This window comes from Mobula birostris, chromosome 4, assembly GCF_030028105.1.
Source record: "Mobula birostris isolate sMobBir1 chromosome 4, sMobBir1.hap1, whole genome shotgun sequence".
Lineage (NCBI taxonomy): Eukaryota > Metazoa > Chordata > Chondrichthyes > Myliobatiformes > Myliobatidae > Mobula > Mobula birostris.
In genome coordinates, this window is record NC_092373.1 from 144269455 (window position 1) to 144413633 (window position 144179).

General features: G+C 42.0%; 1 protein-coding gene across 5 annotated transcripts; it reads right to left on the minus strand.

Annotated features, from left to right (window-relative positions):
* Nucleotides 1-3926: 3926 nt before the first annotated feature.
* On the minus strand, nt 3927-112001 carry il2 (interleukin 2). 5 transcript variants are annotated; one of them, XM_072254743.1, is made up of 10 exons: nt 111473-111996; nt 73837-73942; nt 53287-53400; nt 51171-51280; nt 36342-36453; nt 36231-36257; nt 33839-33871; nt 32483-32515; nt 17654-17794; nt 3927-4862 (listed from the first exon to the last, which is right to left on the minus strand). In XM_072254743.1, the coding sequence occupies exons 3-10, from the start codon at nt 53290-53292 to the stop codon at nt 4764-4766; spliced, it is 561 nt and encodes a 186-aa protein (XP_072110844.1). In that variant the 5' UTR covers nt 53293-53400; nt 73837-73942; nt 111473-111996; the 3' UTR covers nt 3927-4763. The 5 variants fall into 5 exon arrangements, with proteins under 5 accessions (XP_072110844.1, XP_072110845.1, XP_072110841.1 ...); XM_072254744.1 differs by lacking the exon at nt 73837-73942 and having other exon boundaries at nt 111473-111556; XM_072254740.1 differs by lacking the exons at nt 53287-53400; nt 73837-73942 and having other exon boundaries at nt 36342-36450; nt 111473-112001.
* Nucleotides 112002-144179: the final 32178 nt, after the last annotated feature.

Sequence of the window (144179 nt, forward strand, 5' to 3'; positions counted from 1 at the left end):
AAGATTACCTTTCATTTTTTTTAATACAAAAACTATAAACTCCAATCTGATCAAGATTTCCTCATAAAACAACATATTCTTCCTGGGTATCAATGACGCCAACCTTCTTTGTTCTGAGTCCAAAGCAATTACAGTTTGAGTTTACTTATTTTAAATAGCTCTCCAATTGTGGTCTCATACCCTATCAATACTGAAATCAGGTGAAAAAAAGTTATAATTTTGGACTTTATTAGAAAGCCACTTAAATAAAATTCAGTAGTTTATAAACACTAGTAGAATTATGCTTTGTCTTAAATGTCTCTGAACTTAGTTTAGACAACAGTAATGATGACTTTTACTTGAAACAAGTTTTCCAATCAAAATTATACTTTCAAACTCACTATTGAGGACAAAAGCCATGAATGTTTTTCAGGAAAAAATAAATGTACATAACTTCAACCCATTTTCTTAGATCTATCAAAACAAAATCACCGCAATTTATTTGAATTTTGGACCAATAAATTTTCCATGTTGGGTTAAGCTGAAGAGTTGGCTTTGCAAATGTTCAGGATGTATATATAAATGGCTATTTCTGTGGAATATTTTCACTACACTACATATTTTAACATCTTCTAGATGTTGTGTGTAAGTAACAGTTATTGGAGCATAAACAGACCCAATTATGAATGACAAACAATGCTTTATTCTTGGGGAGGAATGTCATTTAGTGAGAAAGTCCAATGAGTTCACATGCTATAAAACACCAAATCAACTAAATAAATCAATGTAAATAGACAGTTGTGTCCTGTATTAAATAAAATATGGGTCTGTAAATGATCTGTGTAAGACAGTCAAGCATGAAATGTATAGTGCATTGGGTTATTAAGAATCACTGTAACTGGTTAACACTGCACGAGTTAATAATTCAAGTCATCATTTGTGCACCCAATTATAAACTAGTGCAATCAGGCAAAACCTACATACAAATAAACTAAACATTAATTAGCTTACTTTATAAATTGTTGCTGGTTCTTACGTTTGCAGTTTTACGTTTATTTATTGTGAATGCCTCTCAAGTGAACGTTTCTTTACATACACACAAAATTCAAGTTATGGCAAGACATAGCAACGTGGCATGGCAACAAAGGATGGAAAGAACAACTTCGAAAACAAAAAGTGGAAAATGTAGTGCAGCTACAATAAAACCGGCAGAAAACAGGAGTCATTTATGCTTTGGTGGGGTAAAAAAAAGCTTCTTTAAGTAAATCTTAAAAACAGAATGTGATAAGTTATAGAAACATAGAAACATAGAAACATAGAAAATAGGTGCAGGAGTAGGCCATTCGGCCCTTCGAGCCTGCACCGCCATTTATTATGATCATGGCTGATCATCCAACTCAGAACACCGCCCCAGCCTTCCCCCATACCCCCTGACCCCCGTAGCCACAAGGGCCATATCTAACTCCCTCTTAAATATAGCCAATGAACTGGCCTCAACTGTTTCCTGTGGCAGAGAATTCCACAGATTCACCACCCTCTGCGTGAAGAAGTTTTTCCTAATCTCGGTCCTAAAAGGCTTCCCCTCTATCCTCAAACTGTGACCCCTCGTTCTGGACTTCCCCAACATCGGGAACAATCTTCCTGCATCTAGCCTGTCCAATCCCTTTAGGATCTTATACGTTTCAATCAGATCCCCCCTCAATCTTCTAAATTCCAACGAGTACAAGCCTAGTTCATCCAGTCTTTCTTCATATGAAAGTCCTGCCATCCCAGGAATCAATCTGGTGAACCTTCTCTGTACTCCCTCTATGGCAAGGATGTCTTTCCTCAGATTAGGGGACCAAAACTGCACACAATACTCCAGGTGTGGTCTCACCAAGGCCTTGTACAACTGCAGTAGTACCTCCCTGCTCCTGTACTCGAATCCTCTCGCTATAAATGCCAGCATACCATTCGCCTTTTTCACCGCCTGCTGTACCTGCATGCCCACTTTCAATGACTGGTGTATAATGACACCCAGGTCTCGTTCCACCTCCCCTTTTCCTAATCGGCCACCATTCAGATAGTAATCTGTTTTCCTATTTTTGCCACCAAAGTGGATAACTTCACATTTATCCACATTAAATTGCATCTGCCATGAATTTGCCCACTCACCCAACCTATCCAAGTCACCCTGCATCCTCTTAGCATCCTCCTCACAGCTAACACTGCCACCCAGCTTTGTGTCATCTGCAAACTTGGAGATGCTGCATTTAATTCCCTCATCCAAGTCATTAATATATATTGTAAACAACTGGGGTCCCAGCACTGAGCCTTGCGGTACCCCACTAGTCACCGCCTGCCATTCTGAAAAGGTCCCGTTTATTCCCACTCTTTGCTTCCTGTCTGCTAACCAACTCTCCACCCACACCAATACCTTACCCCCAATACCGTGTGCTTTAAGTTTGCACACTAATCTCCTGTGTGGGACCTTGTCAAAAGCCTTCTGAAAATCCAAATATACCACATCCACTGGTTCTCCCCTATCCACTCTACTAGTTACATCCTCAAAAAATTCTAGGAGATTCGTCAGACATGATTTTCCTTTCACAAATCCATGCTGACTTTGTCCGATCATTTCACCGCTTTCCAAATGTGCTGTTATCACATCCTTGATAACTGACTCCAGCAGTTTCCCCACCACCGACGTTAGGCTAACCGGTCTATAATTCCCCGGTTTCTCTCTCCCTCCTTTTTTAAAAAGTGGAGTTACATTAGCCACCCTCCAATCCTCAGGAACTAGTCCAGAATCTAACGAGTTTTGAAAAATTATCACTAATGCATCCACTATTTCTTGGGCTACTTCCTTAAGCACCATGGGATGCAGACCATCTGGCCCTGGAGATTTATCTGCCTTCAATCCCTTCAATTTACCTAACATCACTTCCCTACTAACATGTATTTCGCTCAGTTTCTCCATCTCACTGGACCCTCTGTCCCCTACTATTTCTGGAAGATTATTTATGTCCTCCTTAGTGAAGACAGAACCAAAGTAATTATTCAATTGGTCTGCCATGTCCTTGCTCCCCATAATCAATTCACCTGTTTCTGTCTGCAGGGGACCTACATTTGTCTTTACCAGTCTTTTCCTTTTTACATATCTATAAAAGCTTTTACAGTCCGTTTTTATGTTGCCTGCCAGTTTTCTCTCATAATCTTTTTTCCCCTTCCTAATTAAGCCCTTTGTCCTCCTCTGCTGAACTCTGAATTTCTCCCAGTCCTCAGGTGAGCCACTTTCTCTGGCTAATTTGTATGCTTCTTCTTTGGAATTGATACTATCCCTAATTTCTCTTGTCAGCCACGGGTGCACTACCTTCCTTGATTTATTCTTTTGCCAAACTGGGATGAACATTTGTTGCAGTTCATCCATGCAACCTTTAAATGCTTGCCATTGCATATCCACCGTCAATCCTTTAAGTGTCATTTGCCAGTCTATCTTAGCTAATTCACGTCTCATACCTTCAAAGTTACCCCTCTTTAAGTTCAGAACCTTTGTTTCTGAATTAACTATGTCACTCTCCATCTTAATGAAGGATTCCACCATATTATGGTCACTCTTACCCAAGGGGCCTCTCACGACAAGATTGCTAATTAACCCTTCCTCATTGCTCAAAACCCAGTCCAGAATAGCCTGCTCTCTAGTCGGTTCCTCGACATGTTGGTTCAAAAAACCATCCCGCATACATTCCAAGAAATCCTCTTCCTCAGCACCTTTACCAATTTGGTTCACCCAATCTACATGTAGATTGAAGTCACCCATTATAACTGCTGTTCCTTTATTGCACACATTTCTAATTTCCTGTTTAATACCTGTTTATCTTATTTGATTAATCCAAATGTTCCCAGTTACCGTCATTTCTGAAGAGCACACTTGTAAAATAATTTTCAATGAAACATAATTTCCAGAAATTTTATTATGACACAGCATAAAAAATTTTGAAGAATGATACAAATATTATTCTCAATTTCATGGTTACATTTGAAGCAATAAAAAACAACTGCCTTTGTCATCCATGACCTTTTGAAATGAATGGGTTTACATCAGCACTATGATTTGAAAACCATAGCTTTCATGCTTATTATTGACCTGTTTAAATCAGAGGCATCATCTTAGCTCTTTCAATTGTTCCCCTTTCAGAATAAATGAATGACATGCCCACACAATAAGACTTAAACCAAAAGTAAAATTAGTCTTTGGGCTAAGAGTGTTAAAAGCTGCTCATACTATATTGGTCACCCAGGTAAATTGTCATTAATATTATCCTTCTGTACTGTATCCATTCCTCTTGGGATCTGAGGAACTACTGAAGCCTGTGTATACTTAACCTTGAACCATTTTGCATCAGTTTTAAAATTAAGTGCATATAAAATACTTTTCTAAATTACATGAATAAAAAAATACTGGACTTGTAGTAACTGCTACCTAACTATTCACCGAGGCTAGAATATCAATATAGCACAGCTGTGATGAAAGGGTTTTTTAAAGATGTGGACATAGAATCTAACTCAAATTTCCTTTGCATTGCTCAAATTACTAACTTCATTGCTTATGAAATAGTGAATTGAATAAAATGAAAACAAAATTGATTAATTCTTATAAAAATAAGCATTATTCACATTAAATTTTGTACATTTAGTCAGAAGATTGACATTAAGTTAAATATAAAATTCAATATTTATGACTACAGTATTTACAATTATTTACAGATAATATTCACAATTCACTATTTACATGCTAAATAGAGTTACTGTTCTTTCTTCAACTTCCTTCGTACAAGATCTTCAAAGGCTTTTAGAAATTCTGTTACACTTTTTTCTTGAAATTCCTCACATGTTGTACAGCCCTAATATTGGATAAGAACACAAGATTACGATGGCACATTGTCGCAGCTCTTAAATGAATATTAAATGTCAACCATATTTTCCAAGAAAAGCAAATAAACCAAATGCAAGATATCAGGATTACTTTCCAAGAATGGATAGTGCAATCCGGGTCACATTACAATCGAGGAACATGTTTGTAGAGCGGATATTGAACTGTTGGACCTTGGTCATATTCCACCGAGATACAACACTGGGCGGCACGGGAGGTCGTTCCTGCCTGTGGCCATTCAACTTGCAGCTCCTCCCGTGGAGGGTCAGACACCCTGAGCCAATAGACTGGTCCTGGACTTATTTTCCATCTGGCATAGTTTGCATTTTGTTGTTTGATTGTTGAGGGTTTTTGTATTGCTATATTTACACTCTATTCTTGGTTGGTGCGGCGGTAACGAAACCCAATTTCCCTCGGGATCAATAAAGTATATCTATCTATCTAACACACAGACTGACAAAACAAATCGAGACAAGGAAGAAAATAAAACATTAGCACCAACCTTGACCAAAGGTCACCAGCAAAAGAGAATTACACTACTTCCCATTTATTTTGGCCTGCCATAAGTTGGCATTGCACCTCTGTCAATAACACAAACTTCAGTTTTCTACTTGCCTTTGTAAATCACTACTTTGGTGTCAAAAAAGAGAGATGACCTCAATGTCAACGAACAGCCTCTGCTCCTGCCTAATGCAATCCATTCGGGATAAACTGCATATTTTTTCATCTTAGATTTTTAACATTAGTTAGTTGGAATACAAGTATTTTGGTTGCTGGTGCCATGGAATCAGGTTTCACTGAACATATGGAATACGGTTGGGTGTATCAAATATGTTCAATGGAATATATAAATAGCTGTTTCAATTTCTGTAAGGCTATATTGTTTTTGGAAAGCTTCAGAGATAGCACTTTAAATGTAGATGACAGTCACTTTGTGGCTGGATAAACAGCATTGAAAATTGAAGGACAAATCTGAAGCAAGAATGGATCAATAACATTAAAAAAGATGCAACACATGAAAAAAATTGAAGAAGGTGCTTTTTCATAATGAAATCAACCCAAGTAAAACTAACAAAGGAAGATTCCCTGGAGAACGCAAAGAAGGTGTATGGTGGCAACTCTAGTCACAGTGGCAGCTGCTTTTTCATGGTTTAAGCTCTGACATGATCTCATTTACAAGTAGCTGTTGGAAAGATTTATCTGCAGCCACTTCAACTGTAGATGAGTAGCACAAGTAAATTCAGCAAATTATTCAAACAGTTAATCCCACTTAACACACACAAAAATTGCTGGTGAACGCAGCAGGCCAGGCAGCATCCATAGGAAGAGGTACAGTCGACGTTTCGGGCCGAGACTCTATAGGTGCTGCGTTCACCAGCACTTTTTGTGTGTGTTGCTTGAATTTCCAGCATCTGCAGATTTCCTCATGTCTGAGTTAATCCCACTTATTTCTTTCACGCAGAGGAAAATGTCCTCTTCCACAAGTTTAACACGCTAATGGCCAAGCTGTGGTTGGTCATAAATAACCAAAAGCTTGGATGTAACTTTATTATTACCTCACCAGGTCCAGAACTGAAAAATACAGCAGGATGAAAAAAATTAAGTTGATACAACGATTCTATGTGATGAGTATTGAGTGCGGTTCTAGTTGCTACATTGTAAGAAAGATGAGCAGCTACCATCCAAAGCATGAAGAAGACGCAGCCCACTCAGCTTCATCGATTGAGTATGTAAGGAATACAAATTCCCAGCTCTCTACTTCACCCTCTACCCGTCGCCTGGTCTCACCCATCACCTGCCACCTTGTACTTCTTCCTCTACCACCCCCCAACCTTCTTACTCTGACTTAGAACACAAGAACCAAAGAAATACTCTGACTTAGAACACAAGAACCAAAGAAATAGAAGCAGGAGTCGGCCATCTGGCCCATCGAGCCTGCTCCACCATTCAATAAGATCATGGCTGATCTGACCATGGACTCATCTCCACCTACCTGCCTTTTCCCCACAACCCTTAATTCCACCACTATGCAAAAATCTATCCAACCTTGTCTTAAATATATCTACTGAGATAGCCTGCATTGCTTCATTGGGTAGAGAATTCCACAGATTCACCAATCTTAGGGAGAAGCTTTACACAGTGATTCAAGTGCAGTCTGACCAGTGTTTTGTCCAGCTCTAAAACAATATCCTAGCTTTTACATTATATTGTTGTTACACTGAAGTGTTTGGCACAGAGTGAGGGAGTGGAGATTGGAAAAGTAATCTGGAAATGATGGAAACACCCAGCAGGTCAGACAGCATCTGCGGGAGCTCTTGTAGGAGGAAGATAAATTCCTGATCTTCCAACGAGCACTTTGTGGCCCTGATTGTTTACCTATTTTCCCTGTAAGTCTAACACTGTTATACATTCTGCATCCCAGTTGCACTGCCCTGATGTGCTGATGTAGGAATGACTTGTCAGGACAGCACACAAAATAAAACTCCTCACCGTTCCTCAGTACAAGTGAGAATAACAAAGCAATTATCAAAACGGAGAAGCAGGTAAATCGCAAATTGTGCTTGTGAAACTGCAGAGGGGAGTGGGGGTGGAGGATATCTCTGACGAGCTAAAAGCAGGGTAACCATGGGCAGAAGCTGCAGAGTGACTGGGAGCAGCTGGGGAGTGAAAACAGACAGTAGAACATACGTCACAGGTTTACAAACACACAACCTGCACACAACCTCACACACCAAACACCCAACCTGCACACACCCTCACACACCAAACACCCAACCTACACACACCCTCACACACCAAACACTCAACCCGCACACAACCTCACACACCAAACACCCAACCCACACACACCCTCACACACCAAACACGAAACCTACACACACCCTCACACACCAAAAACCCAACCTGCACACAACCTCACACACCAAACACGAAACCTACACACACCCTCACACACCAAACACCCAACCTACACACACCCTCACACACCAAACACCCAACCTACACACACCCTCACACACCAAACACACAACCTACACACACCCTCACACACCAAACACACAACCTACACACACCCACACACACCAAACACCCAACCTACACACACCCTCACACACCAAACACACAACCTACACACACCCTCACACACCAAACACCCAACCTACACACACCCTCACACACCACACAACCTACACACACCCTCACACACCAAACACCCAACCTGCACACACCCTCACACACCAAACACCCAACCTACACACACCCTCACACACCAAACACGAAAGCTACACACACCCTCACACACCAAACACCCAACCTACACACACCCTCACACACCAAAAACCCAACCTGCACACAACCTCACACACCAAACACCCAACCCGCACACACCCTCACACACCAAACACCCAACCTGGACACACCCTCACACACCAAACACCCAACCTACACACACCCTCACACACCAAACACCCAACCTACACACACCCTCACACACCAAACACACAACCTACACACACCCTCACACACCAAACACCCAACCTGCACACACCCTCACACACCAAACACCCAACCTGCACACAACCTCACACACCAAAAACCCAACCTGCACACAACCTCACACACCAAACACGAAACCTACACACACCCTCACACACCAAACACCCAACCTACACACACCCTCACACACCAAACACCCAACCTACACACACCCTCACACACCAAACACGAAACCTACACACACCCTCACACACCAAACACCCAACCTACACACACCCTCACACACCAAACACGAAACCTACACACACCCTCACACACCAAACATCCAACCTACACACACCCTCACACACCAAACACCCAACCAACACACACCCTCACACACCAAACACCCAGCCTACACACACCCTCACACACAAAACACGAAACCTACACACACCCTCACACACCAAACACCCAACCTACACACACCCTCACACATCAAACACGAAACCTACACACACCCTCACACACCAAACACCCAACCTACACACACTCTCACACACCAAACACACAACCTACACACACACTCACACACCAAACACCCAACCTACACACACCCTCACACACCAAACACCCAACCTACACACACCCTCACACACCAAACACCCAACCTACACACACCCTCACACACCAAACACCTAACCTACACACACCCTCACACACCAAACACCCAACCTACACACACCCTCACACACCAAACACGAAACCTACACACACCCTCACACACCACCCAACCTACACACACCCTCACACACCAAACACCCGACCTACACACACCCTCACACACCAAACACGAAACCTACACACACCCTCACACACCAAACACCCAACCTACACACACCCTCACACACCAAACACCCAACCTACACACACCCTCACACACCAAACACGAAACCTACACACACCCTCACACGCCACCCAACCTACACACACCCTCACACACCAAACACCCAACCTACACACACCCTCACACACCAAACACGAAACCTACACACACCTTCACACACCAAACACCCAACCTACACACACCCTCACACACCAAACACGAAACCTACACACACCCTCACACACCAAACACCCAACCTACACACACCATCACACACCAAACACCCAGCCTACACACACCCTCACACACCAAACACGAAACCTACACACACCTTCACACACCAAACACCCAACCTACACACACCCTCACACACCAAACACGAAACCTACACACACCCTCACACACCAAACACCCAACCTACACACACCCTCACACACCAAACACCCAACCTACACACACCCTCACACATCAAACACCCAACCTACACACACCCTCACACACCAAACACCCAACCTGCACACAACCTCACACACCAAACACGAAACCTACACACACCCTCACACACCAAACTTCCAACCTACACACACCCTCACACACCAAACACCCAACCTACACACACTCTCACACACCAAACTTCCAACCTACACACACCCTCACACACCAAACACCCAACCTACACACACCCTCACACACCAAACACCCAACCTACACACACCCTCACACACCAAACACGAAACCTACACACACCCTCACACACCAAACACCCAACCTACACACACCCTCACACACCAAACACGAAACCTACACACACCCTCACACACCAAACACCCAACCTACACACACCATCACACACCAAACACCCAGCCTACACACACCCTCACACACCAAACATGAAACCTACACACACCCTCACACACCAAACACCCAACCTACACACACCCTCACACACCAAACACGAAACCTACACACACCCTCACACACCAAACACCCAACCTATACACACCCTCACACACCAAACACCCAACCTACACACACCCTCACACATCAAACACCCAACCTACACACACCCTCACACACCAAACACCCAACCTGCACACAACCTCACACACCAAACACGAAACCTACACACACCCTCACACACCAAACTTCCAACCTACACACACCCTCACACACCAAACACCCAACCTACACACACCCTCACACACCAAACACCCAACCTACACACACCCTCACACACCAAACACCCAACCTACACACACCCTCACACACCAAACACCCAGCCTACATACACCCTCACACACCAAACACGCAACCTACACACACCCTCACACACCAAAAACCCAACCTGCACACAACCTCACACACCAAACACCCAACCTGCACACACCCTCACACACCAAACATGAAACCTACAAACACCCTCACACACCAAACACCCAACCTACACACACCCTCACACACCAAACACCCAACCTACACACACCCTCACACACCAAACACGAAACCTACACACACCGACACAACAAACACCCAACCTACACACACCCTCACACACCAAACACCCAGCCTGCACACACCCTCACACACCAAACACACAACCTACACACACCCTCACACACGAAAAACCCAACCTGCACACAACCTCACACACCAAACACCCAACCTGCACACACCCTCACACACCAAACACGAAACATACACACACCCTCACACACCAAACACCCAACCTACACACACCCTCACACACCAAACACCCAACCTACACACACCCTCACACACCAAACACCCAACCTACACACACCCTCACACACCAAACACGAAACCTACACACAACCTCACACACCAAACACCCAACCTACACACACCCTCACACACCAAACACCCAACCTACACACACCCTCACACACCAAATACCCAACCTGCACACGCCCTCACACACCAAACACGCAACTTACACACACCCTCACACACCAAACACCCAACCTACACACACCCTCAAACACCAAACACCCAACCTACACACACCCTCACACACCAAACACCCAACCTACACACACCCTCACACACCAAACACAAAACCTACACACACCCCCACACACCAAACACCCAACCTACACACACCTTCACACACCAAACACCCAACCCGCACACACCCTCACACACCAAACACCCAACCTACACACACCCTCACACACCAAATACCCAACCTGCACACGCCCTCACACACCAAACACGCAACTTACACACACCCTCACACACCAAACACCCAACCTACACACACCCTCAAACACCAAACACCCAACCTACACACACCCTCACACACCAAACACCCAACCTACACACACCCTCACACACCAAACACAAAACCTACACACACCCCCACACACCAAACACCCAACCTACACACACCCTCACACACCAAACACCCAACCCACACACACCCTCACACACCAAACATGAAACCTATACACACCCTCACACACCAAACACCCAACCTACACACACCCTCACACACCAAACACCCAACCCACACACACCAAACACCCAGCCTACACACACCCTCACACACCAAACACCCAACCTGCACACACCCTCACACACCAAACACCCAACCTACACACACCCTCACACACCAAACACCCAACCTACACACACCCTCACACACCAAACACAAAACCTACACACACCCTCACACACCAAACACCCAACCTGCACACAACCTCACACACCAAACACCCAACCTACACACACCCTCACACACCAAACACGAAACCTACACACAACCTCACACACCAAACACCCAACCTACACACACCCTCATACACCAAAAACCCAACCTGCACACAACCTCACACACCAAACACCCAACCTGCACACAACCTCACACACCAAACACCCAACCTACACACACCCTCATACACCAAAAACCCAACCTGCTCACAACCTCACACACCAAACACCCAACCCACACACACCCTCACACACCAAACACCCAACCTACACACACCCTCACACACCAAACACCCAACCTGCACACAACCTCACACATCAAACACCCAACCTACACACACCCTCACACACCAAATACCCAACCTGCACACGCCCTCACACACCAAACACGCAACTTACACACACCCTCACACACCAAACACCCAACCTACACACACCCTCAAACACCAAACACCCAACCTACACACACCCTCACACACCAAACACCCAACCTACACACACCCTCACACACCAAACACAAAACCTACACACACCCCCACACACCAAACACCCAACCCACACACACCCTCACACACCAAACATGAAACCTATACACACCCTCACACACCAAACACCCAACCTACACACACCCTCACACACCAAACACCCAACCCACACACACCAAACACCCAGCCTACACACACCCTCACACACCAAACACCCAACCTGCACACACCCTCACACACCAAACACCCAACCTACACACACCCTCACACACCAAACACCCAACCTACACACACCCTCACACACCAAACACCCAACCTGCACACAACCTCACACACCAAACACCCAACCTACACACACCCTCACACACCAAACACGAAACCTACACACAACCTCACACACCAAACACCCAACCTACACACACCCTCATACACCAAAAACCCAACCTGCACACAACCTCACACACCAAACACCCAACCTGCACACAACCTCACACACCAAACACCCAAGCTACACACACCCTCACACACCAAACACCCAACCTACACACACCCTCACACACCAAACACCCAACCTACACACACCCTCACACACCAAACACCCAACCAACACACACCTTCACACTCTCTGTTGTTCCAGTCCTGATGAAGGGTCGTGACCTGAAACGTTATCTATTCTTTTCATGGATGCTGCCTGGCCTGCTGAATTCCTCCAGTATTTTGTGTGTGTTGCTTTGGGTTTCCAGCATCTGCAGATTTTCTCATGTTTGACCTAAGGCATCAGTTCACAGCAGTTTTGGTGTTTCCAATCCGTGATTGGAATTGATTGGCAAGAACAAATTAAAATGAGGCAGCGGCAAGCATAGTGGCCATTGCTGGAGTGGTCATTCTTGGAGTGGTCATTGTTGGAGTGGACAGTGTTAGAGTGGGGATTCCAAGGCGTTACCTCTTTGAGGCTTCAGCGAAGAGAGTATTGAGTGAGAGAAAGTGAAAAAGTTGTGGGTAGATTTCCCCCCAGTTTTTTTATTGTTTTCCTTCTTTATATTTGCACAGTAAGAACAGTAGAGATGCAGGGCAGAATAGTGGGATGCACATCTTGCAGGATGTGGGAAGGTGGGAGACCTCCAGTGGCCTTGACGATTTCACCTGCAAGAAGTGTACCTACCTGCTGCTTCTAACAATCTGTCTTAAGGAGTTGGAGCTGGAACTGGATGAACTCCAGATCATTTCGGAGGCTGAGAGGGTGATATGTAGGACATATATGTATTGAGGTAGTTACTCCCATGGTGCAGGACACAGGATATTGGGTGACAGTCAGGAATAGGAAACAGGTTAAGTAGCCAGTACAGAGCATCCCTGTGGACATCCCCCTCAACAAGAAGTATACCACAGCTTGGATACCGTTGGTGGGGGCGGGGGGGGGGGAACCTAGCACAGAGTCACAGCGGTTAAGTTTCTGGTACCATCTGACTCAGAAAGGGAGGGGGAAGAAGAGGCAAACTGTGGTGACAGGGGATTTGTTAGCTGAAGAACAGGAGGTTGTCCTGTGGACAAGAATGAGATTCCTAAATGGCCTGTTGCCTCTGAGTCCCAGGATCTGGGACATCTCAGATCACATCCTCAGCATTCTTATGTGGGAGAGTAAGCAGCCAGAGGTTGTGGTCCATGTGGGTGCCAATGACATAGGTAGGAAGAGAGACAGGGTTCTTCAAAAGGATTTCAGGGAGTTAGGTGCTAAGTTAAAGGACAGGACCTCCAGGGTTGTGATCTCAGGGTTGCTACCCATGCCACGTGCTAGTGAGGCCAGAACTAGGAAGACTTTAAAGTTTAACACATGGCTAAGCAGTTGGTGTAGAAAGGAGGGTTTCAGGTTTTTTTTTCATTGGGCTCTCTTCCAGGGAAGCTGGGCCCTGTACAGAAGAGATTGTTTGTACCTTGTGGGAAAGTTCGCTATTGCGGCTTGGGAGGGAGGGGGAGGGTTTACACTATTGCAGGGGGTTGGGAACCAGACTGCTGGAATAGATAGTGGAGAGGTTCTGGAGACGGATGTTGTTAAGACCTCAGATAAAGTCAGGAATGAAAAGGTTCAGCATGGTGCGACTGATATCCTGAGCTGCATATATTTCAATGCACCAAATATTGTAGAAAAGGCAGATAAGCTCAGGGCTTGAATCAACATGTAGAATTATGTTACTATATCCACTGGTGAGACTTGGTTGCAGGAGGGGCAGAACTAGCCACTCAATATTCTACAGTTCCATTGTTGTAGATGCAGCAGAACAGGAGGGATTAAAGGAAGAGGGTTGGTGTTACTAGTCCGGGAAAATGTCACTGCAGTGCTCAGTCAGGACTAACTGGATAACTCTTATAGTGAGGCTTTATGGGTGGAACTGAGGAATAGGAAAGGTATGGACTCGCTAATGGGGCTATATTATAGACCACCAAATAGCCTGTGGGATTTAGCGCAAAAAATATTGTAAAGAGATCGCAGACTGTTGCAAGAAACTTAAGGTTGTTATAGTAGGTGATTTTAACTTTTTATATATTGACTGGGACTCCTATACTGTAAAAGGACTGGATGGGATTGAGTTTGTCAAGTGTGTTCAGTAAAGGTTTCTTAATCAGTACATAAAAGTCTCAACAAGAGAGTGTGTGTTACTTGATTTGCTACAAGGGAATGAGATAGGACAGGTGACAAAAGTTTGTGTAGGAGAATTGTGATGGTATTACAAAGGATCTGGCAGGTGTGGATTGGAACAGGTCATCTTCTAGCAAAGCTGTACTTGATAGTGGGAGGTCTTGAAAGGCAAAATGTTGAAAGTACAAAGCTTGTATGTGTCTGTATGAATAAAAGGAAAAGATTACAGGTGTAGGGAACCTTGGTTTTCCAAAGATATTGAGGCCCTTGTTAGAGAAAAAAAATGGAGGTGCATAGCAGGTATGGGCAGGTAGGAAAAAATCAGGTACTTATGGAGTATAAGAAATGCAAGAGAACACTTAAGAAATAAATCAGGAGGGCTAACAGAAGGCACAAGGTTGGCCTAGCAGACATGGTGACTTAGATTCCCAAGAGATTCTACAGATATGTTAAGAGCAAAAGGACTGCAAGAGGCAAAATTGATCCCCTGGAAGATCAGAATGGTAATTCATGCTTGAAGACCGAAAGTGATGAGGGAGATCTTAAATGGAATTTTTGCATCTGTATTTAATCAAGCTTGCAAGCACCAGTTTCACGCTCTCATAACCCTCTGGTTGAAGAATTTTCCCCTCATGCTCCCCATAAACATTTCTCCTTTCACCTTTAACCCGCGGCCATCTAGTTGTAGTTCCATCCATCCAGAAGTTAAAATATTAAGGGTAAAACTATCAGAAACGCCATTATCTGTCCAGATGATATACACCTTACACAACGTATTTTCTCATGCCTCACATGTTGAACAATCCCCTATTTTAGGGTGATAGAACATTGCAGAACAGAATTAAACCCTTTGGCCCTTCTAGTCTATGCTGAACTGTTAATCTGCCTAGTCCTATTGACCTGCACCCAGACCATAAGCCCTCCATACCCCTACCATCCATGTACCTATCCAAATTTCTCTTAAATGTTGAAATTGAACCACTTCCACTGGCAGCTTATTCCACATTCTTCACCACCCTCTTAGTGAAGAAGTTCCCCCTCACATTCTCCTTAAATCATCATTCATTCTTAACCCATTACCTCTAATTCTTGTTTTACCCAACCTCAGTGGAAAAAGCCTGCTTACATTTTCCTTATCAATACCCCTCAAATCTATCAAATCTCCATTAATTCTTCTACACTCTAGAGAATAAAGTCCTAACCTATTCAACCTTTCCTTACAACTCAGGTTCTCAAGTCCTGGCAACATCCTAGTAAATTTTATCTACCGTCTTTCAATCTAATTGATAATTTGCCTGTAGGTAGGTGATCAGAACTGCACACAATACTTCAAATTAGGTCTCATTAATGTCTTATACAACTTCATAAAAGTAAGTACTGACTACAGGCGTTGGGATATTTTGTTGAACACCAATGTGCCAAAAGCTTTCTATAAGGCCCAATTTACCTGTGATGCCACTTTCAAGGAATTTGAAGGAAGTCCCTCTGTCTTCTGCACTCTTCAGTGCCCTACCTTTCACTGTGTAAGTCCTACCCTGGTTTGTCCTCCCAAAGTGCAACACCTCACATTTGTCTGCATTAAATTCCATCTGCCATTTTCCAACCCATTTTTCCAGCTGGTCTAGATCCTGCTTCTAGCTTTGCTGTCCACAATGCCCCCAAGCTTGGTGTCATCTGCAAATTTGCTGATTCAGTTTACTATATTATTATCCAGATCGTCGATAAAGAAGGTAAACAACAAAGGAGACAGCACTGATCCCTGAGACACACCACTAGTCACAGGACTACAGTCAGACAGACAACCATCTAATACCACCCTCTAGCTTCTCCCACAAGGCCAAAGTCTAATCTAACTTACTACCTTATCCTGAACACCGAGCGACTGAACCTTCTTGACGAACCTCCCATGTCAGAACTTGATGCGTGCATTTTTTCTGATATTGAAATAAATATGAATCATTTAATTTATTGGTAGGCCAATAACAGCTGGAATCAGCTATGATTTTCAGCACGTGATTTCACACAAGACATCATTATAGAGGAAAAGAGACACTTGAATTCTTCTTGGGACCAATGATTGGCTTCAAGTTTATCAAAACTAGAAGTGACATTTGGTGCAAGCATGCCTGTGCGACTGGTCCCACTTTGAAAATAAACTGCTTTCGAAAAATGGCACATTTCTTCTACATGCAGCACATAGGATAATGATAATTAAAGAGCCAGTATGTGGTTTTGTCACAGACGACAAACAGAATCCCCTCTGCTCCTCACTAATTATTATGGGGCAACATCACTCTGGGTACATAATAGGAGAAGAAATTGGACAGCTCAGTAAACTTGCACAAAATGGATCATCTTGTAGTTGGTATAAATCTTATTTGTTTTCAGCGACAGCTGAGGCGAAAAAGTTAATTATTTTCCATTTTTGGCAGCTGGGAAAAATCCATCCAGCAGATAAATGGCAAAGTTCAAGCCTTTCCTTTCTTCTTCTTCTCTACATCTCTAAAACACCTCACATTTTGTAAAGCTAATACGAATTAAGAATTTACCTCAGCACGTTTATTATATTCTTTGGCGTTTCTAAATATGATCCATAATGTGGCTATTTCAGGACAGTCAAGTTTGTATTCATAGTCTATAACCTCCAATTCTGAAATGAAGCATTTGAATGCGGTTTCCAAACAGTCATCCTATAGGGGAGGAAAAAAAAAGATTAGATATATTTGGGTAATTCTGAATCTTTTAGAGAGTTCTTCATTACTTGCATGTCATTTAAGAAACTGCATGTTCCAACTAATGAACTGGAAAAGATCCTAGTGTTTAAGAATTTATAATGGGACATTGGTTCCATACTCAACGTGCCACCTCACTATTAAGGTTATGAAACAGCTACAATGGAAGTACTGAATTTCAATTATTAATAAAGCATGATACTAATAAAGCATTCTCATTCATTTTGAACCAACTGATAAATTACAGAACATCATTCAGTCTGGCCAGATCTGAATCTCTAGTTTAAAATCAAACTGGAAAAAGCAGATAAAAGAATTCACTTGATACTGATCTGGGATACTGATCTTAGACATCAAACTTCTTCAGCTTAGTTTTTTTTTCTTCAGCATTATAGAGTGAAATTATATGAAATAATATAAAATAAGTTTAAGTATAAATTATTAAGGAAAATATTCTATACCCCTTACCTTTAGATCTAGATTCAGACAGTATAATATTAGCATCTTAGTAATATGTGAACAAGCTGAAATTGCCTGTTTGAACACTATTGTAGACATCCAGTTTTGTAGGCTTTTGTGCTTAATATAATATCGAGAAATCCCCAATTTAATTCTGCTGTGGTAGAGCTAACTGGCATTCAAAGTGAGGGCAAGCATGAGGAATGTCGAAAGATCAATTCTCTCTCCAATTTCAGTTAGATAGATTGTAAGTTATAGGTTAACCATAACTTGGATCTCTCAATAATATACAGCTACTACTTAATCTTATCCTGCAAAAAGATAAATTCCAGTATTCTTCAATTGATAACAGCCAGGTGTTAAGAGCCAGGAAAGTTCATTTTGAGACGTTTTATTATATATTGATTAGTTACCATTCCCCATCAAACACGACTAATCAGGGTGGGATGCCAGATCTGGTGGCTGGTTGCTATAACTCCTAGTCTTTAATCTTGTTTTGATTCCAAAAGGTGGCTGCATTGACCTTATGATTGCCCATAATTAGATCCAGTTGGTCACCCACTGAGATCCTGAGAGCTGGAAACAATGCATCAGCACATGGGCTGCACTTCTTGCAAACCCCACCACGCTCACAGCAGATGTGGACTGCTGAATGGAGGAAAGTTTCTGGCTGAGTGAAATCTCAGGAAGGATTTTTAGCTATGGATGTTCAGTGGAGAGCAATCTGACTGGGCACATCACATTCTGGTATGGGTCCTTCAATGAACAAGATTGCAAGAGGCTGCAGAGGGCTATAGACTCGGCTCCGTTATGGAAACAACCCTCCTCACCTTGGAGGACCATCATCACCCAGGTCATCTCTTATTCTCCTCACCACCATATAGGAGTTACAGGAACCTGAAGAAACACACTCAATGACTTAGAAACAGCTTCTCCTCCATTATTAGGTTTCTGAACTGTCCATGAATACCACTTCATTATTCCTTTGCTCTTGGCACTATTCATTTATTCTGTAATTTATTAATTTATAGCAACTGTATTAGTAGTAGTAGTAGTAGTCATACTTTATTGATCCCCAGGGAAATTGGTTACTGCTGTACTGTACTGCTGCTGCAAAACAACAAATTTCACATCACATACAAATCTGATTCCGATTCTGAGCTTGGGGGTTCACTGTGGTAGGGGAGGGAAGTGGTGAATGAACTGGGGTGCCAATGTTATTGAATAAAATTTTACTCCAAATTTTAAAGCTTATCAAGCATGATCATTACTATCTCTTCAGTACTTACCAGGCTGTGATTAAAGGTTGAGGTGGAACTTTTTATAAAGCAAAAGTTGATGTATAAAGGAATTGTGGTTCCCTCAGAACACAGTACAACAAAGCTCAACAATTAGAAGCAATTCATGGACTTTTTTCCGCTTTCGAAAACTAATATAATAGACTACAACTGTGATTTTAAAATTACATACACAAATACTTATAAAAGGGAAATTTGTATTATGGGAGATCCTAAAGCAGAAGGTGAGCTAAACCTTAATTTCAAATAAATAATCTTGATATATACAAAATAATATATATCAATATAACAAATTGTGAGCTGAAGGGCCTATTCCTGTTCTGTATTCTATGTAAGTGACTGTGGTACTAAGCTTAGAGATGTACAATCAGTACAGACAAGTTCCCAGTGTCACAGCATAGAACAGCATAATGTTGGGATCTTCAGCTCACCACATCTGTGCTGACCATTATGCTCCTCTGTAGTAATCCCACTTGCCTGCATTAATTCCAAATCTCTCTATGCCATGCTCATTCAACCAATTGCCCAGACTCTCCTTAAATAAAACAACAAAACGAATTGAGAGGGCAGATAGCCGTGGCTACTTCCCATAGTGGAGGTGTCTAAAAGTAGAGGACTGCCTCCCCGGCAACTCATTCCAGATACCAACTAATCTTAATACTTGTATGCCCTTGTATCCCAACATCACAGTTTAACAATACGCCCCAGTATACTGAAATCCTCTGTACATGTCCTGCCCTGGTCTGACTTCACAAAGTGCATCACTGCACATTTGTCCAAATTAACTTCCATCCAGCCATTTCTTTGCTGACTTTCCCAATTGACCTATATTCTGTTGTAACTTCAGACAACCTTCGTTGCATCCACCGTACCACCAATTTTGTCATCATCTGCAAATGTGCTAATCATGCCACATACATTCTCAGCTAAAACACTAAATGACCATTCTTGTGATAGGCCCATTATCTGAAAAACAGCCATCTACTACCACACTCAGCTTCCTACAATCAAGCCAATTATGTATCTAATTCCCTGATGAAGGGTCTCAGCCCGAAACGTCGACTGTGCCTCTTCCTAGAGATGCTGCCTGGCCTGCTGCGTTCACCAGCAACTTTGATGTGTGTTGCTTGAATTTCCAGCACCTGCAGATTTCCTCGTGTATGTATCTAATTTGCCACCTTACCCTGAATGCCAGGGGTTCAACCTTCTAGACGAGTCTACCATATGAGACTTCATCAAAGGTGTTATTAAAATCCATGCAAACAATATCTACTTGTCAGCTTTTTCAAAAAAACTCAATAAAAATTGAGAGACCCAGGTTTCCACACACAAAACTATGCTCATTATCCCTAAGCAGTCCTTGTCTTTCCAAGTGCAAGAAAATCCTGTCCCTTAGAACCCCTTTCAACAACTTTCCCACCACTGATGCAAAGCTCAACTGGCCTGTAGTTTACAGAATTGTCCCAGCTGCCCTTCTTAAATAAAGGCACATTAGTTATTCTCCAATGTTCTGTACCTCACCTGTGGCTAACAAAAATACAAAAATTTCTACATGACCCATGCAACCTCCTACCTTGCTTCCCATGACACAGTAAGATACACCCGGTCAGGACCTGTCCAATATTCCTTTACAAGCAAACAGCCAACTTCTGTGAGTTTTTAAAATCTTATGCCATTGATATTAGCCTACCCTTTTTTTTCCTTCGACAAATATCAGTTATAAACTTTTTGTATGACATCTTAAAACTACTGGAATATAGAAACATAGAACATAGAATAGTACAGCACAGTACAGGCCCTTCGGCCCACAATGTTGTGCCGACCCTCAAACCCTGCCTCCCATATAAGCCCCCACCTTAGATTCCTCCATATACCTGTCTAGTAGTCTCTTAAACTTCACGAGTGTATCTGCCTCCACCACTGACTCAGGCAGTGCATTCCACGCACCAACCACTCTCTGAGTAAAAAACCTTCCTGTAATATCCCCCTTGAACTTCCTACCCCTTACCTTAAAGCCATGTCGCTTGTATTGAGCAGTGGTGCCCTGGGGAAGAGGCGCTGGCTATCCACTCTATCTATTCCTCTTATTATCTTGTACACCTCTATCATGTCTCCTCTCATCCTCCTTCTCTCCAAAGAGTAAAGCCCTGGCTCCCTTAATCTCTGATCATAATGCATACTTTCTAAACCAGGCAGCATTCTGGTAAATCTCCTCTGTACCCTTTCCAATGCTTCCACATCCTTCCTATACTGAGGTGACCAGAACTGGACACAGTACTCCAAGTGTGGCCTAACCAGAGTTTTATAGAGCTGCATCATTACATCGTGACTCTTAAACTCTATCTCTCGACTTATGAAAGCTAACACCCCATAAGCTTTCTTAACTACCCTATCCACCTGTGAGGCAACTTTCAGGGATCTGTGGACATGTACCCCGAGATCCCTCTGCTCCTCCACACTACCAAATATCCTGCCATTTACTTTGTACTCTGCCTTGGAGTTTGTCCTTCCAAAGTGTACCACCTCACACTTCTCCAGGTTGAACTCCATCTGCCACTTCTCAGCCCACTTCTGCATCCTATCAATGTCTCTCTGCAATCTTTGACAATCTTCTACACTATCTACAACACCACCAACCTTTGTGTCATCTGCAAACTTGCCAACCCACCCTTCTACCCCCACATCCAGGTCAAAAAGTAGAGGTCCCAGAACAGATCCTTGTGGGACACCACTAGTCACAATCCTCCAATCTGAATGTACTCCCTCCACCACCACCCTCTGCCTTCTGCAGGCAAGCCAATTCTGAATCCACCTGGTCAGACTTCCCTGGATCCCATGCCTTCTAACTTTCTGAATAAGCCTACCGTGTGGAACCTTGTCAAATGGCTTACTAAAATCCATATAGACCACATCCACTGCACTACCCTCATCTATATGCCTGGTCACCTCCTCAAAGAACTCTATCAGGCTTGTTAGACACGATCTTCCCTTCACAAAGCCATGCTGACTGTCCCTGATCAGACCATGATTCTCTAAATGCCCAGAGATCCTATCTCTAAGAATCTTTTCCAACAGCTTTCCCACCACAGACGTAAGGCTCACTGGTCTATAATTACCCGGACTATCCCTACTACCTTTTTTGAACAAGTGAATAACATTCGCCTCCCTCCAATCCTCCGGTACCATTCCCGTGGACAACGAGGACATAAAGATCCTAGCCAGAGGCTCAGCAATCTCTTGTCTCGCCTCGTGGAGCAGCCTGGGGAATATTCCGTCAGGCCCCGGGGACTTATCTGTCCTAATGTATTTTAACAACTCCAAAACCTCCACTCGCTTAATATCAACATGCTCCAGAACATCAACCTCACTCATATTGTCCTCACCATCATCAAGTTCCCTCTCATTGGTGAATACCGAAGAGAAGTATTCATTGAGGACCTCGCTCACTTCCACAGCCTCCAGGCACATCTTCCCACCTTTATCTCTAATCAGTCCTACCTCCACTCCTGTCATCCTTTTTTTCTTCACATAATTGAAGAATGCCTTGGGGTTTTCCTTTACCCTACTCGCCAAGGCCTTCTCATGCCCCCTTCTTGCTCTTCTCAGCCCCTTCTTAAGCTCCTTTCTTGCTTCCCTATATTCCTCAATAGACCCATCTGATCCTTGCTTCCTAAACCTCATGTATGCTGCCTTCTTCCACCTGACTAGATTTTCCAGCTCACTTGTCACCCATGGTTCCTTCACCCTACCATTCTTTATCTTCCTCACCGGGACAAATTTATCCCTTACATCCCGCAAGAGATCTCTAAACATCGACCATATGTCCAAAGCACATTTCCCTGCAAAAACATCGTCCCAATTCACACCCACAAGTTCTAGCCTTATAGCCTCATAATTTGCCTTTCCCCAATTAAAAATTTTCCTGTCCTCTTTGATTCTACCCTTTTCCGTGATAATTATAAAGGGCAGGGAGTGGTGGTCACTGTCCCCCAGATGCTCACCCACTGAGAGATCTGTGACCTGACCCGGTTCATTACCTAGTACTAGATCTAGTATGGCATTCCCCCTGGTCAGCCTGTCCACGTACTGTGACAGGAATCCATCCTGGACACACTTAACAAACTCTGCCCTGTCAAAACCCTTGGAACTAATCAGGTGCCAATCAATATTAGGGAAGTTAAAGTCACCCATGATAACAACCCTGTTATTTTTGCACCTTTCCAAAATCTGCCTCCCAATCTGCTCCTCTGTATCTCTGCTGCTACCAGGGGCCTATAGAATACCCCCAGTAGAGTAACTGCTCCCTTCCTGTTCCTGACTTCCACCCATATTGACTCAAAAGAGGATCCTGCTACATTACCCAACCTTTCTGTAGCTGTAATAGTATCCCTGACCAGTAATGCCACCCCTCCTCCCCTTTTTCCGCCCTCTCTATCCCTTTTAAAGCACTGAAATCCAGGAATATTGAGAATCCATTCCTGCCCTGGTGCCAGCCAAGTCTCTGTAATAGCCACTACATCATAATTCCATGTATGTATCCAAGCTCTCAGTTCATCACCTTTGTTCCTGATGCTTCTTGCATTGAGGTACACACATTTCAGCCCTTCTACCTTACTGTCTATGCTTCTCTTTCCTCAAAGCCTCTCTGTATGTTAGATCTGGCTTTACTCCATGCACTTCTTTCACTGCTCTATCGCTTTGGGTCCCATCCCCCTCGCAAATTAGTTTAAACCCTCTCGAACCATGCTAGCAAACCTACCTGCAAGGATATTGCTCCCCCTCGAATTCAGGTGCAACCCATCCAGTCTGTACAGGTCCCACCTTCCCCAGAAGAGATCCCAATGATCTAAAAATCTAAAACCCTGCTCCCTACACCAACTCCTCAGTCACGCGTTCAACTGCCATCTCCTCCAATTCTTACCACCACTGTCACGTAGCACTGGCAGCAATCCTGAGAACATCACCCTTGAGGTCCTGTTCTTCAGTCTTCTGCCTAATTCCTGAAACTCACACTTCAGGACCTCATCCTTCTTCCTGCCTATGTCGTTGGTCCCAACATGTATCACGACTTCTGGTTGCTTTCCCTCTCGTACCAGGATGTCGTGCACCCGGTCAGAGACATCCCGGGCCCTGGCACCTGGGAGGCAACAAACCATGCGGGTGTCCTTCTCACGTCCACAAAATCTCCTGTCTGCTCCCCTGACTATAGAGTCTCCAATGACGACAGCTCTCCTCTTCTCTGTCCCACCCTTCTGCACCACAGGGTCAGACTCAGTGCCGGAGGCCCTGCCACCGTGGCTCACACCTGGTCGGTCGTCCCCGCCAACAGTATCCAGGACGGTAAACTTATTATTCAGGGGAATGGCTACAGGGGTGCTCTGTACTACCTGTCTGCTCACCTTCGCTTTCCCCCCTCTGACTGTCACCCAACGACCTGCTTCCAACAGCCTAGGTGTGACTACCTCCCAGTAGCTCTCATCTATGACTGCCTCATTCTCCCTTATGAGTCGAAGGTCATCCAGCTGCTGCTCCAGATTCCTTACACAGTCTTTCAGATCGCCCAGCCGTATGCACTTCTGGCAGATGTGACTCTGCGGGAGAGGAGAGTTCCCCCAAGACTGCCACATCTCACATGAGAGGCACATCACCGTCTCAGGAGACATTGTAAAAACTAACTGCGAGCTAGCTTGCCCTCCGCCTCTTCTCGTTGAAGCCTCTTGAGTCAAAGCCTCAAAGCTCCACTCCTTCACTGGCCCACTCACTCACTGGCCACTTTCCACTGGCCGCTTCGCTTGAGCTATCCCTCTATTTATCTGTTTGAGCTTTTCAAAATGTTTGGTCACCTGACCTCGACTGCCCAATCAGCTGCTTTCTGCTGAGTCTGAGCTATTCAAATCTTGATTGTCTAATCAACGGCTTTCTGCTGATCTATTCAACATATGGGGATTAGTTCCAAAGCACTCCCCCACAGTCACGTTCAAACACTTGCCCAACCTCACTTCCTAAGAGGTTGGGCGTAGCTCATTCATTATTAGGGCCATCTCTATAATCCCTTCAGAAAACTTGCCTGGACAAATTCTGCTTCATCTCATACTAAAGCAGGTCTAGTCAATATCAGGGAAGTTAAAATCACCTACTATTGCAGCGCTATTATTCCGCCACCCGTGTTTTCTCTACAGAGCCTTTCCTCAAATAACCACTCTAAATCCCACTGACTATATTCCTTCACAATCTTTTATCAACATTCAGCAAAGCATCTTTGTCTAGGAAGGTCTCTTTATGTCACGTGTATTTCAAGTGACCCAATTCAATTGAGAGAGGAGGCTACACACAGGTCGGGGCGAGTGATTCAAAAAGGAGCATTCACAGGCTTTCAACTTTTTCCAGTGGCCCAATCAGGTCACGATTCATTAGCGAGGGCAAATAAATTAAGGTAGGGACAAGCAGAGTGGTCATTGTGTGAGTAGACCAGTGTTACAGTAGGGAGGATTTGGCTCAAAAGGCTTAGGCGAGGTAAATTTCTTCTTCATCCTTCATGTGTTAGTGCATAGTTAGTGTAGCAAGAATGGCTCCAGGGACTGTGTTGTGTCCTTTGTGTGAGATATGGGAATTCTGGGACACCTCCAGACACCTGGATAACTGTACCTGACCAGGTGCACTGAGCTGCAGCTCCCCAGAGAACGTGTTAAAAAACTGGAGCCACAGCTCGATGACCTTCGGCTCATATGGGAAACTAAGGAGGTGACAGGTTGGAGCTACAGGGAGGCAGTCACCGTTAAGTTGCAGGAGCCAGGTACCTGGGCGACCATCAGGGGAGGGAAAGGAAATGGCAACCAGTTCAGAGTAACCCTGTAGCCATTCCCTGCAATAATAAGTATGCCACTTTGGATACTGTTGAGGACAATGACTTACCAAGAGGGTAGCCACAACAACTAGGTTTCCGGCACTGAATCTGGTGCTGTGGCTCAGAGGAGAAGATGGCGGGGGAGTGGAAGAAGAGGACTGCAGTAGAGATAGGGGATTCCATAGTTAGAGGAGCAGAAAGCAGATTCTATGGAAATGATATCCAGATGATATGTTGCCTCCCAGGTGCCAGGACCACGGATGTCTCGGATCGGGTCCATGGCATTCTACAGGGCGAGGGTGAGCAGCCAGAAGTCCTGGTACATATTGGCACCAATGACATAGGTAGTAAAAGTGAAGATGTCCTGAAGAGAGAATTTAGGGAGTTAGGTAGAAAGCTGAAAAACAGGACCTCCAGGATTGTAGTCTCTGGATCGCTGCCTGTACTACGTGCCAGTGAGGGTAAGAATAGGATGATTTGGCAGATGAATGCATGGCTGAGGAACCGGTGCAGGGAGTGAAGTTTCAGATAATAGGTTACTGGAATCTCTTCTGGAGAAGGTATGACCTTTACAAAAGAGATGGGTTACATCTGAACCTGAGGGGGACCAATATCCAGCTGTCTGGGAGGATTTAAACTAATTGAAACCAGAGTGATAAGGCTAAGCATGGGACAGTTCATATATAACCAGAAGCAGTGTGCAGTGAGGCTGGCAGGGAAGACAGTCAGATGACAGGGCAAAATTTCAGTCAGTGGGATAAGCTGCAATGTAACATGGGGACAAAATCAAAATCAAAAAGGGTGACCAATACAGGACTAAAGGTGTTATATTTGAATACACGCAGTATAAGAAATAAGGTAGATGATCTGTTAGAGATTGGTAGGTATGACGTTGTGGATATCACTGAGTCATGGCTGAAAGAAGATCATAGTTGGGAGCGTAACATCCAAGGATACACATTGTATCAAAAGGACAGTTAGGAAGGCAGAGGGGGTGGGATGGCTCTGTTGGTAAAAATGAAATCAAATCCTTAGAAAGAGATGACATAGGATCAGAAGATGTAGAATCTTTGTGGGTACAGTTTAGAAACTGCCAGATAAAAAGCCCCTGATGGAAGTTATATACTGCATGGGCCTCCGAACAGTAGCCAGTAATGGGAGCGAGAAAACGCATGTCAAAAGGGCAATATCATGATAGTCATGGAGGATTCCAATATGGAGGTAGATTGGGAAAATTAGGTTGGAGCTGGATCCCAAGAGATAGAATTTGTGGAATCTCTACAAAATGAATGAGGGAGGAGCTGGGCAAAGTTGAATGGAAGGGGGCACTAGCAAGGATGATGCCAATGGCTTGAATTTCTGGGCGCAATTCGAAAGGCACAGGATAGATACATCCCAAAGAAAAAGTAGTTTTCTAAAGGCAGGATGACACAGCCATGGCTGACCATGGCAGTAAAAAAAACATAAAAAACAAAAAGAGGGCATATAATACAGCAAAAATGATTCAGAACCTTTTAGAAACCAGCAGAAGGCAACTAAAAAGCCATAAGGAGAGAAAAGATTAATTATGATGGTAAGTTAGTCAATAATATTAAAAAGGATACAAGTTTTTCCAGATATATAGAGATTAAAAGAGAGGTGAGAGCAGATTATCAGACTGGTGGAGATGTAGTAATGGAAGATAAGGAAAAGGTGGACAAATTAAATCAGAATTTTGCATCTGTCTTCACCTTGAAGGACACTAGCAGTATGCTGGAAGTTCAAGAATGCCAGGGGATATAAGTGAGTGTAATTGCTATTACAAGGGTGAATGTACTTCCTCTTCTCCCTCCTCCCCCACTGCCCATTTCAGTAAAAAGCATCAGCACCTACCAACAACAAGAAAGCACCCACAGACTATGATCTGCAGTCAACAAAAACTATTGCTTATCTGACAGTTCAACGTGCCACAGGCTCTCTCTCAGTAACAAGGGAAAGAGAGATGTCACCCATTTTCACAGTGAAAGGGGAGACTGACAGGGGAGGGGGAGGTTGATGCATTGATGCTAGCTGCTGCTTGCGCAGGGAGTGGGGAGAGGGGGCTTCGGGGTTCTAATGGTTTTCTGAATTCATTCTTTTGGGGATCTTCTGTTTCTGTGAAGACAAGTATTTCAGGTTGTGTAATGTATACATTCTCTGATAGTAAAAGGAATTATTTGAAGGAAAGAAGGAAAGCAGAAAGAAGGAAATCATAGGCCAGTTAGCCTGACTTCAGTGGATTTTCAGAAGGCCTTTGAAAAGGTGCTGCACATGAGGCTGCTTAACAAGAGCCCATGGTATTCTGGGAAAGCTACTAGCATGGATAGAAGGTTGGCTGACTGACAGGAAGCAAAGAGTGGAAACAAAGGGGGCCTTTTCTGGTTGGCTGCAAGGGACTAGTGGTGTTCAGTAGGGGTTGGTGTTGGGACGACTCATTTTTACATTATATGTCAAGAACGGATGATAAAATTGATAGCTTTGTGGCCAATTTTATGGACGATACGAAAATAGATGGAGAGGCAGGGAGTGTGCAGGAAGCAGGGAGTCTGCAGAAGGACTTAGACAGATTGGGAGAATGGACAAAGAAATGGAATACAATGTCAGGAAGTGTATGGTCACGCACCTTGGTAGAAGGAACAAGAGCAAAGACTATTTCCTAAATGGGCAGAAAATCCAAAAATCGAACGTGCAAAGGGACTTGGGAGTCCTTGTGCAGGATTTCATAAAGGTTGGCTTGCAGGTTGAGTCGTTGGTGAGAAAGGCAAATGGATCTAGAAAAACTCGTTCATGCATTTATTTTTAGTCGGGTTGGCTACTATAATGGCTTTTTCACAGATCTCTGTAAAATATCCCTCAGACAGCTGCAGCTCATTCAGAACACTGTTGCTAGAGTCCTCACTGAGACCAAGAAAGTAGAACATATCACTCCAGTTTTCAGATCACTGCACTGGCTTCCTGTCCATCCAAGGATTGACTTTACCATATTACTATTGGTTTATAAAGCACTGGATGGACTGGGGCCAAAATACACCTCCAAGCTCTTACTGCATTATTAACCTTCCCAAGCTCTCTGGTAATCTGGGGCAGGTCTGCTTACTGTCTCCGGAGACAAAACGAAGCATGGTGAAGCAGCTTTTAGTTATTATGCTCCACATATCTGGAATAACTTTCAGAGGATCTAAAGTCTGTCCCAACTTTAAGCTCTTTTAAAAGAAAAGGTTTAAGCTTTTCTTGACACTGTAGCTTTTAATTAGAATCTCCTGCACTGTAACTTCCATTTGTCATATCTATTTTTGTGAGATTTTATTCTCTTTTAAGTTGTCTGAAATTTGATGTTTCATTTTTATATCTTGTTCCATGTAAAGCATTTTGAACTGCCTTTTGTTTGAAAAGTTCTATACAAGTAAACTTGCCTTGCATTCATTTTCAGAGGACCAGAATATAAAAGCAAGGATGCCACTCTGACACTTTATGAGGCATTGGTCAGACCGCACTTGGAGTATTATGAGCAGTTTTGGGACCCTTACCTAGGAAAGGATGTGCTGTCATTGGAGAGGGTTCCAAGGAGGTTCATGAGAATAATTCAGGGAATTAAAGGGTTATCATATGATGAGTATTTTGATGGCCCTGGGCCTGTAGTTGCTGGAATTTAGAAGAATGAGGTGGACCTCATTAAAACTGATCGAATATTGGAAGGGCTAGGTAGAGAACGTTTCCTATATGAGGGACACTAGTACCAGAGGGCACATCCTCAGAATATAGAGACGTCCATTAGAACTGAGATGAGGAGGAATTTCTTTCCAGAGGGTGATGAATCTGTGGAGTTCATTGCCACAAGCAGGTGTGGAGGCCTGGTCATTGAGTGAATTTAAGGCAGAGTTATGGGGAGAAGACTGGAGAATGGGGTTGAGAGGGAAAATGGATCAGCCATGACGAAATGGCAGAGCAGACTCGATAGGCCAAATTACTTAATTCTGCTCTTATCTCTTACGACCTTATGTGACTATTGACTGATAATTCACTGAACATTATCAGTTGGAATGGGCAAAGTCACAGATACTGAAAAAAAATCTATGTTGCTTGGTACAAAATGCAAGCATAGAATGAATCACTATTATTTGAATATATTCATACAAATCTACAAACTGGTCAATTCTTGGTTAATATGTCATGCCACAACAGAAAATGAGGCCTATAGCAAGTTCACATTTTTCATGCAAATCTGATTGGCTATTCTGGTGTCTGAAGTGGAAATGCAAGTTAATCCTAACTAAGAGAACTAACTTATCACACAATTCTGTGACATAAACAACAATTGAAAAATGTTCTACACAATGGAAAAAATAACAATTATCACAAAATGCAAAATTATCTCCATAAGTTAAATGCATTATTACAATGAATGGAGTTTAAGAAATCAGGTTTGTTGTAGAACAAACTGTTACTTGCTGTTGAATGAGTGGTAAGTTTATCTTGTTAAAAATACATGAAACATTATTCAATCACCAATAATCATTCCATCCCCACATAGCCTGGTAGCATTTACTTTATTATTAAAGAGCAAATGAAGAAAATTAAAAAGCAGTTTAAAAATTAATAAGCAGTTGGCAAAAGGTGAAGGGAGAGAATTTTTTAAGGGGCTAGTGAAAGTGTATTTATAGACTTCAATATAAAACAATTTAAGAATTCCTATAGGTAACTACATTGATTTAAAAATATTTGCTCCTGTTGCAAGTAATGCTTGTGCTTGTACAGACTGGAAGTAAGTTATGCATGCCAACTACAGCCGTGTTTCAGATAAGCCAAGAAACATGCTTTCTTGGTGGGAGGTTGGTAATCATAAGTGTAAGTAAGGGACGATCACGTGCCCTTCCTCACACACCGACACTAGTATGGTGCGATTCATTTGTAGGATAAAGTGCAACCCCAGAAAGGTAGCTAATGTTACCATGCTGAAAGAGCACTCACTGTGCTGATGCCTTGAAGTATTATGCTAAAAGCCTTGAACTATTATACTAAAAGGCAGTTCTGGGTGGGATTACTCAAAGATTCCATTTCTGAGAGACGCCCATATGCTGACTTCTCTGCAAGTCAGAAATGTGAGTTTTCTATAGCCACCTACAGCATAATCACACTGAGTTCTGTTTTATTTTTATTACCTCTCTGTGTGATGCATGGCACGCTCTATCTGAATGGCATACAGGGGGAAAAAAAATTTCATTGTATTTCAGTGCATGTAACAATAAACTGATGAACATACTTGCTAAAATCTTTCATGACCTTAATTCTACCTAGAATTAAACTAATGACATATATACCACATCTGGTCATTAACAAACACCACTAAACATTTTGCTTTTATAGAGTCAGCGTTCCACAGCACAAAAATAGGCCATTTCTTTATACTATCATCAAAATACGAGTAAATTTGCATAAAACTGAATTTCCATGCATCTGGTTATCCATTATCAGCAGAAACACTGTACACTGGAGGACATGATAAGAAACCCAACAATAAATATCATATCCTGAAAATTTTATGTTAAGAATTCAAAAGAAACCAAAACGTTTCCTGCACTATAACCCAAGCACTTCCAAAAGCAAACAAAGAGCTACTGTTGACCTCTGACTACAGAGATCAGTTTTCCAGACCACATGGGAAAACTTTCCTCAATGGGTTTGGTGACAGTATCAGGAATGATTCTTAGCCAGACCTGAAAATATTAACTCTATTTCTCATTCCAGAGATTTAGTTTAACCTGCTCAGTGTTTCAACATTCTTGGGTTTTATTTCAGATTTCCAGCATCTACAGTCTATTATTTGCTTTTCCAGATTCAAAGATGGCCTGTCAAGTTGACAGATCAGCTTTCTGCAGACCATCCTAGGTTCTGGGGCTGCTTTTTTTCTGATTCATTGTGCTGAGATCAATGTCATTATTCTGTTAGGCAAAAAAAAATTATACAATAAAAGGATTTAATTTAAACTTGTTTTGATCATTCAGAAGAGTTCTAGTGATTAATACTTACAGTTACATCTGCAGGTGTGTACAACGTCAATTCCTAAGAAATGAAAAAGTTTCAATGAAAAATTGTTCTTTTAAATCACTACAGCAACCCCTTTAACTTCATATGCAAGCATATTGGGAAATGTAGACTTCTGTCCATACCATCTGACTCAAAAAAATGATCTCAAACACTGTTGCCTATTTTTAGAATCATTTTCTTTAATGTGCTGATGGTTAATATTTGTGGCATGCTTTGTGATAAAAATGAGTTAAGTCAGTTTAACAGTTTCTATTCTAATAAGAGGCCAGGGATTTTAAATATACAGGCATTATTGTCCATGTATCTCTTGTAGCATTTCTCTGATAGCAATCTTTTGTAGAAAAAATACTCTATTGCAACATCATCTCACATTTGAATCAAAATGGTTTATGGGTGAAATTTATTAGACTTCAAATAATTTAAGCAGTAATTAACTGGTTTTAATACTCTCAGTTGCTTCACACCACAGAAACCGGCATAAGTACCAGCCTGATGGGCCACAAGGCTCGGGACAGACTTTAACTTTAAGAGGCAAGAAACAGTGGGGTAGAGAATGTCGGGTGAAAAATAATACTTTGTGGGAATGTGAATTGTTAGCGTTTACCAAGTACAGAAAAGTGAAGAGAAAATTATGTAAAAATATGGAGATTTTCAGGATAATGTACTGTTAGGTATTGAATAGTAATTCATTTAATGCATGGCTCCTGGCAATAGGAATTTGGTACAGATTAGTCTGAATGGAGATGGTGTCAAAAATGAGGTCAAATATTGTGCAAGGTAATTACTGGTAAAGTAATTGGAGTCAACTATGAGTAATTATGAGGATTGGAACTTGACCGCATTTAATGATCTATAAGTTATGGTTCCTTAACACGGGAGATCTACACTGGTTCCAAGACCTTTCAGGACAAATATCTCCAAAATTAAGAATGGAAGAAGGAAGGCTTAAGGAGTACTGGCACTGGAAATGGGTGCACAAGAGTGAAAATATTGTAGACTCATTCACAGTACTCCTTGCCAGAGTTATAACTGAGTTACAACTCCTCAGAGAATAACTGTAAATATGCTCATCCCAAGAACACAAGAATATTTGATAAGCATAACACCAGTCGAAATGTAGAAATGGGAATTTATACATATTTTCAGATCTCCTGCAACCACTTACTCCCACCTCAATACTCCCTTGATGAGGAGGTTAATGTTGAGACTGTAACTTCCTGACACTTAATGCAAAACTCAGTTTTATTACTTAATGAGACAATAATATATGCAATAAAATGGTTCAAGGTTTCAGTTTGTCTAAAGTGTATAAAAAAAGCATTGTAGCCAAATACTTACTGGCACCCCTGAAGGAGTTTTTATTTCCAAATTCTAAAAATTAAAACAAAGTTATCTGATTAAAATGACATAGGATTTAACACAACCTTTCAGAAAAATAAGAGTCTTTGTCTTCACTTCATGTGTATGCAGAATTCTAACAACAGTATCTTTTTCCCAAAAAAATCAGTTACTAAAGTTACTTCTATAGCTTTAATGAAACTAATTTTGTTTAGCATTTGCTAGAAACATTTGTGGGGAGGTGTCATAAAAGAATAGAGAATAAAGGCTGGAATAGTAAGTAGCAATACACCAGAAAAGTAATAAATTTACATGAAACTATCTCAATAAAATTTTAAATTTCATTTCCTGAATTCATGAAACACAGTTCAGAAAACATAATAAAAATGAGGCTACATCAGTCATAACTAAAATCTTGCTTATTAATATTAAATGTATTGCAATAACTAACATCATGAAATAGTCTATCCAAGGGTTTTCACATGATACAAAAATAGGTGGAAAAAGTTATGAGAAAGCTGGGATTCTGCAGAAGGACTTGGACAGATTAGGGGAATAGGCAAAGAATTCACAGATGGAATACAGTGTGGGGAAGTGTATGGTTATGCACTTTGGTAAAAGGAATAAAGATGTAGAATATTTTCTAAATGGGGAGTTAATTGGAGGTATAAAAAGACTTGAGAGTCCTAGTGCAGGATTTCCTAAAAGCTAACTTGCAGACTAAGTGTGCAGCAAGGAAGGTACAGTAAATGCAATGTGAGCATTCATTTCCAGAGGACTAGAATATATTATTTTATTTTTATTTAGAGATGTAGTGCAGAACAGGCTATTCCAGCCCTACTGTCTGTCTGTGATTATAAATTATGGTTCCTTACCATGGGAGATCTACACTGATTCCAAGACCCATCTCTAAAATTAAGAATGGAAGAAGGAAGTCTTAAGGAGTACAATCACAGGACAATTCACAATGACCAAATAACCTACTTCTAACCTGTACACCCTTGACTGTGAGAGGAAACTAGAGCACCCAGAGGAAACCATGTAGTCATGGTGAGACTCTACAAACTCCTTACCAACAGCTACAGAGTTGAACTTCCAAACTCTGTCGCCCCAAGCCGTAATACGATTACACTAACCGCTACCTTACCGTGCTAAGAGAAAGGATGTAATGCTGAGGCTCTATAAGGCACTGGTCAGACCACATTTGGATTACTGTGAGCAGTTTCTGACCCTTCATCTAAGGAATCGTGTGCTGGGATTGGAAAGAGTCCAGAGACAGTTTACAAGAATGATCCCAGGAATGAAATGGTTAACATGTGAGGAGTGTTTGATGGTTCTGGGCCTGAACTTGCTAATGTTTAGAAGAATGGGGGGGGTGGAAATCTCAGGGGCACCTACTGAATATTGTAAGGCCTAGACAGTGTGGACATGGAGAGGATGTTTCCATTAGGACCAGAGGGCATAGACTCAAAATAGAAGGACGTCCCTTTAGAAACAAGGATGAGATATTTCTTTAGCCTGAGTGTGGTGAATCTGTGGGATTCATTGCCACTGACAGCAGTGGGGGCTCCCACACAACTTCTGAATGGCAAGACAAGCCAGGCAATATTCATCAAAGTTGCTGGTGAACGCAGCAGGCCAGGCAGCATCTTTAGGAAGAGGTACAGTCGACATTTCGGGCCGAGACCTTTCGTTAGGACTAGTTAGTCCTGATGAAGGGTCTCGGCCTGAAACGTTGACTGTACCTCTTCCTAGTGAGTTAGTCCTGACAAAGGGTCTTGGCCCGAAACGTCGACTGTGCCTCTTCCTAGTGAGTTAGTCCTGATGAAGGGTCTCGGCCCGAAACGTTGACTGTACCTCTTCCCAGAGATGCTGCCTGGCCTGCTGTGTTCACCAGCAACTTTTATGTGTGTTGTTTGAAATTCCAGCGTCTGCAGATTTCCTCGTGTTTGCACAGGCAATATTCATATTCCCTTCTGTGCCAACATTCATAGTGACAAGACTCTAACTACATTCAGCCAGCTCCAATCAATAAACAACCTTGTTTGCATGCACAGCACTCAACTCCCCAAAGCACTCTGCTCTGAGCTCCATCACAGCATGAGGTTATCTGAGACAGGAATGCAGGGTTAGCTGGTTGCAAAAAAAGTAGTTCGCAGTTATTGGACAGATGAGCCAGTTCTGGCATTCACTTTTAATGGCACTTCCACATGCAAGGTTCCGCTATCATGTTCAGGGGGATCCAGAGAACAGCAAGTTCACTTATCTAGTGTTGGTCTGCTTTTTGCACAAGCAGCATGTTGCTAACAGGGAAATCTGGCCCATCATTTCACAGTCATATAGTCTGAAACTAACATTAGCCCAATTTAATTTGTCAGTCAATAATACTTACATCACAAGACATGTTCACCACTTGATTCTAAAAGAAAATAACATTCAATAAATAAAGGCAATTGTACAGATAATAATGATAAATTGCTTCGGAAGTGCATTGAATACTAACGTGAATATTTTTCAGTACTTTTAAGATTTCGTCCAGTTCGGCAGATCTCTTCACTTTCCTTGCTCTGTGGGAGTTGGCACCATCTGCTTCTGGAAGACACATGGCAAGGCTGCTGAGGAATGCAAAGAGGGGAAAAAAAATCAATAACATGGTTAACTTTTGTGCTGCAGCGCTCTGCGACTGTATGACCTTCTCTATCTTAATCACATTTTTCCTGTAGTTTGGTGACACAATTCTCCTGGAGTGGCTTAGCCAACATGTTGTGCAATTGTATCATTATGTTCCAACTCTGATACCCAACGATAAAGGGAAGAACTTACACATTTTCTTCACCACTCTATCTCCCCACGTTGCCACTTTTGTGGAACTTGTGTCCCAGGGTCTCTCTGGTCACTCATCAGGGCTCTGCCATTCATTACGCATGTCATGTTCCCAAAATGCATCACTTTGCATGTGCTGAAATTAAATTCCATCCATCATTCTTTTGCCTATTTCCCTCGATAGACAACTTTAGACAACCTGGTTCACATCCTACTTTAACACCATTACTGGTGTCACCTGCAAACTTACTCATCATGCCTACTAATTCTCATCCGAATTATTAATATACATGACAAATAACAGATGATCTGGCACTATCCCTACACCACACCACTGCTTACAAGCCTCCAATCTGAGAAGCAACCCTGTGCTGGCACACTCTGACTCCTACCACCGAGCCAGTTCTGAACCCAATCGGCTAGCTTACTCTGGGTTCCAAATGCTCAAGATTCAATTTTATTTGCCATGTGTACATTGGAATGTACAGTGAAATGCATCATGTATGTTAACAACCAAAACACTTGAGGGTCTGCTGGGGGCAGCCCACAAGGGTCATGACACAGTCCAGCAACGCTCGGCAGAACAACACAGAACACAACAAAGAACAAAACAACAGCAGCAAAACAAGCTCCCTTCCTCCCACTCACCCACTGTGCTGTAACCACAGGACAAACCTACAGCCTCCGGCCTTCAATAGACTCCGACTTGGGACTGCACACACCAGACTAAAACCTCCCCAGCAGACGTGGAGAGATTTACAGACTCAGCTCCAGCAAATGGGCCTCGATTTCCAGACATCTGATTCAACACTCGGGCCTTGCCGCTTCCATCGACCACAGGACAAGTCGATCACTGAAAACTAGCTCTTGAACTTTCCGGTCCAGATGGGACCTGTGTAAAATGCTCCCTCAGTCGACATCTTCTGGCTAGATCATGAGACCATATGCTTCATTTCTTTTATGTCTTTTACGTTTGTTTTTCATCTTGGGTGTGATACCAGAACTGCTGGAGCTTGTGATTTGCTGCTTGGAGATTGTTTGGGTGTTCCAGCACTCTACAGTCTCAGAGAGGATTCCGGGAGTCAGGGGCAGCGTGTGTTAACCTCATGGCGGGCAGGCCGCAGGGTGGGGTGTGAGCTAATGTTTGACTCCATTTTGCCAATTAAAGTTTCCATTCTTTGCTGATTAAAGCAATGAGGGAGATTGAAACAGAGGCAAATGCAAAAGTTTGGAGATCCTTTGGGTGCTTCAGCACTCTGCAGTCTCCAGGAGAATTCCGGGAGACTGAAGCAGTGTGCTCAGACCTCATGACGGGCAGGGTGTGGGACAAGGGCGCGAGCTGATGTTTGACTCCATTTTGTCGACTGAAGCGACGAGGGAGTTTGAAGCATCGAGGTGAGTGTGGAGTGTGAGCACTGGCTGCCTGTCTTTTCATCACTCTGCTACTGGAGAGGGAAGAGCCACTGTGCCCAGAGAGTGTAGCCCAGGTTTTCTGTGTTTTAGATGTGGACTTGGGATTCCACACTTCTTTTTTTGGTCTTAAAGTTTTTTTTTTATATTCTGTGTTTTTCGCCCAATCTTTCTCATTTTCTTTGAGCGGGGAGGGGGATTTGGGGGTCGATGTTCCTGTTCCATTTTGTCTTTTTATTGTGCAGTTGCAGGGATTTGGGGATTGATGTGCCTGTCCAGGTTTTGTTCATTTTTGTGCGGGGGAGTGTGGGGAGCTGACAATCACGCTGCCTTTCTTTTCTTTCTTGGTTTCATAGCTACCCGGAGAAGAATTTCAGAGTTGTATACTTAGATCATAAATGAAACTTTGAACATTTAAACTCCAAATCTCTTGATGAGATCCCAAACACTAAGCGTCGAACTCCAGTCTCACCAATTCGTAAGCCAAGGGGCACATCGGACCTCGTTCCTCCTGCCCACAGAGAAATCTGACTCTGGAACCCACAGAGTGGGTGGAGGGGGGGTGCAGGAGTTGTCCACTTTGCCTACCTGGCATCGACTACACAAGTCCCATGTCCATGTCCCTGGTCTTTAAATGCAGAATGGAGATTTAGACTCCAGCCTGACCTCTAATACCCTCACATCCCCATCTCAAAACCATAACCTGACCCCCAATTCCCCTCAGTGTCCTTAAAACCATCCTTACAATCCTGAAAAACAAATTAAGTAAACAAATAAACCTGAGCTACGATGTGCAAATGTTTAGTCACTGTCCTCACAAATCCCCTTGTGAGCGCTTCAATAAACAAGTCATTCAAATTAGTGGGATAAGATTTCCCACACACAATGTCATCATAACAATCCCTAATCAGTCCTTATCTTTCCAAGTGCAAATAAATCCCATCTTTCAGAATCCCTCCCAGTAACTTTGCTACCAATGATGATGGGCTCACCAACTAGTAGTCTTTGGCTTAGCCCTGTTGTGCTTTTTAAAAAAGTTACAATTTTGGCCATTCTCTGATACCTCACCTGTGGCAAATGACGTTACAGGTGAAATTCTTCCATCAGGCCATCATGCTGGCACCATTGTATTTCTAAGCCATATTGACTATTCTGTGTATATCTTACTGTACATGTTATTTATTACAAATTACTATAATTTGCACATTGCAAATTAACATAAAGATTTTCACTCCTCATGTATGTGAAGGATGTAAGAAATAAAGTCAATACAATTCAGTTTTGTGGGTGATGCTTCAAACAATAAATACTTATTTATGATCTCACCCATTTCCTTTAGCACCACACATCAATTATTAAATTAACCCTTAAAAAGACCTCCTCTTTCCCTAGTTATCCTTTTAACATACTTACACAATCCTTTAAGATTCTTCTTTATCTTATCTGCCAGGGACATCTCAGGGCCTTCTCTGTGCTTTCGTAACTTCCTTTTCATGTCTACTGCTATATCCCTCATACATTTCAGGGGACTCACTTGATTCAAGCTGCCTTTTTCTGACATTTGCCTTGTTTTTCCTAACAAGACCCTCAATATCCCTTGACAACCAGGTTCCTTAATCCTGCCAACTTTCCCCATCATTCTTAGGAACACAATACCCCCGAACTCTTCCCCTCTGACATTTATAGCTTCCCACTTGCCAGATGTCTCTCTATCTGTAAACAGCCTCTTCCAATCAATTTTAAGAGATCCTCTTTGATTCCATCAAATTTAGTCTTCACCCAATTTACTCTGAGGGCTATCTATATATTACTTCAGAAATCCCAAGGGTGAACAAAGAAAAAACTCACTACTCTGATTTAAAGCTATTGCTCTTCCTCCCACACCTGCAGTGAAAACACATCCTCTAACTAATTCCAAAAAAAATCTGCTGAAGGAACCCGACAAGTCAAGCAGCGTCTGTCGAAGCAAAGAGATGATTGATTTTTTGGGTCAAGGCCCTCCATCAAACAGTAACCATCTCTTTACCTCCAGAGATACAGTTTGACCCACTGGGTTTTACCAGCAGTTTGATCTTCAGAGTTAGAATCAGGTTTGTTATCACCGGCATGTGACGTGAAGTTTGTTAACTTAGCAACAGCAGTTCAATGCAATACATAGTCTAGCAGAGAGGGAAAACAAAAATAATAATAATAAATAAAACAAAACCTAATAATAAATAAACAAGTAAATCAATTACGTGTCTTGAATAGATTATTTAAAAATGTGCAAAAATAGAAATACTGTATATTAGAAAAAGTGAGGTAGTGTCCAAGGATTCAATGTCCATTTAGGAATCGGATGGCAGAGGGGAAGAAGCTGTTCCTGAATCGCTGTGTGTGTGCCTTCAGGCTTCTGTATCTCCTCCCTGATGGTAACAGTGAGAAAAGGGCATGTCCTGGTAGCTGGAGGTCTTTAATAATGGACGCTGCCTTTCTGAGACACTGCTCCTTAACGATGTCTTGGGTACTTTGTAGGCTAGTGAATTTGTTCCAGATTCAAGTCTCTTGTGTCTCTCAAGATTCCCACTGACTAGTTTTTTCCAATAGTAAAATGATTGGCACTCAGAACTAAAGTCTAGCAGTCAGCTGGCTTCAATTATGCACTATCAGTAGCTGTAAAGATGCTGGAAGATTAAGGCTAATATTTACTGAGGGATTTAATCGTAAAACCCAATAGTTAATTATATTCACCTTGGGAATGAACTATAATAATTAGAATCATCCCAAAAGGGTAGTTAGTAAATGCTACTGGTGTAGTCCAAATGGAAAGCAAAAAAAAAATTGTGTTACAAGTATAATTTGGAAATCGCTTTTACATTTGATACATCTTTATACCTTCTCAACAAGAGCAGATGAAACAGGTTCTTGTTGAATCTAGGTGTACAAAATTGAGAGGTGGTGATTGGGTGGTTATTGAGAAACTCTTCCCGATGGCAGAAGAGTCTAAAACCTGAGGACATAGATTGAAGGGTAAAAGCTGTGATGCCAGGAAGGGGGTCGACGTGACGTTGCTCCCCCCCCCCAACTCAGCGGGTAAATGGAAGCTGGAAAACACTGCCCAAGCAAGACAGACTTCCACAAAATTTAAATACCCAGAGGAGGACTTGAATCACCAAAGTTTAGAAGATGGCGAAGCAAACGTTGATAAGTGGGATGAGGGTAGATGAGTACTTGAGGGTCAGTGTGGATCTGGTTGGCCAAAGGACCCATCTCATACGACTCTACAAATTAATATCGATCATTCTATTGCGAGATGCCACATCTATCCTTTTACTTCTTCCCTTCCCACCATCCAGGATCCACACACTCCTTCAAAGTGCAGCCACTGATCACTTGCTCTTTCTTAGCTAGCGCACTGCACTAGGTGTATTCTCCTCTACACTGGAGAAGCTGAACTCAAATCAGGTGACTGTTTTGCAGAGCACCGAAGGTCAAGTCACAGGAGTTTCCATGTTCCTGCCACTTTACACTCCTTACCACTCCTGCTCTGCCTTGCCAATCTATGCCCTCTTGTTCAGGTTGATCTTAAGTTTGTAGAAGATCCTCTCATTTTCCACCTGAATATGTCTCAGTCTTCCTCATTCGGTATTGAGCATCAACCAGATGAGCCTGCAATTATTCCCAAAGCAAACCTGTCCTTGCCCCATCAGGGATTTACCCCTTTGTCTACAATTTAAAATTATATTCCCTCTTTTCCAGTTCCGAAGAACGTCGTTGGAACTGTTCTTCTTCCCGTAAACTCTACCGGACCTGATGAGTATTTCCAATATTTTCTTTCATTTTAGATATCATGCACTTCAGCATACATCTTGTCAGAGTCAATTAAATGGAATTAAAGAATTGAACAATTCACAGCACAGAATCAGTATTGCATGTACTTCTGATCCTTCAATATATTACGATAAGTAGTGAACGATAAGTAGTGAAGGTTAAGAATTTTACAGTGTACTAAACGATAAAATAAAGTAAAACAAAGAGAGAAAGAAAATGAGATTAAGATTGTTAAACAAAAGAAAACAGAATATTAACTTTAAAATATACAACAATAAATAAAATTTGATGCCCTAATAATATTTCAAGCTTGTAATGTTAATTTTCAGAGAGATCTTTGGGGTAGTAACTAAAACTTTCCACACCTGCTTTTCAAAAAATGAATCACTTTCACTAGAGTGGTCAAGACCTTTTCCTTTCAGGGATACTTAGTGGCCATCTGTCAAGTACTCCAGCATCAAGACTTTCAAGTGTCAGAATACCATGATTATAGTTTGGGGCAGCTTTTTCGAATGGCAGTGCAACAGACAAACTTTAATTTCAAGATTTAACTGGTTACATGCAAATGATACAAGCTAATGTCCAATCAAATAGTGAAGTGTTTAACTTCCTATAACTCAGAGTAACGGTATTAGTTCCCTGAAGGTGGAATCTCATGTGGATAGGGTGGTGAAGAAAGCTTTTTGTATGCTGGCCTTTATTAATCAGAGTATTGAGTATAGGAGTTGGGATGTAATGTTGAAATTGTATAAGGCATTGATAAGGCCAAATTTGGAGTATTGTGTACAGTTCTGGTCACCGAATTATAGGAAAGATGTCAATAAGATTGAGAGAGTACAGAGGAGGTTTACTAAAATGTTGCCTGGGTTTCATCTCCTAAGTTACAGATAAAGGTGGAACAAGTTAGGTCTTTATTCTTTGGAGCGTAGAAGGTGGAGGGGGGACTTGACACAGGTGTTTAAAATTATGAGGGGGATTGATAGAGTTGACGTGGATAGTCTTTTTCCATTGAGAATGGGGGAGATTCAAACAAGAGGACATGAGTTGAGAGTTAAAGGGCAAAAGATTAGGGGTAACATGAGGGGGAACATCTTTACTCAGAGAGTGGTAGCTGTGTGGAACGAGCTTCCAGCAGAAGTGGTAGAGGCAGGTTCGCTGTTGTCATTTAAAGTTAAATTGGATAGCTGTATGGACAGGAAAGGAATGGAGGGTTATGGGCTGAGTGCAGGTCGGTGGGACTAGGTGAGAGTAAGAGTTCGGCACAGACTAGAAGGGCTGAGGTGGCCTGTTTCCATGCTGTAATTAAATGGTTATGGTTATATGGTTATTATGTAATTATCTTATTATACCCTGTGCTTAAGTTAGAACATACTTCTGAATACAATTAATAATGACATCATCATCCATCCCTTCTAACAATAGAAAGTTCCAGTCTTATAACGGTGTCTGCTAATTTATGCAAAATGCAATTTTTAGTAAATTTTACTTAGTGATTTTACTTAGTGCAAGGAAGAAATTTTAATTTTGTTTTGAAGTTACTGCAAGCACACAGTAACCAATACCAAACAAGAGAAAATCTGCAGATGCTGGAATCCAAGCAACACATACACACAGTGCTGGAGGAACTCATCAGGCTGGGCAACATCTATGGAAAAAGAGTATAGCCAACATTTCGGGCCAAGACTGCACTGATGACCCCTTCTTCTGTCTTCAACCTTCCTCCTCTTCCTGGACACCCTGCTCTGGTCTTCAGCCTGCTCTGGATCTTTTCATTACTAACTGCCAACGGGGCATCAACTATCTCAACTTCACCACTCCTCTGTCCAATTCCAACCTCACTTTTTCCAAATGCTCTGCTCGCCACTCTCTCTGCACTAATCCTAACCTCACCATCAAACCTGCAGATAAGGGGGGAGCTATAGTAGTCTGGCAGACTGAACTCTTCCTTGCGGAGGCCCAACAACCACTGTCAGACACCTCCTCTTACTTGCCCCTCAAAAAGGACCCCACAAAGGAGCACCAGGCCATCGTCTCCCACACCATCACCGACCTTATTAACTCTGGAGATCTCCCATCCACTGCCACCAACCTCATAGTTTCCTCGCCCCATACTTCCCGTTTCTCCTTCCTACCCAAGATTCATAACACTGTCCCGGTAGACCTATTGTTTCTGCTTGTTCCTGCCCCCCAAACTTATATCTGCAAACCTTGACTCAATTTAATTCCCTCTCACCTTACCACCTACATCTGTGCGCTGCTTCACATTCTCTTAATCTTTTCAAGGATTTCAGGTTCCCTGGTCCCAATCATCTTATTTTCACTATGGATATCCAGTCCCCATACACCTCTATCCCCCACCACGAAGGCCTCAAATCTCTCCACTTCTTTCTGGACACAGACCGAACCAGCTCCCTTCCACCACCAGTCTCTTCTGTCTGGCAGAACATCCTCGATCTCAATAATGTCTCCTTTGGCTCCTCCCACTTCCTTTAAGCAAAAGGCGTTGCCATGGGCACTCGCACGGGTCACAGCTATGCCTGTCCTTTTGTCCGCTACATGGAACAGTCTATGTTCCAAGTCTACACTGGTATCACTCCCCAACTTTTCCTATGTTACGCTGCTTCCGGCACCGATGCGAAGCTTGTTGACTTCGTAAACTTTGTCTTCAACTAACACCCTGCCCTCAAATTTACCTGGTTCTTTTCTGACACCTCCCTCCCCTTTCTCAATCTCTCTGTCTCCATCTTTGGAGACAGCTTATCTACTGATGTCTATTATAAACTCACTGACTCTCACAGCTACCTGGACTATACCTCTTCTCACTCTGCTACTTCTACAAACGCCACCCCCTTCTCTCAATTTCTCAGTCTCCACTGCATCTGCTGTCAGGATGAGGCTTTTTATTCCAGAACTAAGGAGATGTCCTCCTTCTTCAAAGAAACAGGCTTCCCTTCCTCCACCACCAAAGCTGCCCTTAACTTCATCTCGCATTTCGCGCACACGTGCCCTCACCCCATCGTCCTGCCACCCCATCAGGGATTGTAATGATTTTGTGTGATGATTCAAGTAGGAAAATAAAGGAGCTGAAAACAAAAACAGCAAAATAAACATTGTTAAATGCAATTACCCAACCACGTCTTAGTCAAAGTTATATTAACCTCAACACCAAGCCACATGAGACTTCAGAGCAGATGACTGAAAGGTTACTCAGACAAATTTTAAGGAGGAATAGGAATAGATTTTAAAGTGGAATGGGAGGTAGAAGTGGAAGGGTTTAGGTCTAGGCAAGTGAAGTCATGGCTGTAATTGTTGAAAGGGAGGAGAATGTTTTAAACTCACAGTTGATTAAGAGCCCAGATTAGAGGCTGGGAGGAATTACAGAAAGAAAGGGAAGGCAGCATGAAAGGATTGAGCATAAGGGAGTAAAACAAAAACAATCATTTTACCTAGATAATTGAGGTCTTTGAAATAGCTCCTAAAGAATTCAGTCTAACTCTCAGGTAGTGAAAATTCTATTCATTATTTCCTAAGCACTGCATGCTGATATTTTAAGAGCGCACTTCCGGTTGACAGGACTAGAGATGACATTAGACTCCTATCCTCTGTCCACTAGGATTTATTAGGCTACAGCACTGAAGCAGACTAGTTGTTCCTCATTGAACTAACTATCCCAATCTGCCTGCTCTCTACCTGGACTTCAAGAATGAATTTTAAGCTCAGGTACAATCTTCAGACACAAGGCACTGATCTGTTGCTTAATTCGTTAAGTGCACTCTAAAATTTTACTGGCAATAAGTTACTATTACATGACTCAGTTGTATTCCTTACATACCACTGAACTTAAAATCAGTTCTTTATCACATAGCTTCAGTGATTCCACGTTGTTACTGATCTTACAATCAAATTGACTATAACATTTTCTGAGACAAGCATGACCAAAAAAAAAAGAAAATGTTGAAAATAGGTATCATTTCAGCCAGCATCTGTGGTAAGAGCAACTGAATCAAAGTTCCATCCAGAAACAATAACTATGTTTCTCTTCCCACAGATGCCATCTGACCTGCTGACCATTTCTTACATTTTCTGATTTCATTTCAAAGTTACTGCATAGGAACTTCATTTTTGCTTTCGACAGGGAGGCTCAGGTACATAGGGACATTGGGGTTGTTTACAAGGTGGGAAAGATGACGAGGTAGAGAAAGAAAAAGCACCTCAGCAAAGAGCGAGGGAGCTCTAGAGCAGCAAGGAAGCTGTGAGGGATCCCAGAAACAGAAAAGGAATACAAAAATGGTGCAGGGAAGACATCAAGAAAAACAAAACAAGAAGAGGAATGTGGAAGACAAGATTTAGTAAAACATCTTTGTAAAGTCTGGAAAGAAATCAAAGCCGCTTGAGCAACTCACACAAAATGCTGGAGGAACTCAAGTCAAACAGCACCTATCGAAGGGAATAAACAGTCTATGTTTCAGGCTGAGACCCTTCATCAGGACTGGAAAGGAAGGGGGCTGAAGCCAGAATAAGGTGGGGAAAGGAAACCCTTCCTCCTGCTTAGAAACATAGCAAACCTACAGCACAATACAGGCCCTTTGGCCTACAAAGTTGTGCTGAACATGTCCCTACCTTAGAAATTACTAAGCTTACCCATAGCCTTCTATTTTTCTGAGCTCCATGTACCTATCCAAAAGTCTCTTAAAAAACCCTATCGTATCCACCTCCAACGCCGTTGCCAGCAGCCCATTCCACATACTCACCACTCTCTGCGTAAAAAACTTACCCCTAACATCTCTTTCTGTACCTACTCCCCAGCACCTTAAACCTGTGCCCTCTTGTGGCAGCCTTTCAGCCCTGGGAAAAAGCCTCTGACTATCCACACGATCAATGCCTCTCATCATCTTATACACCTCTATCAGTTCACCTCTCATCCTCCGTCGCTCCAAGGAGAAAAGGTAGAGTTCACTCAACCTGTTTTCATAGGGTATGTTATGTAAGGTATGTTTTCATAAGGATGTTCCCAATCCAGGCAACATCCTTGTAAATCTCCTCTGCACCCTTTCTATGGTTTCCGCACCCTTCTATAGTTTCCAGATCCTTCCTATAGTGAGGTGACTAGAACTGAGCACAGTACTCCAAGTGGGGTCTGACCAGAGTCCTATATAGCTGCAACATTACCTCTCGGCTCCTAAATTCAATTCCACAATTGATGAAGGCCAATGCATCATACGCCTTCTTAACCACAGAGTCAACCTGCGCGGCTGCTTTGAGCATCCTATGGACTCGGACCCCAAGATCCCTCTGATCCTCCACACTGCTAAGAGTCTTACCACTAATACTATATTCTGCCATCATATATGACCTACCAAACCTACACTTCACATGTATCTGGGTTGAACTCCATCTGCCACTTCTCAGCCCAGTTTTGCATCCTATCAATGTCCCGCTGTAACCTCTGACATTATCCACAACACCCCCAACCTTTGTGTCATCAGCAAACTTACTAACCCAACCCTCCACTTCCTCATCCTGGTCATTTATGAAAATCACGCAGAGTAAGGGTCCCATAACCGATCCCTGAGGCACACCACTGGTCACCGACCTCCACGCAGAATATGACCCATCTACAACAACTCTACCTTCTGTGGGCAAGCCAGTTCTGGATCCACAAAGCAATGTCCCCTTGGATCCCATGCCTCCTTACTTTCTCAATAAGCCTTGCATGGGGTACCTTATCAAATGCCTTGCTGAAATCCATATACACTACATCTACTGCTCTTCCTTCATCAATGTGTTTAGTCACATCCTCAAAAAATTCAATCAGGCTTGTAAGGCACGACCTGCCCTTGACGAAGTCATGCTGACTATTCCTAATCATATTATACCTCTCCAAATGTTCATAAATCCTGCCTCTCAGGATCTTCTCCATCAACTTACCAACCAATGAGGTAAGACTCACCGGCCTATAATTTCTTGGGCTATCTCGACTCCCTTTCTGGAATAAGGGAACAACATCCGCAACCCTCCAATCCTCCGGAACCTCGCCTGTCCCCATTGATGATGCAAAGATCATCGCCAGAGGCTCAACAATCTCCTCCCTCACCTCCCACAGTAGACTGGGGTACATCTCATCCGGTCCTGGAGACTTATCCAACTTGATGCTTTCCAAAAGCTCCAGCACATCCTCTTTCTTAATATCTACATGTTCAAGCCTTTCATTCTGCTGCAAGTCATCACTACAATCACCAAGATCCTTTTCCGTAGTGAATACTGAAGCAAGGTATTCATTAAGTACCCCTGCTATTTCCTCCGGTTCCATACACACTTTCCCACGGTCACACTTGATAGGTCCAATTCTTTCACGTCTTATCCTCTTGCTCTTCACATACTTGTAGAATGCCTTGGGGTTTTCCTTAACCCTGCCCGCCAAGGCCTTCTCATGCTTCTGCCTTCCTTTCCTGTCGTGATGGTCAGGCTCAGTCCAACCACTTATTCCTCTCCATAGACGCTGCCTGATTTGCTGAGTTACTCCAATTTTTTATGTGCTGCTCAAGATTTACAGCAACTGTAGAATCTTGTCCAAAAATACAATAGCTTGGAAACTGGTCACGAATTGACAAGCTATTTTATTTTACATAGATTGGCAGAAATTTTGTGAAAGATTGCTTTGCATTAAATTTGATAAGTTGCATCCTAATGTAGTTTCAATCTGGGAAAAAAAGTCAGCCTGAATTGTAGAGTTCATCAGCACCAAAATGACAACTGAAGGATGTCTTAAAAATTGTGCTTACTTCTCCTTGACAACCAGGTGAACGTACTAACTGCTCTGACATGATCAGAAAACAGGATTTATTTGATTTGCATGACATGAAAATTAAGTTTGCTATTTGTGAAGAACTTGGTGGAGGAACACTTCAGAGTTAAGCAACAGGAATATACTTGATCAAACTCCTGGACAAATCAAAGCGTTTATGCTTGGAATGGGAAAATCTGGCCAGCGTTTCAAGAGTCAGTGACATGCTTGGTGGATGGCACAATTCAAACAGGGCCTGGGTGACAGGGAATAGCAACTCTAGCCACCAGAAATATGGGCATAGCAATGACTCTGTTTGAACTCTGGCTATCAACTCCATGGTGAATTCCATAAAATCTGGGGGAAATCAAACCTCTTCAATTTCCAAACTTATTTAAAAGAAACTAAGTAATTGGAAATGTTATTTAATATGCACAACTGCCTCATGTCAAGGGTGTTAAGATTGGAACGGGTAGATCTGCAGCACCAAGCCTTTTTATTGCCAAATAAAACCCAAGGCTCCAAGAGGAGAATCCTTACTAACTTACTTAATGGTTTCCACCTCATCAACCAAACAGCATTGTTTCAAACTAAGATGGAATCTGTCTATCTACCAACAGCAGGGTTTGCTCTCTGCCTGGTAACTCCCAAGTGATACCTCACTTCCCTACTCTCCAGCTGATGTGCTTGGATGTTGTCATATCTTGCAGCCCCATTCTGTAGTGTCCCATTTCTGAAATCACAGACTAACTTCTGTAATCATGTGAGCAACAACCTCTGATCTTCACTGAGACACAAAGCAACTGAAATTAGTCACTGATCCATTTTCAGCCAGTCCAGAAGAATTGAATGACCATTGTGAAATTATTGACCTTTCCAATATCTCGTTACGTAGCAATTATTTTTGAAACTATGGCAGACAGCTATCATGTTTATTTGGTAGAATATTCATTTGTGACCTGGTTTTTTTCTCCCTTAAATCTTCACAAGTACCCTCCAGCCCAAAAGTTTCTCAATGCACTGAACGGGCTGGACAGTGGCATCAAGAAAGTCATAGTCATAGTCATACTCATAGTCATACTTTATTGATCCCAGGGGAAATTGGTTTTCGTTACAGTTGCACCATAAATAATTAAATAGTAATAAAACCATAAATAGTTAAATAGTAATATGTAAATTATGCCAGGAAATAAGTCCAGGACCAGCCTATTGGCTCAGGGTGTCTGACCCTCCAAGGGAGGAGTTGTAAAGTTTGATGGCCACAGGCAGGAATGACTTCCTATGACGCTCTGTGTTGCATCTGGGCAGAGCAGAGGCAAAAGCAACGTGGCATCAAGCATTTTGATGAGCTCAGTGACTTTTATGTTCGCTTTGATCTACAGAACATGGAGGCCCATTACAGCCCCCTACAACCCCTTGACTGCAGCCTCTGAAGACCTTGTGAGGGCATCCTTCAAGAGGGTGAATCCATGGAAAGCATTTGTCTTCTTTTGCACATTAGTTGTCATTCTTTATGTATAGTTTTTCATAAATTCTATTATATTTCTTTCTTTTCCTGTAAATACCTGCAAAAGTAAACGAACCTCAAGGTAGTATATGATAACATATACTGTACATACTTTGATAAAGTTGCTTTGACTTTGAAAGGCATAATTGAATCACAGATAATAACTCAAAACCACCTGCCACAGCAGTTGTGTTAATCCTGAAGCGTGCATTGGTAAAATCATACAAATTCTTCTTCAACTTTCACTACACTGTTCTGGATCTTGAATCTATAGTTCAAGTAATAATCTGATTTTTTTTAAATGCTAAGCTTTAGGAATGACGAGAACAAAGCGACCAGATTGCTGTGAGAACTTCCTGCTTCAGAAAAGGCAATCTGTCACATTACTTATTTAGTCTATTTGTGACTCCAAATGCACCAATGGTTGAGGATCCCTACCCCCCGACCCACAATGCCTTCCACCCTCTACCGTCAGGGTGCAGAAGTCTCAGGACTAGGCCTGCCAGACTGGGTAACAGCTTCTTCCCTCAGGCTGAGAGACTAATGAACATCCAGCCACCACCGAGGTCATGTTCACTAGGACAGTGAGATGTTTAATGTTTACAGTACTGTTCACCTGTGCTGTGCACCACATGCACTTTGAATTAACTCACTTGTGGTAATATTTTGTTTTATGTGCTGTGTGTGATATACGTGTTTTGTAGGATGCACTGTGGTCCAGAGGAACATTGCTTCATTCAGTTGTTTATATGTAGTCTTTGGAAGGGCCTAAAATATGATTTGCAGAGGACATTTGTTCAAAGTGCATTTAGATATAGACAATAAATGCTAGCTTTCCATTGATGCCTAGATTTTAAAAATTATGCTGTACAAGTTACTAAGTGGAACATAGGCTGCAGAAATTAAAAGTTGTTTAGTACAAGGCACAATAATGACCAGCTTTACATAACATTCTTTATACATTGCAACATAACAGATATCCATAAATACTAAGTTACCATAGTAACAGCAGGGAAATCCCAGTCTCAGTGTTAATGAATGTGAAAATATGGCAGTCCAAATTAAGGTGGTGGTAATAGTTGAAATAAATTCGTTTCACTTGCCTTCTCTGCAGAAAAAACAAAATAATACATATCAATTAATTTCTGCAAAAATATCATTGTTTTATTTCAACAGATGTTTAATACATTTCATTATTGCTCAAAAATTTCCACTTGGATAGTACTTTTGAAAAAGAAAATCAAAATTAAATATGAATACTCAATTTAAAATGTATCAAATAGTAAAATTATAATATATAACTATATGTAATGGCTTTACTATATCAATATCTTGCATGCAATATTGCTCTGCATTAAATATTAATATATTTGCATTCAAATTATATATATATAATAAAAACTTCAATAATTCTATCAACATTTTGATGCAAATCCAGAATTAGTCAAAATATGAGACATCAGCTCAACTAGAATTCAACTTGCCAGTTTCAGCTATTATTTTCGAATATCTTACATAGCACTGGCACAGGCATGCAGAACAGCTTATTTTAAGCATCTGTCATCTCCTGTAGTTTGAGGTCACAAAAGGCCTAACAGTATATAAACACAAAACTACAAGGCCCATTAAAAATGCTGTGTATTGTAGTCAGTGCTGGGCATTCAGATGCTTCTGTTCCAATGATTACCTTATCCATTTATAATGATTCTCCCTGCTTTGCTCCTTGTGAAAATTATAATGTTAGTACATTTGCCTCCAATCACTCATTGAATGCCTTGCTTTCTGAAGTCATACATATTGAAAATGATTTGTATATCTTGCAGCTCCCACTAAATGGTGTGATCATTCTTGCCTGATAGTGACTTATTACAGTGACTTATTACAAAGAGTTGAACTGCACATGTATGTAACGAGAGCTGTATAACTCATCTCCTTCTACCTTAGGCCACAAACTTATCAATCACCTCTACTGTGGACCACTTCTACAAAGACGGGATCCGTATGCTCCACGACCACTGGGCTAAGTGTGTACATGTAGGAGGAGACTATGTTGAAAAATAAATGAGCTAGGTTTTCTGAACTTGACTCCTTCTACCTTAGGCCACACACTTATCAATCGCTGCTCGTAATTATCCATTTTGTTAAAAATGTGAGGGCATAAGGAAAATTCAGTCTGAAGATAAAAATTTTCAAGTAACTTGAACCAAAATGCATTTTTACTGGATATGTCGAAAAATCACCCTGTAAACTTCATTCACTGACCAAAATGTCAACACTTCAAATTTTGATGACTCTTCTAACTACAAGCTTTACAAGTTTCTTTACAACTCCCCTTTATCAAAGTAAATTTACTAAGAAACCAGTACAACATGTTCAGCCCACACAGATCCCTAACTTTCCCAATGTTTCAGTGATCCAAAACTCTGTTCATACCCCTTCCCTATAGCATGCTCTTACTCCTGCGTATCAAGTGGTATTGAGAATAATTGGGATATCGCTACATTCAAGATCCTGCTTACTAATTAATTTCCTTCCTGCTTTTTGACTGTACAGAGTCAAAGGACAACTCATTCGTAAGGCCAGTGATGTTGTGGGGATGGAACTGGACTCTCTGACGGTGGTGTCTGAAAAGAGGATGCTGTCTAAGTTGCATGCCATCTTGGACAATGTCTTCCATCCACTACATAATGTACTGGGTGGGCACAGGAGTACATTCAGCCAGAGACTCATTCCACCGAGATGCAGCACAGAGCGTCATGGGAAGTCATTCCCGCCTGTGGCCATCAAACTTTACAACTCCTCCCTTGGAGGGTCAGACACTGTACTTATTTCATAATTTACTGGCATAATTTACATATTACTATTTAACTATTTATGGTTCTATTACTATTTATTATTTATGGTGCAACTGTAACAAAAACCAATTTCCCCCTGGGATCAATAAAGTATGACTATGACTATGACTATAACATTCTCTTTCTAAGTGTATCATTGGTACTAAAATGAACTATGACCTTGGTGGATCTTGTTCCTTCAAAATATTCCACAGTTAGTGACTTGCTTCATTCAGGCTCTCTAGTGAGGCAAAATACCAACCAAAAGCCACACACTTACCAACATTTGCTTATGTCTCTAACTCGATTCTGCAGTTCTCTCCAGCGAAACTATTAGAATCACAATTATGTTGGAAAATGGAGAATCCTGGATGCTCCCTCTTCTCCCCTCCTCCTATTGGGCAAAAGATATAAAACCCTGAAATTGCATCACCAGTCTCAAGGACAGCCCTGTCCCACTGCTACAGAACCCCTGAATGTCCTATAACAGTGGACGCTGACTTCTCAACCTACAGTTATTTCTTTAGGGAGACAGTACAGAACAGGACCTTCCAGCTCATTGAGCTACACCGCTCATCAACCCACCTATTTAACCCAAGCCTAACCACAGGACAATTTGCAATGACCCATTAACCTACCAATCAGTACATCTTTGGACTGTGGGAGGAAGGAAACTGGAGCACCCGGAGGAAACCCATGCATTCACAGGGAGGAAGCACAAGCACTATACAGATGGTGAACTGAACTCCGAACTCCGAACTCCAACACCCCAAACTGTAATAGTGCTACACTAACCGTCACGCTGCCATGGTAACATACTTGCACCTTACCATCTACCTGTGCTGCACTTTCTCTGTATTGTAGCACGTTAGTCCACACTGTTATTTGTTTTAACCTTGTACTAGCTCAAAGAACAGTTGTCATAAATTGATCTGTATGGATGAACTGCAAGACAAATTTTTCAATGTACTTCAGTCCATCTGACAATAATATCAATTTACCAGCTTATGTACCCAAAAAACCAGCACACTGACAAGCACTCACAGCCCACCTTAATATGATGCATTACTAGCATCATTTGAGCTAGCAATGTGCATGGAATTCAAAACTCTGGGTACTCTCTCTCACTCATAAGTCTGTTCAAGGGTTACACTGTCAATACAGCTCAAAACTCCTGTTCATACACCCTTTTTAGTTCCATGCTCACAGGCTCTGTGCTTGTATAATGTTACTCAGAACTACATCTGTCATAAACAAACTTTGTTTTTTTTCTGTGAGTGCCTCAGATGTCTCAGTCAAAAATCTAAATTGTAAGACACATAACACCCTCCTTACCATGATTACTAATTTGTAATTGTCTATCCAACCCAAGCTGCTGTTCTCGAGGCAGTCTTCCCCATCTCGTCCACGACCTGAAGACAATTCCCAACACCTTTGCCTCACTGACACATTTATTTCTCTTCCAACATCTTTCAACATTAGACCTAATTAGTAATAAATTTAAGATAATATTCTTTCCTGGTCCATTTGACTAGTGAGGCATGCATAAAGTGTAATGATGTAATCTTATAAACAGTATGCAAGAGAAGCCTTTAACTGTATCTTAGTACATGCGACAATAATGAACCAATACCAAATTTGTAGTACATTCTCATAGACTTAGCTGAATTCCCAAATGTTCCCATTCTGCAATCCCACCTTTGATTGTGCAAACCTCAGCTTAAATGATCACTCACTTACATGTGGCACTTATACTTCTATTGCAAAAACTTTGCCTTCATTTTTTCAATAAATGAGATAAGTGTGCACAGCGAGGGCATGTGTTGTTTCAGCTTTGTTCCAAACAACTGAATAAACTACTGTGACTATTACTTGTGATCAAAATTACATCAGTCTGTTGACACTAAGCAAAGCCATGGATAGATTGGTCCATTGCTGCCCCCACTTCATATGTCATCCCACCAGGATATGGTTTTCATTTCCATTAATTTTGTTCCAACTTCTTAGTCCATTGTTTGGTGCTAACATAATTTTTACAGCACTGCTTTGGATTTTGGTTTGCTGTTCTGATAGAATTAGTAGAGCCGTCCTAAATCGGAATGTCCTTAGTATATTATACACAATTTTCCTTGTCCTTTATATGTTACTCTCAAAAGGGTGATATCTGGCCTAGTTCACATGAGAAAGTTCTTTAAGTCTGCATTGAGAATCTAGCATAACGAAAGCAGGGCACATTATGACTGCACCTGCTGTTTCAGATACGTTCTTAGTAATAATCTATTCTCCTCCACAGCATTATGATTTCCAAACTACACATTACCTTATTTGACAGCTATCACCTGCATTTCTGCCTAGAATAACTTCATTGACTAAGGGTTATTAAGGCTACCATTTATACAAATCCATTGTAGCTATTTGCACTTCCTAAACATTCTTTTTAAAATCACCTTAGTTGCCTTCCTAGGCATAAACACTGTGATGTGACCATTAGTAATAATATTTAACCGATCTGGAACAGTTAAGTACAGAAGATCAACATTCTCTGTCAAATGAGCTATATCCAATTCCCATTTATTCCAGATTATATCCAATGCTGTTGTCCATTATATTCCTTTTCTGCCTTAACTATTTTATTAATCAGTTTAACAAGTACTTTACCACCAATTCATTTATCTTACACATATTAATCCCAACTTTTGCATTTGCATCATTATTACAAAGTGCAAGCAGAATGCTTTTAATGTGTTAGCATTCTCAATATTGTATTTACATTATTGCTATCCAAAATATTAATTATCTTCCATGTCCAGATCATTACAAAATCCCCGTTTTAATATTCCCTTTCTCTAAAACCCTCTAATTTCCTGCTCCAACAAATTTTTTTAATGTAAATCATTAATATAACATTGCAAGTAAAGGACAATAATATAATACTGAAAAAACTACTTTCACTGAATTAATACACTGAATATTATAGTGTTATAACTTTCACTACTTATTAATTTTGCAACTGATATTAATAATTCTATACCTTGCTGGTTTTTAACATTTTCCCTTGTGCTCTGTCTTTAAAGCCTCAAATGCACCTTTATAAAAAGGATGACCAATATTAATTGTAATAAGAAAAATATGAATATACATACTGAACATTTATACTCAATGGCTACTTTGTTAGTTACACCTCATTAATGAAAATTTCTAACTAGCCAATTACGTGGCAGCAACTCAATGCATGAAAGCATGCAGACATGGTCAAGAAGTTCAGTTGTTGTTCAGACCAAACATCAGAAAGGTAATCAAAGTGACTTTGACCATGCACCATGAATGGTGTAAGATGGGGTGCTTTGAGTATCTCAGAATCTGCTGATCTTCTGATCATCACATACAACAGTCTCTACAGTCTACACAGAATGGTGCGAAAAGCAAAACAAAACATCCAGTGAGCGGCAAATCGGTGGACGAAAATGCCTTCTAATAAGAGAAGTCAGAGGAGAATGGCCAAACTGGTTTTAAGTTGACAGGGAGGCGACAGTAACTCAAATAAATGGTGTGTAGAGGGATGCACATTTGAGATTGAGATCATTTTTCAATAAGCTCAAACCACAAAATGCCAATTCAAAATAAGCATAGAGAAATGACAGGAAATGAAAGGTTTAAAATCAAAACTGCACATGGTTAATATGGAAAGACAAACAGAATCCAAGCTCATGCTTACATTTTTTCATAAAGAAACTTTGCAAATAACTGTAAGCATAGAATATAGAGATTTACAGCACATTACAGGCCCTCCAGCCCACAATGTTGTGCCAACCATGTAACTCACTCTAGAAGCTGCCTAGAATTTCCCTAGCGCATAGCCCTCTAGTTTTCTAAGCTCCATGTACCTATCTAAGAGGCATTTAAAAGACCCTATTGTATCCGCTTCCACCGCCGCCGCTGTCAGTGCATTCCACACACCTACCACTCTCTGTGTGAAAAACTTACCCCTGACATCCCCTCAGTACCTATTTCCAAGCACCTTACACTCTTCCCCCTTGTGTTAGCCACTTCAGCCCTGGAAAAAAGCCTCTGGCTATCCACACAATTAATGCCCCTCATCATCTTATACACCTCTATCAGGTCATCTCTCATCCTCCGTCACTCCGAGGAGAAAAGGCCAAGTACACTCAACCCATTCTCATAAGGTATGCCCTCCAATCCAGGCAATATCCTTGTAAATCTCCTCTGCACTCTCTCCATAGTATCCACATCCTTCCTGTAGTGAGGTGACCAGACATGAAGATGTTTGCAGATGTTGATAGTGGTATCTTTCCATTGCTTTGAGACACCTGCTTCAGGTAGTTCATGCCCAAGAAACCTATGGGAGGACAGGTATCAGTGTTGCCCAGTAGACTGTGCCTTTTGTGTCAGGACTGAACCTCCACAACCACCTTTGCCTTCTGTGGGCAAACCAATTCTGGATCCACAAAGCAAGGTCTCCTTGGATCCCATGCCTCCTTACTTTCTGAAAGAGCCTTGCATGGGGAACGGTATCAAATGCCTTACTGAAATCCATATACACTACGTCCACTGCTCTACATTCATCAATATGTTTTGTTACATCCTCAAAGAACTCAATCAGGCCTGTAACAAGTGACCTGCCCTTGACAAAGCCATGCTGACTATTCCTAATCATATCATGTCTCTGCAAATGATCATAAATCCTGTCTCTCAGGATTTTGTCCAACAACTAACCCACCACTGAAGTCAGACTCACTGGTCTATAATATCCTGAGTTATCTCTACACCCTTTCTTGAACAAGGGAAGAACATTTGCAACCCTCCAATCCTCTGGTACTTCTCCCATCCCTATTGGTGACGCAAAGATCATCACAAGAGGCTCAGCAATCTCCTTTCTCACTTCCCACAGTAGCCTGGGGTATAAATATCTATCCGGTCCCGGTGACTTATCTAACTTAATGCTTTTCAAAAGCTCCAGCACATCCTCTTTTCTTAATGTCTATATGCTGAAGCGTTTCCATCTGCTGTAAGTCATCCCCACAATTCTTTTTCCCTGGTGAATACTGAAGCAAAGTGTTCATTATGTACCTCCGCTACTTTCTCCGACTCCATTCACATGTTTCCACTATCGCACCCGATTGGTCCTATTGTCATACAGCTCATCCTCTTCCTCTTTACATACTTGTAGAATGCCTTGGGGTTTTCCTTAATCCTGCTCACCAAGGCCTTCTCATGGCCCCTTCTGGCTCTCCTAATTCCATTCTTAAACTCTTTCCTAGCAACCTTGTAATTTTCTAGAGTTCTAACAGCACCTAGTTTCTTGAACCTTTTGTAAGCTTTTCTTTTCAACTAGAATTTCTACATACTTTGTACACCATGGTTCTTTAACCCTACCATGCTTTCCCTGCCTCAATGGAACATACCTATGCAGAACTCCATGCAAGTGTTCCCTGAATATTTGCCACATTTCTGCTGTGCATTTCCCTGACAGCATCTGCTCCCAATTTATGCTTCCATGTTCCTGCCTAATAGCATCATATTTCCCCCCACCCAAATTAAATGTTTTCCCAAAATCTCTGCTCCTATCCCTCTCCAGCGCTATGGTGAAGGAGATAAGAGTTGTGGTCACTACTTCCAAAATGCTCTCCCACTGAGATATCTGACACCTGACCAGGTTCACTTCCCAATACCAGATCAAGTACAGCCTCTCCTCTAGTTGGCTTATCTACGTATTGCATCAGAAAATCTTCCTGAACACACCTAACAAACTCCACCCCATCTAAACCCCTTGCACTAAGGAGATGCCAATCAATATTAGGAAAGTTAAAATCTCTCATCACAACAAACTTTATGTGTTTCCATATAACTAAAAAAGCCCTTGCTACAGAACTATCATTCTCACCAGCATACAGATGGGCATTAAGCATACTTAGACATCAAGATTGATTTAGTAGGACTTCTGCCTTATCTCTTTGTGTTCGTTCATTGTCCGTTGGTGGATACCCATTCCCCCTTTGCCTTTACAGTCTTACACTGTGTGACGAGAACCAGGGACAACTCAGTCTTTTACATACACCCAAGAAATATTAATAATTGCTGAAGCTCTCAGATCTTAAAATCTGAAGCACTCCCTATGCATGTAGGTTTTCTGGATATAATAGTAGGTCTTCTGTATTCTGCTGCCTCAATACTTTGCTCCTTCAGATACATACTGCCTTATCATTAAACTCTCTGACTGAATACAAAATTAAACTTCATCAATTGAATGATATGCATTTATTCATTGTTTAGTTATGTACTTAATCATATTTAATAAATATATCAATGTAAATGATTACCAATAACTTTACCTGCCTTCGACATACTGTGATGTCAGTCCTTGACACTTATCTCCTGTCCTGTGCCTCAGAGCTGCAAGCTCCTCCAGAAGCTCTCAACCTGCCCTCTCTTTCAAACTGTTGCTATTCAGGGATCCCACACCTTTAGACCATTAAAAGGAAGAAGATCATTGTGGTGAGCAGAGGATACAAAAACCCAAAAGCACATAACCACCAGGCTCACGGACAGAACCAACTCCACTGTTATAAGACCAACAAATAGTTATGTAGAAAGATGATGGGACCTTTGACCCCCATAATCTACCTCATTGCACCTCACACCTTATTGTTTATCTGCACTGCACTTGCTCTGTAGCTGTTACACGTTATTCCGCACAGTTATTATTTAACCTTGTTCTACCTCAATGCGCCTTAATGGTCTGATCTTTATGAACAGTGTGCAAGACAAGTTTCTCACTGTATGTCGATACATGTGACAATTCAATTTGACTTAGTTTTCAGAAGGGAGGACATTTAGATTGTAAAATGATCAGAGAGGGGTGCAAAACAGTCAGAGAACTTATTATTCAGAGTTTGTTTTTACTCATGAAATACAAGCCCAAATGAGAGCATAGAATTTTAAGATGATGGGCTCTTCTTTTAAAACCATTGTTCATGATGATTTCTTCTTCCAGAGGTTGGAGAATCACTGGAATTTTCTGCCCAAGAGGCTAATGGACACTGGCTGTTTAGAAGTATTGAAAGCAGAGGTATATAATTTTTGAAAGGTCAGGAATTGAGGGCAATGGGGACCTAAAACAGAGAAGAAATGAGGACAGGGGCAATTCAGTCAGTCATATAGAACAGTGGGGCTGGATTTAAGAGGTCTCAGTCCCATTTTATTCCGTTCTTGGGGTTTTAAAAATCCTGCTTCAAGCAAGTCAATCCATCTTCTTAGCCAGTCCAATGGGATGAAGGAAAATTGGATTCCACACTGGTTCATTGGGTTCTCAGGATTCGTCATAGCTGAGACAAGAAGTGCTCTCTGGCTGGATGGATCAGTGGTTTGCTGAGCAATGAGCTCCTTCTACTATCTGTCTTGGGCTCCCTGTGTGCTTCTCTTGTAAGGATAATTATTGCCTTCTTAAGTACTCCTCCTTCACTTTTTTTGTCGTCAAGATCAAAGAATTCGGAGGGAATATTGCATTTTTAAGGGAGTTGAGACATTTTTAAATTTTTTTTCAGTCCAAGCACAGCTTGAATTAATTGCTATGAAAGTTAGCTTTTCGCAGCAGCAGCATGGTACACTACAAGGCAAGGACAAACTTAAGAATAGTCCAACTGGGGTGACTGAATTTATTTTAAGTCTCAATGTTGGGGAGGTTGGGCCAGAAAAGATACTGATGCTGGTTCACTTATCCCAACAGTTGACAAAGAGGAATTTGCAGATGTTGATGGTGGTATCTTGCCATTGCTTTGAGACACCTGCTTCAGGTAGTCCATGTCCAAGAAACCTATGGGAGGAGAGGTATCAATGTTGCCCAGTAAACTGTGACTTTTGTGTCAGGATTGAAATTTCAGTTCTCAAACACCCTCTTTCCTCCAACAGCCAAAGACTGTGTTGATACACTGATAGGGATTTTCATCACCAATGCCTGCTTTTGCTGAGAAGTGGCTCCTGAGACAATGGGAAGCATTCTCGGATCTCATCATGAAGCTTCATTGTCAGTGACACAGACAAAGCGCTGGAGGAACTCAGCAGGCCAATCAACATCTATGGAAAAGAGTACAGTCGACATTTCAGGCCAAGGCCCTTCAGCAGGACCGGAGAAAAAAAAGACAAGTAGAGTTAAACCCTTTTTTGGGATTTCTAGCATCTGCAGATTTTCTCTTGTTTGTTTCTTCATTGTTAATGATTATATTAGTATGGCTGGGAAAGACAGTTGGAGATTATTTACTTTGCAGGTAAAATGTGCAAAGTTCATCCTTGCACATGCTTCGGTGGACAAGTTGGTAAATATCTGGAGTTTGGCCTCTAGAGGTAGTCATATATAAGTGTTGTCCGCAATCTGCATCTTGACTATTGATGTTGCGTTGACTGGGTTCTTGTCACCGCCTTAGCTTCATGAGAGATACAAAATACACGATTTACCAGTGAGTCCACAACAGAACCAGTGTCAGTACAGGCTGGTGCTGAGCAGCATTGTCATCACATCTACACTTCTTTCTATCTGGTAACGTTCCCATCCACCTGTGGTAACTTTTACAGCTCCCCACCTCTACCTGCTCATCAGTGCTTATCTAACTTTATCTTAAAAGAAGTCAAAATCTCTACTTCTACCATCTTCTGATAAAAGTTCCAAGTTCCACCCACCCCATCAAGCAGTTCCTGTCATGTCTGTGACAAAAATTTCAGAACCAAGAGCTGGAGTGGGAACAATTCTCCCTGTTTCCAAAGGATTGGCCAAGAAGGTGGGCTAAACTACTTGAAACAATATCTCAAAACCTTCAACAACAAGGAATGAAACAAAAATAAAATCTCATCTCTGCCTTAAATGAATCATTCTTAAACAGAGACCACTAGTTTTAGGTTTTCCCAGAAGAGTAATATCCTCTCTACATTCAACCTGCCAAGGTCTCTCAGGTCCATTTCTGACACCTCCCTCCCACCGTCTCTATCTCTATAGTCAGCTTATCTACTGCTCTTTTTTATAAACCCACCAACTCTCACTACTACCTGGACTATACCTCTTCCCAACCTGTTACTTATGAAAAACGCCATCGCCAATCCGACATGTCAGTCCATGGCCTCCTCTACTGTCGTGAAGAGTCCACACTCAGGTTGGAGGAACAACACCTTGCATTCCGTTTGGGAACTACTATGTTTCAATCAAATCTGCTTTGACTCTTCTAAACTCCAGCTAATTCAAGTCTTGCCTCTACAGTCTTTCTCTTAAGAAAACCTGCACATTCCAGGTTTTAGTCTAGCAAGGGCTGGACTGTTTCCCATGCATTTGTGAGAATGACACGGTACACTTCAGATGTGGTTTCAGCGAAGTCCTGTACAATTGAACCACAACTTTTCCTAGTTATATCTTCGATTCTTATTGCAACTTTTAACATTCTATTAGTTTTCCTAATTACTTGCCTTATCTGTTTACAAGACTTTTCCCAGCTCATGATCTAGGGCACAGATCCTACTACATGGAAGGTTTTTTTTAATTTCCTTCCAAAAGAGAAAATTTCACAGTTCCTCCTATCTACATCCATCCTCTCAATCTCGTAGCAAAGCAATTAGAAAAACCAAGAGGAAGCTGACCTTTGAAGCAAATATCAAATACTTTGTAGAAAATAGAAAATACTTTGTTATTGTCATAAAATGTCATTACTCATGTACACAAACCCACTTCCATGAAAGGCTAACATGCATGAAAAAATTCAAAAAGACTGCACATGCAGGAAATCTGAGACAAAACAGAAATTGCTAGCAGTAGGTCAAGCAGCAATTTTGGACATAGAAGCAGTCAGCACTTCAGGCCTTAGACCCTTTGTCAGATAAGGGTTGCAATATCCAAACTACTGAATGTTTTTCTTTCCACCGATGTTCCCTGACATACTAAACTCTTCTAGCGCTGTTTCAGATTACTAGCATCTGCAGTATTTCTTAAATGTTCCTGTACATTGAAATTTACCCCAAAAGGATTTGAACACAGCAGTAATTTACGGGTCTGGTCCCCCTACCTGATATACTGGTTTTAAAAGGGAATATAATGAAGGTACACCAGAGTGATTCCCAGGATGGCAGGTATGAAGTACAAGGAAGGATTAAGCAAACTGTTTCTGTACACTTTTGAATCTTGAATGAGAGATGATCTCAGTAAAATGTACAAAATTCTTAAAGGATCTTCACAGAATTGATTCAAGGACAGATGTTTCATCTGGGAGAGGTTTCTAGAACTAGGAATCATAAATTAAAATTGATCATTCAGATCAGAGATAATAAGATGTTTCTGAACTCAGAGGATAGTGCATCTTTGGAATTCTCTAACCAAGAAAATCGTGAAGACTCAATCTCTAACCATATTTGAGACAAACATCTGTAAACCCATACATATGGAGAGAAAAGAGGTTTAAGGGATTACTGCAGGACAGTGTTGCTGAGGTAAAGAGCTATCCGTGATCTTACTGAATAGTGAAGCAAGAACAAAGAGTTCATATGTAATAACAATATAGAAGATAGTGATTCAGCACATGGCTTTCAAAGCCACTCCATTCCCCATAACCCAATCTCTGTCTTCAAGCCACCTACATTTAGAGTAGTATTTTAGTGCCACTTCAGAGCAGCCAATTAATCTACCAGCCAGTAATTTCAGGATGTGGAAGGAAATTGGAGCTACATAGTCACTGGGAGAATGTGCAAACTCCACCCAGAAAAAAACGGAAGTTAGGATTCAACTCTGGTTGCTGGAGCTCTCAGGACAGCTGCATTGCATTAGGCACATTTTGATATTATACTTGTAAATGGCCTACTCGTGCTTGCATCACTCATGTAAAATCATCCTCGAGGAAGTTTTAGTACCCTGTTACAAAGAGGATAAAATAAGCCTCAGGAGGGGCAAAGTACAGCATTTACTTGTGAGGTCCAAGGAATGAAATACAAATATGAATAGATAACCTGTTGAATTATTGATATTATTTTCTCATGAGAATTCAGAAGAATCAGTGAACCAGTGGAGAGAATGGCTATTTAGAAAGAGCAACATCAAAGGTTAGATGACTAATGAGGTGAAAAAAAACATCTGAACTGTCAACTTCATTCCAGTTTTGTCGAAATTCACAAAACAAGCTAATGTCAAAGTTTGGCAGCAGTTAACTGAGATTTAGGGGGACTCATTCAGAAGCACAAGCCTGATCTACATTACAATCACAATCTACAATCCTATTCCCTTTTTAATTTTCTTATTTATTTCCTTTTAGAGATACAGCATAGAATAGGCCCTTCCAGCCCAGCAAACACAGATTTAACCCTAACCTATTCACAGGACAATTTACAATGACCAATTAACCTTCCCGGTACATCTTTGGACTGTGGGAGGAAACCAGAGCCACCGAAAGAAAATACACACATTCCGTGGAGAGGATTACAGAGAATCCCTACAAGGGATGCTGGAAATGAACTCTGAACTCCAGTGCCCTGAGCTGTAATAATGCTAGGCTAGCCACCACACTACCATAGCACCCAATCTGTAATATAATATTTGACTTCCATTCTAGCTTTGCTCATCAACTTTTAACACAGACCAATATACCTTTGACCAGAACAATTCCAACAGATGGTAAAACCCCCCAATTATTGTTCTAAGAGGAAATGATATAATGCATTATTAATTTAGCCACTAATTTAACCCTCAAGCTTTCAAAATCTTCCAATTTTAATTTAAAGTTGCTTTCTGGCCGATCTGATATAGCCTACTTTATAGGATTACCCAAGGCCCTCCACTAGTCAGGGTTGACAATGGATGTTGTATCCCACGATACACAAGTCTAGGCTGTACAATATGGAGGGTGAACTTTTGGCAATGTAGCAGGCTCCCCCTCTCCATGCAGCTGATGAGTCCAAAGGAACAGCGGACTCTGATACAGTTTGGCGTCAGCAGCATCGCAGGAGCTGCCAGTCAGTGTTGAACTCAGCTTAGGACTGCCTTAGGGTCTCCAGCTCTGGATTTTTCCTTTGGGTTTACACCAGCATTTTCCTGACACGTGGGTATAGTCGCAAGGTAGCGGAGGTTTGAGATCAGAGTTTTCCTTCTCCCAGATGAGTTGCCAACTACAGCTGGTGAGTCCCATCTGTCCGAAGCAACTCATTTTAAGGGCCACCTTTGCCCCTTCTCCTGTCAGTAGAAACGGCTCTGCCAGGCTCAGTAGCTAAGCCACATATGAAGGCCAGGAACTAGACTGGTTATCAGAGGCTATTTGAGACGCACACCACTGGGAGCATTTAATAGATAATGGGAGCTTATTCCCATTACCACTCGCAGTTATAACAATCTTAAGGAACGTAATATTCCTGAAGTCACTATTACTCATCAATGTATTATAATTCCCTAGATTGTCAAAGCAATTTAATAATTCTGACTGCACAAGTAACCGTCCACGCCGAACCCCAACTGTGCTTCAGAGTATTATACCATTGGTATATCACTGGATATGCTATGACAGCTGTAAAGAGGATGTGGAAGAGCTTACAGCCTGGAGTCAGGAAAATAACCTCTTCCTTAATGTCAATAAGACAAAGGAGATAGTTATTGACTTCAGCAGAACTCGCACCAATCACATTCCTCTTCCCATTGGTGGCATGGCAGTGGAAATTGCAAGTAGCTTCTAATACTTGTGTATCTGTGCACTTGTAATGCTACTATGACACTGTAATTTCTTTCAGGATCAATAAAGTATCTATCTAAACTCCTAAGAGTGCACATCTCGCATAACCGATCATGATTCCAGAACACATCCTACACAATCAAGAAAGCTCACCAACACCTCTACTTTCAGGAGGCTGAAGAGAGCTGGATTATGCATATCCATACCCATGTCATCTACAGATGTGCAGTAGAGAGCATCTTGACAGGCTGCATCACTGTTTGGTTTGGAAACTGCACTGTGGCAGACAGGAAGGCTCTTCAACAGATAGTCTAAACTGCCCTTCGTATCACCTGCACCAGCCTACCTGCCATCAAAGATATATATGAAGAAAGCTGCTGAGAAAGGGGCCAGTAATCATGAAGGATGCCACTCACCCTGCTCATAGACCATGTGTCCCACTCCTGTCAGGGAGAGACTGTCACATTCATGCCAGAACCACCAGATTCATAAACAGTTACTTTCCCCAAGCAGCAAGTCTGATCAACTGCACCACTACTTTAATACGTATCACTTGTCAGTCACCTTACATGCAGCCTAGCGTCACTTTACGGACATATAAATCAAGATATACAAGCTATCTCATGTATTTATATTTATTGTGATCTTTACCTTTTGCAGTTATTTTGTGTTGTTGCTTGAATGAAGCCACTGGAGAAAATTACTGGTAGGTACAAAGCAGCTTCTTTATTTGACAAAACAAGGTAAAGCTGGCATCATATGGAGACGCTTTCGGTGGAAAGGTCTGCTAGCCCAACACAGGGTTTGATATTTTATGTGCCTAACATCAAAGGCAACTCCATATTTACAATGTGTGGACAATGCTTTCTCTGAACCTACATACAACCTTCACACCTCCTGATTCACATCCACAGCAAAGACATCCAAACGAATTTTAATCAGCATTGTCTGGACTGGGATTCACAGCTTTTAGGAACACATTGTTCAGAGCTGCACTCCAAATTAAATCCACAAAACATTTCCAGGATGTGAAGACTGATAGCCAAAGTCAATTGCTAAATGTATATGTCCAAAACATCCTAGATCGTGTCTAACAAGCCTGCTAGAGTTCTTTAAGGAGGTGACCAGGCATATAAATGAGGGTAGTGCAGTGGATGTGATCTACATGGATTTTAGTAAGGCATTTGACAAGGGTCCATAGGGTAGGCTTATTCAGAAGGTCAGAAGGCATGGGATCCAGGAAAATTTGGCCAGGTGGATTCAGAATTGGCTTGCCTGCAGAAAGCAAAGGGTTGTGGTGGAGGGAATATGTTGGGTTGTGACTAGTGGTGTCCCACAAGGATCAGTTCTGGGACCTCTACTTTTCATGATTTTTATTAACGACCTAGATGTGGGGGTAGAAGGGTGGGTTGGCAAGTTTGCAGATGACACAAAGGTTGGTGGTGTTGTGGATAGTGTAGAGGATTGTCGAAGATTGCAGAGAGACATTGATAGGATGCAGGAGTGGGCTGAGAAGTGGCAGATGGAGTTCAACCTGGAGAAGTGTGAGGTGGTACACTTTGGAAGGACAAACTCCAAGGCAGAGTACAAAGCAAATGGTAGGTTACTTGGTAGTGTGGAGGAGCAGAGGGATCTGGGGTTACATGTCCACAGATCCCTGAAAGTTGCCTCACAGGTAGTTAGGGTAGTTAAGAAAGCTTATGGGGTGTTAGCCTTCATAAATTGAGGGATAGAGTTTAAGAGTCATGAGGTAATGATGCAGCTCTATAAAATTCTGGTTAGGCCACACTTGGAGTACTGTGTCCAGTTCTGGTCACCTCACTATAGGAAGGATGTGGAAGCATTGGAAAGGGTACAGAGGAGATTTACTCAGAGAGTGGTTGGTGCCTGGAATGCACTGCCTGAGTCAGTGGCGGAGGCAGATACACTAGTGAAATTTAAGAGACTACTACGGCAGTCCCCAACTACCAGGCCGCAAAGCATGTGCTACTGGGCCACAAGGAAATGATATGAGTCAGCTGCACCTTTCTTCATTCCCTGTCACACACTGTTGAACTTGAATAGGGTTGCAACTGTCCCGTATTTGCTGGGACATCCCATATATCGAGCTAAATTGGTTTGTCCCATAGGGGATTGCCCTCGTCCCATATTTCCCCCGCTAAGGTAGAGCGTTCTTATGAAACCTCTCGTACCGAAATGACGTAAAGCAAAGAAGCAATTACCATTAATTTATATGGGAAAAATTTTTGAGCGTTCCCAGACCCAAAAAATAACCTACCAAATCATACCAAGTAACACATAAAACCTAAAATAACACTAACATATAGTAAAAGCAGGAATGATATGATAAATACACAGCCTACATAAAGTAGAAATAATGTATGTACAGTATAGTCGGGAAGATTAAGCCAAAACCGATTTGTGGAAAAAAATCAGCACGTATGCGCATACGCACGTCACATATGCACACGTCATGCATGTGCACACAGGTGCCCACGCAAGGCTTCATGGTCATGGTAGTCTTTCTCGGGGTAAACACAAGTGTCCTGTATTTGACTGCTACTTTTGTCCCTTATTTGGGAGTGAGAAAGTTGCCAACCCTAACTGTAAAAGACATGCCGAGGTGAGTTTAACCCTACTTGAACAACCACTCCCCCCCCCCACCCCCCCCCCCCAGTCGGCCAGTCCGCAAGAATATTATCAATATTAAACCAGTCCGTGGTGCAAAAATGGTTGGGGACCCCTGGACTACTAGACAGATATATGGAGGAATTTAAGGTGGGGGGTTATATATGGGAGGCAGGATTTAAGGGTCAGCACAACATTGTGGGCCGAAGGGCCTGTACTGTGCTGTACTATCCTATATTCTATGTTAAACCCAAAAATCACTAACATTTTGGGCTACATCAGATCTGGAGTAACAATAACTTCATTCTCCTTTACACTTGTGTACAGGAAATAACATTCCGTAGTTCTGAATCTCAAACAAGTTTTTGGCACATTTCACATTTGTATTAAATTTGTTCATAGTTAAAATTCTTCTGATTGACAAGTGTATTAACAAGTGTGAAAGGCCAAAAATGATTTACATACATTTAAAAATTTCAGTTTCCCAGCATTGTAGTGCAAGGAATGGGAATGACATTACTTTACAATACAAATTAAGAAAAATCAAATAAGAATGAAATACAGCTGCAGATTAATTGACTAGGTTGTTCATGTAGTTGTATATATTTATTTTTAAATAAGTGAGCCGGGCAGAAAGGTAACAGATGTACATGCACTGAAGCACAAGTCAACTGACGACATCATGATGAATAATTTTTCCATCAGGCACCTATTGAAGATTATTGAAATTAAAGTGCATGGCACCAAAAAGATCCTGAGCTGAAACCCAATCCCAACGCAGGTGCACACCATCAGCAATCACTACAGCATATCACCTTCCATTTCCTTTTACTTTGAGCAAAACAAACTACTTACAATGCAGTGACTTGTTATATTTGTTCTGACATTCACAATCCAGTCTACTTGTGGCCCCAGTTTTCTGCTCCAGAGAATGCAATTCCAAACATTCCTGTAGATCTTTCTTAGCATGCTGTCCAGTTTAATGACATCCTTCCTATACCAGCCTGTCTACCTGCAACCCTTTTTTCATAGAACTATACAACTATGTACCTTCTATTCTACAGCACACCCTGGGGCCCTGCTATTTACTTAATAACTTCCCTTCTTTTTTATTTTTTCCCCCAAATTTGGATTCTCTTTTGCTATCTGCTGTTTTATTGCACGAGTGCTCAGTGCTTCAGCATAAATTTAGCTTTGACTTTGTTTCTTCTGCTTAATTTGCCTTTGGTGTTTCACTCTTTGCTAGTTCGTTGGATTTATTTAAAGCATTGAAGAATATATCAGCTGAATGGCATTGACTTTCATTTTAAATGTCCATATTTCTGATTTTTGTTCCTTGGTCCATTTTCATCCCATCAAAATTACTTTGGTTCCTGCGCTTTCTCAATCTTTTTAATACTTTATTGTTATTGCCTAGGTGATCTGTGTATAATTCCCTCACCTTTATTGGTTCTCTTATTATTAGGTCTAGCAACGATTCCTCTCTGTTTTTATGATTAAAAACATGTCCTCCCATCTTTGCTAACATTCCTCATGTAACTGACCTGCATTCTTCCAGGTCAGTGAACACCCCACTGGCCTTTACTATTCATTACAATCCACCTGCACTCTGTGCAGTTGCACATGCTTTTTAATAATTAACAATGCTCTCTCTAATAGTACAAATACGTCATCTGGTTGTTCCTCTCTTTGACCATGTCACTAAATTCTACAGGTTGACATTCCGTGGTCCATATTCCCTCTGCTGTCTGTAAGGAGTTTGCACGTTCTCCCCGTGACCACTTGGGTTTCCTTAGGGTGCTCTGGTTTCGTCTCACAATCTAAAGATGTACCAGTTGGTAGGTAAATTAGCCTGAGATTAGGCTAGGGTTAAATCGGGGGTTGCTGGACAGCATGGCACGAAGGGACAGAAGTGTCTACTTCGCACTGTATCTAAGTAAGTAAATAAATAACTCCTGTGATTTGGCACGTTTTGAACCTGTAGCCCTTGTCAGTACTAATTAACTGGTTCTAAATAAGATCTGAGATCTAAAATTAACTAACCTAAATGTGTGGCTAATTAATTTACCAGTGAAATTTTTGCAATCTTAGCTTATTGTTTTTCTGACATAGGGAAACTTTGGGTTACAGATAATTGTCAGAACACTTATGTAACCTGGAGGAGTTTAAAAGCATAGCATTTAAAAAAAAAATTCTGATGCTCAGAGGAAGATGATTGAGGGGCAATTTCTGTGTTCTGGCATCAGTTAAATCCCAAGGGTGCCAGTTAAAGAGTTACAACTTTAGTAATTTGGGATCTTCACCAAGTTAACCGCTTCCTATTTTATTTGGCTGCAATGTATATTCCTGAACTCCTGATAGTTCAATGAGCCTGTTTTAATTTAATGAGCTTGGTTTACTTCATAGCTTCCACTATAATAGTTGAACTAAGTTTACTTTTACTATGTCTGAATTTAAATTTCATCAATATGCTTCCATACCAATATTCAGTCAAGCTGGAAAACTAGTGTTCTGCAAAAGAATGTTCTTCAGTCTGGAAAAGTTATCAGTTCATTACCAACTACACCTTGCCCTGCTAATCCCACTCCTCCCAAACTGGTTGAATGAGTTCTATTGCATATTTGATTTGCAGATCACACTTCAAAAACCCCCTCGACTGCCCATTCAGCCCTTTGATCTTTGTCTGCCCTTTGTCATCAAGGAAGGGGGCTGAGAAAGTTTTTCAGCAAGAAAAATACCAAGGCGGCTGCAGGCCCCAATTCCTTCTCCTCTGCCATCCTTAAACACTGTGCTAACCAGCTATCTACAGTTTTCGCAGACATTTTCAGTCAGTCTCCCTAACTATGCACTGGTTCAGCATGTTTCAAGTATTCTGTTATTATTCCAGACACCCCCTCCCCGCCAAAAAAAAATCAAAGATCACGGGACTCATGACAACAGTCAAGTTACACGCACTTCAGTCATAATGAAGACTTCTGAAAGGTTGATCATGTCATTTCCTAAATCCATAACTCAAAATTTTCTAGATCTGCTGTTCGCCTACAGAGCACCAGATCTGTAGATCAGTGGTCCCCAACCACCAGGCCATGGACCGGTACCGGGCTGCAAAGCATGTGCTACCGGGCCGCGAGGAAACGATATGATTTGACGATATGATTTGGCGATATGAGTCAGCTGCACCTTTCCTCATTCCCTGTCACGCCCACTGTTGAGCTTGAATGCACGAAAGGTCATTACGCATGTGAGATCATTACCGCGCATCATTCATGTCAGCGCGGGAAGGAGATCAACTCCTCCAGCTTGCAAATGATGGCGGGCTGAAAAGTATGTTTGACATAACATCTCTGCCGGCATTCTGGATCAAAGTCAAGGCTAAATATCCTGATAGCCACGAAAGCACTGAAAACGTTGCTTCCATTTCCGACATATCTCTGCGATGAATGTACGGGAAAACTAAATTGCGGAATAGACTGGACATAAGGAACCCCCTTCGAGTATCGCTGTCTCCCGTCACCCCTCGATGGCGCCGTCTTGTTACAGGGAAACAAGCCCAGGGCTCCCACTGATTCAGCGATATTGGTGTGTTGCAATGATTTCATATGTTCATACGGTGAAAATATGTGCTGTGTGTTTAATATCCAAACGTTACTTAAAATGTTATGATGCTATTGAGTTATAAGTGATTTATCACTACATTTATGCAAGGAAAATATGCGCTGTGTTTAATATTAAATTCGTTAAGACAAACCCTTTTAGAAATGAATTTGAGTGTATTAGCCACTTATAAGTAACTTATAGTTCTTATCACCTATATTCTGGTCATGATTAACATCCCACGCCCCCAGAACAGAATCGCCAAAAACAATTTGTAGAAAAAAATCGGCACGTACATGCACGCGCAAGTCACGCATGCGCACTGGTGCCCGCACAAGGCTTCATTGCCATGGTAGTCTTCTCAGGGTAAACACAACCCTACACCCCCCCACCCCCGGGTCGGCCGGTCCGCAAGAATATTGTCATTAATTGGTCTGCGGTGCAAAAAAGGTTGGGGACTGCTGCTGTGCTGTAGATGATGCAAGTTACTACCAGTCTAGATTTCATTCTACAAAACCTCGATTCCCCAGTACACATGACAGGATTCTCTTTGTTGATTTCAAACCATCATCCATGATCTTCTGCAAGAGAAACTCTCCAAACTTAACACTCTAGGTCCCATCTGCAGGTGGATCACAAGATTCCTCACTGACAGGAGGCAGTTTGTGAGACTAGGCAAGTCCATCTCCAGATCCCACCCAGTCAGCAGTGGTATGCCTCAGGAGCGTGTTCCCGCCCTCTCCTATTTTTTCTACACGCTAATGACTGTGTCTCCACAGATCCATTAGTCCAGCTGATAAAGTGTGCAGACAACACCACTGTCATTGGACTAACCACCAGAGGCTACAGATCCAAGTACTACTAGAAAGTAAGCAAACTAATGTCCTGGTGCAATCACAACAATTTGGAACTGAATGCCCTCAAAACTGCCACTATTCATAACAACTTCAGGAGAAATGTGTCTCCTCTCTTCCTACTCATCATTAGCAATACTGCAGGGAGCACCATTCCAACATTCAGATTCCTGGCCATCATTATTTTGCAGGACCTCACGTGGGAGAACTACATCTCCTTCAATAACAAAAAGGCTCAGCCGAAGATGTACTTCTTGTGGAAGTTGGTAAAATTCCACATTTCCCAGAACATACTGGTACTATTCTACACTGCCATTGTACAGAGCATCCCCACATCAGCCATTACTGTCTGGATTGCTGCAGCATCCTCTCACAATAAACGAACTCTACAGCGAAACATTGGGTCATTGGCTGCAGACTACCATCACTGCAGGACTTGTATGTGACCCGGAAAAAGAAGCAAGCAGGAAAATTATTGTGGACACTACCCACTCAGCAAATGGCTTTTCCAAAAGCTCCCTTCTTGAAAGCACTATGAAGCTATTAAAACAAAAACATAATGCCATTTTAAAAGTTTCTTCATCCAGGCAGTTAATCTGATCAACCGTTCTAGTTAGGTCCCCTTGGCCCCTTTACCTATTACCCTCTCCCCCCAGTCACTGCACTGTAAGCACTTAAAACCACTTTTGATAAAGCTGTTTACATTATAAACATATGGTGGCATTCAAGAACATTTTATTCACTATCTGTACTTTCAGCTCGAAACTTTACTTCTTATATAACTTGATTTTTTTTTGCTGCATCTTGCATCACACAACACAGCAAATTTGTGGTACATGTAAATGCATATGGTAAATAAGGTTGATCCTTGTTGTTCATACCTTAAAACAGCAGTTCCTAACCTGGAGTCCACTAACACCTTACTTAATGGTATTGGTCCATGGCATAAGAAAAGGCTGGGAACCCCTGCCTTAAAATATTGTTATTAAATCCCTGTCACTTAAAAGGAATCCTCTCTGGTTCAGATGCAGAAAGTTGTCACAGTAGTGATGATACCTGTGTCTGATATAAATTCAGTCTCCACTTCTACACCAGTCTTTCAGCTACGTGTTATCTGCAGAACTTCAGTTCCCAGTGTGCAATGCAGGTGGTTCACCTGAAACTGAAAGTGACATTGATGAACGGGACGCAGACACTAACACACACTCTCGGCAAGCTGAAGGTTCCAAGTAAAAATGTGGTTGACCTGAAGCCATTCTGTAAATAAAATAGTTCCAGCATTTTTACCAATGCAAAGGCTTTCTTTGTTAAAGAACAAACATAACACCACATTTTCACTTTCACTATTCGCCTATTCTTATAACATTTAGTCTCAGAACTATTAGTTTTGTATTAATATTACGCACTTCTTCCTGACAAAACAAAACTTTACAATTCATTAAGAGTTAGGGAAATATTTCAAGAGCATGAGTGCTGGATTGTGATTCATGGAGAAGGGAGGTCGTTGTACTTTCATTCCACATGGATAATCATCATAATAAACAAAATTTATTGTAAAGAAGAAATAGTTTGATTGAAGTAATTGTTCTAGTCTTGCACAAGATAGCTTCCAAAGTGTATTCTTCATGCAGACACTCATTCACACAGCACTGCAAGTTCATCTGAGCATATAATAAAGCATTCGCTGTCATTTACACAAGAGTGTATTCTTCATCGTCATTTGTTCCTTCTTAGAAAGATAAAGTAAGTAAATGAATCCATGCTGGGAGCTGCAGCCACTGAGCTTTGATCCTGTCTTCTCGTGCTTTCGTGAAGAGTTTGTACGAACTCCCTGTCACTAACTGGGTTTTCTTCCTCATCCCAGAGACACAGATGTTGATAGGGTACTTGGCTACTATTAATTACCTCAAGTATAAATTAGTAGTAGGAGAATAGGGTTGGAGTTGGAGTTGGAGTTGATGAGCATGTGAGAAAGAATAGATCACAAGGAAATAAATGGGTGAAAAGAATTGAAGAGAGCAGGGATCATCTTGGGCTGAATGGCCACCTTCTATGTCATAAGGGGAAAAAAACTTAGAAATCATTTGGGTTTTACTTAACCATATAGTCCCTTGAGGTTTATTTCTGCATTCAATCAGCTAATATCAATATTTAGCAGCCAGGAGTGCCAGTGAAAACACACTGCAGCCGTCTTTGCTACACATCATCCACTGACAGTTTGCTGACAAAAGCGTATAAGAAACAGAGTTTAATCTTAGAATTCACTCCATAATTTAATACTAACAGGAGTGCACTAAAGTTAGAATAGACGAAGGACAAGACAAAGAAAGCTATTTATATTCCTTAGTGCTATAGCTGTTCCGTGCGAGCAGCACTTACCGTGTGAGACAGAGTAACGTTGCTGGTAATCAGCTAGAGCTCAAGAAACGCAGCTACGGTCTGTGGAGAGTCAGCAAGGCAGCGAAACAACAATACAGAGACAAGATTCAGACTTAACTTTCTACCAACAGCACATGCAGCTTACGGCAAGGTCTGCACACCGTCGCAGACTTCAAAGCTAAACACACTGGAGTTTCCAACATCGATGCCTCTCTCCCAGACGAGCTAAATCTTTTTACTCCCGATTTGATGCAGCCAATACAGAGCTGCTGAGGAGACCTGCAGATGATGCGACCAGCAGCTTGGTCATCTCTGAAGCCAAAGTACGCAGGTGTTTCCAACGGGTGGACAGTCGCAAGGCTGCGGGACCGGATGGCATCCCAGGGCGGGTACTGAGGATGTGCGTGGCACAACTGGCAGCTGTGCTTACAGACAATTTTAATCTCTCCCTCTCCCAGTGTAGAGTGCCCTCCTGCTTCAAAACATCCACCATTGTCCCTGTACCTAAAGAGACGAAGGTAACATGCCTGAACGACTGGCGTCCTGTCACACTCACTTCAATAATAAGCAAATGCTTTGACAGGCTGGTCAAGGACTATATCTGCAGCTTGCTACCACCCAAACTGGACCCCCTACAATTCACCTACTGATACAACTCATCGATAGACGACGCAATAGTCACTGCTCTACATGCCATCCTTACACATCTGGACAAGAAGAATGCTTATGTGAGGATGCAGTTCTTGGACTACAGTTCAGCATTCAACACCATAATTCCCTCCAGGTTCGACAAGAAGCTTAGAGGCCTCGGCCTTCACCCTGCCTTGTGCAGCTGGATCCTGGACTTCCTGTCAGATCGCTGGCAGGTGGTTAGAGTGGGCTCCCTCTCCTCTGCCCATGACTGTGTCATCACCCACAGCTCCAGTCTGCTGATCAAATTTGCTGACGACACTACACTGATTGGCCTAATCTCAAATAATAATGAGGCAGCCTACAGAGAAGAAGTCATCACTCTGACACAGGAGAAAACAACTTCTCCCTCAACGTCGCAAAAACAAAGGAGCTGGTTGTGGACTACAGGAGAATAGAGTCCACAGACATTAATGGATCTGGGGTTGAAAGGGTGAACAGCTTTAAGTTCCTTGGCATAAACATCCTCACATGGTCTGTACATACTGGCTGTGTGGTGAAAAAGGCACAACAGCGCCTCTTTTGCTTCAGACCGTTGAAGAAGTTTGTTATGGCTCCCCAAATTCTAAGAACTTTCTATAGGGGCACAATTGAGAGCATCCTGACTGGCTGCATCACTGCCTGGTATGGAAACTGTACCTCCCTCAATCGCAGGACCCTGCAGAGAGTGGTGCCGACAGCCCAGCATATCTGTAGTTGTGAACTTCCCATGATTCAGGACATTTACAAGGACAGGTGTGTAAAAAGGTCCTGAAGGATCAGTGGGGACCTGAGTCACCCCAACCGCAATCTATTCCACGGGCTACCATCCGGGAAGCGGTACCGCAGCATAAAAGCCAGGACCAACTGGCTCCAGGACAGCTTCTTCCACCAGTCAGACTGTTTAATTCATGCCAATGCTACTGTATTTCAATGTTATATTGACCATCCTGTCATTCACAACATTTATTATAAATTGCTATAATTGCACATTTGAATGGCGGCGTAACATAAGGATTTTTACTCCTCATGTATTTGAGGGATGTAAGTAATAAAGTCAATTTAATTCCATACCACACGTCTAATGCTAAAGGTAGAATGAAGACAATTAGCACCAAGATCAAATGCACAAGGTTGTAAAGAGTTTACTTCCTAGAAAACACCTGCATTATGGTTTATATCCTAAATGGCTGATTACATTTTATATTTTATGAGTAAGATAGCTGATAGGAGGAGTGAGGAGAAGATGGCAGCGCGACACAGCTCTCTGGTAAAATGATATCGTATCTGTTAAATAGGGGCCGTGGACAATTCTGATTTGATGGAGACAGATGAGAGAAGCAGAGGAACATCGGGAGAAATTTCTGAAATGCCTAGTTCTCTGCTGTTACTACTGTGCGATCGAGAATCTCCAGAGGGAAGGCCCCAAAATCCCCGGCTTTTCCTGCTGCTGGTGACCGAGGCTGAGGTCGAAGCATTCGGATAGAGATGGTGCTCGGTACTCGGTGTCGGAGAGGTGATCAGAGCTCAAAGTTTTCGGATGACTCAGAGTCGGATTGTGGTCGGGCATGGCAGGGAGAGTTTTCTTCCTTCTCCCGTCTGCATGAGATGTGGGACTTTGGAGAGACTTTGAACTTTTTTACTGTGCTTCATCAAGTTATGGTATTGTTGCACTGTTGTAACTATATGTTATAATGATGTGGTTTTGTTAGTATTTCAGTCTTGGTCTGTCCTGTGTTTCTGTGATATCACACCAGAGGAATATTGTATCATTTCTTAATGCATGCATTACTAAATGACAATAAAAGAGGACTGCGTGTTCTCATAATCTAATCTAATCACATCATTCATAAACAGGTTGTAGACATACTAATTAGAGTTTAAGAAAGCTTACTGGAAATAAAGTGAAATGAGTAAAGCACGGTGGTTAAGATTAAGCACTTTGCATAACTCCTTACCTTACAAAGACATAAATCAAAAACTAAACAATGAGCATATCATTAGTTCTGGAGTCAAGGGTTCATTTGATATTGCGGTAAAGCTATCACTGGCCAACAGCCAAAGTCCAACAATCAGATGACAAGTAGCAACAGAGCAGCGATGAAAGTGTGACAGGATAAAGTAAAATTCAAAAAGTTCTCTAGATGTTGGAAGTATTGAGCAACATGCACAAAGCACTGGTTCAGTAGCATCTATTGAGGGGAATGAACAGTCAACACTGAAAGATCTTGGCCTGAAACATTTAATATTCATTTCCTTCTATAAATACTGCTTCACCTGCTGGGTTCCTCCAGCATTGTGCACGTTATTCAGAACAGATTGATTCTTCATCAGTCGGAGAGCATTTGAAAATCTGGCTGAGTGGCACTATTCAATATTGCAAACCAAGGAGATGGATCTGGCATGGTCCGGTCCGTGAAATCTGGATTCCAGTTCACAGTCTGGTCCATCGTTCCTTATTCCAGGTTTCCTGGTTTTCCCTTTTCTGTTGGGTGCTCTAATTGAGGCAGCTGATTCACATTTTGGGCTGGCTACATAAATAGCTCCTTGGTTCAGCTTCAGTGCATGTCTTATCAAGTTAGAGAATATATTAGACCTCCCTTACACTGTTATAATTGCCAGAGATTTGGCCATGTTGCTGGTTCATGTTGAGGTAAAAGAAGATGTATGAAATGTGGAGAGGATCATGATATTAAAGCCTGTAAGGCAGCAGTGCCTAGGTGCAGTAACTGTGGAGGGGACCATATAGTGGCATTCAGAGGATGTAAGTATTTCAGTAAGGCAAAGCAGATTCAGGATGTTAGTATCCAACAAAAAATATCATATGCTGAGGCAGTAAAGAAAGTTGATGGAGAGCAAAGGATAAGTAAAGAAAAGATTGGAATGATGGGGAGTCAGTTCATTCCGAGTTCTCCAACTATGGTTCCTTCAGGCACGTTGTTGATGACTAAAGAGTCTTTTTTGGCATTTGTTGTTGATGTACTGGTCGAAGCTAAAACTACAGCCAAGAGGTTGGATATGATAAAAGTAGTTGTTGGAGCTGCAGAGAGGTTCCTTGATATAAAACAGATTTCACTGGAAAAGTTACATGAGAATATGACAGACAATCACTGAATACTTCCCAGTTGTCGGGATCAGAGAGTACGGAGAAGCTTTATGTGGATGAAGAGGCCAATAATTAGTATTTGGATGTTTTTAATATTACAATGGAATCCAAGAAGTTTATCTGCAAATGGTCAAGAATTTAAAAAGGTTTGTTGGAACTTTGAAAGACAAGCCTGATTTGATCTGTATACAGGAGACATGGTTAAAGCCTCATTTAGATTTTGTGATCCCTGGATATGATAGTTTGAGAGCTGCGAGAATGGGTAAATCTGGTGGAGAGTGTGCAACTTTCATAAAAACAGGACTCCAGTTTAGAAGACTTGATTTTAAATCTAACCTTGAAATTGTGGCTGTGGAGGTTTGGAGCTCTCGTGGTCAAATAACTTTGATTAACTTTTATAAGCCAGGTAATATGATATTATCAGATTTGGATGAAATTATGAATAAGGTAAGATCCCCAGTAATCTGGGTTGGAGATTTCAATGCCCATAACCCTATATGGGGTAGTGAAAGTAAAGATAGTAATGGAGCGGTGGTAGAGGAGTTTCTAGATAAATACAACATGGTACTGCTGAATGACGGAAGGCCTACAAGATTTAATATTGTAAAGAATACTTGTAGTCACTTAGACTTATCTATCACTTCCTCAAACTTGGGTAGGGTTAGGGAATAGGATGTTATGGACAGATACACTCTAGGAAGTGATCACTATCCTATATTATGTAGATTTGGAAGAAATTTGATAGTAGAAGTTGAAGAGAGGTCTGCTAGGTGTAATTTTTCTTTAACTCATTGGGATGAATACCAGGAGAAAGCTGTGGATATAATAGAAGAGGTTAATAGCGAGGGCTCCATAGACGATTGGAATGAATCCCTCTGTTCTATAATTCATAAAGTTGCTCAGTTGGCTATTCCACTACGGAATGTTTCTAAGGCTCGAGCACTAGTTCCGTGGTGGAATAAAAATTGTGATATAGCACTAAGAAACAAAAATAGAGCTTACAGGAAATTAAGAAAGTATCCAGTGTTAGATAATGTTATGGAGTATAAAAAGCAAAGAGCAGTAGCAAGGAGAGTAACTGAAAATGCAAAGAGGGATAGTTGGAGAAGATCTTGTGGAACCCTGAGCCCTGAGACACCTATAGAGCAGCTATGGATGATCATTCACAGAATGTCAGGCATATATAGGAGACCATTTATCCCAGCTTTGCTGCAAGGAGATATTGAAGCTGTAACCAATAAGGAAAAGGCTGATATGTTTGTAGAGGTGTTCCAAGCGTTACACAGTTCTGGAGAGTTAGGTGATTTGAGAAAGGAAATTATGTTAAAGGAGAGTTGGAAACTGGACAGGAGTTTGGATGATGATAATCGCTCCATAAAGTTGTTTTTCTCCCTTCAGGAATTGCAGGAAGCTGTCCAATCAGGTTCAAACACTTCTCCTGGTAGGGATGGATTGTGTTATGAATTGCTTAAGCATTTAGATGGCTCTGTATTAATAGAAATTCTAGCATTGTTTAATTCAGTGTGGAAAGAAGGAAAATTACCAGTAGAGTGGAAGCATGCGGCGGTAGTTCCAGTTTTAAAGCCAGGTAAGGACACGTCTAGTCCGAGTCCATGTCGGCCTATAGCTTTAACGTCAGTGCTTTGTAAAATTATGGAACGAATGGTCACCAACAGACTTGTTTATTTTTTGGAAAATAAGGAACATTTTGCTGCCTATCAAAATGGTTTTAGAACTGGAAGATCAACAATGAAATCTGTTGCCCTTTTAGATCATGATATTAAAAAAGTGTTTCAAAATAGATAAGTAATGGTATGTGTATCTCTAGATATTGAAAGAGCATATGACTCTCTATGGAGGGATGGCTTATTAATTAAACTCTATGATGTGGGAATTAGAGGTAGAATGCTTAATTGGATCAAAGATTTCCTTAAGGAAAGGACAATTCAAGTAAGAATAGGCGGAACAAGCACCAAGTCAGTTTAAATAGGTAATGGTACCCCTCAAGGAAGTGTGATTAGTCCAGTTCTTTTTAATGTCATGATAAATGATATCTTTGATCAGGTAGGGACAGGATTTGGCAAATCATTGTTTGCAGACATGGTGCAATCTGGAAAAGAGGAAGAAACATCAAGTATATATTAAGGCAGGTACAAAAGGCTTTAAGATCAGTTGAAAACTGGGCTAAAAATTGGGGTTTCAGAATTTCTGCTTCTAAGTCCAAATATATGATTTTTGGCTTTAGAAGAAAGATTCCTGATTGTGAATTGTGCCTATATGATTCTCCACTACAAAAAGTCAAGGTATTCAAGTTTTTAGGTGTCTGGTTTGATGAAAGATTTACTTGGAGGGTTCATATAGATAAAACAATTGGAAAGTGTGAGAAAGGTTTAAATGTTATGAGAAGTATTGCTGGATGCGACTGGGGAGCAGAGCGGGGAACTATGTACTTAATATATCCAGCTATGATTAGATCAGTTATAGATTATGGTTGTATTGCTTATGGTTCTGCTGCTACGGCAGTGCTTGGAAAACTAGAAACTGTGCAGTCCAAAGCACATAAACTCTGTTGTGGAGCTTTTAGAACATCAGTTCCGGCATTATGTGTGGAGATGGGAGAAGTGACTCTGCATTTGAGACGAATTCAGTTGGGCCTGCAGTATTGGGCAAAACTAAATGGATTCAATCACAGCTGTCCTCCAAAGTGTCTTTTGCAGGGGAAGTCGGAGCACCAAAGTAAAATTAAAAGATACCCATTTTTAGATTTGGTTAATAACTGGGCTGTGAAATTGAAACTGACTGAGGAAGACATAGCTGACCAAATTTGCTTGCCACCCGTCCCTTTTCGGCTCTTTCCAGAACCAGAAGTAGGCCTATTCCTCCTTTTTCAGCTTCAAGGAAGCAGTGCAATTTCATTAGCGTTGATCACAAATGAATACTTAAATAATAAATGGGGGTGTTATCTGAATATTTTTACCGGTGGCTCAGTGGACCCTGAGAGCGGTAGGGCAGGATTTGGAATGCATGTGTCTCAACTTGGAGTTAAGATTGGTCACCGGGTTTCAGATGGTGTTTCTGTCTTTGCAACAGAATTATTAGCAATCCTCTGGGCCTTATGGTGGATAGAAGACTCTCGACCACGTAGGGTTATCATCTGTTCAGATTCTGCTGCTGACTTAAGAGTCTATAAAAGGGAATAAATTAAAAGCTCGTCCTGACATAGTTATTGAGATTCTCTTAGTGTTGTTTAGAGTAAGGAAGATGGGTTGTGCAGTTAGATTTTCATGGATACCTGGGCATGCTGGGGTGGAGGGAAATGAAATTGTGGATGGCATTGCAAAGTCTTCCTTACAGAGCAGGCGAGTATAAATTAGAGTTCCCCTAGGCAGAGCAGAATTGAGAAGTAGGATTAAAAAAGGTATAGAGAAGAAGTGGCAGGAGGATTGGAAAAATGAATTAAGGGACAGGCATTATTTTTCTAGTCACCCACTAGTTAAAAAGGTCTCGGACTGTTACCTTTTAAGTCATAGAGATATGGTGAAATTAACAAGACTTAGGTTGGGGCATTGTGGGTTAAACTATTATTTAAAGATAATAGGAAAACATCCTACTGGAGTATGTGACTGTGGTAGTCCGGAGACAGTCCAGAAACAGTCCAGTATGTTTTGCTGAGCTGTAATCGATACAAAACTGAAAGGAGCATGCTGTTCAAGAGGCTATAGGGCTTAAATTTAGTTTGGTTTTCTATTAAATCTTTGGCCACCAAGAGAATCAACATCTGATTGAAGAGTTTATTATTCAGTTTATACATGAGACTAGGTTATATTCAAGAATTTGAGTTCCTTGAAGTCCTATAAAAGGAGAAGAAGGAGGAGAAGAAGGAGAATAATAATAATATTCAGTTGCTGGATTGTTCCTGTCAAAACCCCCTGTCTGAATTTCTTTTCTGACCCTTCCTCCTGAAGCCTTGCCCTGCTACCTAGTGTTGGGAACTGTTCTCTGTGTCCACACCTTCGCTAGGTCGGTCCAGCCGTTTGCCACTACCTCTGTGTTCTGTGTAAGAGTCCCGGCGCTAAGTCCTGTTCCCAAGGAGGGGTCCTGGCTCTGTGTTCCATGTCCCTGCATTCCTGTCTCCCTTGACCAAGTCTAGGCTTCGTGTTCTCATCCTGTCCATGTGCCTCGCCCAGCCTGGTGCTGGGGTTTCCTCATCCTGTCCAGGAGTCACTCGTCCAGCCCTGTAGCCAAGTCATGTCTTCATCTGGATCTGAAGTCTGAGCCAAGACCCAGGTTCTCGGTCCTTGTCCAGTCTCCGACTCGGAGTCCAAGCCCAGGATCCTAGTTCCCTGTTCCTTGTCCTGGTTCCGCTTTCCTAGCCAAAGTCCTAGCCCAAGTCTGTGTCCTTTGTCCTAGCCCAAGTCTGTGTTCTTGTCCCAGCTCTCTAGTCAAGTCCTGTTCCTAGTACTTCAGTGTCTGTGTCTTGCATTTGGGTCCGCTCCCAGCACCCCCCCATATGACAGGATCATTGACTTCAGGGTGAAGCAACTGGATATCTATGAGCCAGTCCTCATCAGGAGATCAGAGGTAGAGAGGGAGGGTCAACAACTTTAATTTCTCAGTGTTATCATTTTAGTCCTGAGTCTAGAACACAAGTGCCATTATGAAGAAAGCACAGCAGTGTGCCTGCTTTCTCAGAAGTTTGCGAAGATTCGACATGTCATCTAAAAATCTGACAAACTTCTATAGTTGTATTGTGGAAGGTATATTTACTGGTTGCATCAAGGCCTGGTATGAAAACACCAATGTGTTTGTACAGAAAAGCCTATAAAAAGTAGTGGATACTACCCAGTCCAACACAGGTAAAGCCCTCCCTACCATTATGCACATCTACAGTTGAAGTCAGAAGTTTACATACACCTTAGCCAAATACATTTAAACTCAGTTTTTCACAATTCCTGACATTTAATCCTAGAAAACATTCCCTGTCTTAGGTCAGTTAGGATCACTATTTATTTTAAGAATGTGAAATGTCAGAATCATAGTAGAGAGAATGACTTATTTCAGCTTTTATTTCTTTCATCACTTTCCCAGTGGGTCAGAATTTACATACACTTTGTTAGTATTTGGCAGCATTGCCTTTAAATTGTTAAACTTGGGTCAAACATTTTGGGTGGCCTTCCACAAGCTTCTCACAGTAAATTGCTGGAATTTTGTTCCATTCCTCCAGACAGAACTGGTGTAACTGAGTCAGGTTTGTAGGCCTCCTTGCTCGCACACGCTTTGTCAGTTCTGCCCACAAATTTTCTATCGAATTGAGGTCAGAAAATGATGTCAAGTCTGGTTCATCCTTGGGAGCAATTTCCAAATGCCTGAAGGTACCACGTTCATCTGTACAAACAATAGTACGCAAGTATAAACACTATGGGACCACGCAGCCGTCATACTGCTCAGGAAGGAGACACATTCTGTCTCCTAGAGATGAACGTACTTTGGCGCGAAAAGTGCAAATCAATCCCAGAACAACAGTAAAGGACCTTGTGAAGATGCTGGAGGAAACAGGTAGACAAATATCTATATCCACAGTAAAACGAGTCCTATATCGACATAACCTGAAAGGCTGCTCAGCAAGGAAGAAGCCACTGCTCCAAAACAGCCATAAAAAAGCCAGACTACAGTTTGCAAGTGCACATGGGGACAAAGGTCTTACTTTCTGGAGAAATGTCCTCTGGTCTGATGAAACAAAATTTGAACTGTTTGGCCGTAATGACCATCGTTATGTTTGGAGGAAAAAGGGTGAGGCTTGCAAGCCAAAGAACACCATCCCAACCGTGAAGCATGGGGGTGGCAGCATCATGTTGAGGGGGTGCTTTGCTGCAGGAGGGACTGGTGCACTTCACAAAATAGGTGGCATCAAGGGGAAGGAAAATTATGTGGATATATTGAAGCAACATCTCAAGACACCAGCTAGGAAGTTAAAGCTCGGTCGCAAATGGGTCTTCTAAATGGACAATGACCCTAAGCATACCTCCAAAGTTGTGGCAAAATTGCTTAAGGACAATAAAGTCAAGTTATTGGAGTGGCCATCACACAGCCCTGACTTCAATCCGATAGAAAATTTGTGGGCAGAACTGACAAAGCATGTGTGAGCAGGGAGGCCTACAAACCTGACTCAGTTACACCAGTTCTATCTGGAGGAATGGAACAAAATTCCAGCAATTTACTGTGAGAAGCTTGTGGAAGGCGACCCAAAATGTTTGATCCAAGTTAAGCAATTTAAAGACAATGCTACCAAATACTAACAATGTGTATGTAAACTTCTGACCCACTGAGAAAGTGATGAAAGAAATAAAGGCTGAAATAAGTCATTCTCTCTACTATTATTCTGACATTTCACATTCTTAAAATAAATAGTGATCCTAACTGACCTAAGACAGGGAATGTTTTCTAGGATTAAATGTCAGGAATTTTGAAAAACTGAGTTTAAATGTATTTGGCTAAGGTGTATGTAAACTTCCGTCTTCAACTGCACATGGAACACAATTGCAGGAAAACTGCATCCATTATCAGAGACCCACACCATACACGCAATGCTCTCTTCTCGCTGCTGCCATTAGCAGAAGGGACTGAAGCCTCAGAACCTGCACCACCACGTTTAGGAACAGTTATTACCCTTCAACCATCAGATTCTTGAACCAGAAGGGATAACTTCACTCACCCTATCACTGAACTGGACTCACTTTCAAGAACACTTCATCTTATGTTCTTGATTTTAACTGCTTATTTATTTAACATTTTTACCATTTCTTTTTTCCCCTCTCTCTATTTGTACATTGTTTTTGGTCCGCCCTGTTGGGTGTGATATTTCAATAAATGCATTGCTTCGTGCATTCCCTGTGATGGCCTGCAAGATAATTAATCTTAGGGTTGTATACAGTGACATATCTGCACTTTGATAACAAGTCTACTTGAACCTTGATGCAAGATTAACCACCTGCATAATGCCTTGTGGCAAAAAATATAGAGAAAAATCTCAAGCAACATACATCAAAGTTGCTGGTGAACGCAGCAGGCCAGGCAGCATCTCTAGGAAGAGGTACAGTCGACGTTTCGGGCCGAGACCCTTCGTCAGGACTAACTGAAGGAAGAGTTAGTAAGAGATTTGAAAGGGGGAGAGGGACGGGGAGATCCGAAATGATAGGAGAAGACAGGAGGGGGAGGGATGGAGCCAAGAGCTGGACAGGTGATTGGCAAAGGGGATATGAGAGGATCATGGGACAGGAGGCCTAGGAAGAAAGACAAGGGGAAGGGGGGAAAAGCCCAGAGGATGGGCAAGGGGTATAGTGACAGGGACAGAGGGAGAAAAAGAATGTGTGTATAAAAATAAATAACGGATGGGGTATGAGGGGGAGGTGAGGCATTAACGGAAGTTAGAGAAGTCAATGTTCATGCCATCAGGTTGGAGGCTACCCAGACGGAATATAAGGTGTTGTTTCTCCAACCTGAGTGTGGCTTCATCTTTACAGTAGAGGAGGCCGTGGATGGACATGTCAGAATGGGAATGGGATGTGGAATTAAAATGTGTGGCCACTGGGAGATCCTGCTTTCTCTGGCGGACAGAGCGTAGATGTTCAGCAAAGCGGTCTCCCAGTCTGCGTCCGGTCTTGCCAATATATAGAAGGCCACATCGGGAGCACCGGATGCAGTATATCACCCCAGCTGACTCACAGGTGAAGCGTTGCCTCACCTGGAAGGACTGTTTGGGGCCCTGAATGGTGGTAAGGGAGGAAGTGTAAGGGCATGTGTAGCACTTGTTCCGCTTACAAGGATAAGTGCCAGGAGGGAGATCGGTGGGGAGGGATGGGGGGGACGAATGGACAAGGGAGTCGTGTAGGGAGTGATCCCTACGGAAAGCAGAGGCGGGGGGGAGGGAAAGATGTGCTTAGTGGTGGGATCCCGTTGGAGGTGGCCGAAGTTACGGAGAATAATATGTTGGACCCAGAGGCTGGTGGGGTGGTAGGTGAGGACCAGGGGAACCCTATTCATATTGGGGTGGCGGGAGGATGGAGTGAGAGCAGAAGTGCACAAAATGAAAATCTCAATATATTCTGACACATCATTATGCTTGCACGCTAAAAGCTGCCTTTCCTCCAATAATAAGTGATGTCTCTAAAAAGATATATCACCAAAAAAAAGTGTGGTTGGCTCTGAGTTCCTATCAGACTCAGTAAAACTGTTAAAATTATTTTCAAGAATTATTGAATTAATCAAGAATTATCCACACCGGCACAAACAAAACAAAATGCCCACTATGTGAAATAACAGAGGAAACTTGGTGTAGTTTCTTTAAAGTTCATCCATTTACTTCTCTTGTACTTCTTATTTTAAAAAACACGGATACATACCGAATGCAGCAGTGCATTCTGCTTGATGAAACTCCAAAAACTAGACATTTTCTGTATATCATCCTACTCTATCCTGGAAATCACTCAATGAAATATTACTATAAATCTGTAGGCCAGTAGCTGCAGTCCTTAGTTTGCAGGTGTATTTATACATAGGCTCAAACTCGGTGCTAATCTATAAACAGACCCAGTGGTAAGTAAGTTTTCAAAGCAAGCAGTCATGTCATACAGCCAAGTAACATCCTGCTACTAACTATTCAAAAGTTATATCATTCAGTCATACTGTTATCACATGCTGTCAGAGGCCATGCTTCAGATACACCTGCTTGTTAATGCAAATACTGCATCCAATCAGCCAATTATATGGCAGCAACTCAATGCATAAAAGACTGCAGACATGGTCAAAAGGTTCACTTGTTGTTTAGACCAAACATCAGAAAGGGAAGAAGCGACTATAGATTATTGGCGCCAGACAGAGTGCTTTGCAGACATCCCACCCTGCAAAAACTCTGCTCAGGGAGGTAGCACCCCTGCCCCCCGCAACCCCATATCCCCCCACCCCCATCGACCTCCAAAGGTGTATGTAATACTTTGTTTAGTGATTTTGTCTAATCTGTAAACCAAGTGGGGTATATGCAGCAAATGTGACATTAAAGTATGTACTTATATTATATTATCATGTTTATTCTATTACAACCAAGTCTACAGGGAGTTTGACCTCATCACGTAGGACATCAATAGCGTAGCTCCTTGGCAGCTAGTCAGCTAGTTTAAATCAGGGGTCCCCAACCCTTTTTGCACCGCGGTCCGGTTTAATATTGACAATATTCTTGCGGACCAGCTGACCCGGGGGGGGCGGGGGGGGGGGGGTGTTAAACGCGACCAGAATATAGGTGCTAAGTCAACTATAAGTCACTTGTAAGTGGCCAATACACTCAATTTCGTTTCAAAAGTGGTTTATAACAGTGGTCCCAAACCTCCAGGCCGTGAAGAATGCAGCGGTACAGGGGTAGCCGGAACGCACGCTGCACATCTTTAAGAAAAAAGCCGAAATAAACAAGCTAATTGATTAGGTGCCGCCCAACAGGTAAATGTTGGCCCAGATCAGAGACAACGCTATATTCGCTGTATTCTTCACGGCCCAGAGGTTGGGGACCACTGAATTATAAGTCACTTATAAGTCAATAGCATCATAATATTTTAAGTAACGTTTGGATATTAAACACACAGCACATATTTTCCTCATATGAACATACAAAATCATTGCAACACACCAATATCGCTGAATCAGTGGGAGCCCTGGGCTTGTTTTCCTGCAACAGGTCGGTCCTATCGAGGGGTGATGGGAGACAGCGATACTCGAAGGGGGTTCCTTATGTCCAGTCTATTCCGCAATTTAGTTTTCGTTGCATTCATTGCAGAAAACTCCGCTTCGCAGAAATATGTTGGAAATGGAAGCAACGTTTTCAGTGCTTTTGTGGCTATCTCAGGATATTCAGCCTTGACTTTGATCTAGAATGCCAGCAGAGATGTTATGTCAAACACACTTTTCAGCCCACCGTCATTTGCAAGCTCGAGAAGTTGATCTTTTTCCCGCGCTGACATGGATGATTCACCAGGGACATTCACAAATGGGTCACGGACCCATTCCTTTGCACGTCTTGGGTCACTGATGACCTCGCGTGCGTTAAAATTCAACAGTGCGTGACAGGGAATGACGAAAGGTACAGCTGACTCGTATCGCTTCATATCACCAAATCATATTGTTTCCTCGCGACCTGGTGGTTGGGAACCACTCTTAGCACGAAGAGAGACCAATCAAGATGCTCGCTCTCCCTCTCAAAAAAATCTATTTCCGGGATATTATATATAATTTCCGGGCGTCAGGGAGCCACTATCGATATGCGGGAGATTCCCGGAACTTTCGGGAGAGGTGGGATGTCTGGCTTTGAGTATCTCAGAATCTGCTGCTCTCCTGGGATTTTTATGCACAAGTCTCTAGAGCTTACAGAGGATGGTGCGAAAAACAAAAGAAGATCATCCAGTGAGTGGCAATTCTGTGGTCAAATAAGAGAGATCAAAGGAGAATGGCCAGAATAGGTCAAGCTGATAGGAAGACGACAGTAACTCAAATAACCATGTATTACAACAGTGGTGTGCCAAGGAGCATCTCATTGAACTCTGAAGTGGATGGGCTACAGCAGCAAAACAAACCACCCTGTGTTCCACTCCCGCACCAATAAAGTGACCATTGAGTGCATCCACTGTACGCTTACAGTATGTGCTATAGCTAGTTTAACAAAGCTGAAGCAGTATCGATTGACTGCCCAAATAAAAATTTCAGTTACACACACCAAATTCTAAAACCAAAAGGCATCTCTTATTTTCTGATGCTTATTTTTGTAGGACCACAATCCCATAATAAATAAATTTACATGACAAGTCATGTAACTGGTTTTACATTGTGATCAAAGCAATGTTTTGACCTATGACCCCAAGTCAACTCATGCAAACTTGATAATCAACATGAGTCAGTAATGTACAAAATGTCTAGCTCTATTTTAGATCATAACATTGCATCACAATACAAATCATTCCCTTTTCCCTTTCAACACCTTAAATCAAAACTATTAACATAAAATATTTGTATTTATGATAAAATGTATGCCTAGTGCCAAAATACCCCTGTACAAAAACAATGAACTCTACTTCTGGTCTAATGGACCATTTCATTGTGATGCTATTCCTAATGTTTTTATGTAGAGATTAAATGATGCCGATCATTTTTCCGACTCTCATTACAGCACACACTTGGATTCATTTATTTGGAATGCTGACATGTTTAGGATAATCAAGCATAAAAGCAAGGCTATTAAGATGACCGATCTTTGATGAATGCTCCACATGAAGTCATGTTTCTTTTACATCATAATTTCCTCATCTGGTTGCAAATAATAGCACTATTCAAAGTATGGCCAGATCAAACATGAAAAAAATCTGCAGATGCTGAAATTCAAAGCAACACACAAAATGCTGGAGGAACTCAGCAGACCAGGCAGCATCTATGGGAAAAAAAAGCACAGTTGACGTTTCGGGCCAAGACCCTATGGCAGGCAGGACAAAAAACAAGATGAGGAGTAGGTTTGAAAAATGGTGGGGGAGGGGAGAGAGAAACACAAGGTGATAGGTGAAACTGGAAGGGGGATGAAGTAAAGAGCTGGGAAGTTGATTGGTGAAAGAGATACAGGACTGGAGAGGCGGGCAGTCTGATAGGAGAGGACAGAAGGCCATGGAAGCAAAAAAAAGTGGGGAGGAGAGGAGCATCAAAGGGAAGCAACGGGCAGGCAAGGAGACAAACTGAGAGAGGGAAACTGGGATGGGGAATGGTGGGGGGGAGGGGGGAGGCATTACCAGAAGTTCGAGAAATGGATGTTCATGCAATCAGGTTGGAGGCTACCCAGTCGGAATACAAGGTGTTGTTCCTCCAACCTGAGTGTGGCCTCATCATAACAGTGCAGGAAGCCATGGATGGACATGTTACAATGGGAATGGGAAGTGAAATTAAAATGGGTGACCGTGGGGAAATCCCACTTCTTCTGCCAGACGGAGCGTAGGTGTTTGGTGAAGCAGTCTCCCAAACTACGTCGGGTTTCACCAGTATACAGGAGGTCACACTGAGAGCACTGGATACAGTATATGACCCCAACAGACTCACAGGTGAAGTGTCACCACACCTGGAGACTGGGGCCCTGAATGGTAGTGAGGGAGGTGGTATAGAGGCAGGTGTAGGAAACCAGAAGAAATGGGATCTCCCAGTGGCCACCCGTTTTAATTCCGCTTTCCATTCCCATATATCCATCCATGGCCTCTCTGTTGCGATGAGTCCACACTCAGGTTGGAGGAATAACATTTTATATTCCGACTGGGTAGCCTCCAACATGATGGCATGAACATCAATTTCTCAGACTTGTGATAATACCCCCCCCCTCACCATTCCCCATCCCAATTTCCCTCTCTCAACTTATCTCCTTGCCTGCCCATCACCTCCCTCTGGTGCTCTTCCCCCCCCTTCTCTTTCTTCCATGGCCTTCTGTCCTCTCCCATCAGACTCCCCTTCCTCCATTCCTGTAACTCCATCACCAATCAACCTCTTAGCTCTTTACCTCATCCCTCCCACCCCCGGTTTCACCTATCACCTTGTGCTTCTCTCCCCATCCCCCCATCTTTTAAATCTACTCATCTTTTTTTTCTACTGTGCTTTCCCCCAAAGATGCTGCCTGACCTGCTGAGATCCCCCAGCATTTTGTATATGGGCAGATCAAATTAGATCTTTCAAATGTACCCAAAAAATAATCTTGGTGATGTATTGTGCTCCTTCCCAGAGAAGTAGCGGGCTAAAATGTCACTCTTCTGCCTCACTGACCAACACTGAATAAAACTCATCCTGAAATCGGATTAGAGCAACATAGTTTAGGTAACACAAGATTCTCTGGAAATATAGTTCAGAATGTTGAGTGCTTTGTTATTTGGCACATTTTAGTCATGGGTCATGCTAAGCTTCAAACCTGATACCTTTCTACTTCAAATAACAATGACGGACAGGGTCTGAAAAATTCCTGGGTGCAAAATTTGGCTTCACAACACCAAATATTCAATTGTTAAAATCACTCTATATTTTGCAGCCAACTCTCACATAGACATTTGATAGTCAACGAGTTCAGCCGCCAAGCAGGTAGAGGATGAGATCAACCTACTTCTAAAGTTTCACTCTGCTCCGTTGAGAACATTTTGCCATAAAACCAAGCATTCTAATAGCAATTTACTACTCATAAACTATACTACCATGATTCAGAGTTACCACTCAAAACCAAATGATTAGAGGCCTTGAAACTAGCTTAGTCAGCATGGACAAATTGGACCAAAGAGCTTAATTCTGTGCTGCATTACTCTGCAGCTGCATGACCCTACATGCTTAATATTTTTGCACTGTGTCAGATTCTTCAGTTACTTTAAATGCATTCCAAATCATTGGTTTGAACTCAATAATGAGACTAAATTTACAACAAGACACTTAACCCCCAAATATTAAAGGGGTCAAACTAATACAAGACAGTAATGTAGCTTTCACATATAGAAACCAATTAATTGTCATATCCTAGCAACTAGGAGCTCTTAAACCAGGGCTTCCCAACCTTTTTTATGCCCTGGACCAATACCATTAAGCAAGGGGTCTGAGGACCTCAAATTGGGAACTCCTGATTTAAATGAACTTTTGAAGCAGTCTGTGAGGTGAAAGAAGCTAAGTCCCTGGTTCCTTTTCTGAATTCCAATTTTCTTCCTAAGTAGGAACAATTTTTTTTAAAATCTATTCATTTATGGGATGTGGGCATCGTCAGCTAAGCCAGCATTTATTGCCCATTCCTCGTAGCTGTTGTGAAGGTGCTGATGAGCTGCCTTCTTGAACCGCTGCAGTCCCTGAGGTGTGGGTACACCCAGAGTTCGGTTAGGGAGGGAATTCCATGATTTTGACCCAGCGACAATGAAGGAACAGTGTTATGCTTCTAAGTCAGGATGCTAAGTGACTTGGAGGGGGATTTCCAAGTGGTGGTGTTCTCAGGTATCTGCTATTCTCGTCCTTCTAGACAGTAGTGGTCAAGGGTCTCGAAGGTGCTGCCTTAGGAACATTGGTATGCTGTTGCAGTGCATCTTTTAGATACTACACACTACTGCAACTGTTCGATGGTGGAGGGGTTGGATACTTGTGGAAGGGGTACCAATCAGTGGGCTGCCTTGTACTGGATGGTGTCAAGCTTCTGGAGTGTTGATGGAGCTGCAGTCATCCAGGTGAGTGGCGAGTACTCCATTGTACTCCTGACCTCAGACCTGTAGATGATGGGCAGGCTTTGGGGAGTCAGGAGGCGAGTCAGGATTCCTAGCCGTTCATTGCCACTCAGTTGCCAGAGTGAAACCCATTTGTTTTTTTAGAAATTTCCTAACAAAACATGTATTCAAAAGGTTAAAGCATAAAAACAGGATTCCTTTCATTGAAAGTGCAAAACCCTAATTCATTAACACAAGATTAAAAAGGAACTCTTCTCACAGACATATGGTAGATTGACCAGATTAAGCTAACGATGGTATAAAAATCAAAAGCCAGTGGCAAAGGAAGAGTTTCATCAAATGAAATGTCACTAATGTGACTTTTGTAAAATCAGGAAGGTTCAACATAAACTTCAGCAAATTGTAAGAAATCCAGAGACAGGATTCATGCCCTGTTCAAGTGGTAACATACTCCTCTGAGTGACCTGCAGTTAAATGACATTGTATACAAATAATACTTAAAACATAAAGATGTTTACAAGAAACTGTGAACAATCATGTACCACTTCAGACATCATCTCTTATACAGCTGGGAATAAGCACTTTCAGAATTAGATATGTACATGTATGTTGAAGCTGCAGTTAAAAGTTAGAACTGTCTAATATCATTTGAGGAATTGAGGATATTAAAAAAATCATTTTGAACTTATGTAATCCCTGGCAAAAAGAATAGAACTGAATAGAAAAGAATGGGACTGAAGAGAAATTTCTGAACTTAAGTAAACTCTGTCTTCAGCAGTTAACTAAAAAAACACAGTTTATACTGGTTCTCCCTTGGTGTGCAGAGAGACATTGAGAGTTTGATAACATTGTACCCTCATTTGTGTAGGGGAAGGAGGACTCACTGATAAGGACAGGAATGAATATCCATCTGTAATTAAGTCAGGGCCTAGCAAAGGGAATAACTGATAATGACTGGACAGCACATCTATCTGTCATTAAGTCTTGATTTAGCGGACTCTCTTATCTAAGTAATTAAGTTTTGCACCAACAGACTTGGTGGGCGTACCAGTTCTAATAGCATCTTGCAGCATTAATTTATGGGGCTTGCTATGTATAAATATACAGTTGTAACCTGACTAAGTGGGCCCACTTGTTGGATGGTGGCAGTACTTATGTGCCTTCCCTTTGACAACTGGGTCTCAAACTCCTGCAGGAGGGTGCGCAATAAACTGTAGTAACTATAGGAAACTGGTCTGCCGAGTTTTATTCAGATTCTACTTTAACATTTGGCGTCACGAACAGGATCCCAATAGAGGGAGTGCCAAGCAGACGGGCTGAGTAAGCGGCTGGACTGCTCTGGGGACTGCAGAGACCGACCGGGTGCCCAATAGGTATTTTACCTTTTGTCGCTCTCCATTCGTTCCTTTGGAGGTACGGTCCCTCGCCCAAGGCTGATTGCATAACCTTGATAGGATCGGGAAAGAATCTGCTTGGAGCCTCGTATAAGGTAGGCAAATTTTATTAATTGGGCAGGAGGTGCCAAGCCAGGTAAATTTATTAATTGGGCAGGAGGTGCCAAGCCGGGTAAATTTATTAATTGGGCAGGAGGTGCCAAGCCGGGTAAATTTATTAATTGGGCAGGAGGTGCCAAGCCGGGTAAATTTATTAATTGGGCAGGAGGTGCCAAGCCGGGTAAATTTATTAATTGGGCAGGAGGTGCCAAGCCGGGTAAATTTATCTGATTGCTAATTGAGCAGGAGGATTTGTGCCGGGTAAATTACCTAGAGAACATGGGTCAATTGCAGTCGATTGATACGAGTGGGCCAGGAGCAGCCCTACACAATATGTGTGAGAGTTTTCCAGACAAGGAAAAAGATTTGCGCAATGTAGAGTGCAGCGCTGAATAAGAAATTGGGGAACAAAATGTGGCCACTGGGGGGAGAACCTGGGATATTACCTCATGAGAGCAAGCAGTAAATTTGATATGGAAAAAAGAACTGTGGAAAGAAGTGGAAATTGTTGATAAAGGAATGGAACAGTACATATTTAGCAATAATTATTAGGAGGAATAATGCGTGTGACAAAGGGATAGAGGTATGTACGGCAGAAGGAACACCAAAAGGTTGGGAGACGCTAAAGGCGGAGTGTGAATGGGTGGATGGGCACTGAAAACGGGGGCAGGAATAACAACATAAGCAAACCAAGGCCGGCCGAGATAGGAGAGAAGGGCAGGAACGTCAGTCTAAAGTTCAAACTAATAGGGAAACAAGGGATCCCAAACCCATGTCTGGCATACCAACCCTGTTTGAGGACAGTGACCGTGGTGAGGAGTGGGCACCCACCGTACACCCCCCACCTTACCAGGGGCCAAGTGCACCCACTGCTCCCGAACCCCAATCCTCCCGGTACTCGGATACAGTGGCAGCTCGGGTAAAACAGCGGCGGCAGGAAAGGGGAGGCTCTCTATACCGAGATCCATAAAGGGAATACTGAGGATTGTTCCAAGATGGGGGGGGGGGAGGAATCCAATAAAACCCCAGAGTTAATGGCTCCACCAAGACAATTGCCCACCCGAACGCTGCCCAATCCACGAGCAGCGGAGGAGGGACAGTCCTCAGTGATTCCTGTGTATGCACCATGGAAGCCTCAAGAAATGATAATGATCATGAATCAGGCCCCAGATAGAAAAGAAAAACCAGCATAGTTTGCTCAGTGTGTCCGCAGTATTATACAAATGTATAATGCGACCCCGCAAGATTTATTCGGTCTCTGCTGCATGATTCTTCAGTTGATGAGGGACAGAAATGGAAGGCAGAAATAAGATACCAAACCTATCAGGAGTTACAGGCGGGAAACTCTAATGAGAAGGAACAGACAGACCAGATGATTCAAGCCTTGGAAAGGGCTCTCCAGCAACCTGTAAGCATCACTAAAATACTTGAATGCAAACCTAAGCCTGGGGAATCGGGACCAGAATATCGTGAGCGATTTGTGGCCTGCTATGGCACTTTCGCAAGAAACCAGGCCTTTAATAATGGGAATCCGTCCCCCCAGTTTAATGCCTTACTGCTCCAATGCTTCCCAACTAAGTTAGCCAACATGATTAAAACAAGTACTATGGATTAGCCTGACAATGGCCGAAATTGAATGCGACGGGCTTTGACGTATTATTGGGACCCAGCTTTTAAATCCCGATCAACCCTGAAGGGAACTAATATTAAAGGTGAATATGTTCAGCGGGGAGAAGGACGCAAGCGGGCTATATCTGTGGATCAGAACTGGGAACAAAAACCTACCAAGGGACAGGTGGGGACAACGACCTGTTTAGAAATTGACAAGCAAGGATGCTCCCTACCGTGAGTACCACTCCTCAGGAAGAGCCCAATGTAATATTGCAAGTTGTTGGAATTCCAATTCCGTTTATGATTGATACAGGGTGTGCCACTGAGGAAAGCCAATATTATGCACCCCTCGAGGGACAGAAGTTCCCAGTCACAGTGATTGGAGAGGTTAAAGGAAGAGAGGGCAGTGCACTACTGGCTGAAGTTCCGGATTTCCTTTGGCGACAGACAGGACTGGTGGTTCCCCATACCACCGTTAGGGTTTGCCCTGGGTTCAAGCCAAAGAGCCTAGGATTCCTTGCCTACACCCTGACGAAATAAGCCTTCAGCACCAATGGAGACTGGCAAGACTTGTCCGCGGGCCAACTCCGATACTGGAAGGAGTCTGAGGTGAAGACGGGACATCTGGCAAGACACTCTTTTAATATTGACTGAACCCAAGACGTTGTACCCCATCTCTGGGCAATTTCAGCCCATGAAATCGGCCACACCAACTGCACCCCCCCCCCCAGATCACCATGAAAGGAAGGACTCTCCCATCCATTCCGCAATACCCTCTCAAGCCCGAGGCAATGTTTTATGAGGATGGAAGCTCTTCTGTGGATCCAACAGGGAAATGATGTTCTGGCTATGCGATAGTGACGAACAGTGAAATAGTTGAACAGGCCTCTTTTGAAGCAGCTGTCTCCGCCCAGAAGGCTGAGCTGTTTGCTCTGACTCATGCCCGTATCCTAGCAACAGACTAAAGTGCAAACATTTACACAGACTCCCGTTAGGCATCTGGAGTTGCACATGACTACAGGGCTCTCTGGGAACATGAAGATTCCTGAATTCCTCTGCCCACCCCATTAGTAATGTCGCCTTTGTAAACAACTTACTCACCACTCTACAGCTACCTCGAGTTTTGACACACCCGCGTGTCCGACCGGGTCACTAAAGGCAATGCTTTAGCAGATAAGACAGCAAAAGGTGCGGCACAATCCTCGGTAGTTGTAATCCCCACGGGTTCTCGTCAAGCAACCCTCCGTGACTGAAGCAGAACAGGTTTGCCAGACATGCGGGGGGTACGTACTTTCAGGGGGACGCCTCTGAAGAGGAGCACAAACTGTGGTCCCAGATGGGGTGCCAGAAAGACCCCGACCTAGGTTGTTGGATCACCCCAGCGGGACAGGTTTGTGTTCCTACACAGTTTTTACCAATATTGGTCGATTATATAAATAATTGTACACACCTGGGAAAGGAGGGTGTAGTTGGTATCCTGTATCCTGCACATCGGGTACAACTCCCTTGACAGGTGGAGCTTTTTCGTGTCTACAAGTTGATTTTATTGAATTGTCTAGAGTACATTGCTATAGATACTGCTTAATTATTATACATGTATTTAGTAGATGGATTGAAGCTATTCCAAATACCAATAATACTACTATGACTGTTGTGAAAGTATTATTATGAGAAATAATTCCAGAGATGCTGGGTTCTGACAATGGTCCACACTACGTGGTGAAAATAAATGAAGGGGTATGTAACAAACTAGCTATCAAGCAACAATTCTACTGTGTGCACCACCCAGACGCCGCTGACATACTGGAGAGAGCCAATGGCACTCTGAAGAGTAAATTGGCCAAACTAACGGTGGAGACTGGACTCACTTAGCTGAAGATCCTACCGCTAACCCTATTCCACATGAGGGTTACCCCACAGGGGAAAACAGGGTTGTCACCAGCTGAAATCATTTATGGACGGCCCATGAGGACATCCTGGGGTCCAAGACCTTGTGTACCATTGCTGCCAGAAAGTCTACCAGCAAAAATTGGAGATGCATACCCTGGGGGAAGAGATGGAAAAATATATATGCCAACTAACCAAAATTGTCCAAGCATTACATTCACAGGTACAACAGACTTACAAGGAAGAGAACTACTCTGCAGAGAGGAGTGACTATCCCACCCTAGAACCTGGGGATTTTGTCCTGATCAATAATTGGGATCGAGGGAAACTCAGACCTCGGTGGGGAGGACCATATCAGGTGTTATTGACCACTCCCACGGCTGTGAAACTGAAGGGGCAGTCTCGGTGGATACATCGAACAGACTGCAAACATGTTACTGAAGGAATTGAGTAGAAGGACTCTCTCGGACTAAAGGAAAATGATTTGTTGATAATGGTGTTTGTGCTTATGTCTTTGAGAGGGCTCACCCCAGCATCCTGGGGCCCCCATGTTAACACCTTTCTGTGTCTCTGTCACACCTATGCCAAACAGGTAGAACGAGGGGCCTGCTGGGTTTGCGCCGAAATTCCACAGCACAGTAAGACTATGATTCCAATGTCAGTAATCCCGCTCAACCAGAGTGAGGAACTCTCAGCCTGGGCTTTCTCAAATAACACTCTGGGAAGTGAGGCGCAGAACTGTAGTCCACTCAGAGATGACTGTGGCTGTCAGTGTTTTGAGGGATGGTATCTCAGGCCACCACCAAACGGAACCTCATACTAGGAAACATGCATCCTGGCCATACCTGCGGGTGCCTAGCAGCGGAGTGGTAAATGCCACCCGTTACTGTAACTTCCAGGGAGGGGAAGATGCATTTTTTTTTTCTGGGAAATAGCAGCTGTACCACCAATACCACTGCAGACCCTTCCTGACCAGTAAGTGGCACCCACTGAGTGTGTGGAAATCGGTTACTGTTTTTTATTGGCTTTCCTCCATTATGTCCTGTCTAAGTTTAGAGAAAATAAGAAGTCGGACATTTAATACATCCTTTAAATTTGAAGAAACCTGGTGACCTTTTATTCAATATTTTCATATGGTTTGATTTATTGCTCTTTCAGTTACTTTCTCGAAACTTTGGATTTGATCAGAAAGTTTCTCTTTTTTCTTGCTTTTACTCTCAATATGGGCTGCCCAGTCCCCTTTTTATTTCTTTTACTGATTTTTCTTTTTATTTTGTTTTTGTTTATAGAGAATAGTGGGTTTTATATATAATATATAAAAATTATAAAAGTTTCTTTATCTTTTTTTCTTTTTATGAAATGATAAGAGCAGAATTGATTATCCTTTTTTTATTATATACTATTAGATTAATACTATGTATGATCTTGATAATGTTTATTTTACCTTTTATATGTATTGTTATCGATATAGATATCTGAGATAATCCTCCTCGTTTGTACATATGTACTTTTTTAAAATTAATTAAAAGATTGATAAAGAAAGAAAGAAATCGGGCCTATATATGACTCCCAAGGGAAACTGCCAGCAGATGAGATCCACAAAGTCCCAGCAAAGGGTGGACTGGCTGTTGTTATCTAGTATATTTAGTACCCCATCTGAGAGTCATGGCCCAGCCTCAGGATCACCTCCATTGGAACAGGCAGCAGAGAGGTATAACTGAGACTGAGCGATTTTTAATGAAGTAGCCAGGAACTAATGAGACATAATCCATTTGGTTACAGCACTTGAGGAGCTGGCAAATATTACTGTAGAGGCCTTGATAGAAACACAGGCCCAAGTAACAGAAATATCCACTGAGATTATTGCAATCTGGCAAACAATCCTGCAGAACCAGATGGCCCTTGATTTCATTCTGGCAGAAAAAGGAGGAACATGTGCCATTGTAGGGAAAGAATGCTGTCCCTACATAGCTGACAAATCTAGTAATATGTTGTCCCTTTCTGAGCATGTAACCCAGGAAACACAAAGGAGTCATAAAGTAGGACAGATGTTACATGGGTTTGGCAGCAGGACAGGATGGTGGTCATCTGGGAGCTCCTTTGGGAACATCGATGGTATGCTATTGCATTATGGAAGTATTGTACTTGCTGTCATTCTTGTATTGCAATGCTTGTGGCCACTGGTGGCTAGCTGCTTCAGCCGTGGGATCCGATTGTAACCTTTCGGCCCTGAGAGTTATCATGAAATGATAAAATGGAGGGAACGAGGAATTGAGGATATAAAAAAATCATTTTGAACCTATGTAACCTCTGGCTAAAAGAATAATTGGGACTGAATAGGAATTTTTGAACTGAAGTAATCTCTGTCTTCAGCAGTTAGCTAAAAAAAAATGGCTTATACTGATTCTCCCTTAGTATGCAGAGAGACATTGAGAGTTTGATAACATTGTACCCTTGTTTGAGTAGGGGAAGGAGGACTCACCAATAAGGACAGGAATGAATATCCGTCTGTAATTAAGTCAGGGCCTAGCAAAGGGAATAACTGATAAGGACTGGACAGCACATCCATCTGACATTGAGTCTTGATTTAGCGGACTCTCTAATCTAAGTAATTAAATTTTGCACCAACAGACTTGGTGGGTGTACCAGTTCTAATAACATCTTTCAACATTAATGTATGGGGCTCACAATGTATAAATATATGGCTATAACCTGGCTAAGTGGGCCCACTTGTCAGATGGTGGCAGTACTTACGTGCCTTCCCTTTGATAACTGGGTCTCAAACTCCTGCAGGAGGGTGTACAATAAACTGTCATAACTATAAGAAGCTGGGCTCCCGAGTTTTATTCAGATTCTACTTTAACACATTAGAGTACCAAGGTCATGTTAGTGGATGGTATTATGCAATACTTGAATATTTTATAGTTTCTCATAATGATTATATCACTTGCACCACTTTTGTGATTTTATGGCTATTCAAGACTCTTAAAAGCAGTTCGAACTGAGGCTGCACTGGGAGTCCTTTCCAGTTTTACATAACATGGATGAATTCAGGGCTAACTTAAATGGGTGCATGAGATGCCAGTGTGGAGGCTTGGTAAGAGAAGTTTGTGAAGATCTGCCCTTGGGTCAGTACTAACAGTCATAGCTGGTGGTAGAGGTAGCTACACTAGGGACATCTGAGAGATTCTTACGTAGGAACATTGATGAAAAGCATGGGAATTTGTGGGAGGGAAGGGTTAGATTGATCTTGGAGTAGGTTAAACAGCCTGTACTGTGCTGCAAACAACAGGAATTCTGCAGATGCTGGAAATTCAAGCAACACACATCAAAGTTGCTGGTGGCCTGCTGCGTTCACCAGCAACTTTGATGTATGTTGCTGTACTGTGCTGTACTGTTTTATGTTCTATGCCTGATTATATTAGAAGTGGCTGAAGAATAGAAGGTAACTCAGATGGTAAGACATAGATATTAGTGTACATGTAGGCAGAGAACAAGTCTCTTGGAATATTTACATCCAGAAAATATTGTGAAGTTGCAGAAAAGTTAGGAAAGATGCAGTGAAGATAGGAATTCCAGCTGAGTTGTTAAAAAAAAATACGTAGGAGAAACATAGAACAGAATGGAGACAATATAGTTACTTAGAAGCACTGAAGGTTGGGTTACATCATTTTGGCAAAATGGGTAAAGAGGTGGATAGTGGAGTGGATAAATTAGTTGAAACAGATGCTGATCATTCACAAGGGAAGTAGAAATTTAAAGTTTTCAGCTGAAGCCACAAAAACCACGAGATACAATCTATTCCCAGACAAGAGCTCTGGAGAAATGAAATGCATTAGACATTTAGTGAAGGAAAGCAGAAAAGTAAAAATGCCCAGAAGACAGGCAAAAATGACACTGGTGACTGAGGGAAAATTGCTCGTGTTGAATTATAATGAAACTTAAATTCCACCACAATTACTGAAAACAGCAAGCTTTTCAGGAACCAAATGGGAAAGAGATTTGCAAGAATATTTCCAACATTTTAAAATGATGACTGCAATGCATAGTTCTGATGAATCCAAGAAGTGGTGTTAGTTTGCTCTAGATAAGGTAGTTCTAACAGGGCTACCCCTAGACACTAAGCGACTCATTGGATGAGCTTGCAGGAGCAAAAGGTAATCCACTTACCATAACAGCACAAGCTACTTATGGAAAGGAGGAACACCCAGAAGTGACTGACAGCAGATTGCTGCCTGTTACAATGACTAAACTGCAAAAGCAGGCTTTGTGGTTTCAAATGCATAAAATATTGGCTAAGCCTCATTGCCCAGTGGCTTTTCCAGTAGGCCCTGGGCTGAAAGAAATGAAGTTGGCTTCATTCTCTAAACCCCTGTAATCTAGCTATCTGCAAGGTTTAATAAATTGCAAGAAACCTAAAGATCCCACGACAAAGGAATAGATTTCAAGTGGTCATTATGTTCAATGTCAAGAGTTTAAGAATTTTTCATGTGTGTAGTCATTTTTATGTTAAAAGGGCAGCTTGCAAGGTACTGCGGACAGGGCTGATCACCTCTACAGAGGAAACATCTCTTTGAACAATCACCAGGATAACTTGCATTCAGAATTGAAGTACAAGTAAATTGAAGTTACAGTCAACATAAGAATTAGGAGCAGGAGTCAGCCATCTGGCCTGTCGATCCTGCTCCGTCATTCAATAAGATCATGACTGATCTGGCCATGGACTCATCTCCACCTACCTGCCTTTTCCCCATAACCTTTAATTCCCCTACTACACAAAAATCTATCCAACCTTGTCTTAAGTATATTTACTGAGGTAGCGTCCACTGCTTCATTGGGCAGAGAATTCCACAGATTCACTGCTCTCTGGGAAAAGCAGTTCCTCCTCATCTCCGTACTAAATCTACTCCCCAGAATCTTGAGGCTATGTCCCCTGGTTCTACTCTCACATACCAGTGGAAACAGATTTCCTGCCTCTGTCTTATCCATCCCTTTCATAATTTATATGTTTGTATAAGATCTCCTCTCATTCTTCTGAATTCCAGTGAGTACAGTCCCAGGTGACTCAGTCTCTCCTCATAGTCTAACCCCCTCATCTCTGGAATCAACCTGGTGAACCTCCTCTGCACTGCCTCGAAGCCAGTACGTATATCCTTCCTCAAGTATGGAGACCAGAACTGCACGCAGTACTCTGGGTGTGGCCTCACCAGCACCCCGTACAGTTGCAGCATAACCTCCCTGCTCTTAAATTCAATCCCTCCAGCAATGAAGGCCAACATTCCATTTGCCTTCTTGATAACCAGCTGCACCTGCAAACCAACCTTTCGTGATTCATGCACAAGCACTCCCAAGTCCCTCTGCACAGCAGCATGCTGCAATTTTTTTTTAAACCATATAAATAACCTGCTCTCTCATTTTCCTTCCAAAGTGGATGACCTCACATTTACCAACACCGTACTCTATCTGCCAGACCCTTGCCCACCCACTTAACCTACCTATACCTCTACAGTCTCTCTGTATCTTCCGCACAATTATCTTTTCCACTCAATTTAGTATCATCAGCAAACTTAGATATGTTACACTATGATAGTGCTCCCTGAATTATGAGCATAACAGGACTATCAGAAGTTGTTGTTAGTGTCAATAACAGGGATCTTGTCCCCCATTCCCACCACCTCAAATTACCATCCACAAGGTGGTTTCAATATTGAAAGGAAAAATAATAACTACATACAGAATGATAAATGGGCTAAGGAATTAAAATACATTTATAAAAAAAAGATTAGGCTTCAGAAAGATGTGTCAAAGTCATGGACACACTATTTATTGATAAGGTTGCTATATTGAGAAAGCAAACTCAAGCAGAAAAGAACTTCAGGTCACAAAACAAAGAATGCAATATTGAACCTGGTTCTAAGTGAGTGCAAGAAAAGTAAAAGTTAATTCCTAAATTGAGAAAGAAAGTCATATTGGCATATACCAAACAATGGAAGAAATGAAAGACAATTTATCCTGGACGCAAAACAGTCAGCCAGTTAAAAATGAAGCAGGAAATTTGGAAATATCTGAGTGACAGGAAATATGCTAGCCAAGACAGAAGGCTACATCCAGACAGAAGGTCACAGGCCACACAAGTCTCTGTGAGACTTCCACTGATAAGTTTTAAGGAGTTTCAACTTCCAAAAGTAATGCCTCATAATGAAATCTAGTCAGCAGAATTTTTCTTACCCTGCTTAATCTAATAATGTCTCTGTGTAACTTAATGCTTCCAGCAACTACTTTTATGTCATCAGCAAATGTAGATAAATTCTTCCCACGATCCGTTGGCACACTAGTACACACAGAGTACCAACTGAACATCTCTTCTCTGCCGTTTGCTATTCAGCTAATCTCACGAGCAGCTGATTTATTTTAATCTCAATGCCATGAAGTTTAATTTTAGTTAACAATGTCCTTTCTTTTACCTCTTTTTTCAAATATGGTTCTACTACTAAGCTGCATGTGATTGTAATCTGTGATTTACATTTTGATGGTGTTTTTGGGACCAGTTGGGCAATGTGGCATTTTGCTGTCTCCAAGAGAGTTCAGTGAGATTTAAGGCAGAGTGCGCGGCCTGGAGGCAGGATTCGCTTCATCACCCGGATTCGCTTCATTGCTTCGCTCCGACTGAGGTGTCGAAGGCGAGAGCCCAGGATTCGCTTTATTGCTTCACTCCAACTGAGGGGTCGAAGGCGGGAGCCCAGGATTCGCTTCATTGCTTCGCTCCGACTGAGGCGTTAAGCAAAGTTGAAGTCCACAAGGAAGACAGCAGAGGATGGCCGGGTGTTCACTGCTGTCTACCTGTATTTGATTGGTCTTCCTCTCCTTCTCGCTAGCTGCTGTTGGAAGAAAGTGCAGCAGCCTTAGGATCCATTTTGCCAGGATTGATCAGCAAGGCTGTGGACTCATCTTAGGGAACTTCTGAGGTTCATGTTGCACGTGTTCCTGGATTCTGGTGCTCTTTCTTTGCTGTTTTTGAGCGGTTTGATTGATACGGACTGGGGCATGTCAGTGAAGAATGGCCTTGCGACCTGCATTGGCTAGTGGCTCGGTGCTGAACTGATATTTAATGATATTTGATATTTTGGTTTGATATTTAATGCGTTATTAGCTTACTTCTTGTCATTTGTTCAAGTTGTTCTTTTTCTTCGGATGTTGGGTGTTTGATGTTTTTTTGTAAATGGACTCCGAGGTGTTTCTTTGTTTCATAGTTGTCTATGAATCTCAGAGTTGTATTCTGTATACATACTTTGTTTATAAATGTACTTCGAATCTTTGAACCTTTGATGGGCTTTATGACATGCACCTGCAAATCCATATAAAGAGCATTCAGACAGACATTAACTTCCTAAGTACTTCAGTCAGCTCTTCAGGCAAGTTTGTCAGGGATGATGTACTCAATTTAGCATTCATTCCTTTTCCAATTATAGACTTCTCAAAAATTTCTTGTCCAAATGGTCCATATGTTCTATCATGGTTCCCTCATTTACTTCACTACTGGAGTGGCACATTATTTCTAATTTAAATTAACTATTCTTGGACATTTCGTGCACATTTCCTTAAAAAGCTAATGCTGTAAAACATTTGGTCAAACAATATGATTTTTAAATGTCTTCATCATAAACCAATGTCTCAACTTCATAATTCCCTTTCAATAGGATTCCAACATGCCTTTTTCTTTATCTACTTCAAATACTGGCCCAAAGTAATTATTTATACACCTGTTAATTTCTTAATTTTATGTCACCATCCTTTCCCAATTTAAAGCTCCCCATTATTCTTAACCATCACCCTTTAAGCCCTAATATATTATAAAATCTGCTAAATTTTCCTGCTAACCCTCCTTTCGCAACCTTTTATCACCCTTTCCTGTTTCGCCCATTTGCTTACAATCAAGTCATTTATCTTTTAGTCTTATCCTGTTCCTCACATTCAAAACCTCAATGGATTGTAAATCTGCCTTCCCTTTTATCATATAAACAATTTCTGCTATTGGTAACTCTCTGAACATTCGTTTAATTCATTAGTAAGCAAATCAATGTAAACTTGCACAAATCTGTTTCGTGATTTATTACTGGTCGTGAGCTTCACAGACAGCCGTGCCGTGAATACACTCTGTCGTTTGACAAGCATTACAATTGCACTCTGTGGAACAGAAGATCTGGCAGCTTAAAGCCAGGCATCCATACCAGTGCTGTGGACTACCAGCAGTTGTTAAAATGCACACAATCACAATCTGAAGCATGCTCTGACTCATCATCCCACCGCTGTTACAATAAAGCCAGGTAATCATCCTGGTTCAATGGCTGCAAAAGAACAAGATGCGATCAGCACCAGCACTCTTAAAAAAGGTTACGCGCCGAATTGGTGGGTTTGCAACATTGGTGCTAAGCAGCTACAAAGGACAGCACACAAAACAGTAGAAGGAGACTGTCCCACACACAAAATGCTGGAGGAACTCAACAGGTCAGGCAGCATCTATGGAAAAGAGTAAAAGTCAACATTTTGGGTTGAGGCCCTTCATCAGGACTGGAAAGGAAGGGAAGTCAGAGTAAAGAGGAGAAGAAGGAAACTGCCCCACCATTCAATATGATCCAGGCTAATCTATGATGGCCTCATCTCCTGCTCTGTGCCATTTCTTCATACGGTCCGTTGCTCGATCTATCAAATATTTATCCACCTCCACTTCCAATGATCCAGCAACCACCAGAGCGCAGAATTCAAGGAATTTACCACCCTCTGCAAGAAGAAATTTCTACATACTTCAGTTTAACTACAAGATAAAGGACCAATTAGATATGTTCCTTTGTTCAAGGCTCTCCCACTAACAAAATCATCTCAACATCTATGCTGTCAAGCTTCCTTAGAATTTTACGTTTGAAATTCACTCCTCATTTCTAAACTCCAAGGAATGCAGATCCTAACTACTTAGTCTCTCTTCAAATGACAAGCAATACACCCGTTGGATCCCCATTGTAATTTTTATCTTTTGTTCAGATAAGGGAATTCTATATGCAGAATCAACACACTGTACAATGGCAACAAAACTTCCCATAAATACGAAGTATAATCAAACACTGAATATAAAATTCCCACTCTCAGCGTTTTCAGATCCTGAGTACATGAATTCTAAATATCCAGGATGAAGCTTTCATAACCACATTCAGGCAGAAGTGGTGAGTACAAGTCACCTTGGCTTTTTTCTGGAGATCTTCACGAGCATGAAACTTGTCTTGAGCCATCTGGATTTACTCTAAGCTGAGAATGTCGAACACCGTAAAAGCTCCCAGATCAGACAATGGTCCTTGTGTTCCACTTTAGAAAGAACTATACAACATTAAACAAGTGTGCCCAGTGATGTTATGTCCACAAAAATAAGCAATATAATTACTGTCTAAAATCAGTACTTTCTAAGCTAAACAAGATAAGAATCCAAGGTGTTAGAGGCAAGCTACTAGTGTGGATAGAAGACTGGCTGACTAGCAGAAGTCAAAGAGTGGGGTTAAGGGGCAGCTTTTCGGATGACTGCTGGTGACTAGTATGCAGAAGTTTGGGAGAGTGGACAAAGAATACAATACAGAGAAGAGTAGGGGCCACGAACTTTGGTAGAAAGAATAAAGGCACAGACTATTTTCTAAACGGAGAAAACATCTAGATAGCAGTGGTGCAAAGAGACTTGGAATCCTAGTTCAAGATTCCCTCAAGGTTAACTCGCAGACTGAATTAGTAGTAAAGGTGGCTAACTCAATGTTAGCATTTACTTCAAAAGGACTAATAGATAAGAGTAAGCAGTACTGCTGAGGCTATACAAGGCAATGGAGAGATGCATTTAGAATATTGTGAGCAATTTTGGGTCCCATATACAAGGAAAAGATGTGCTGGGCATAGAGAGTCTCCTGAGGAGGTTCACAAGAATAACCCCATGATTGACAGGCTTAACAAACGAGGTTCATTTGATAGCTCTGGGCCTGGACTCAATGGCATTCAAAATAATGGAATTCTCATTGAAACATACTGGAAACTGAAAGGCCTGGGCAGAGTGGATGTGGAGAGTATGGTTCCATTAGAGGAACTTAGGGTTCAAGGGCACAGCCACAACACAAGACATGTGCCTTTAAAATTTTCTTCAGTCACAGGGTGGTAAATCTGTGGAATTCATTGCCACAGATGGCAGTGCAGGCCCAAGTCACTGAGTGCATTTAAAGTAAAGATTGACAGGTTCTTTACTGACAAAGGGGTCAAGGGTTCTGGGGAGAAGGCAGAAGAGGAGGGTTAAAATAAGGTCATGATTGAATGGTACAGCAGACTCGATGGACTGAATGGCCTAGTTCTGCTCCTATATTTTACCACCCGGAAAATCAATGCTAAACTTCATTGATAGTGCTGTCAATTTGCACATACTTGGAGATGAGCTGATCACTTGGTCACTGCCTGGTTCTGAATCTCCTTACAGCACCTGTGCAACAAGGAGAATGAATTCCAAAGGCAAAGTGACTGTGTCTGGCCGTTATCTCTGACACACTACTGGCAGCTGTGATTCCAGTTGCAGAGTTCTCAAGCTCTTCAATTCCAGCCATAAACCTTCCCACTTCTTCTGCCCTGCAAGACCATCTTTGAATGTTGTTTGAACTCTAGTTTCTTTTCAACTCTATCACAAATATCACGAGGTCACTTGGTTTCGAAAGATGGCACCGATAAAGGGCGATTCATTGGGTATGGCTCCGATGGAAATCATCAAATATTCCCATTCAGGACTACTATGGCTGCCCACAGTCAACAGCGCTGAGTTCTTCAGTAAGCAACATAACTTAAAGACATTTTAAAAATCTATCGATACTCATAATCAACAGATCCCTGAATGTAGACTCAGGTCACAAGTACAGCTTCCCTTTAGAAAAAAGGAAGCAAGGAAAGTGTGCTGGGCTGCAAGTAAAATTGAAGCACAGAAGCCTTGGACCCCACTCCCAACTACCGTTCTGAGGAACGTACAGTCTCTAGAAAATAAAATTGGATGTACCAGAGGGACATCAGGGATTGCTGGGTACTTTGCTTCATGGAAGCATGGCCATTTTGGATGCAGTACTGCAGCTTGATGGGTTCACCATTCACTGTAAAAGACAGGACAGCTTAGTCATTTAAAGGCAGCGGAACTGGCGTACACTTTCTAATTAACATGGCATTGCACAGGCGTGGCAATTGTGTTTCAGTACTGCTCACCCGACCTGGAAATCTAGCGGTCAAATGTCATCTTTTTAGCTGCTGAGGAAGTTTTCTGCCATCATCCTGGTAGCGGTGTACATTCCACCTCAGACCAAAATGAGGCAGGCACTGGAGGATCTGAGCTCCATAATCAACAGGCACGAAGCAGCGCACCCTGACGCCTTCCAGATCATTCTGGGGGATTTCAAACAGGCCAGCTTGAAGGAGTTTCTGAACAGCACCAACATATCAATGTGGAACCAGAGGAGCCATCACACTTGACCACCATCAAGAACGCTTACAGTGCCATCCTAGGCCCACTCTGGAAAGTCCGATCACCTGGCTATACTTCTACTCCCAGCACATAGGCAAAGACTAAAGAGCACAGCATCAGTGGTGAGGACCAAGAAAGTATGTTTAAGAGAGGTGGAGGAACATTTACAGGACTGATTTAAGTCAATGGACTGGAAAATATTCAGGGATTCATCTTCGAGTCTGAATGAATATCCACTAATTTCATGTGTGGATTTCTGTATGGATGAAAGCTTGCTTTCAAAAATATACTGGACTTAGCCAAATCAAAAGCTGTGGATGAACTAGGAGATTCATAGTCTGCTGAGGGCTAGATCTATGGTACTGCTGACCAATGATCCAGAAATATACAAGAATTCCAGGTACAACCTATGGAAGGCTATCTTAGGAGCAAAACAATAAATTCCAAGTGAGGTTAGGGACAGAATCAGATGCACATCAGCTCTGGCAGGGTTTGCAAGGGAAACCTAACACCATGAATTGCAGAGATGCTTCACTGCCAGATGAGCTCAACGCTTTGAAAGGGAGAACAAAACTCTATGGGGCCACTGCACAGGACTGGAAAAAAGCTGCAGAAAGTTGTAAACTCAGCCAGCTCCAGCCTCCCCAGCACCCAGGACATCTTCAAAAGGCAATGCCTCAAAAAGGTGGCATCTGTAATTTTGCACTCCCATTACCCAGGCATGCCCATCAAGGAAGAGGTCCAGGAGCCTGAACACACACACACTCAGCATTTGACAAACAGCTTGTTCCCCTCTGCCATCAGGTTTCTGAATGAACAAAGAGCACATCAACACTGCCTCAGTAACTTTTTTCCCTTTCTTTTTGCACTACTAATTTAATTTATTTTTCATATAGGCCACTTACTGTAATTTATAATTTTTATTACTGTGTATTGCACAATATGCTAGAGATGTTAAATATTTTCTGATTCTGGATTTATCAATATTGCGATGAACTGAGATATTTTAGGAGCTGAATAATTATTGACCTAAATATTACGATATACTTTCTCACAGCCCAGTCAAGTTCATGCCAAATAAATTAGGAATTTCACCCAAATCAGTGAGAAAACAGTCTACTAGAATTTTGCTCACCCAAATTTAATTCCAATTAATAAAAATGGGAAAGTTACAGCATAGTTCGCTTCCGTCCCAAGCCCAAACTCGTAACAGCTGAAAGAAAAAACTGTTACGCAGAAATCTTTCGAGAAAGCATTTGCGATACTGTATTTAGAAATATGTCGCTCAGATCTAGACACTCACATGGTGGTGTTTTGCTCAACTAAGTGCTCACACGGGGTGGTGAATGCTGAAGTGAGACGTTTCCTCCGTTTTCCCCCCACCTTTTCAATGTTCACAGGTTGTAAGCAAACGGAACATCTTGTTTCTAAATCCCGGCTCTTCCCCAAATATGCATTTAATACACTCGCAACGAACAAATATTGAGATGATAACTACGCATTTAAAGCTACCGTCTTTTGGGAATTCTGTTTCACTTCTCGGCGCCTATTTGTTCCAGATCCCGTCTCTCATCTTTCAACTTCTCGCCCAATCCGCTAACAACCAATAGATTTTACCAACAAACAAGAACTTGCCTGGTAAACTTTGGTAACGAGGGGTTGAAATTAGGCAGACGATAATACATTATTTACGTTAATTGGTTAGCGCGGTGCAATGGCAGGGAACGGAAGCGAGCACAAGTCGAAATGGAAACTAGGCTCCAGAATGCAAACTCGGTAATGTAAAAGGAATTACCTGTGTGAATGGAGTGAACCGCATAAGCGACAGAGTGGTGAGACTTAGAACGAAGATGCCGAATAGAGTGCTCATCCGTCCGCTTTACTTCCTCTTCACGGTAGTGAGTGCGGTGGTTTCAGAGCGAGACTCATGGTCCCAGACAATGTTAACTGGTGAAGCCCAAGTAAACTCCAGTTTAACTCCGTCAACCACTCCTTTCCTCTCAACCGCGTGTACGAAAAGGATCAGCTTGAAGCGTGAACATCAACTGCAAGCAATGACCACAATAGCAATGTCCCGCGATCACACAGGCACCCCCTGTCGTTAAAAATTTATTCAACGCACTTTCGAAAGAGAAAGTTCAGACTTGAAAAGTTGGGAGGAGTCGTAATTTTACGAGAAGATGTCGCGCACATTCTCAGCAAAATGTATCAAGAGCCACTCCTACCTCAATCAGTTATTTGCCCGTCCCGTCTCTGTTTTTGCTATTTATCCTGTATTAGAGAAGGCGTTTTATAATTTTACGGTTGGTTACTCTAGTTCGACCAGTTATTCGCATCTTGTTTGCTTGTCGGGTATTCGTTACTGGAGTCTTTAGTGCTGCAGCCCACAAAAATAGCACAGTACTTGTTAACAGGCAGTCTTTATTGCAGGAAATAAACGCTCAACTAATTGCAGTGCCAGATACAACAAAAATATGGTCCAGCATATCAATGCAGCTATAAAGAAAGCAAGACAGCGACTATATTTCAAGATGAGTTTGAGGAGATCTGGTTTGCCACCTAAACCACTCGAAAATGTTTACAGATATACCATGGAGAGCATTCTGACTGGCTGCATCACCGTCTGATGTGGGGCGAGGGTTCTGCACAGGATCGAAGTAAGCCGCAGAAAGCTGTAAAATTAGTCAGCTCCATCACGGGTACTATCCAGGATATCTTCAAGGAACGGTGACTCAAAAAGGCAGCGTCCATCATTAAGGATCCTCGCCACTCGGGACATGGTTTCTTCCCATTGTTACCATCAGGAAAGAAGTGCAGAAGCGTGAAGGCGATTCAAGAACAGCTTCTTCTCCTCAGGATGCACTTAAGAGTATTGTCAACAGTTTCGGGCCCCATATCTCAGAAAGGATATGTTGTCCTTGAAGAGAGTTCAGAGCATGTTCACGAAGATGATTGATTCCAGGAATGGTCGGGCTAGCATATGAGGAGCGTTTGGCAGCTTTAAGCATGTACTCACTGGAATTTAGAAGAATGGGTGTGCGAGTGGGAGTGAGGGTGATCTTATTGAAACCTACCGAATGTTGACTAGATAGAGTGGATGTTTCCTATGATGGGGGTATTCAGAACCAGAGGGCACAGCCTCAAAACTGAAGGGCGACCTTTTAGAACAGAGATAAGGAGGATTTTTTTTTTAGCCAGAGAGTAGTGAATGTGTGGAATGCTCTGCCAGGGACTGCAGTGAAGGCCAAGAGCATGGATGTATTTAAGGGGAAAGTTGGTAGTTTCCTGATTGGTCAGGGCATCAAAGGATATGGCGAGAAGGCAGGTGTATGGGGTTGAGTGGGATCCGGGATCAGCTATGATAGAATGGCTGAGCAGACTCGATAGGCTGAATGGCCTAATTCTGTTCCTATGTGTTATGGATTCATGGTCCTCTGCCGTCGATTTCTGAATGGACATTGAAACCATGACCACTACCTCACTACTTTTTTAATTTCTTTTGGCACAACTTATTAAATTTAACAATTTTATATACATATACATACACTGTAATTCACATTTTTAAAAATATATTATCATGTATTGAATTGTACTGCTGCTGCAAAGTTATCGAATTTCACAACATATGCTGATGGTTTTAAATCTGATTCTGGCGGATTGTGCTCTCGGCTGGTAAACCGGCAAAGCAATAGCAAACAGAGTTCAATCTTGATAAGTGCAAGGTCATATTTATTGTGAAATTAAATAACTGTCAGGTATATACAATGGCCCCAAAGTGTGTTGAGCAAAGGAACTGAAGGAGGCAACATAGGTAGATAGGGTAGTAAAAAAGACTTCTGGGGTGTTTGCTTTCATTAGCCCGGGCATTGGGCATAGAGCATGGATGGTATGGTACAGTTTTACTGACTTTGGTGAGGCCACATCTGGAGTATTGGATGCAGTTGTAGCATCACTGTCTGCAAATGTCATGGTTGCTCTGAAGAGGGTGTGGAAGAGATTCGCAGGGAGGATGGTGTCTGATTTATGAGGAGAGACTGAATAAACTGGGTTTATTTTCCTAGGAGCGAAGCCTGAGCTTGGGGGGCGGGGTCTAACTGAAGTGTGTGAAATTATGAAGGGTACAGGTAGGGTCCACAGTGGTAAATGTTTCCCCATAGTGGAGGTATCTATAACCAGAGGCATGGGTTTAAGATGAGAAGTAAAAGTTTAGAGGATGTAATGATTTTGTTTCCACATGGAGGATGGTTCGAATTTGAAATGCACTACCCAGGAGGGTGGTGGAGGCTGAGGTTCTCGCAACATTTAAGAAGTATCAAGACAAGTGCCTGTACGGCCAAGGCAGTGAAGCTACCTACTAAACGTTAGTAAAATAGGGTTTGTATAGATAGGTTCTTGATGGTTGGCATGGACAGACAGGATGGGCCAAAGGGCCTGCTTTTCTGTTGTATGATTTCATGACTGCAATGAGCTGGCTTTTCCCACTGCGGATTTTTGCCACCTTTTAGTTCGAGCCACAATGCATACCTTTTAAGGAATTCTCACTGACATTGCCAAAACTGGCTTCCATTAGTCATCCCAATAGGAACACATCAACCTCATCAACAATCACAGGTTGGCCCTTGTGTTCCTAGGTAATGTATTTATTAAGAGTTATTCACAATTTCCTCCCACATTAACATTGAAATGTACACCAACATTGTTGTTAATCTTGTTACTTGTGTGTGTTATTTATAGTCCAGTAACAAATGTAATGAGCAATGGCATTTTTGCATGAAAAAATTCACTTATGAATTAATGTTAAAACTGGAATAAGCTCATTAAATGTTGGCTTTTATTCTGGGGAAGACTGGTGTGAATATTAAGGAATTTGAGCACACGCTGTTAACAGCGTAACCACAATAAATATATTCCTGATATACCCAAAGTTTATCACATACATTAGTTTCAACTGAGTAAATTATTTTGAAAGTCTTCATGCTTCTTAAATTAATAGCTAGCTGATAAGTATACTTGCCAAGAAGCAATGTCATAAATTTCCAGACTTGGGTCAAATTAAATTGATTTATAGTATGCCATCTGTTGGGGAAATATTGGACATTGTTTTCTAAAGACAAAGGGAACTACCCAAACCATACAAGCTACGAAATGTAGGATATAATTGGGTATGGCTTTGTTGTATTATAATATCTCTTTTCCACCAACTTCCCCCTCCTCACCTTCAGCTCCCAAATTGAATTAAGTGCACAGCCTGCTCGGATAGTAAAATAATCTACAGTTGATATCCAGAAGATTTAGTGACTAATATGTGTCATAAGATGAGCCAAATATCCAACAGAACAACAATCAGGATACTTTCAGACTTGTGGGGGGGGGGGGCGGGGGGAACGGGTGAGGAAATAGAAGTCAAATCACTTGGTACACTCAATTCTTAAAGGTACATTTACATTTCATGCCCCATACTACTTCCTTCGTAGATTCAGGCTTAATATCATGAGCAAATGATGTGAAATTTGTTGTTTTGAGGCAGCAGTACATGGCTATAAGTAATTAAAATATAAATTACGTTAAGTATATCAAAATATTAAATTAGTTAAGCAGTGCAAAAATGGAGGAAAATATAGTGAGGTAGTGTTCATGTATTTACTGTTCATACAGAAATCTGATAGCGGAGGAGAAGAAACTTCCTGAAACAGTGGGTGTGCATCTTCATGCTCCTGTGCCACCTCCTTGATGGTAGCAATGACAAGTAGGCATGTCCTGGGTAATGGGGGTCTTTAATAATGGATGCCACCTTTTTAAGACATTGCCTTTTGAAGGTGTCCTCGATTCTGGGGAGGCTGGTGCCAACGATGGAGTTTACAACTTCCTGCAGCTTTTTTCAATCCTGTATCATGGCCCCTCCATACCAGGCAGTGATGCAACCAGCTAGAATGTTCTCTATGGTACACCTAGTCCCACCTGCCCATATTTGACGTATAGTTTCTAAACCCCTCCTATCCATATATTTATCTAGACAGTGTTTAAATGTTGCTAATGAGCCTAACTCAACCGCTATTTCAATCAGTTTGTTCTAAATATGCACTGGACTTTGTGTAAAATATCTGTCTCTGATTTCCCTTATAAATCTCGCTCCTCTGATCTTACTTTAATAGATTGATAGATAGATAGATACACTTTATTAATCCTGAGGGAAATTTGGTAATATCCCCTCCCTGGGGAAAATTGATGATGTGCTTTCACCCTGTCCATGCCACTCCTGATCTTACATAACCTCTCAATTTCCTACGTTCCAGTTATAATCTACTTAACTTCTCCTTGTAACCCGGGCCTTCAAGTCTAGGCAGCATCCTGGTGAATCATTTCTGTACACATCCTGTAAGGTAACCAAAACTGGAAACAACACTCCAAGTGCAGCCTCACCAATAACTTCGTAACCGCAACAAATCTTCTCAACTCCTAAACTCAGTGTCCTGGGTGATGTAGGTCAGCATACTTGTTATTTTCTTTACTACGCTATCTTCCTGTGGTGCTGCTTTCAGCAAATTATGCATTTGCATTCCTGGGTCCTTCTGTTCCTCAACACTCCCCAAGGCTCTGACACTGACTCTTTAGGTCCTACACTGTTTTATCTCCCAAAATGCCTCACATTTATCTGGACTAAAAGACATTTGCCAATCCTTGGCCCACATGCCTAGCTGGTAGATATCGCCCTGTAATTCTTCATAACCTTCTACATATCTACAATAGCACCTATTTTAGTAACATCCATAAACTTACAAATCATGGCTTGTACATTCACATCCAAATTGTACAAGCAGCAGAGGACCCGTCACTAACCCCTGCAGTACACCACTGGAGGCAACACCTGGCCATCATGTTCTGCTTCCTACCACTGAGCTAGTTATGAATACGATCCACTATCTCCACCTGGATCCCATGCAATCTAACCTTCCGGATTAGCTTGCTATGTGGAACTTGTTAAAGTCTATACGGACAACATCCACTGCCTTACCCTCAAGTACCCTCTTGGTTATTTCCTCAAAGAACTCCAAGAGATATGTTAGTCATGACTTCCCATCCACAAGGCTTTGCTGACTGCCCTAAAAGCTGTCTCTCCAAATATTGTAGACCCGGCGCCTCAGAATCCCCTCCAGCAATTTATCCAACGCCAATGTCAGACTCACAGGCTATAGTAGTTTCCTAACTTGCTTTTGCTATCTTTTAAACATTGTATCACATTAGCCACTCTCTGGTCCTCCTGAACCTCACCTCTGGCCAGAGATGATCTCTACAATTTTTTTCCTAGTTTCCCATGAGTTTGATGAGTTCACTAGGTCAGGCCCTGGGATTGATCCACCTTAATTCACTTAAGGCCTCCAATACCTCCTCTCTGCTAATTCCCATGTCTTCCAAGATCACACCACTCATTGCCCACATTTCCTTAGCTACCATCATTTTCTCCACAGTAAAGAAGAAATATTCATTAAAAATTATTTCTGTTTTGCTTAGCTGCACAGACAGATGGCCATGCTGATCTGAAGATGGCCTATTCTCGCCCTAGCAACTCTATTACTCTTAATTTGCCTCACCTTGTCTGCCAGGTTCTTCTCATATCCTCTTTCAGTTTTCCTAACTTCTCCTAAGTTTACTCCGCTTCTTGTAGTCATCAAGAGATCTGCAAGTTCCTAACTGCTTATGCACGGTATATGCCTCCCCCTTCATCTTAACTAGAGCTTCAATATATTCTCATCAGCCAGGGTTCCTGAAACCTGCCAGCCTTCCCCTTCACTTTTTACAGGAACACCCAGGCTCTGAACTCTTGATACCTCACTTTTAAAGGCCTCCCACTTAGCAATCCTCTTTTCCCCGCAAATAATCTCACCCAGGATCCTGGAAAATGCCTTCAAAGTTTACTCTGCCCCCGTTTAGGACTTTAATCTGTGAGCCAGTTGAGTCTTTCTCCATAATTACTTTAAAACTAACAGAATTACGGTCACTGGATCCCAGGTGCTCATGGACAGATACTTCTGCCAATACTCTACCTCATTTCTAGGAGGAGGTCCAGTGTTGCATGCTCTAGTAGTTCCCTTGCTATACTGATAAAGGAAACATCCTTTGATGCACTTGACAAATTCCATTCAGTCCAAGCCTTTAATCCATAGAAACTACAGCACAGAAACAGGCCTTTTAATCCCTAATCGGCCAATCATTATTGGGGAAGTTAAAATATCCTACTAATTTAACGTATTATGCCTACAGCTAACTGCAAGCTCTCTACATATCTGCTCCTGCAATTCCTGCTCGTTATTGACGTGCCTATGATGCAATCCCATCAGATTGACATCCCCTTTCTATTTGTAGATTGTACTCATATGGCTTCACTGGATGATCCTCCAAGAATATCCTCTCTAATGATGGTTGTTATGTCCCCTTTCATTAAGAAGGCAACTCAACCTCCTCTCTTACCCACACCTCTATCATGCCTGTAGCATCTGTGTTGTAGAACACTGAGCCGCTAGTCCTGCTCTTCCTGCAGCCATGTTTCTGTTATGGCTATAGTATCCCAGTACCCAGAGCCAATTCATGCCCTGACTTCATTCCCTTACCTTTCAAACCTCTTGCATTAAAATAAAATCAATATAAACCAATGGTCTCTCCTCTCTCTTTCCTGTGTTCCTGTCTATCCTGATGTCTAAAGTTGCTCTCATGTTATCGCCTGATTACTCATCAGTCATTCTACTGCTAAGAGCCCTACATCCCAGCCACTCAGTTTAAATCCTCTCAAGAAGCACTAGCAAATCTCCAAACTAGAATAATGGGCCCCCTGCCATTCAGGTGCAACCCACCTCTCTCGTACATAAAATATACGACAGTTCAATGGATTCTTAATTGTCACCAGGAGAGCAAGGGCTAATGATCTTTGGTTAGAAGCTGGAGGTTTAAGCAATGAATAATTTATTTTCAGGAAGTGGATGATGGTAAATCATCAACGCAGAAAGCAGTGTGATGCAAGAGTACTCATCTGAAGGACTGGACATCCAGTAGTACAGCAACCTCTTCTCACAATGTTTTATTTTCAACATAGGTTTTTCTGTTAAAGAATCAGAGTGGGACTTGAACACAGAACCTTCTGAGACACTGATAACCGATCAAGTGGTCAAGTTATCAGAAGGCAGCCACAGCTACTTCCTGTATTATTCTTGTATCTGGCAAAACTTAAAAATGGGTTTAGAAATAATTAACCTTGGCAATATTCTATTAGGTGTCTGATAAATAATATCCTTTGCTGGATAAATTTTTAAAAGCCAAGTGTGCATAGGCAAATTAATGTAAGAAAAAGATGTTTTATAATTTGCCAATATTTAAGTGCCCTCTCTGTAACTTGCTGGGCTATTTCAGAGGACAGTTATGATTCAACACCTTTGGTGAGTGAGGAATCATATAGAGACTGGACTATATAAGGATAACAGAATTCCTTTCCATGAAAGACTATGCTGAATAGGATAAGTTTTCACAACACTTGCCAACAAAATACTGAGGAAAGTCATAATTTATTTCAAATGTTATCTAATTATTTGTATTTATATTGTTCCATTATTGCAATGAGATTTTGAACTCCTGTCCCCAGAACAATGGTGAGTCTGTTAACACAGCCACTATGGTACCATACTCATGATATTGATTAAAGGAAATCAAAACTGCTGAAGTGTTGCTGAGTGATTATTAAGTTTGACATATGTCTTTTGAGTGGAGAATTATAAATAAAAAGTATGACTCAGAGTAAATTTCAGGAACTTTTGTATTGCTCTCTGACTCATAAGCTGATTATTCATATTTGCCTCCCACATCTTTTATTTCTAATTTTAAGTAATACAAATGAACAAAAATATGAAACAACATATAACCTGTAATGCAGACTTGCTATGTATTTCCAGTATGTTATATTTGTAATAAGGCAATTCTATATGTAATAATTAATATCTTGATAATGGCTTTTGACTAGAAAGTTCAGGAAAAAAATATAATTCATTGCTATCACTGTTTAGAAAGAAGCCCAGCAATTTATATTAAAGAGATACACACAGATACCACCGTACAATTTACAGTGTTAAATTTCCCTGAACAGCAGCAGTGCCTTCTCACCGAAAGGTTCTCCACTGAAGTTTATTGCATTCATGAAATTGCTAGATAATTGATGGATGGAAAATAAGGCTATTTATTCCCTGTCAGATTTTCTGCAGTTAATCTCACTAATCTCTTTCTATGGAATTATTCTCCCCATCACGATTAATTAAATAGAAAAAGAAACACACAAAGAAAGGAGTGCATGTGTGGAAAATTATTAGGTAGTTACAATAAGAAAGAGTAACTCTTCACAATTGACGAACAACTTACAATGCATAGATTGATATACCTAGCCAAGCTCAATTTATCAAAGTTAAGTTTTCACCTCAGAAGCTTTCATCTTAAGGCTCCATGACAAGGAAGCAGCAAAGAAACATGGTACTTACAGTCAGTAAAGCTAGCATGGCCCAGGTAGACAATCAGGAATTGGTTATAAAGCCAATTGATCACGTGCCACATCAGTGGACAATGAGGATAAAGGGCTGGAGGTACAAATATCAGAGCCATAGTTGTAACAAATTCACACTAACCTAACAGTAAGCCAACTTAGTCATCCTTGACTAAAAAAATTATATTTATCCTCAGAACAATTTCTGAGGAACAGTTATACACAGTAACTATTTGACTTAGTTATTTGTGAATAGAATAGGTGATTTGCAGCAATCACAACACGTGAAATGAATAAAGAAATATAGTTATCCTCGTTATCTGTACTGTGAAGGTTGAACTTCTATAAGGAACAGAAATGTTAGGCGGTCTCAGTTTCTGCGTTTTCAGGTAAACTATAATGTCAACTGCATGGAACTTATCTACTTCCATCCTTTCTCTCAAGTCATGGACAGAAGATCACAGCATTGTCTGCACTTCTTTGTCCCATATCTCTGCACCCCGCCCCCAACAAAAAACATTCTATGGGTTTTTCTTCTTTCTCTTTTGCTTGTTCTATCTTGGTGACATAATTCCAGAAACACATCACCTTCTCTGAGTAAGCTGCCATCACCTAGTTTTATTTCTTCGTAGTTCCCAACAATTCCATTAACTCTAAAAGACTGCTTGAAAGACATCCAGTAATAAAATAATGACATTGGATTAATGTTTCCTTAATGCTCAAATATGTTTTGACAAATTTACATTTCCTGTGATAGTTATTCGCTTTCATATTAATATCAAGTATTTTAAACTAATCTAAACAAAAAAACTGAAATAGGTTTGATGAAATGGGCTACCTTCCCTGAAGTATTACTGTATGTGTGGTTGGAAAATTAAATGTACCTAATTCGGAAAAGTTCTTGTGCATTAGTATTCAAGATACATAATTGGAGAGTCTTTTTTCACTGATTAGATACAGTTGAACTCAGAAGTTTACATACACCTTAGCCAAATACATTTAAACTCAGTTTTTCACAATTCCTGACATTTAATCCTAGAAAACATTCGCTGTCTTAGGTCAGTTAGGATCACTATTTATTTTAAGAATGTGAAATGTCAGAATAATAGTAGAGAGAATGATTTATTTCAGCTTTTATTTCTTTCATCACTTTCCCAGTGGGTCAGAATTTACATACACTTTGTTAGTATTTGGTGGCATTGCCTTTAAATTGTTTAACTTGGGTCAAACATTTTGGGTGGCCTTCAACAAGTTTCTCACAGTAAGTTACTGGAATTTTGTTTCATTCCTCCAGACAGAACTGGTGTAACTGAGTCAGGTTTGTAGGCCTCCTTGCTCGCACACGCTTTGTCAGTTCTGCCCACAAAATTTCTGTTGGATTGAGCTCAGAAAATGATGTTAAGTCTGGTTCATCCTTGGGAGCAATTTCCAAACACCTGAAGGTACCACGTTCATCTGTACAAACAATAGTACGCAAGTATAAACACTATGGGACCATGCAGCCGTCATACCATTCAGGAAGGAGACACATTCTGTCTCCTAGAGATGAACGTACTTTGGCGCGAAAAGTGCAAGTCAATCCCAGAACAACAGTAAAGGACCTTGTGAAGATGCTGGAGGAAACAGGTAGACAAGTATCTATATCCACAGTGAAACGAGTCCTATATCGACATAACCTGAAAGACTGCTCAGCAAGGAAGAAGCCACTGCTCCAAAACAGCCATAAAAAAGCCAGAACAGCAGGAATTCTGCAGATGCTGGAAATTCAAGCAACACACGTCAAAGTTGCTGGTGAACACAGCAGGCCAGGCAGCATCTCTAGGAAGAGGTACAGTCAACGTTTTAGGCCGAGACCCTTCGTCAGGACTAACTGAAGGAAGAGTGAGTAAGAGATTTGAAAGTGGAAGGGGGAGGGGGAGATCCAAAATGATAGGAGAAGACAGGAGGGGGAGGGATGGAGCCAAGAGCTGGACAGGTGATTGGCAAAGGGGATATGAGAGGATCATGGGACAGGAGATCCAGGGAGAAAGACAAGGGGAGGGGAACCCAGAGGATGGGCAAGGGGTATAATCAGAGGGACAGAGGGAGAAAAAGGAGAGTGAGAGAAAGAATGTGTGTATATAAGTAAATAACGGATGAGGTACGAGGGGGAAGTGGGGCATTAGCGGAAGTTAGAGAAGTCAATGTTCATGACATCAAGTTGGAGGCTACCCAGACGGAATGTAAGGTGTTGTTCCTCCAACCTGAGTGTGGCTTCATCTTTACAGTAGAGGAGGCTGTGTATAGACATATCAGAATGGGAATGGGATGTGGAATTAAAATGTGGGAATATATATAGAAGGCCACATCGGGAGCACCGGACGCAGTATATCACCCCAGCCGACTCACAGGTGAAGTGTCACCTCACCTGGAAGGACTGTCTGGGGCCCTGAATGGTGGTAAGGGAGGAAATGTAAGGGCATGTGGCTGGGGTGATATACTGCGTCCGGTGCTCCCGATGTGGCCTTTTATATATTGGCGAGACACAACGCAGACTGGAAGACCGCTTTGCTGAACACCTACGCTCTGTCCGCCAGAGAAAGCAGGATCTCCCAGTGGCCACACTTTTAATTCCACATCCCATTCCCATTCTGACATGACTATCCACGGCCTCCTCTACCGTAAAGATGAAGCCACACTCAGGTTGGAGGAACAACACCTTACATTCCGTCTGGGTAGCCTCCAACCTGATGGCATGAACATTGACTTCTCTAACTTCCACTAATGCCCCACCTCCCCCTCGTACCCCATCTGTTATTTATTTATATACACACATTCTTTCTCTCACTCTCCTTTTTCTCCCTCTGTCCCTCTGACTATACCCCTTGCCCATCCTCTGGTTCCCCCCCCCTTGTCTTTCTCCCCGGACCTCCTGTCCCATGATCCTCTCATATCCCCTTTGCCAATCACCTGTCCAGCTCTTGGCTCCATCCCCCTCCCCCTCCTGTCTTCTCCTATCATTTTGGATCTCCCCCTCCCCCTTTCAAGTCTCTTACTCACTCTTCCTTCAGTTAGTCCTGATGAAGGGTCTCGGCCTGAAACGTCGACTGTACCTCTTCCTATAGATGCTGCCTGGCCTGCTGTGTTCACCAGCAACTTTGATGTGTGTTGCTTGAATTTCCAGCATCTGCAGAATTCCTGCTGTTCTGGCTTTTTTATGGCTGTTTTGGAGCAGTGGCTTCTTCCTTGCTGAGCAGTCTTTCAGGTTATGTCGATATAGGACTCGTTTTACTGTGGATATAGATATTTGTCTACCTGTTTCCTCCAGCATCTTCACAAGGTCCTTTACTGTTGTTCTGGGATTGACTTGCACTTTTCGCGCCAAAGTACGTTCATCTCTAGGAGACAGAATGCGTCTCCTTCCTGAGCGGTATGACGGCTGCGTGGTCCCATAGTGTTTATACTTGCGTACTATTGTTTGTACAGATGAACGTGGTACCTTCAGGCATTTGGAAATTGCTCCCAAGGATGAACCAGACTTAACATCATTTTCTGACCTCAATCCAACAGAAATTTTGTGGGCAGAACTGACAAAGCGTGTGCGAGCAAGGAGGCCTACAAACCTGACTCAGTTGCACCAGTTCTGTCTGGAGGAATGAAACAAAATTCCAGTAACTTACTGTGAGAAATTTGTTGAAGGCTACCCAAAATGTTTGACCCAAGTTAAACAATTTAAAGGCAATGCCACCAAATACTAACAAAGTGTATGTAAATTCTGACCCACTGGGAAAGTGATGAAAGAAATAAAAGTTGAAATAAATCATTCTCTCTACTATTATTCTGACATTTTACATTCTTAAAATAAATAGTGATCCTAACTGACCTAAGACAGGAAATGTTTTCTAGGATTAAATGTCAGGAATTATGAAAAACTGAGTTTAAATGTATTTGGCTAAGGTGTATGTAAACTTCTGACTTCAACTGTAGGTACTGGTTAAAGCAAAATTAAAAGTACGTGGTGAAAAGTCCCATACTCTTGGGCCTCTGACTTTCTGGTCAGTAAACTTAATGGAATGAGATGTCAGTAAACATCCTCAAATGGGAAGTTCCAGAAAATTAACTCCAGAGTAATGGGCTTTTCCTAAGGGGGAGATAATTCCTTTGTCAGCATTTATGAATATTTTTTTATGCTTTGCTTCAGCATCAAAGCACTTATGCTTAGTTTTAGTTCTCTTTTCATAGTTTCATTTCCTGAGTAAACGTGTCAACTGGATTTTCCCAGAACTGGTGGACTCACAGTCCAGAATCTTTGCCCTTTCTTGGCCCTGCATTCATATCCTCCTCTATCCAGGCATGAGTCTAATCAGATAAGTGGTAAAACTTAATTACAGGCTTTCTTGGAGAGTGGTAAATATAACTTAAAATACCAGCCAACTAAAAGGCCACATACTTTTTGTGAATTCTTTATCTACATCAGAGGAAAAAGGAGGCGTACTTAAGGTTTAGAAAACAAAGATCAGACAGGGCTCTTGAGACTTCCAGGAAGGAACTCAAGGGGTCTCAGGAGAGCTAGAAGAGGATATGAGAAGACCTTAGCAGAAGGATTATGGAAAACTCAAAGGCATTCTACACATATGTGAAGAAAAGGAGAATGATTAGAGTGAGGGTAAGACTGATCAGGGATAAAAGAAGAAACGTGCCTGGAGTCGGAGGAGGTAGGGGAGGTCCTCCTTTGCTTTGCTCTAATATTCATCAGTGGGACGGACCTTGACGAATGTGAGGTCAGCGAAGTACAGGCTCATATGCTGGAACATGTCAACATTGAGAAAGAAGATGATCTGGAACTTTTGAAAAAACATTAAGATAGATAAGACACCAAGGCCGGCTGGGATATTCACCAGGTTACTCTGGGAAGCAAGAGAAGAGCTTGCTGATGATCTTTGCATCCTCATTAGCCACAGAAATAGTACAAGAAGTTTAGAGGGTGGCAGATAAGAAATGGGCTGATTTGGAATTGAAAGCTGTGAAACAGTTTCACTTAACCTCGTTATTAGGACCTTCTTTACCAGGAGCAAAATTGCTAATCTAAATTTATATCCTATGATTAAGCAGTCATTACGAATTTGGTAGCAGTTTCATGATTTTTTTAACGTCAAAAAATTTAACCTTCTTAGTTTAATTTATTTAGAACTTCATTAGGTGATCCTACCTTTCTTCTTTGGAGGAATAATGAGTTTATTCCTTCATGGATCTGTTCCAAGAAGGCCGATTGATGTCTTTTGAGAAATTAGTAACTAAATACTCTCTCTCGTACTCACATTTCTTGCAATATCTTCAGGTCAGACACTTCTTACAAGAATATTTAAGTAATTTTCTATATGTACAGGATTCTGACCTGTTAGATATTATTTTATAAATGAACCCTTTAGTGAAAGGTTTTATTGGGAAAATTTATAATTTACTGTTACAACAGCACAATTACCCTTCACTTAAGATTAAGCAAGATTGGGAAAGAGAGCTTAACATGACCTTGATAACAGAGGATTGGTTGCAAATTTTGAAGTTGGTTAACTCTTCTTTGATCTGTGCCAGTCACTCTTTAATTCAATTTAAAATTGTACATCGTTACTATTTGACAAAGGAGAGACTGTCTAAGATGTTTCCTAATGTTGATAGTCAGTGTGATAGATGTAAAACTGAGACAGCTATATTGACACATATGTTTTGGTCATGTTCTGTATTGAAATGTTTTTGGAAATCTATTCTCTCCACAATTTCTAAAGTTTTAAAAATTAATTTACAACCTAATAAATTGACAGTTTTGTTTGGTATAATCCCTCAATATATTTATGGTATTTCTATATCAGACCAACATGTAATTGCATTTGTTACATTATTGGCCAGAAGGGCTATTTTACTAAAATGGAAAGATGCCTCTGCTCCCACTTTGATACAATGGTTCTCTCAGGTGATGCTATGTCTTAGTTTGGAGAAAATCAGAAGTCGAACTTTTGATCCTCGATTTGACTTTGAGAAAAGGTGGGTTTCACTTGCCCGCTACTATCATCTGATTTGAGTTAATTAAGATGGTTTGCTTCTGATTTTTGTTTAAATGGATTTGAGTTGGTGGATTGATGTTTTTTCTTTTATGGAAGCTTGTATGGCATATATCTCTGGGGCTGTGCTCCCAATGGGTCTTTTTCTGGGTTTTTTTGTTAGTAGGTTTTTTTTGTTTTAGTCAGTAGGACTTTTTTTCTTTAAAAACATATTCTTAACACTTTATTTTTTCTTATTATTATTGCTATATTGTTTAGCTTTGTTAATCAGTTATTTGGTAATTACTTCTTCATTGTACATATTGACATGTTGACTTGATCACCGTAATGTATTTTTTTGTTGATCTTTAATAATTTATAAAAAAGATTTTAAAAATGAAAATGAGAAATGTTAAGCTTTTCTTCAAGAAAGGTAATAAAACTAATCCTGGGAATTTTACATCAATGATTTTTAACATCAGTGGTAAGCAAATTACTGGAAAAGATTCTTAGAGGCAGGATTTATGAACATTTGGAGAAGCACAGACAGATTTAGGATAATCAGCATGACTTTGTGATTGAATTCTACAAAGTAATGACAAAACAGTTTGATGAAGGTGGGTGTGGTGTATATGGATTTTAATAAGGCACTTGACAAGGCTCCCCATGGTAGGCTCATTCGGAAAGTCAGGAGGCATAAAATCCGGGAAAACTTGGCTGTGTGGATTCTGAATTAGCTTGCCCACAGAAGGAGTTGATAGAGCATATTCTACTTGAAGGTTGGTGACTAGTGGTGCTATTCAGGGATCTATTTTGGGACCCCTGCTCTTTGCAATATTCATGAATGAGTTGGATGAGGAAGTGGGAAAGTGGGTTATAATGGAACATTGACAGGATGCCGAGCTGAGTTGAGAAGTGGCAGATGGTGTTCCAACTGGAAAAGCGTGAAGTGATACAGTTTGGAAAGTTAAATTAGAAGGTAGAATACAGGGTTAATGGCAGTATTCATAATAATGTGGAGGAATAGTGGAATCCTGGGGCCTCTGTCTATAGATTCCACAAAGCAACCAATGCATGTTGATAGAGTGGTTAAGAAGGAATATGATACGCTGGACAAACAAGAGAAAATCTCCAGATGCTGGAAATCCAAGCAACACACACAAAGTGGCTAGAAGAACTCAGCAGGCCAAGCAGCATCTACGGAAAAAAATACAGTTGATGCTTTGGGCCGAGACCCTTCAGCTGGACTGGAGAAAAATAGATGAGGAGTAGTTGCTGGCCTTCATTAGTCAGGATATTGAGTTCAAGAACAATGAGGCAATGTTGCAGGTCTATAAAACACTGGAACACTGGTTAGATCGCAGATGAGAGTGTTGTATTCAGTTTCAGTCACCTCATTATAGAAAGGATGTGGAAACTTCGAGAGGGTGCAGAGGAAATTTACCAGGGTGATGCTTGGATTAGAGAGTATGGTTTATGAGGAAAGCTTGAGCAAGCTAGGGCTTTTCTTTTTGGAGCAAAAGAGAATGAGATGCAACCTGATAGATGTGTACAAAATGATAAGAGGTGTAGATAGAGTGGACAACCAAGGCAGAATGGCTAATACAAGAGGGTATAATTTTAAGGTGACTGGTGGAAAGTAAAAGGGGAATGTCAGAGGTAAATTTTTTACACAGCGTTGATAACTATGTGGAATATACTACCAAGAGTGTTGGTAGATGCAGGACAATCAGGGAGATTGAAGAGACTTTCTGTAGGTAGGAACTTGAATAAAAGAAAAATGGAGGACTATGTGGGAAGGAAGTGTTAAAGTGAGCTTGGAGTAGATTAAATGGCGTTGTGGGCTGAAGGGTCTGTACTGTGCTGTATTGTTCTATGTTCGATATTCTATGACTAACAGGGACAGATGCCTTGTGGGCAGCAGGGCATGATTCAGCTATACTAATTTCATCCAGTTGCGCTGATACATGATTCACTGCACCGAGAACTCAAAAAATGGGAATGCTGATGACAGAAAGCAGAACATCTCACTGAGGGTGTGAATTTGGCAGCTGTTTATATAGCTCATTCATAGAGTGGGGTCAGTAGTAGGTTGGACAAATGAATATAATTAAAATCACATTACTGTTGCAAAGCAATTGTTTCAAAATCACACATAGACCAATACACATGCATACCCACATCACAAAACTTAGCTGACACCAGGAGCATTTGCCTACGTGAGCTGTAAATAGAGAGATTGTGTGTGGCAGAAAAAAATCTCAGGAGCAGCAGACAGAATAGATCAGGCTGACTCAGGGAATTGTTTCAGACTAAAGGGTTTTATTACATGATATCATGGAGATCCCAGACCCCTAAAGCGGAGCTCTACAGCTCTGCTCAACATTATGTCTTTGAGCGGTTATACATTTTCTTAACTGTTAGTTCGCAGGACAGTATATCAGGCTTCCCCAAGCACAGACATGTGATGATTCTTAGAAAAAGGAAGCACAGACGTAGTTAGTTATTTTCCCATCCAGTCTGCAAAGCACATTTCAGTCACACAGTGTACATTATTCACAGATAAGTGATTACAGACTTTGAATTCACATACCAGAAGAAGGTCATTAACCCCTTAACGTTCGTCACAATGTCTTACTATTTGTCTTCCACAGTTCCCTCCTTGTTAATCTTCTAGATTAACGTTTTTTACTGTGGTATTTCCTCCCTTTCCTCATAAGGGGGCTCGTATCCGTAGGGGAAGGGTCTTTCCTTCCCCGGGTACACATCTTCACCCCACCAGTGCTCCTTGCTAGCTTTATCTTTTACCATCCGGGACACCCTCAGGGCCAGACAAAGTCCTCTATTGATATATATTTTGTTAATAATCAGTCACTATGTGCAGGTTAAAATAGATTTATGTTCCAGTCTCTCAATAACACTTTGTTCTTGGTTCTCAGCACCGTTCCTCTCTCTCTCGGGGAAGATGTCACTTGTTCAGTGTTTTATTTCATCCTCATCGTGGAGCAACCTGCACCTGCTGGCATGTATTCAATTAGGTTTCTCCTTCACCTTAACAGCTCTATGGGTCCTCAGCAGCCTGCGAGAGAAAGAATCTTTATTCACTGATCTCACATATATTCTATCTCCAAGCTTCAATGGATGCAGGTTACCTTCAGTTAAAGGTGCCTGGGCTTGCCGGACCCTCTCATACAACTTCTCTGCCTCCTGACACAATGCTTGTGCGTAGTTCAGTGTCTTCTCACCACTTCATATTAGCGCTACCTTTTCTGGGGTCATGGGAGGCTTAGTTCCTGTTGACATAGGCCGCCCCATTAAAATTTCATGAGGAGTAAGTCCTGTATTTCTATTCTTCTGATTTCACATTGTGTACTACTAAGGGCATTGCCTCTGGCCGTCCGAGACTGTTTTGCTGACAAACTTTTGTCAAAGCTGCTTTTATTTCCCTATTTGCTCTTTCCACCATACCTGAGGACTGAGGCTGGAAGGGGATATGCAATTTCTACTGAAACCCCAAGGCTTCCTTCAGTCCCTGGACTAATTTATTTGTAAAATGGGTTCCCCTGTCGCTATTTATCCCAAGGGGAATTCCAAACCTAGGTATAATTTCTATCATCAACATGTTTACCACAGTTCTTACATCATTCCTCCTGATGTAGGCCTTTGCTCATCTGAAAAACATGTCTACTATTACCAATATATACTTAAACCTCCTTTCAGCAGGCATATGTACAAAGTCAATTTGCGGCTTTTCAAAAGGCATTTCCGGTTGGGGCAGGTGATCAAATCTAGCAGGCATCTTTCCTCTATTGTTTTGCTGGCAAACTAAACAAGTTCGTGCTACCTTCTCGATAGTTACTGTTATCCCTGGGGCGTACCACTGTTGAGTGATGGCATGCTGCATCCCTCCTTTGCCCATGTGAGCCCGGCCATGTGCCAGGCGAGACGAGGGCAAAAATAAACTATGCGGGCACAATACTCAGCCATCTGGGTGATACTCTGGTAACATTCAGATTTGCTCCAGGCATATTTCTCTTGCTGTGAGGCAAGACTTTGGGCTTCCTGCAACTGCTGGACGTCAATACACATAGGGAGCTCCTTCCCTCCTGATTCAGCCCGAGGGGTCTATAGCACAGGTTGTCGCTGAAGGGCCACATGTTTTGCTACCATGTCTGCAAACCGATTTCTCTTGGGGACTTCATTCTTGGCAGGGGCGTGTGCCTTGCACTTAATTATTACTTAAGTCTGTGGCAACTGTATAGCTTTTAAAAGGTTCAGTACGATGGAGGCGTGTGTAATCACTTTCCCCGAGGAGGTGATAAATCCTCCATTTTTCCACAATCGCCCAAAGTCATGTGCTATCCCAAATGCATAACGTGAGTCAGAATAAACATTGGCAGCTTTTCCTTAGGCCAAAATGCAAGCAAGCTCATGTGACAGCATAGAGTTCTGCCGCCCGCGCTGATGTTCCTATTGTCAAGGCATAAGCTTCTACTAACTTGTGGGGAGTTACTGTAGCATACCCTGCCAGCAACAGATCATCTCGTGGGTGGTGCAAAGAGCCATCTGTGGAAATGATTAAGTCAGGGTTATCAATAGGTTCGCTTCTCAGATCTGGTGAGGGAGTAGTAGTGGCTTCCGCTGCAAGCAGGGAGTCATGGTCATCCCCATCCTGCTGTGCAGATAGTAACGGAACAAAAGTAGCTGGATTAATAGCCGAAGATCTTTTGTACGTACAGTTGGATCGAGACAGAAGAATCACCTCATAACATGTCCTTCTGGCTGTGGTAAAATGCTGAGGAGCAGCTGAATTCAACAGTAGCATTATAGCATGGGGTACTATCACAGTACATGGGTGATCCAATACAATAGGAATAGATTTTTCTACCATTACATTTAGGCCATGGAAGGCTTTCTCCCTTTCTCCGTTTTCAATGTAGCAGAACGCATTACTGCATCCCTCTCCGGGTATTCAGGAATCCACTGTCGACAGTGCCCTACCATGCCCAAGAAACAAAGAATGCCATTTTTTTGTTTTGGGGACTGGGATCTTCTTTATTGCTTTTATTCAATCCCTTCCCAAACTTCGCTAACCTTTACTGAGCTGGAATCCAAGGTACTGGACAGTTTCTTGGCAAAACTGCATTTTCTCCACAGGCACCCTGTGCCCTCTTCTTGCCAAAAGTTCAAGGAGTGTTAAAGAATCTGTCAGACATTGTGGCCCTGTAGCAGAAGCTATCAGGATGTTCTCTACATACTGAATCAATGTGGAATATTCAGACAGCTGGCATTCGGCCAAATCATTTTTAACAGCCGCAGCATAAACTGCGGGGCTTTCGGTATGTCCCTGAGGCAGATGTGTCCACGTATATTGCTCATTCTTGTAAGTAAAGGCAAATAAATACTGGCTGTCCTCGTGCAAAGGTATGGAGAAAAATGCGGAGCACCGATTGACTACAGTAGAGGTACTAGCTCCCGCAGGTGTAGAAGTAAGCATAATGTTGGTGTCCGGCACCAGCGGAGCAATAGGGATGACTATCTTATTAATGGCTCTTAGGTCCTGCACAAAATGCCACTCATTTCTCTGGCCCGTTTTTGGGATAGGTAATATAGGGGTGTTATACATGTTTTGTGTCTTCACCAGCACCCCTTGCTGCAATGAGTCAATTACTGGAGCGATACCTTCTTCAGCTTCAGTAGCCATACGGTACTGTTTAATACAGGGCAGTGGCACATTCTTTTTTCTTAGAGTAACTTCATACTCTGAGCTGCTTGGGCCTTTCCCACATGATTGCTATGTTGGACCCATAGGATCCCTGGTACCCACGCTAAGGCTCTAGGGGGAAGTAGAGTGTCTTCTGCTGGTGGTTGTTGCTTTTCAAAGGATGTTTCCGAGCTCTTGGACTTTAACATAATTCTCCCCTCCTCTTCGTTAAAGAATTCTATGCGGGCTTCTTGTCCTAGTACCCGCAGAATTATAGTATAAACAGCCTTGGTTTCTTTCGCCAATCATTTTATCATCGTCCCGATATTTTTAAGCTTTGCTAGTGGTTTTATGGCCACTGTCAAATGAGGCATTGAGGTTGGAATCTTTTTTCCTGATCTTCTACTAAATCCACCAGGAACCCTAATCCCGCGGGACCAAAATACACATAGAGTGTTGCCTTCAGCTTTACCGTTTAAGTAAGGGTAAGGCCTGATCATAGTGCGGGTCAGTTTGTAAAGTGTAATAGACCGTGCAATGGAGCTGCTTCTTCTCTCGGCTGCTATTAATCAAGTATTGCAGATTTTGCGTGTAGAAGTTGGCTCATCCTGTCAATGTGTCATACAGTCTCGGAACCTGCCAAGCACAGAGATTGCTATCCAGCTGTCCTTTTCTCGCCCATTCATTAATCTTAGCATTTGAAGGACCCTATTTTGAGGAAGCTCCATGTATATACCTTCAGCTGTACAGTGCACTGTTGCCCCTAATTTACAAAGGATCTGCGGACCCAGCAGGGGAAGCGAGGCTGTTTTACATATAATGAAGGTTTCTGATAAAGCTTATCCTCCATTCTGTTTTTCTCTTTTCCTGTCTCTTTCTTTTTTGCCTTTTTGGGTGTTTTTTTTGAGTCATCACTAGTACTGCTAACCCTTCCTTCAGCTCCCTCAGCTTCAATTCCTCTTTCTGAGAACCTCCTCTTGTTACAGTGATGTCCGCTCCCCTGGGGGTGTCAGGTGCCTGAATTTCTGGCATGGGGCGTTGTAAGGAGTGGGTGCGGGTTGTCCCAAGGCAGTTGTCGTCATTATTAAATCGTCTATTTGACTATTGGATGCCAATGGGGCACTGGCCAGTATGGGGGGGAGGGTGCGGGGGGAATCGTCGACTCAGACCATGAGAGGCCTGCGTCGGGCATTTTCATGCCTTACAAGGCGCAGATTGGAAGTCCGTGTGGGGTGCCACTCCTCGCACAGACTAGAGCAATGATTGATTAAGTGCCTTGCTCAAGGGTACTCACATGCTGCCACAGCGAGGCTCAAACTAGCAACCTTGAGGTAACTAGACGAACGCCTTAACCACTTGGCCACGTGCCCAACACGTGCCAGTACAGGGAGTTGTGGATAAAGTCCCATGGCAGGTTTTGTTTCAACCCCTGCCTTTTCTGTTTCAGGCTGCTTAATCTCCTTTTTCTTTGGAGGTTGGTGTCTTTTAGCCACCTCCTTACATCATTTAAAATGTCTTTACATGTAATCAGCATCCCAATTTGGGTTACCGTCGCCATTTCGGGTGGCGTCCTCCCAGTGTTGGATTAATCTCAAATTAAAACTTCCCCCATACGGCCAATCCCCATGTGACCACTCATGCAAATCACTACTGAATGTTACTGCACAACGATCACCTCCAGTCTCTCTGATTACCATACCTGCCGGGGATCCAGGCGGGACTGAGGGGTCTCCAATTTACTAGTGGTGCCGTCTTATCTTTTTAATCTTTTCTGGCCGTCTTTTCCCTACCTGCTGTTGAGTGTTCAAAGCCTTACCTCCGGAACTCATCGGTTTATTAGCAGGATCGGTGCCAGCCGATTGACTACTCGCACTTCCCGTTTTTCCTGTTTAGGATTTCAATTTCAGTTAAGACAGCACAGAGTTTCTTTATTCACACTGTGTACACAATGAGCGCTCACTGGTGTGTTTCCTCTGTCTTTCCACAGGTCTGTGAGTTCAGTGACTGAATAAATCGGTAGCTACCTTGGTACTCCCATAAGCACCCCCTGTCATCCCCCTTTTGGCTAAGATGTAGGACACCTGTCTCTCCTTTTCATCTAGGAGACTGATTTTCCTTCCCCAACTCGGAAGGCACCTTTCTGTCTTGCTTCTTCTTTTCCGCCTAGGGTTCTTTTTCGGATCTTGCTCTTCTAGCCTCCTCCTTTCAGCTAGGAGACTAGATTGAGGATCCCATCCTCGTCGCCAAACTGTTGCGGAAAAAAATCTCAGGAGCAGCAGACAGAATAGATCAGGCCGACTCAGAGAATTCTTTCAGACTAAAGGGTTTTATTACATGATATCATGGAGATCCCAGACTCCTGAAGTGGAGCTCCGCAGCTCTGCTCAACAATGGATTACACTCTTATTTATACCCCAGGCTTACGTGACAAGAAGCACTTAAACCTGAAAAAGGAGGGAACTTCAACTACAACTTGTTAGAATAGTGAAGTTGCATCATACGTCCTTGAGCGGTTATACATTTTCTTAAGTGTTAGTTCTCAGAACAGTTTATCAGGCTTTCCAAATGCAGACATGTGATGATTCTTAGAACAAGGAGGCACAGACATATGCAGTTATTTTCCCATCCCATCTACAAAGCACATTTCAGTCACACAGTGTACATTAGTCACAGATAAGTGATTACAGACTTTGAATTCACATACTAGAAGAAGGTCATTAGTCCCTTAATGTTCATCACAAGGTCTTACTATTTGTCTTCCACATTGTGTCAAGCGGGAAGGCTAACAGGACTGGTGTGGTTAACTTCTTTGGGCCAGTTGGAGGTCCTCCCACTCCTTGCAGCTAATTAGCAGTGCTGTGAAGAAATTTATCCCTTTGATTTATCATACAGTGCAAAAATTGAAGTGTACATGTTAAAGGTGATTAATTAATACAAATTAAAAATGGATAAAAATAGGTATGCAGTAGAGAATAGTTATGAGGGAAATCCACTGTATTGTTCCTCAAAGACCTGTATAGACACTGCTTTATTTCGATATGGTGATCTCCCTACCTGTGCTTACCTGCCAGAACTCCAAAGTTTTCAGTTAATCAGTATGGTGCCCCTAAGGCCGTAGGATTCTGTGTATCCTGTAATCATGACTCTGAACGTGTTGTTTATTTGGAACAGGCATTGGGTCAGCTCAAATAGAAAAAAAGGTGATATATTTTAAAATTTATCTGCTTCCACACCTTCTAAGTGTTGGATGAATCAATTGAATAGCATCATTTTGAGTTGGTGATTTAATGTTAAGTAATTACACCCAGTAACAAGTAATTACACTTTATTAGGTACAGGAGTGAAACCCTGTGTTATCTTTTGTTGCTATAGCCCATCCACTTCAAGATGCAATGTGCTGTGCATTCAGAAGTGCTTTTTGGTGCACCACTGTTATAACACATGGTTATTTGAGTTACTATCAACCTCATGTCAACTTGGACCAGTCTGGCCGTTCTGCTCTGAATTCTCTCATTAACAAACATCTTTGCCCACAGAACTGCTGACATCTGGATGCTTTTTTATTCCTTGTATCATTCTCTTTAGACTCTGGAGACTGTTGTGCCTGCAAACTGCACCATCTGGCACCAACAATTATTCCATGGTCAAAATTACTTAGATCACAGTTTCTCCCCATTCTGGTGTTTAGTCTGAACAACAAGTGAACCTCTTGACCACATCCACATGCTTTTACTTATTGAGTTGCTGTCACGCGATTGTCTGATTAGATATTCACATTAATATTGATATTAGGTGTACCTAATAAAGTGGCCATTGAGTGCATGTTAGACCACTCCAATACAATAGACTTACACTTCGAATGGTGTATCAGCTCCAGGCATTTGCTAGAGACCACTGGACAGTTTGATCAGAGGTCTCCTAGTATTATAGACTATCAAAACAACATCCCTGAAAAAGAAGACAGTGCAGGAACTTGAGGAGAACCTAAAAGGTGGATTTTAATGATGCCTAGATGTAGAATGTTCCTTAAGGTTTGCTATAGCCGGGGGTGGTGGTGGGGATATGCTCCCACTACCTATTAAATGCTCCCAATGGTGTGCACCTTTTAGGTTCTCCTCAAGTTCCTACGGATTTGTCAGGAAAGATTTCTCCTTTGGTTTTTTTGGCCTACTTTATTATGTTCCTCCAAGTATCTCAAAACCTCAACATTGATAACAGACTCCAATATTTTCTTAACAACTGAAGTCAGGCTAACTGGCCTATAATTTCCTTTCTTCTGCATCCCTACCTTCATAAAGAGTGGAGTGACATTTTCAATTTTCCAATCCTCCAGAACCATTCCAGAGCCTCGTGATTCTTGAAAGATCATTACTATAGTCTCCACAATCTTTTCAGCAACTTCTTTCAGAACCCTGGGATGTGGTCCACCTAGCCCAGGTATTTTATCTACCTTCAGACCTTTCAGCTTTCTAACCACCTTTTCCTTAGTAAGAGCAACTATACTCACTTATGCTCCTTGATATTCTTGAAGTTCTGGCAAACTGCTAGTGTCTTCCACCGTGAAGACTGACGGGAACTACTTATGAAATTTGAATGCCATTTCTTTAACCCCATTACTACCTTTCCAGCAGTCTAATATCCACTCTTGCCTCTCTTTTACTCATTATGTATCTGAAAACAAACCTTTTATACTATTGGCTAGCTTACCTTCATATTTCATCTTTTCTCTCCTCATGGCTCTTTAGTTGCTTTCTGTTGGTTTTTACAAGCTTCCCAATCCTCTAACTTTGTGCTCATTTTACTGCTGTACACTTATGACTGCTATAGCTTTGCTCTATTGTATGAAGAATAAAGGGACAAATCAATTTTGAATGACAATCCCTTTTCAAAACAATCATCTGCAGAGCAAACAGGTTCTACAAATTCCCGAATTGCTCGCTTTTTTACACAATCTGCATATGATTACTGCAGTACAAGAGCAGATGGTACAATCAGAATGCAAAGAACCTGAGATCACTGGCAGTTGGTGCATCATGTGATTCACTGATACAGCAGGAGGTCATATCATTTCTGAAATACACAGTGAGTACTCCAGTCATAACCAAGAAAAAAAATTAATGTGACCCCCAGATGTATGAATGCATTCAGAATGCATGGAAATGATAATGAGGTGGTGACAGATTTCGTAACATAACCAGAAGACGCAGTGGAAAAGAGTGGCTTAGCAGATAGTGTTGCTACCTCAGAGCTACAGCTACCCCAGTTTGATCCTGATGCTGGGTGGTCCCACATGGAACTTGCAGTTTCCCTCTGTAACCCTGTAGTTTTCAACTGGTTTCCCTCCACATCTCAAACATCTGCTGGAAGGCTTATTGGTTGCTGTAAGATGACTCAGGTGTGGAGGGGTGACAAGTGAACCGGGGTGTGGGGTGGATCTGGTTGCTGGGCACATTCAAAGTTCAAAGTAAAATATATTATCGAAGTACATACAAGTCAGAACATACCACCCTGAGTTAAGACTTTTTCCTGCGGCATATCCATAGAGCAGTAAATGCAGACAGGATCTATGTACAACAAGCTGTGCAAATGCAAATACAAGTCAATAGCAATAAACAATGAGGGCATGAAATAACACGATAAAGAGTCCTCAAAGTGAGACCATTGGTTGTGGGAACACCAGAAATAGAATGAGTGTAGTTGTCCTCTTTTGTTCAAGAGCCTGATGGTTGAGGGGTAGTAACTGGTTTTGAACCTGGTGGTGCGAGTCCTGAGGCTCTTGTACCTTCTACCAGGTGGCAGCAATGAGGAAAGAGTATGGGCTGGGTGGTGAGGATCTTTGATGATGAATGCTGTTTTCTACGGCAACGTTTCATGTAGATGTGCTTAATGGTTGAGAGGGCTTTACCCATGAAGTACTGGGCCGAACCAACTACCTTCTGTTGGATTTTCCACTCAAAGGCATTTGTGTTCCCGTACTAGGCCATAATGCAGCCAGTCAATACATGCGAGGGAGTTACTGAGTCAAATATGTCACCTTATGTTCAGATACTCCTGCACCTAGTGTCAATTGTACATCCAATAAGTCTACGTGTAAAAGCTAATGTTATGCATACACAGCCAGACTTAGTTACTTGTACTTTGTGTTTTATAGGATTGATTTTATATTTATATTTATTTTATTTTTTGTGCTTGTTGTGTTTTTTTATGCTGCATCGGATCCAAAGTAACAATCATTTTGTTCTTCTTTACTCTCATGTACTGAAGAATGGCAATAAAACAATCTTGAATCTTGAATCTTGAAATGGGTCAAATAGCCTTCTCCTGTGAAAAGGAACTATTGTATGACATGCTTAGTCCTCCGTTCAATAAAATAATTGCTGATCTACTACATCAGTGTCTCTTTCCTGCACTAATCCTGTCCCAGTTAACCCTTGATTCCATTAACAATGAAAAAAAAACTGCCATTTATTGGCATATTTTGGAAAGTAGTACAAGCTAAACATATAGAATGGAAAGAATGTTTTGTGTGTGCTGTTCTTGTATCATTGTAAGGAAGAGCAGACGTTCTGAATAACCTAAGGTGGAGCTCTCATCAAGGCAGTTGCTGGGAGTTATTTATGCCTGTGCTCTTGTGATGACAGGCACTGGAAGACCATGTGTAAACAAACACCTAAAGTGCCAAAAGCATCATAGGAACTCACCGGACACTCCTTCAGACTGTGCCTTGAAAAAGCAAACTGAAACCAAATAACTTAATATTGACTTTTTTGAAATCGAAAGCTGAGAAAGAATGGTCTTCATTGTAACAGGTGCACAGTCCTGCTTCTACCATTGTTGATGTTATTGGGTTTTTTTTGTTAATATGCATTTTCACCTTTTTCTTTGGCTACTCTGATCGGTTCCAGAATATTCTAAAGGGAGAGGGTGATCAGGCAGCCATCTTGGTACATGTTGGTACCAATGACATAGATAGGAAAAGGGAGGAGGTCCTGAAGAGAGATTTCCAGGAGTTAGGAAGGAAGCTGAGAAGCAGGACCTCCAGGGTAGTGATCTTGGGATTGCTACCTGTGCCACGTGCTAGCGAGGGCAAGAATAGTCGGATCAGGCAGATGAATGCGTGGCTGAGAGACTGGTGCAGGGGGCAGGGCTTCAGATTCTTGGATCATTGGGATCTCTTCTGGGGGAAGTATGACCTGTTCAAAAAAGACGGGTTACACCTGAACCCAAAGGGAACCAATATCCTGGCGGGAAAGTTTAATAGAGCGTTAGGGAGGGTTTAAACTAATTTGGCAGGGGGATGGGAACCAGAATGATAGAGCAGAGGAGGGGGAAAACAAAAATAGTGAGCAGTAAAGATGTCAGGAAGGACAGGCAGGTGGTGGGGCAAATTTGCAACCATTGGGATGAGTTGCAATCAAAGCAAAAGGTACCAAATACTGGACTTTAAGATGTTATACTTAAATGCACGCAGCATAAGGAATACGGTGGATAATCTTGTTGTACAGCTATGATATTGCAGGTATGATATTGTGGCCATCACTGAGATGTGGCTAAAGGATGCATGTCTCTGGGAGCTGAACATCCAAGGATACACGGTGTATCGGAAGGACAGGCAGGTAGGCAGAGGGGGAGGCGTGGCTTTATTGGTAAGAAATGATATCAATTCATTAGAAAGAGGTGACATAGGATCGGAAGGTGCAGAATCTTTATGGGTTGAGGAATTGCAGGGGTAAAAGGACCCTGATGGCAGTTATATACAGGCCTCCTAACAGCTACAGTGATGTGGACTACAAATTACAACAGGAAATAGAAAAGGCTTGTCAGAAGGGCAGTGTTATGATAATTGTGGGGGATTTTAACATGCGAGTAGATTGGGAAAATTAGGGGGTCGGCAGTGGATCTCAAGAGAGAGAATTTGTAGAATGTCTGCGAGATGGCTTTTTAGAACAGCTTGTTGTCGAGCCCACTAGGGGATCGGCTGTACTGGATTGGGTATTGTGTAATGAACCGGAGGTGATCAGACAGTTTGAGGTGAAGGAACTCTTAGGATGCAGTGATCATAACATGATTGAGTTCACAGTGAAATTTGAGAAAGAGAAGCCAAAATCCAATGCGTCGGTATTTCAGTGGAGTAAAGGAAATTACAGTGACATGAGAGAGGAACTGGCCAAAGTTGACTGGAAAGGGACACTGGCGGGAAGGACAGCAGAGCAGCAGTGGCTGGAGTTTATGCAAGAAGTGAGGAAGGTGCAGGACAGATATATTCCAAAAAAGAAGAAATTTTCGAATGGAAAAAGGATGCAACCGTGGCTGACAGGAGAAGTCAAATCCAAGGTTAAAGCAAAGGAAAGGGCATACAAGGAAGCAAAAATTAGTGGGAAGACAGAGGAATGGGAAGTTTTAAAAAGCTTACAAAAGGAAACTAAGAAGGTCATTAAGAGGGAAACGATGAACTATGAAAGGAAGCTAGCAAATAATATCAAAGAGGATACTGAAAGCTTTTTCAAGTATATAAAGGGTAAAAGACAGGTGAGAGTAGATATAGGGCTGATAAAAAATGATACTGGAGAAATTGTAATGGGAGATAAGGAGATGGCAGAGGAACTGAATGAGTATTTTGCATCAGTCTTCACTGAGGAAGTCATCAGCAGTATACTGGACACTCAAGGGTGGCAGGGAAGAGAAGTGTGCGCAGTCACAATTACGACAGACAAAGTACTCAGGAAGCTGAATAGGCTAAAGGTAGATAAATCTCCCGGACCAGATGGAATGCACCCTCGTGTTCTGAAGGAATTAGCTGTTGAGATTACGGAGGCATTAGCGATGATCTTTCAAAAGTCAATAGATTCTGGCATGGTTCTGGAAGACTGGAAGATTGCAAATATCACTCCACTATTTAAGAAGGAGGCAAGGAAGCAAAAAGGAAATTGTAGACCTGTTAGCTTGACATTGGTGATTGGGAAGTTATTGGAGTAGATTGTCAAGGATGAGGTTTCGGAGTACCTGGAGGCATATGACAAGATAGGCAGAACTCAGCGTGGTTTCCTTAAAGGAAAATCCTGCCTGACAAACCTATTGCAATCTTTTGAGGAAATTACAAGTAGGCTAGACAAGGGAGATGCAGTGGATGTTGTATATTTGGATTTTCAGAAGGCCTTTGACAAGGTACCACACATAAGGCTACTTAACAAGATAAGAGCCCATGGAATTACGGGAAAGTTACATATGTGGATAAAGCGTTGACTGATTGGCAGGAAACAGAGAGTGGGAATAAAGGGATCCTATTCTGGTTGGCTGCCGGTTACCAGTGGTGTTCCACAGGGATCAGTGTTGGGGCCGCTTCTTTTTACATTGTACATCAACAATTTGGATTATGGAACAGATGGCTTTGTGGCTAAGTTTGCTGATGATACAAAGATAGGTGGAGGGGCCGGTAGTGCTGAGGAAACATAGAGTCTGCAGAGAGACTTGGATAGATTGGGAGAATGGGCAAAGAAGTGGCAAATGAAATACAATGTTGGAAAGTGTATGGTTATGAACTTTAGTAGAAGAAATAAACAGGCAGACGATTATTTAAATGGGGAGAGAATTCAAAGTTCTGAGATGCATCGGGGCTTGGGAGTCCTCGTGCAGGATACCCTTAAGGTTAACCTCCGGGTTCAGTCGGTGGTGAAGAAGGCGAATGCAATGTTGGCAGTCATTTCTAGAAGAATAGAGTATAGGAGCAGGGATGTGATGTTGAGTCTCAAGGCACTGGTAGGATGTCACTTGGAGTACTGTGGGCAGTTTTGGGCTCCTTATTTAAGAAAGATTGTGCTGACATTGGAGAGGTTTCAGAGAAGATTCACTAGAATGATTCTGGGAATGAGAGGGTTAACATATGAAGAACGTTTGACCACTCTTGGACTATGCTCCTTGGAGTTTAGAAGAATGAGGGGGAATCTCATAGAAACATTTTGAATGTTGAAAGGCATGGACAGAGTGAATGTGGCAAAGTTGTTTCCCATGGTGGGGGAGTCTAGTACTAGAGGGCATGACTTAAGGATTGAAGGGCGCCCATTCAGAACAGAGATGCAAAGATATTTTTTTAGCCAGGGAGTGGTGAGTCTGTGGAATTTGTTGCCACAGGCGGCAGTGGAGGTCAGGTCATTGGGTGTACTTAAGGCAAAGATTGATAGGTATCTGAGTAGCCAGGGCATCAAAGGTTATGGTGAGAAGGCGGGGGAGTGGAACTAAATGGGAGAATGGATCAGCTCATGATAAAATGGCAGAGCAGACTCAATGAACTGAACGGCCGACTTCTACTCCTTTGTCTTATGGTCTTACTTATCAGATTAAGGGCCACTTTTCAAACTAAGGGGCAGAAAGAGATATAGTGATACCAATGTTCTAAGATCCTATATACAGACTGAAGAGTTCAACTCACTGACATTGTACACTATTGTATTCCAAAGAGTGCCATCTGGTGTTCATAGAGCTAATCAAATATGACAATAACTTGGAGCACCTCACAATATGGGACTGTGTTGTTCCTACATGTAATGAGATCCTCCTCTATTTGGGATACCCCACTCTGGTCCTTTACTTGTTCTGGATTCTGGTTCTTTTCATCTCTATTTGCTGACAACACATCAACTGGCTTGACTTTAGCACTCCCCTCTCCTCTTCAGACCTTAACTCCACCGAATACATTGCCTTCCACTCTCGCCGCACCAATCCCAACTTCTACCTTGCTGAGGCCAGTGGTAACTCTCAGGTGCCCCCTTTTAATTACCCCTTGAAAAACACTCCACTCCGGACCATCAGGCAACCGTTTCCTACACCATCACTAACCTCATCAAGTCTGGAGATCTCCCATCCACAGCCAGCAACCTCAAAGTCCCTTTACCTGAGATCACTCATTTCTACCTCTACCCAAGATCCAGAAACCTGACTATCCAGGTAGGTCCATTGTTTGTGCCTGTTCCAGCCCCTCTCAACCCTTCTCAGTATACATCAACTCTATTTTATCCCACTTGATTCAGTTCCCTCCCACCTAGATCCACAACCTTTTACCGTCTCTCAATCTCCTCAGTAACTTCCAATTCCCTGGCTCAGCTACCTCATTTTCACCATGTATGTCCAGTCTCTATGCACTTTTATCCCTCACTAAGAAGCCCTTAAGACTCTCCACTTCTTTCTTGACAATAGACCTGACCAGTTCCCTTCCACCACCACTCTCCTCCATCTGACAGAACTGGTCCTCACACTCAATAATTTCTCTTTTGGTTCCTCCAACTTCCACCAAACTCAAGGTGTAGCCATGGACACCCACATGGGCTCCACCTATACCTGCCTTTTTGTTGGCTATGTAGAACAGTCCATGTTCCAAGCCTTCCCTAGTAATGCTCCCCAACACTTCCTGTGCTACAATGACAACTGCATTGGTGCTGCTTTATGCACCCATGCAGAGCTCATTAATTTCATTAATTTCACCTCCAACTTCCTCCCTAACCTTAAATTCACTTAGTCCATTTCTGACACCCCTTTCTTGTTCTCTCTGTCTCCATCTCTGGAAACAAACTGACTACGAATATCTTTTTTTAAACCTACTGATTTCCATGACCGTCATGGTCCTCTTCCACCCTGTCTCCTGTAAAAATGCTATTCCCTTTTCTCAGTTCCTTTGTCTCTGCCACATCTGTTCCCAGGATGAGGCTTCCCTTTCCAAGCCGTCAGAAATGTCCTCCTTCTTCAAAGAACAGGGTTTCCCTTCTTCCACCATTGATGCTGCCCTCACCTACATCTACTCCATTTCCCGGATATCTACACTCACCCTATCCTCCTGCTGCCCTAACAGGGATAGGGTTCCTCTTGCCCTCACGTAGCAAACTATGAGCATCGGCATCCAACATATCAATATCCACAACTTCTGCCATCTTCAGCGGAACCCTACCAACAAACACATCTTTACCTCACCCCAAACTCCGCTTTCTGCAAGGATCGCTCAATCTGTGATTCCCTTTCCCATTCGTCACTCACCACTAATCACCCTCTCAGCACGGAGCGATAGAAATGCTACACAAGCCCATTCACCTGATTCCTCACCTGCATTCAGGACCCCAAACAGTCCTTCTAGTTGAGGCAATACTTCACATGTGAATTTACTGGTCGTGCAGTGCTCCTGATGTGGCCTCTACATTGGTGAGACCCGACATAAATTGGACTACTCTCTCAAGCACCTCTGCTTCAACCACAAAAAGCAGAATTTCACAGTAGTCAACCATTTTAA

What these genes read in the sequence shown, in the direction of transcription:
- il2 (XM_072254739.1), bottom strand. Translation starts at nt 111,547, where the DNA reads ATGAGCACTCTATTCGGCATCTTCGTTCTAAGTCTCACCACTCTGTCG. An exon ending in GGTTCACTCCATTCACACAG is followed by an intron (nt 51,281 to 111,472) that starts GTAATTCCTTTT and finishes TTTTTTCTGCAG; the next exon opens with AGAAGGCAAGTGAAACGAAT. An exon ending in ACACACCTGCAGATGTAACT is followed by an intron (nt 17,795 to 32,482) that starts GTAAGTATTAAT and finishes CCTCCCCTATAG; the next exon opens with GATGACTGTTTGGAAACCGC.